General features: G+C 37.5%; 6 protein-coding genes across 7 annotated transcripts; 2 read left to right on the forward strand and 4 right to left on the reverse strand.

The window, feature by feature from the left end:
* Positions 1 to 1,691: 1,691 nt before the first annotated feature.
* Positions 1,692 to 28,172, reverse strand: LOC127935007 (N-terminal EF-hand calcium-binding protein 1-like). Its single transcript, XM_052532589.1, has 13 exons — positions 27,902 to 28,172; positions 26,940 to 26,964; positions 21,293 to 21,401; positions 17,421 to 17,446; positions 16,894 to 16,991; positions 11,369 to 11,505; positions 6,393 to 6,514; positions 5,916 to 5,992; positions 5,371 to 5,424; positions 3,646 to 3,758; positions 2,419 to 2,496; positions 2,248 to 2,339; positions 1,692 to 2,146 (listed from the first exon to the last, which is right to left on the reverse strand). Exons 1-13 carry the CDS (start codon positions 27,986 to 27,988, stop codon positions 2,118 to 2,120), a joined length of 1,047 nt encoding a protein of 348 aa, XP_052388549.1. The 5' UTR covers positions 27,989 to 28,172; the 3' UTR covers positions 1,692 to 2,117.
* Positions 28,173 to 31,545: 3,373 nt separating this feature from the next.
* Positions 31,546 to 41,226, forward strand: LOC127935847 (transmembrane protein 64-like). The gene is made up of 3 exons (XM_052534036.1): positions 31,546 to 32,846; positions 36,604 to 36,759; positions 38,238 to 41,226. The coding sequence occupies exons 1-3, from the start codon at positions 32,145 to 32,147 to the stop codon at positions 38,421 to 38,423; spliced, it is 1,044 nt and encodes a 347-aa protein (XP_052389996.1). The 5' UTR covers positions 31,546 to 32,144; the 3' UTR covers positions 38,424 to 41,226.
* A 2,479-nt stretch (positions 41,227 to 43,705) lies between these two features.
* LOC127935185 (tyrosyl-DNA phosphodiesterase 2) lies at positions 43,706 to 46,402 on the reverse strand. The gene is made up of 7 exons (XM_052532835.1): positions 46,052 to 46,402; positions 45,773 to 45,942; positions 45,488 to 45,676; positions 45,290 to 45,381; positions 45,105 to 45,223; positions 44,806 to 44,976; positions 43,706 to 44,508 (listed from the first exon to the last, which is right to left on the reverse strand). Exons 1-7 carry the CDS (start codon positions 46,205 to 46,207, stop codon positions 44,233 to 44,235), a joined length of 1,173 nt encoding a protein of 390 aa, XP_052388795.1. The 5' UTR covers positions 46,208 to 46,402; the 3' UTR covers positions 43,706 to 44,232.
* Positions 46,403 to 50,060: 3,658 nt separating this feature from the next.
* LOC127935187 (uncharacterized protein C6orf62 homolog) lies at positions 50,061 to 55,358 on the reverse strand. Its single transcript, XM_052532837.1, has 5 exons — positions 53,808 to 55,358; positions 53,536 to 53,712; positions 53,238 to 53,363; positions 52,934 to 53,068; positions 50,061 to 51,357 (listed from the first exon to the last, which is right to left on the reverse strand). The coding sequence occupies exons 1-5, from the start codon at positions 53,934 to 53,936 to the stop codon at positions 51,232 to 51,234; spliced, it is 693 nt and encodes a 230-aa protein (XP_052388797.1). The 5' UTR covers positions 53,937 to 55,358; the 3' UTR covers positions 50,061 to 51,231.
* A 246-nt stretch (positions 55,359 to 55,604) lies between these two features.
* On the forward strand, positions 55,605 to 61,841 carry LOC127935186 (geminin). The gene is made up of 7 exons (XM_052532836.1): positions 55,605 to 55,709; positions 56,447 to 56,508; positions 60,010 to 60,111; positions 60,194 to 60,350; positions 60,525 to 60,607; positions 60,785 to 60,895; positions 61,392 to 61,841. The coding sequence occupies exons 2-7, from the start codon at positions 56,455 to 56,457 to the stop codon at positions 61,596 to 61,598; spliced, it is 714 nt and encodes a 237-aa protein (XP_052388796.1). The 5' UTR covers positions 55,605 to 55,709; positions 56,447 to 56,454; the 3' UTR covers positions 61,599 to 61,841.
* Positions 61,842 to 63,544: 1,703 nt separating this feature from the next.
* On the reverse strand, positions 63,545 to 110,069 carry LOC127935266 (rho family-interacting cell polarization regulator 2-like). 2 transcript variants are annotated; one of them, XM_052532967.1, is made up of 22 exons: positions 109,829 to 110,069; positions 84,556 to 84,676; positions 83,043 to 83,201; positions 82,826 to 82,904; positions 81,436 to 81,459; positions 81,101 to 81,154; positions 76,077 to 76,226; positions 75,353 to 75,416; positions 75,213 to 75,256; positions 74,771 to 74,896; positions 74,333 to 74,481; positions 72,932 to 73,061; positions 70,878 to 71,516; positions 69,020 to 69,192; positions 68,732 to 68,897; positions 68,449 to 68,581; positions 67,410 to 67,565; positions 67,164 to 67,334; positions 66,868 to 67,070; positions 65,920 to 65,997; positions 65,739 to 65,829; positions 63,545 to 65,552 (listed from the first exon to the last, which is right to left on the reverse strand). In XM_052532967.1, the coding sequence occupies exons 1-22, from the start codon at positions 109,905 to 109,907 to the stop codon at positions 65,452 to 65,454; spliced, it is 3,090 nt and encodes a 1,029-aa protein (XP_052388927.1). In that variant the 5' UTR covers positions 109,908 to 110,069; the 3' UTR covers positions 63,545 to 65,451. The 2 variants fall into 2 exon arrangements, with proteins under 2 accessions (XP_052388927.1, XP_052388928.1); XM_052532968.1 differs by lacking the exon at positions 109,829 to 110,069 and adding an exon at positions 102,272 to 102,486.
* Positions 110,070 to 115,017: the final 4,948 nt, after the last annotated feature.

Here is a 115,017-nt window from a genome sequence, read left to right on the forward strand (position 1 = left end):
GAATGCTCTGTGTGTCTGTTTAATGAAGGCACATGACAAAACTTAGTGAGAAGCCAACAGCACACCGTCTCTCAAAGGTCAGACTGTCATTAGAGTGAACGTCACCTGTGGCCACAGACAACAGCGGCCCGCAAGTGGCTTGATATTCACACAACAGGAAGAACAGGAAGCTTGTAAGATGATTTTGGCTTTGTGTCATTATTTTCAGGACAGTGTCCTTCATATTCTGGTTAATATACTGTCTCATTACTTACCTTTCATTCTTATTAATGCAAAACAGTAATGAAAGTCATTCTGTACTTTAGAATTTAAATGTTTTGTTTCCTATAGTGACAAGAATTAGAGAGGGGGCAGGAATTTAATTAACTGGCATAATGTGTCAATGCAATTAATCATAATGGACCTCATTTTAATTATATATAGGTGCATCTCAATAATTTAGAATGTCATGGAAAAGTTCATTTATTTCAGTATTTCAACTCAAATTGTTAAACCTGAGTATTAAATAAATTCAGTGCACACAGACTAAAGTAGTTTAAGTCTTTGGTTCTTTTAATTGTGATGAATTTGGAACACATTTAACAAAAACCCACCAATTCATCTCATCAAATATGATCTCATAGAATATGGTTAATATGAGTGGAATTACTGAAACAAATGAACTTTTCCACGATATTCTAATTTACTGAGATGCACCTGTAATTATAACATTTAATGAAATTATAATATAATAGTTAATAGTAATATAATAGTTAAATTATCAATAACTATTATTTTTATTTTAGGTTTGGGAAGTGGTATTTTAGTATCATTGATATATGTTTTTTTAATATTTTGAATTAGATAAAAGTTTAATTTTAAATATAGGGCTGTTTTCATTTTAAAGGTGTAGTGATTTTGTTGTGTGCTTGAGGTTTAATTTATTTTGTTTTCTTAATATGTTTTTTTATTTTTTTATTTTTTTACATTTTTAGTTTTACTCTGAGGTGCTTAACCAAAACTAAATGAGTTGTGTGACCTTGGTAAATAAAAAAAATTATTAGTAAAATAAAAAATAATGTTATTTCAAGTAATGAAATTGTTTCATTATGATTTGGGTTTAAAGATGTAAGAGAGAGGCCTTCAAAATAAAAGTTCAAAAGGTCCAAAGTTTTCAGTTAAGCATTTCAGCTTACATAATTGCACTGATTAAATATTTGAAACATTTTGAATAGAATTCTTCTGATTACTGGACCACACTGTATATTTACAGAAAACTAGCTAAGCTTTGATTAATTGATGCTTTGTCAATATGAGCAGTTTCTGGAGCTTGAGATCATGAAATCCACTGGATGGCAGTGTTGATTCTTGAGCGATGGCCGCAGCACTCAGTGAGTCACCTGGCTCTGGGAAATAGTCTGGCACAATCAGTGCACCAAGAAGATACATACACTCCTAGAAAAAAAGGTACAAAAGCTGTCACTGGAGCGGTACCTTTTAGGGACAAATATGGACTCTTTAGGTACAAAGGTGTGCCTTTTGAAAAGGTACTGCCCAGTGACAGCTTTTGTACCTTTTTTTCTGAGAGTGTATGCTGTTGCCATCTCCAGAAAATCCCAGGAGTGATTAAATGAAATAGAAGCCAGTACATCTGCTTAGAAACTTTATTAACCACTTGATACCACCTCCAAAACATAAGATGATAATTGTAGTTGGGTCACATTAAATCATGTTTAATCAGAGCTGACAAACTAATTCAAATACAACAACAGAAGTCTATCTTTTCAAATAAACGGTCATGTCAGGAACTCTTGATATGTTCAGGAATGATCACAAGAGGAGTCACAGACCTGTGCCACAGACGGATCGACAGCACTCAACACTGTACTGTCACACCACAGATCAACACTTATCTTATGCAGCTCTGATGGGATTGGAGTGCTATCATCAGAACAAAGATCTCATTGCTTTATTTGACATCCTCTACAGTTTACACTACTCATATATAGCCAAGAATGTAACAACATGGAAAGCAAGTGTTAGACACTATGACTGATGACAGGGATGTTCAGGATGATCAGTTCAGGCTTGTGTGGTCCTCATAACGTCTGCTGTCATCTAACAGGAGTCCACGGATTCTAGTTATTGTTGAGGATCCACCATGATGCTGTAGAAATAAATTGATATTTTTAATATAATAAATTAAACAATATAAAATCAATATATATCATATTTTATTTTTTAGAGAGGCTCTGTACTGTGGTTCACCTGGAACCAGCATAGTTGTCATAATCTCTGGCGTCTCTAAGAAATCCACATTGCCTCTCTGGAAGGTTTTGCTGGAATTAGTCTGCAGATGACTATAAATAGAAAACAAACAGGCTTTTATCCAGCTATTGCAATTCCTTGATTGCAATAAGGAATGTGGGAGTGACTTACTTCTTCCACACGCTGCTTTGCTCCCAGAACTCATACAGTATAAAGCGGGATTCATTGGCAAGCCGCTGAACTGCAACACTGCCGAGAGAACAGAGTCAGCGTAGGATTACTATCAAACGCGTTTGCTTGAACAGTTTCTTTAGAGTTTCAAATACCTTTTATGGAAGAATTTAGACACTGGGTGAAAATTTTAAGGAATGTTTAAAGTTATTTATATTTTACTTTCATCGAGCCCCATATTGTTAGAAACCATTTTTTTCTGTGGAACTGGATAATTGAATGTGTATATGAATGTGAATGATATTTGAAAGCTCATAGATTTGCAGCATAATGATTGAAAATTTATATTAAATGCTGAACTACACTCGAGGCATGGTGAGTAGGACTTTAAATTACATCTTTGTATGTAATTGTATAATTCAATGGTGTCTTTGAAATATGGTAAAAGTTGTGGGGAACAACATGAGGGTGTAAACTATCCCTTTAAAGCACATGATTTAAAATGTACTTTTAAACTTAATTTGACATTATTGATTCTGATTATTGATCATTTTTGGGAAAACCATTCCTTTCATTCACAAATAATGAGAATACTGGTAAGCCATCAAGTCCTTCAGACAATGTTCTTGACATGAAAGGTTGTCAGTGAGTCATTTGAGCTGAAGAGCTTGAAGCAAATCAACGTTTAATAATACAAAACCGAACTCTTCATCTCGCGCCATCCCCACTGTGAATTAGCCGATTAGTAAAAGCCAAATTAAACCAAACAAACTGTCCACCTTTATTAGACAACGTTGCATTGAAAACAACTGCTACATAATGTGATCACTGACATTTTTTGATGTCGGCGTTAAAAGTCAAACCTGGATTGAGGGCTTGTGAACACATGGACACATGCTCAATGAACAATGCAATTCATTCACGGACCACTGTAAGCTTGCTGACGTTACACAAGCTCTGCCACGTGAGCAACTGGATGTCTCATCTTAAATATTTCTAGGTTTAATTGGATCCTAACAGTTATAATTTCAGGTATTTCTTCGACACCACGCATGCAGGAAACAACAGCCTCCAACTGTGAAATAAAACCATCAAATCCAATTCATGGAATCCAAAGACATGGATTTGAATACTGATCGCTTGAAGAACTGGCCTAGACTGACCCCTCACAAACTGTATGCACATGCATCAGACGTTCACCCAGATGCCGTGGCGGTGTGAACTCACTGGAGGCAGCCGGTCTGGGTGCTGGCGCTGCCGATGTACTGCCTGAGAGCCAGACGAAACTCCTCCACTTCCTCCTCCAGCACTGAGAGCTGCCTCTGAACGATCAGGATGTGCTGGGAGGGAGGTCACAGCAGTCAGAAAACATGATTCATAGTATTTGAACCATGAGTTATTTAAAGTGTGCAAAACTGTTCTTGGATCGGTTTTCTCTTGCAGTACGTGAGAGGATTGCACTATAAAAAACTTTTATAAAATATTAGTAAGATCTGTAAAAAAAAAAAAAAAATTGTCTTTTATGCCCACCAAGGCTGCATTTATGTGATCAAAAACAGTAAAATTGTAAAATATTATTATAATTTAAAATGACTGTTTTCTATTTGAATATATTGTAAAATGTAATTTCTTTCTGTGATGGTAAAGCTGAATTTCCAGCATCATTACAGTTTTCAGTGTCACATGATGCTTCAGAAATGATTCTAATATGCTGATTTGATTCTCAAGAAACATTACTTATAATCGATGTTGAATATAAATAGAAATGAATATACATTTTATATTTGATCTAGATTTTTTTAGGCTTTAATGTTAATGTTATCTTTGTGCTCCGGGTGCTAGGTTGAATTAATTGCTTTAAGAAAAAACTAAAGACACTTACAGACCCCAAACAGGTGTCTGTGTGTAATAATAATAATAATAGTTATTTATTTACATAATAATTATTTTATCTCTTATACAGAACTTATTTGAGTCACAGTTAAGAGATGTCAGATCAACACTCTTCCACATTGAATCCAAGAGGATCAGATAGGGCTTGATGGGGATGGATTAAAACTTGACTAAAATATAAAATTCCCCCCTATGATGCTGTGACTCAGATTGGTGTGAGAATAAAGAGACCCCCCAAGTCTCGAGCGTTAGGTAAAGCCATGAAGACATGCATCATAATACCGGTAGTTGCTTTTTATAAAACAAGTTGGTGACAGGTATATAGGAGCTGAAGAGAACAGGAAGTGAGAGTTCGTACCCTGCAGGGCATGGTGACCTCTCCACGGGCCCTGTACTACTGCCATTCCCCAACTAACTCTCTCTACAAATACACCCAGAGGAATATGCATTTTTGGAATGCAGTTTTTGTGTAATGCATCCCAATCTATAATATTCCCATTTTTATCCGCTACAAATGAATGTAAAGTAAAATGAGTTTCCTTTATAGGATCCTCACATCATACAAATCCCAGAAAGATTTGCTTGTGTAAAAGATGTTTGCATGGTGCTTATAAAAGCCTTGTGAAATAGGATGGGATTTATTTGAAAAAGGAACTACTTATTTGTGTATAACTTTATGCTTCAGCATGTCCATTATAATGTTGTGTTGTGTCTCTGTCGGCAGTCACGCTTAACTGTGTTTACAGCCAGTCTCCGCAGGGGTCCGGGTACCACTCTTCTCCTGTCGTTCACACGCACAGAATCACAGACACACCTATTTACAGTGTGTCAACAGCGTCATGTGAGCCTCAGAGAAAAGCTCTCTCAAAGTACTGCGCAAAAGATGTCAGAGCCAAATGAGAGAGGAAGAGTGATAGACGGAGAAAAGATGGAAATCAAAAAAGGGCAGCTTGGAGCTAGTTTCTCAATCCCCACTGTTTCCTAAACGTCTGTGGTCTCTGTGAATGATTTTCTGAAGATACCGTGACAGAGAATACAGGGTGACCATAAATGACGTACTGTTTTGGTGGAGCTTTCCAACACCTCTTCTTCCACCGGCTCCAAACGCAGTTCCTGTGAAAGAAACACAAGCCATTTTGTGTTCATTTTGTATTATGCATTCAAAAAATTCAACCTGCTTTTAGGAGAATCATTTTAAGTATATTTTACCTCAAAATTTGTATTACCGTAATGCAAGAAATATAATTCATATCACAGTAATGCGACAATCTCATGCTCATTACTGTAATGGATCTGAGCATTTTGTGTTGTTTTTGTGTTTTTATTTTTTTGCAATTATTTCGTAATAGTGATTTTCCTTAGATTCTCATTAGTGTAATGCAATATTTTTTATTTAAATCAGTAAACATTAAGGAAAGTAGAATACTTATAACCAGGTGTTTTAAAATAGGCTTCCTTTTTAAGCAAAATATTATTTGATATTTTATGACTATATCACTTGGGACATATTCTTGACAGGTTTCATGACATTTGCCCTCAAATGTACTTGAATGAGAAAAAGCATTATAATGAGAAAGACAGAAATCATATGTGAAGCCTGTTGCCTTTTTCTCCAGACGATCGATCAGCTTTTGCAGTCTGTTGATCTGAGTTATCCATTGACTGTCCTCTTCATACAGACCTGCAGAAACACACAGATACAGCTCTCTCTCTTGCTCTCTTATAATGCTCTAGGAGGCACTTGCTCTGACTGAATGTAACGAAGCAGGAATCAATTAACTGTATTAGGAGAGTTTATTTTAGCAGTGTATTATCACATTTTCTATCAGGAATATTCACTTTAAAATTATTATTCTAACTATATATAAATAATAAAATGGAAAAATAATCGACTGAATAGCCATATTACTACAATGATGTAATAATTTAGTTCCCTCTAAAGGTCCTAGTCTGTCCTCTGCTTTCTCTGGAGTCTCTCCCATAGTCATTCCTCTTTCCAGATGTGCTGTCAGCTGTATGCCCACAGGGTTTGTGTATGTGCCCTTTTCTTCCTCCAGAGCACTAGGGCTCATAATAATCACCTGAATTGACAAGGTTCAGAAGTGGGTTCTTCGGAGACAAGCTGTTATTCCTTTGAAGTCTTCGATTAGATCTCCTTCCTGACCACTGAAGAGGCAGAACCTCTGGCTTCACCTGCCCCTGTCTGTGACCAAGACCGCACACACACACACACACACACGCATATGCTCAGGAATGAGAGAGACTTGTCTTCATTAGCTTCTGACTTTTCTGCCTAGGGAATATAAGGTCAAAAATAACAATATACATATGGCTGACTGATAAATATCCTTCACTAATTTAACACCCATCAGTCAAAATGATTCATGGACCAATGGTATTTCAAATGTTTTAACTGCTAATATCATTCATACATTGCATCTAATTGAATTGCATGAGCAGAAACACAGTCTATTCACATGCAAATGATTCTTCGACATTTTCATCTAGCATCAAGACGCAGTTCTTCAACATCACGACTACACTGATGCCTCTTTGCTTGTGCAAGACCTTTCTGCCCTGCTCCTCATGCTACCAATTAAAATGTACAAAATCTGTCAGCAGATTTCTAACATGTTGTCAGACTCTTCCAGAACAAGGAAGGGTTTATTTGTAGACTGTTTTAGCTGTTAGTAATTTTAATGTTGTATATAAGAGATTATTTTGTGTGATGGTGGTGTATGTTTGTTCTGTATTCCAAAGGTCTCTGGACAATTTGATTCTGATTGGTCAGTCAGGACATGGAGCATTATTCAAATGGTTCTGTATAACAATAAAGTGTACAATTCTTGATTATTCATAGCAGCTTGTTCAATGCCTCTTTCACATCTCTTGTATCACTCTACAGTCTCACTCCAAGAAAAATGCTCTGTAAGCTCTTTAATTGCAGCATTTTGTGACTTCTTGCAACCATAAATGGTTTCTGGTGAGCATAAACCTTTTAAATGACGAAGGATTGCACAGTTAAAGTAAGAAATCACTGCTTGGAAAAAGATAAAAGCAGTACGAGACAAAAAACGAATTACACTGTAACACTATGATAAATATTTAGCTAATGTTATTTGTTTATAATGTTTATAATATTTGTAACTAATGTATTATTTTTTTTTTTACATTTGTATTATTTATTTTTTAATAATGTATTTTTAAGAAAATATTAATCTACAAGTCAAATATTAATATTTTGAATAATATATAACATATTTCATAATAATATTGTATCTGTATATTTACTAAATTAATGAACGAACGAAAAGCCTCTAAATCTGTCTGGGATTTTTCTTTAAAATTAGCATTTTGAGGCTCCTATGAAAATAACATGTAACAATAAGGCATTCAATAACTGACTACTAACATTCTCTTTGCAATTAAAGTGAAATTACTGTACCGAAACATAGGAGCCTGATAAAACTGCTAATTTAAGAGAAAAAAATCACAAAACTTAACAAACAATTAACAAAAATAAATATCATTTGATACAATTATTATTTATCTATTTATGCAAGTATGTAGCAATAAATAGAATAATGTACAGTTAATCCCGTTTACCCTGAGACCAGGCTTGATCCTGGTCATCCAGTTAGGGTTTAGTTTGCCATGATGACCACCTGATTGTTCAATAGAACCAGTTTTATGATAAATTAATCATGTACCATCAACCACTCAAAAAAAAAAGATATGTTATGAACCGAATACCATTTTACTATTCAGTTGTGGGAGTGAAAAATGATTATATGAAATCTAATTAAATATCTATTGTTCAGCTGTTCTCGAGCAGCAGAGGAACGCTGCATCTGTTTTTATCTCAGAGGCAATGAAATAAATGTAGGCAGGCAGGTGTCAAAATTAAAGCTCGGTCAGTTGCTCATTATCCCTGAACATAACACACGTCCTGAGGGAAGCTTACCCTTAAAAATGGCTCACAACTGCATCAGCACACTGAAATCAGAAGCAAATGAATCAGCTAGAGCTACACAGGCGATTAAAACTCAGGCACCTGCAGGAACCCTTGGATCTGAACTGACAAACTGTTCTCCAGAGACCATTCTCTTGTTAAACAGGAAAGTACAGTATCTGAAAATGATGCAGTGTGAAAAACTAAAATGGAGGTATATCTGTTTCCTAATCGCTGGTAATGGTCTGCTTCTCACACACAGATGAAAGCTCTGGATTCAGATTTGAGCTCTTCTCCCCTGTTTCATCCCTGTGTGCAGTGCTGCTCCTCTGAGAGTCTGACTCGACGCTTCAGACGGAATAGAGAATGCACCACTCTATTTCAATTTGTTCTGGCCACCAGCCCCTTTCAGCACATCTAACGCAGAGGGAATCAATCCCCCATGACCAGCACAAAATGAGCTGGCCGTATAACGCCAGGCCTCGCCATCGCAAAGCCTTTAGGTTCAAAATGTGTATATGCTTTCTAAAAAAAAAACAAACACAAAAGCATAGTGACATAAGAGGTTACATGTGTATAGCCATGAAAACAAATATGAAAAAACTGAAATACTGTCATCTTTTATTCACCTTAATGTTGTTCCAAATCAAATATTGCATGGAATATAAAAGGAGAAAGTTGACGCTTCTCACTTCCATGTTTCTGATGAACATGGACTACTCTTCACTTGTGAAAAGTGTTCTTAATTGTATTCAGTTAATACAAAAGTTAAAATTTTTATTTAATATTTTATTATGTTTTGTAATAGGTGTGTATTATTTATTTATTTATTTTCGTATGCAGGTCCTGGTCATTTTTAGCTGTATTTAACAGAACAGTGTGAACATTCTGCCTAGCATCTTCTTTTGAGTTCTATGGAGGAAAGAAAAAATGGTTTATGACAACATGGGTAAATGATGACAAGTTTTCATATTTTGGTGAACTATCCCTTTAACTGTGTAAATATGTGCTCTGTCAAAAATCATCCAACCGAGATAAAGGTCAGAAGGGCCTTGGCATGGCAGGAGTGGAGATATTGTGAGTGTGCTCATGGCATTGTGAGTGAGGCTGCAGACTTAGTGCAGCTGTATTAGCAGCATCAAGATCTGTGATAGGCTGAAAACGACTTGTGAGGACTGAGAGGTGGAGAGGTCAGTCCAAAGCCAATGCCACTGAGCTATAGACATGCTTCCAACATCAAATCATTTAAAATGCCTTTACACTAAATTTGTACTAAAAACTATGGCTGCCTAAATCATTGATTAATGCATTAGTTAACATAAACAATGAGCAATTATTTAATAAAAATGTTTCAGCATTTATCAAGGTTTGTAAATTTTAGTTAATAAAATAAAGTAAAATTAAAAAGCGAGTAAAATAAAATTGTATTTTGTTCATGTTAATTTACAGCGCATTAACTAATGCTCACAGATATATCTTTTGATTTGAAAAAAAAAATAGTAAAAGGAACAATAAATGCAATAGAAATATTGTTCTTTATTCATTCAAGTTATCTAATATATTTAACTAATGTTAACACATGAGAATTTTTTGTAAATGTATATATCAGAATCTATATTTAACTATATTTTATGACAGTCCTATTAAAAATAAATAAATAAATAAATACCATGTCAGGGTTCCCCTCTGAAAAGAAGAAAGATAATACTTAATGTAACAAACTTAAAGTGATAGTTCACCTAAAACTGAAAACTTTGTCATCATTTACTCACCCTTAATTAGTTCCAAACATGTATGAGTTTGATTCTTCTAATTGAATATTTAAAAAAAATAAAATAAAATAAAATAAAAATAATATTAATAATAATTTGAAGAATGTTGGTAACCAAACAGTTGCTGATAGCCATTGACTTCCATATTACATTTTTATTTTTCTACTATGGAAGTCGATGGCAACCAGTTACTGTTTGGTTACCAACATTATATTCTTTTATGTTCAACAAAATTTTGGGGGGAACTGTCCCTTTAAGTTTTATAAAGAGTAGGACAGATTTCAGAGTCACATATCCTCAGATTGTATAAAGTACCACAAATAATTTTTTATTTATTATTTTTTATAAAATAACAGATTATAGAAGCTGAAATTAAACATAGGAGAGGCTGAAGCCCCCTAAATAGTGTCTATAATTGCCTCTGTTTTTCATAATAACTGCAATAAAAGCTGTATATTTCAGTGGCCCATAGTTATTAAGTTAGACACACTACAGACGCCAGCAGAGGCGATAATGAGGTAATTTGAATTTACCAATTAATTAGGATGCAACTGGCAATATCAGAGCCAGAGTGTTTTTAAGAACAGACAACAAGAAGGAAACTTCCTTTTAAAACCCAGCCTCAGCATCCTTCATTTTCTTTAGGCCGGCTGCTCCAGCTAATTTTCTTGAGATCATCAGGTGAGCGGAGCAGCACAGAGGAAGGAGAGGTATTAGGCACGTTGTGACACACACACACACACGTGTTTATACTGTCTCAGGCATGCAGCGCTCTCTAGCATGCAATCATCCAGGTGCTAGAACAAAACAGCTCATTCTGCATTCTAAATTCCTCCCTCTATAAAGAGCTGCCAACCCCCATGGTGGGCCATGCAGCAGACCCTCCTCATCACACAAACGCAGTGAGTCAGAGACGCTCAAAATACACACACACACAAATTCACACGCACACACAGGTTTGTGACGGTTTAAACTCACATCTGTCCCCTTTCTGCACAAAAATAAAGGCCTGGGTCAATGGTCTGCTGGATACCTGGTCTATTAACAATTAATACCACTTATGCTAGATATTCAATACCAAGGATGGCTGTGTCACAATGAAAGCACGTACACAGCGTTTAAAATCTGAACAGTCTAATATGTGATTTGCATAGAGTCGAACATATCTCCATGTTATGATAATATCACCACTTGTTCTGTTCTGCTGTCGCACACAATCCCCTGAAAGAGCCAGACATTCAGTCAAAGATAATGAATTGAAAATATCCACTCATCTTCTGCTCACATGTACATGTACAGATACTGTATTTTTAGCTAAATCTGAGTGGCTTGCCTGTCCTGCCGGGTCTGTTCGGCTGTGGTCTCCATGGCACACTCCAGAGAGCTCTGGAGGGACTGCAGCTGACTGGTGGTCTCCTTCAACAGGAAACGTGTCACAAACTGCTCCAGATGCGTAGCCCCTTGATAGTCCTGCAGATTAAAGACAGAGGTATCATTATCACGGCTGCTCTAGAATGAGCTTTGAACATACACTGGCATTTTAGATTTACTAAAATATGAATGAATGCTAATTTATTAACAATTTATACTAAGTACACACTAATAAAGTACTTATAAATCATTTGCAAACTATTAGTTTATAGTTAATTCATAGCTTATAGTTAATACTTTAATAGACTCTATACAAATAGTGAGTTCTTCATTCATTGTCACTGTAATTAACCAATTATTTTTGTTTAATTCGTTCATATGTAAAGAGTTAGATAATGCTTTGTTAACTTATTAACCATAAATTCTTCTCACCTTATATTTTGTCATGGAAAATGTGTGTGTGTGTGTGTTTGTGTGTGTGTGCGTGTGTGTGTGTGTGTGTGCGTGCGTGTGTGTGTGTGTGTGTGTGTGTGTAAATATATATACATAGCTGCACCAGTTGCACTCCCTAAGGACAATTTGTATTTGTGATCCAGGTACATGAATGAATATAAGAATATAAATATATCTCAAACTGGATTGTATCCAAGCTCTTTATGTTTTTGGGTGAGATTTTATTTCACATGCGCGGGCTCAAAGGCAAGGCTGCATGGGTATGTTATTTGCACAAGATACGTTAGTTATTCAACGTTACGAATCAACAACCACCTCTATAATTATGTTGTGCACCAAAGCAAGCGTGTTCTGTCACAAAGTATAAGCCATTATTAAAGCCAAGAGCATCCCTCAGCTAACAGGACACATAATTCTTCTAAGCATCCAGTTATGAAACAGGTGCTGCACACCACATCTATTATGAACTTGCTCAAGATGTTGACAGTCACAGATCCAACCGATCCACTAACACCTGTATTTACGATGACGGTTAAACACGCAGACTTTTACAATAACCTCAGCATGCGCTGCAACCAAGACCTGCATAAACTGAATCTGTTTAATGTGTGATGCCCTAAAATGACTAAATGAGATACTATAAGGTAAGTGATTCATGTTACAAAGATCTCATTCTTATATATATTCTTATATATATATATATATATATATATATATATATATATATATATATATATATATATATATATACAGTACACAATAAACACAATCACTATCTGTTGTTGCTCATGATTAATGGTGCTGATGCAATATAGACGTGCTCATTATCAAGTGGTGTGAAGAGAGAGAGATCAAAGAAAATTCTTTTGTTCACACCTTGTTTTTTTCTCTATCACCATGAGGTAGAATGAGTATGATTTGGCCTCTCATAATCAGTCTTTGCATTCATAATCATCCAAGAGTGAATTAAATGTTAAATCTTTCTTAAATATGGACATGTCCAATTCATTGTGAACACATTTTCTATTGAAACAAAAAGTCAGGTACAATAGAGCTTTAAATTAATAAATAAGCAAATTAATTATAATTATTTAATGTGTGGGTTAGCTTGGTCCATTTTTTCCAGAATAGAGAACAGTATTGTAGCACTATCCACTAGCCATAATATATATATATATATATATATATATATATATATATATATATATATATATATATATATATATATATATATATTATGGCTAGTGGATAGTGCTACAATTAATAACCAGTGGTGATTCAAAAACTACACAATTGTTTAAATATTTTAAGGACAGCATACAGACATTAAAATGATGTCTGTTCTACTCCATCTTCTCGCACTATTTCTCTCTTTGAGGTTCAATACTGGGAATTGGGCTCTTGTCTTGTAAATCAAAAGTGTTATTCCTCATGCTCTTTGAACAGCATCAAATCACAACTAAATTCTGGCTGAACAAAGACAGCACCAGTTCAATGCACCTAAAACTTTATACCATGCAGTGATAAAACAATAAATCACAATTTGCTCCTCTCTCTCATCATCTTCAACAGAAGGCCACTTTTTTTCACATTTTTTTTTTTACTGCTCTTTTGCTCACAGTAATGCTGAAGATTTAGAAGCAAATGGCAGTAGTCTTTCACAAAAAAGTGCCATTGAACTCATTGATCGTGTTACACATCCTCTGTCTGCCTCACTAATGAAGCAGCATAATGAAATGGCACAGCACTGCCCTTCATGCCGATGACTCTGTTTCTGAGAAGCTCACATGCATTAAGTGACATGTCTGCTGAGCCTGGAGTCAGCGCTTGGCTAATTCATTATCTGTGCGAGACAGCAGACAGTCTCAGTTAAATGGCTCGGTGGGAACTGAAGCACGCAGCTCATACCTGGACATTCCTCTGATGGTCAGTGTGAACTGTGACGATTAAATTACTGACATCAGATACTCTGCAAGATGTCAGTGCTGATAACCACAGACACCACTGCACATCTATAAGAGTACGACAGCAGCCAATAACCCAATCAATACATCAAATTCTTCAAAACTGGTCACCAATCTTACCATTACATTTCATATTTGAAATCTGACAACAACCGTCAAATAAATGTGTTTCTTTTGCTCCAATAGCGTTAAAAGAGCGTATTTTTCCATGCACAGTCCTAAGCGCACGCCTCCAGAATGCTAACTGTTTCTATAGCAACTGGAATTCTGACTGCAGCTTCAGTGACGAGATGAATTTACTGATTGTCGATTGGCTCTTTTATTCAGAAGGCGTGGCTTGCATCGATAGAGTGGCCATATTGAGTGTTGCATTTGTCCTTATTCAAAACTACATGATTGACACATCTTGGGTCTTTGGCAATAGCCAAGCACATTATAGAAATTAATTGAAGTTAATTACTGTGACAATCACTTATTAAGAAAGTATTATGCAATTATTGTTCACAAATCATAGATTAAAGACAAGATCTCTATTAAATCTTTGTATATGAACATTTGATTGGGAGTAGCAGCCCTAGGGCCCTATCTTGCACCCAGCGCAATTGACTTTGTACACCGACGCATGTGTCATTCCTATTTTGCACCCGCGCAAAGCGCGCTTTTCCCTCCACAGAAGCACGTCGCTAAACTAGTGAATGAACTTGCGCTCCCTGGGCGGTTCAGCGCAAAAAAGGAGGCGTGTTCCGGCGCAAACAATCCCTGGTGCTATTTTGCTGTTCCATTAAACAATTGCGCCACTGACCAGAAAAAAACCTAGTCTAAAGTCAGTGGCGCGTTGCGCGTTGTTCATTATGCTATTTTAGGGGCGCATGCTTGACCATAATGTATAGCGTGCACAACGCGCATACACTGTAATCTACACAGATGCAACAGTTATTTTTGCAAATCATAAATTGTTACACTAAAAAAATATTAACACATGAGATGACGGAAATCATGACGCTATTTTGGGTGGGTTTCTCCCATCCCCATACAGCACAACTTCTCTGTCTTTCACTGCTCTTACAAGAACATCAGTCTCCTCGGCTGTGAACCGCTCCTGGCGTGCGCCTGGTAAATACGCCATAATAATAGCAATCCATGATGGAACTTGCGCACCTGCTTTTAAAGGGAATGTTGGATGACGCTCTGATTGGTTTATTTCACGTTACGCCCAAACCACACCTATGAATAATGAAGCTACTTCAGACCAACCCATTTCAGATTTGCGCCGGGCGCAAGAGCCATTTATCCCGCCGGGAAAATAGCAACAGCGCCGAGACTCGCCCACAAAGTTACTTGCGCTTTGCGCTTTGACACTTGCGTTTCAGATCGTTTAAATAGGGCCCATAAAGTGTCAACACTACTAACTGTATATGCATTTTTCAGTATGTGACAATAAAAAAAAATATATATATATATATATATATATATATATAAGTAATATATATATATAATATATATATAAGTTGTACCGTAGTGTAATGTGATAAAAAAAAAACTGCCACTGTGTATCAATATCCAGCCTATTTTATATTTATCAATGTGTGAGATTTTAATTTCATTAACTCCTGAAAGTAATAACTAGACGAAAGTGTAGTAAATTAAAGCATGTGCTACAAACCATGCAAGTAATTTGATACTTTTCTCTCTCTCTCTCTCTCTCTCTCTCTCTTGTGAAATACATATATTTCATATATGTTTACTTAAATGTATATGTTGCTGTGTACTACCAAATATTTTTTAATAAATTATGAATACAACTATTTATTATTTATTGTATTTTTTATATAAAAATATCTGTTTAAATGCTATGTAATGCATTCACCACTGTGTTATTTTAGTATCAATGATATTTTAAATTAGATAATTTGTTTTCATTTTAGTTTTAGTTAAAGTTTTATTAATTTTGTAACTGTTATTGGTAATTTTGTTTTAATTCATTTTAACATATGTCTATATAGTTTTAGTTTATTTAGTTGAGGGTTTTTTTAGCACTTAAATGCAAACTAAACAAAGATGAGAAATAACTGCAGTATATATATTATTTTCCATTTAAGCTTTTATATATAATTCTATTTCAGTCAATGCTTATTTCAAGTATTGAAAAAGTTTTTAGTCTTAATTTATGATAATAACCCCTGATTTAACCTAATTAAAAGGCTTGTTGTTGTTCTTTTTCAAATACATTTAAAGCACTGAATCATCTAAGAGTTCTTCCCCTCTTAAAAGTTCAAGCTACTTTCATTATTAGACTCTGGTGTAGCTTAAGTGTAGTTTATATAACAGCAGAAACTAAACGATTCTTGAGGTAACTCAAAAGTGGTCCTCAATGCTGTGGGTGACGTCCGAATGTTCACAAACACCAGTCCTCAGCTATATCAAACCTCACTGAGTGCAGAACCATGAGTATACCACAATGAGTGCTAATAATGTTCCCTCAAGTGTCTTCTCAGTTTTACAGTGCGGTTTGTGGCCACATAATTGCTTGATTTTTGAGCGTAGTCTGATTATTCTAAACAAATAGCATTCATTTTTATAATAATGCAAAACGAATAAAGCACTTTATCATATTGAGATCAAACAGTTTTATCTCTCCAGCAGCAGGTTGTCAGACAGATGTGAGTCTGAGCGTGTGCAGATCTATCTTCATCCGCTCCCACCATGCACGACGTGAACAGCTTTATAACCACTCAGAGAAAATTACACACCGGCCGCATTAGAAGCCAGGGAACATGCTGCGTGTGATTAAGATAAGACACTGAATACTAATTTTAGTGCTTACAGGTTTCACGTCTATCTGCTGCCTACTCACAAACACTCAAGAGTTAAAAACAGGTGGCAGCGGCCACATAAACACACAAAGGTTATATACATTCAAGTACACACCTAATACTGTTTCAGTCAGAGGATGGCCAGACATACATTAGATAAGGAAACTATTTCCCATCTCTTCTCATAGATGTTATTTCAGATGTAATGGAGCTCATTAGTTGAACCTTCTGTGCGGTAAAAAATGAAGGCAACTCACTTTCTTGGTTTTGTCCATGGCTTTCAGTATGGATACGTTCAGGTCTTCCAAGGCAGCGAGGACATTTTCATATTCTCCAAGATGCTGAGAGAAGTATTCTAAAAGAAAGAGAGATACATCTGGCAGTGTTTTCATAAAAACACATTTTGAACATCACTTGATAAAATAATGTACACTGGCATTACAATGGAATAAGAGTTTACATAGAATATCTTTTCATCATTCGAAGCAAATTAGTAATTGAGAACTACGTATGTATATACATTGTATTTATCTAATGCAAAAAGTACATATTTATACTTGATGTATGCACTTTTCGTTTTAATACTTTACTTCATAAGTTACTTTCTTCCTTTTCATTCATTGAAGTTGGTAGGTTTTTTTTTAATGTTTTTTTAAATAATGCTCTTATGATCATATCGTTTCTTCAGAGGGTCCAGAGGAACCCCAGATGCTGCCTCAAGTATCTTTTCATCATTACAGTGCACCTTCCAGTAATACTGTCAATAAAAAGTATGAACTCTTACCACACAGCTCATCCGTGTCCACATTGCTGTAAACAGACCATAAGTACACATGTTAATTTATTTTCCACAACATGAATGTTACATGGTAAAATCTAAACGTGATCTAATGTTTTGTGCTGATTTCAAGCTATGCAGACAGTACCTCACTCAAACGCAGGTCCTTTGGGACAGTGATGTTTTTCTAATGAGAGAGGGTCATACTCAGAGAGCTAATCTCTAACCCTAAATAACACCCACCGGGACAACACTGAGTGCACTGACATCTCCATGTCTCAAACCTGGTCTGAAGGCAATAAGAAACATCTGCTGTACACTATCAGTAATCTTCATATCTCCTCTAATATCTGCCTGTTCCTCCAGACGTTACACCATAGATAGACAGACCTCTGTGTATTGGACAATTATTCATCTATAATTGTTTGCTCTCATATGATGAAGTGGTTAAAAATGTCATTCGGTTAAAAGCATTATTGTCTACAAGGATTGAAATTGACATAAAAATGTTTCAGCGTGGACATAAAAAACCCTGAGCTCTTCTCACACCTAAAGGTGATATTTTAATGGTTGGGTTACTTTCAAGGAAAGATTTATGCATTCTGCTGAGAAAATGTTCTCAAGGAATCCTCCTTCCAGGATTCTCTGTATGTGACCAATGAATTGTGATAATTTATAAACTGACAAACTGATCTGTGATGGTGGAACGGATATATTTAGCTAAAGACCTCTGTCATTCATCAGGATGCTTAAGTCTTGCTTTAAGTTATTTTCTCAGCCATATCAAACAGATATGATATTGCCTGAGATACATATGATAGTGCCCCTCATCATAAGATTGCATGTGACTGCCAATTTCCACAAACAGAGTACAAAATAAGACATGAAACTCTTAAAACTGTTTTATACAGTAAAAAAAAAATAACTAGTGGGTTCTTGTTATTAAATAATAATAATAATAATAATAATAATAAACAAATATCAAAATCAATGACAAAGATATTTTAATAAAATATTATTTTAAAATAAAATAAAATTAATCAATAAAGTTGATGAATGAACAATGCAGTCAACACTTAAATTTGTGTAAAATTCAAAGATATTTTTTTTTTTTTTTTACTTGTCTCCCTGTCTTGCTGTGTTTGGATTTCACAATTTTAATGACATTTTTCATTCATTCTTTTTTTTTTGTGTAGAAAATCACGTTTGCACAAAATAGTTTAATAATTAAAAATAATTATTACAATCAATTGACTGCCAGTTCTACAAACTATGTCAAATTATGATCTCAGTTACTGACATTTGATGTGTTTTGATATCAGGTTAATTTTGCATAATACTTAATTTTAGATAACTAATAGCTCTATCAAAAAAAAAAAAAAAAAAAGACACACATGGGATTTGGGATCATACTTTGTTGACATTTTCCTGAGAAAGTTATCTGGTTCACACTTAAATCATTACTGTCTATTACAATGAATAATAGAGTTGTTCCGATTCCGATACTAGTATCGGAAATATCTCCGATACCACAACAAATTCTGGCATCGGCATCGGCGAGTACATGAACCCATATACCGATCCGATACCATTTTCTTAAAAAAGACCTAGTTATGACCGCAAGCTTTGCCTAACCGCTGCACGGTTCTTCTTCGCTGCTCAAAATGCATTGAAAACACAGGAAGTTGTGCTGTGTTGCCACAAGCAACCCCTGTTTAGAGCAGCGAAGAAGAAATGAAAACGCGTTAGCAGCCCTGATCTATATATGACTGGATCACTCATCACATTCTAAACTGCCAAAAGACAGTGAAGCCGCTTCTATATTATAGATCAGTGGTTAGCAGTATGTCTCTGTAGTACCGGTAGTTACAGACTCTCAAGTATATTCAGTACCGGCAGCTGCGTTCAGTCGCTTCCGTGTAAGTCAAAGCGCAGGGCTCCAGACAGTAGCCGAATATATACTAGTGTCTGTGAATATTAAACTGCAAAATACTATTTAAATATTACTCCCGCAAAATCTACATCTCTGTGGGTGACTGGCACAGATGCGCGAGAGCTCGCTGTTTTGTAGTCTCTGCTGTGTGTCATGAGGACACGAACGCATAAACCGTCACTTCATGAGAATTTACCGTTTCATTTGAGAATACTGTCATATCATAAACACAGACACTCAAAGATCTTCATGGCAGCCCATTAAAATAAATGTTTGGTTTACATGAGTAAATTGACAATATATAAAGCTACTGTTGTAGCCTACAGTAATAATAATACGTCTCTATAATAATAATAATTATGCCTAGATGGTTGCTTGTTTTTTACTTGTTTGTTGTAAAGAGATTATCTGATTAATAGATCTTTTTTTATATTCCTAGACTTATTTGTTGCAGTTTTTTTATACAGTTATATTGTAAAACTTAAATACCTTTTTTAGTTTGCGGTGTTAGATTTTTGGCTGCATTTGAAGTTCTTTTTTGCATATGAAAATAAATAATACTGTCAAATTCATGTTAGATAATAAAAATACTGTAATAAATACAGTAGTTCACCATGTATTTGTTCATGTTTTATTGAGGGATCTGTCTGAAGCACACCATAAAAAGAATTCTAGCAATTTACACAGGGCTAGTAGTATATACAGCTGTATATACAGATACACACCCAGGTATCGGATCAGTACTCGGTATCGGCCGATACCCTGAGCCCAGGTATCGGAATCGGTATCGGGAAGAGAAAAAGGGTATCGGAACATCTCTAATGAATAATTGCTGCTTGACCCAAAACAGCATTATACATGTGCTGAGGGTGAGAGCCAACCATTATGTTGGCACAGGAAAGTCATTTTTTTGTTCTTTGAAATACTACATAAAACCAAATCTGGTCCAGCCTCACAATGAATGGGAAATAAATCAGAAGCACTTTCTCATCAAACACCTACTAAAGGGAGCATGTACCAGCCAGGAGAGCTGCTGCTATGGAAACCAATATGACTTAAGTGACATGGAATCATTCTGCGAGGAGGTGAAGGCAAGATGAAGATCTGCTCCCTAGAACGTATACTACACAGACTGCTTTAAACACTACACAGACATACTAGGAAATATTGGCCATTATTTTGGGTGAGCCCATATACAAATACAAATGACTATTTTTCCCGTGGTGTTTCATGCATTATTTCAGCACAAATTAAAACATTAAAATTTCATTTAAAAAAATCTCAGAATAAAGCAGAAGAAGCTAAACTTCTTTATCTCTCTCGCACAAACTCACGCATCAGCATGAACCATTGACGTGGCTTTGTCTAACAAGCCAGAAGCATGATAAGCATCAGTTTATGTATGAGAGACAGCGCACCCTCATCCTCACGGGATGTTACTCACAGCAGGACGGAGTGGCTACTGGATAAATCAATGCTCTCAGTTAAAACCATTTCTCTTGCATGGTTGCTACTGTATATACATGCTTTTTTGTTACAAAATCATACAGCAAGAAAAATTTATATTGTAATCTAATCTTCTTAGTATTTGTGGTTATCCGTATTTAGGGCTGGGAGTCGATTCCAAAGAGAATTGATTCTTTGATTCAGAGGCTGATGATTTGTGAACTCTCTAAATTGTCCATTACTCTATCAAATAACTAAAGACGTATATATTCTGAGAGTCAATACAGTGAGATTCTGGTTGTGTCTAGTGTACTTGTGTCCGAGTGTTGAATTTTGGACACATGTGGCAGTACGGTTCCATTTTGTTATGGGCTCTGTGTTCAAAAACGGCCATTTTTGAAAGATTGCCTTGAGGACCTCCAAAGGGTTTAATTAGCCTAACCCAAACTGGTGCTTTGTCATTAGTATGTGCATGTGAATGAAAAGCAGTAACACTTACTTTGTGTTATGAGTGTCAATTGCATGGAAAAGCTCCTTTAATTCATCTCCGGACAGAACACCATCTGAGAAGTAAGCCTGGAACTCGTCAAAGGACAGCTTCCCATCATCTTTTGAGAGGAAAATATAGTTAAAAGGTTGCCTTGAAAAAATATCTGACTCATAAAAGTATTTCAGATTTAATAAAGACAGCGCTGAATCTATAAATGAGAAAGCAAGCAGAGTTCGTCATCTATCAGACGGTGCCAATTTATGCAAGTCAGATCTCAGATGCTTGGGAAAACATGAACACACAAGACAATGTTTGCAGCAGGGCTGAGGGCTTGTGTTAGTTGGTGAAGACCCCAGATGTTTTCAAACCAACAGTGACAGGTGAGTCATGCCAGCATGAACTCAAAATAGAATACATTTGTGTACTGCTGCACATGCCATGTGCTACACACCTACTAATATATAATATGAAATAAAATGCAATGGAAGAGCCTCAGAATGAACATAATATGAGGAAAAGGGAAAAATAGTGTTTATATTTTCATGTTTATTATTGTGAAGCTGCTTTGAAACAAATCTTTATCATATAAAGTACGTATACAGATGACTTGTCCTGACTGTGCTTTGAAATTGCATTGATTGACAAGAACGTATTCAGTATTACAGAGCTAGAACTTAATATAAATGCTTCAAAATATTGTTTACATACTGTATATATGTGTTTTAAGTGTAACAGAAAGTTCATATTGTTACAAACACGCCAGGTTCCACCTCCACACAATCATAGCGCACACCCTCACCTGAATACTAGATTACCACCACCTGTTCCTCATCACCCACTCATCAGCGCTGCACCATAAAAGCCACACAAACGCAATCAGTCTTTGTCTGGTCAGGTTCGCAACAAGATCATTCCTGTATGCTTACTATTAGGACTACTGTGGGCAGATTTACTCTGGACTCAAAATAACCCAGTTATCCAGTCTTATTCTAGCTTCATCGACCATTTCCGAGACCTTTTCGACAGACCTGCCTGGGATTCTTCGATAGGTGAGAAGCTGTACAATTTAAAACAAGGGAAAATGTCTGTCAATGAATATGCCTTGCAGTTCAGAACTCTGGCGGCCTCCAGTGGATGGAACGAACAGGCTTTGCTAACGACAGTTGCATCTTGCTGCATTCGAGGATACCATCGGCTTCGAGTGATTCATCCAGCTGTCCATCTGCTTCGCCACTCGTATGCAGTCTTGTTTAGAAGAGCGCCAGGGCCAGGCGCATTCCTCCACTCCACTCTGCCGACCAGAGAACGTCAACTCCCCAGAACCAGCCAGCAAACCCATGATGGTCGACTCCTACCGCCTCACTATGGCGGAGCGTCAAAGACTACTGGCCCAGAATCTTTGCCTTTACTGTGCAGCTCCGGGGCATACCATAGCAGTGTGCCCCGTCCGTCCTCTTCGTCACATGGTGAGTGCCATTCTCCCTTCAAGATCCCAAATGAAACCATTCACCACTGTTGTGACACTTACCTCCTCGATTCTGGGTCAGCCGGCAATTTCATCTCTGGTGCCCTCTGCCGTCAGCTCAAGCTCCCTACTACGGCCACGCCAGCCGCTTACCAGGTCCACACAATCACCGGCAAGATGTTGAGCAAGAAGTACATACGTCACTGTGTGGGTCCCATCTCCCTCCAAACTGGACTTCTGCACCATGAGGAAATCCATCTGCTGGTTCTGGAGGATTCCACCGCTGATGTCATCCTAGGGCGCCCATGGTTGGAGCAGCACAATCCCGTTATCTCCTGGAAGACGGAAGAGATCCTGAAGTGGGGCGAGGCTTGTTTTCAATCATGCATCTCCAGTTGCCCTATTCCAGTTGAACATCCCCCCCGAACCACTACCAGTCTACTCCACCTCTATTGAGAGCCCAGTCGAGAACCAATCCATCACCATTCCTCAGTGCTACGCCCCCTTCAGCGACGTCTTCTGCCCTAAGCGGGCCTCCAAGCTGCCTCCACACCGGCCGTGGGACTGTGCTATTGATCTGCTGCCACAGGGACGGATATACCCCCATCCGTTCCCGAGGAGAAGGCCATGGAGGACTACATTAAGGAGGCGCTGGCACAAGGGTATGTTCGTCCATCTACCTCCCCTGCTGCCTCCAGCTTCTTCGTGGCTAAAAAGGATGGAGGTTTGCAGCCATGCATCGATTACAGAGCACTAAACAAGATAACTCTAAAATTTCGGTACCCACTTCCCCTCGTCCCTGCAGCCCTGGAACATCTCCGTGGTGCCACTGTATTCACCAAGTTGGATTCATTCATAATTTCAGTACAATTACCAGCCCTCTTACCAATCTACTCCGCCAGAAACTCAAATCTCTCTCCTGGACTCCTACCGCCACTGAAGCCTTCCAAGCCCTCAAGCAAGCCTTCACGACCACCCCACTCCTAGTGCATCCGGACCCCGATCGACCGTTTGTGGTGGAAGTGGATGCCTCAACCACCGGAGTGGGAGCGGTCCTTTCCCAGCAGCAGGGGACTCCCAGCCACTTCCATCCATGTGCCTTCTTCTCCAGGAAACTCAACCCGGTGGAGGTAAACTATGACATCGGGAATCGGGAATTGCTAGCTATCAAACTTGCCCTGGAGGAATGGAGACATTGGCTAGAGGGCGCCAAACACCCGTTTCAAGTTCTCACTGACCACAAGAACCTGGAATACCTTAAAGCAGCCAAGAGACTCAACCCCAGAAAGGCCCGCTGGGCGTTATTCTTCACCCGCTTCCAATTTACCATCTCTTACCGCGCAGGGGCAAAGAACGTGAAGGCCGATGCTCTGTCCAGATGTTACGCTCCCGAGGAAAAGACAGAAAATCCAGAACCCATCCTCCAGGATGATATCATAGTTGCTCCTATCACCTGGTCAGCTGAGACTCTTCCTCCTGCCAAACCTCCTAACGACACCCCGGCGGGTTTCCCACCAGGACACTTGTACATCCCAAGGACACGGCGCTCTCCACTTCTCCACTCCATGCATACATCACTCGGCACTAGTCACCCGGGGGTCAATGAAACCCTCTCGTTGCTACGGGAACGTTTCGGGTGGCTCAACATGGCCTCGGATGTCAGAAGGTACATGAGTGGATGTACCAGCTGCGCCATGTCCAAGAGTCCTCACCACCTACCATCTGGCAAACTCCTTCCTCTGCCCATTCCTAATTGCCCGTGGTCACACCTAGGGGTGGACTTCATTACGGACCTTCCACCCTCTGACAATAACACATGTATATTGGTAATGGTGGATAGATTTTCTAAAGCTTCTCGTCGTCTTCCTCTGAAGGGCCTACCTACTGCCATGGAAATGGCCGAACTGATGTTCAACCATGTCTTCAGGTACTTCGGCATCCCAGGAGATTGTATTTGATCGAGGCCCCCAGTTCATCTCCCGGGTATGGAGAGCATTCCATTCCCTCCTAGGTGTGGCCATCTGCCTGTCCTTCGGCTATCACCCCCAGTCGAATGGGCAGACGGAGAGGAAGGTCCATGAGATCGGTACCTTCTGCCATGGCCACCAGAACTCCTGGAACCAATTCCTGGGCTCCCTCCGTCAATCCACCACCGGACTCACCCCCTTCCAGTGCGTACTCGGCTACCAGCCACCTCTGTTCCCCTGGTCAGGAGAGTCCTCGGATGTTCCTGCAGTCGACTACTGGTTCCGGGAGAGCGAGAGGGTCTGGGACGCGGCTCATCACCCGCTACAGCGGGCACTTCACAGACGCAGGACGACAGCCGACCTTTGCCGGTCCGAGGCCACCCAATGCCAACCCGGTCAGAAGGTCTGGCTGTCCACCCGGGACATCTGCCTGCGTCTACCCTGCCGCAAGCTCAGTCCCAGATTCATTGGCCCGTTCACCATCACCCAGCAGATAATCCGGTCACTTATAAACTCCAGCTTCCTCCTGAGTTCCTCCTTCCACCCCACATTCCATGTGTCACTCCTAAAACCTCACCATCCATCTGTTTCTCCCTCCACAGAACCTGACGAGACGGAAGTCCCCCCTCCTCTCCTTCTAGATGACGGTGCAGCTTATACAGTCAAGGACATCCTGGACTCCCGGTGGCGTGGTGGGCAGCTGGAATATCTAGTGGACTGGGAAGGATACGGTCCAAAGGAACGTTCCTGGGTCCCACGCAACGACATCTTGGATTCTGCCTTACTGGATACCTTCCAATCCATTCATCCCAATCGACCAGCTCCCAGGGGAAGAGGACGCCCACCATGTCGTCGGGGTCCCCGGCCCTCAGGAGCAGGCCCTGGGGAGGGGAGTACTGTTACAAACATGCCAGGTTCCACCTTCACACAATCACAGCGCACACCCTCACCTGAATACTAGATTACCACCACCTGTTCCTCATCACCCACTCATCAGCGCTGCACCATAAAAGCCACACACTGTCGGGTCTCGGGTCTAATCACCTGCCTTTTTGGTGTGTGTGTGTGTGTTTGTATCACTTGTCAGCTTACCACGTCTACCTGTTTGAGTTTTCCCCGCCCTCCTTGTTTCTGTGTTGTGAACCTTAATTGCTTCTTACAAAGCGCAGAGCTCTTGGAAGCTTCCTGTCCTCATCACTCCGGTCTCAGCGGTCATACGAATTACCGTGGAGCGTTACTCATCGGCTGTATTCATATGCTTCGACTATTCATCCAGTCACTACGAGTAATCCAGTGAACGTGACTCATCTGCTCTGACTCCTCTGCTTTAAATAAAGCCTTGTGTAAACCCGCATTTGAATCCTGCCCATTTCTCCTGACACACGCACTCAGTCTTTGTCCGGTCACGTTCGCGACAAGATCATTCCTGCATGCTTACTATTAGAACTAACTCCACCAGTTCCCCGAAGTGCGTGTGTGTGGTTCACCGATCCCTCCAAGAAGTCACAGCCTTACCAGCACGGATCCAAACTCCCATTCACTCCTCACTACCTGCTCCTCTGCTTGCGTCTATAAATAAACATCTTCATCTGTAACTCCTCAGCTTTCCGAGTGATCCGTAACACACATTAAATTAAGACTAATTAAACTGTCATAAAATGCATTAAATTGAAATTTTATAATAATAGTAAAAATTATTTTACAATTTGAATTCTGTTTCAATATGTATAATTTATAAGACATAACTTAAAATTCACACCATTCAGATATATAAACTTACAATGAACATCATTTTAACCTTATTCAATTACATGTGTACATAAATTTCCGTTTGAGTTACTTTAAGTCAAAGCAACACATCATCTTATAGTGCACAACGAATGCTAAAGCAAAATAACTGAGTTTTAATTCACAATACCTGAACTAGACTTCACATAATCAATGATATTTTTAAAATCTATGGTTGCTAAAGCTGAACTATAAGAGGGGGTGTGGGGGAGGAGCACAGTAACATTTGTTTGCATCGCTCTACTAAAATATTGACTAAAATTAAAGTATGGACCGTGTTGTGTTTCCATGACAACAAAGCAACAGCATAGACTGGGAATAGTCAGCATTCAGACATATGGATGCAAAGAGTAATGTGCACTAGTCTAAAAAACAACAACTTATTATGAAGGTGGACAACAACTGCACGTTAAAGTCACACAGGCAAATGTCTTACCATTTTTATCAGCTCTTCTCAATATCTGAAAGCAAACAGGGCAATATCAGTTATTAACTAGGGGCCATGGAAAATTCATGGCACGTTGATCGTGTAAAGGGACTCTAGCACTGTAAATTATTTAGGTAGAGGCCTAAAAAGAATAGAGATTAAAGAATAAATGATTATGGCTATGTTGACTTAATTACATCACGCTTGTAGTGGTCTGTTAAATAAAGTCCCAATTCACAGCAAGAATATTCACACTCTAAATATGGTCCTCTGCAAGACATGCTAAGACTATGCTGAATATAGCTTCCTCCTTAGAGGAGTGAAAAACTATGCCACCGATCTGTCAGGGACCTGCTCCCTTATTCCTGTATGATAATTAACAATACACACCTCATGTCTCAGGGGAAGTTCTTTAAACAGCATACTACAATTTAATCAGCAACTAAAACTGCAGAGTGTGTCTTTGTTGGAAAAGAATATCCACAGCCACTATAGAGCAGAAAAGACTTTTAATAACTAAATGTTAATGTGCATAAGCTATGCACAATTATTAATTAATAATATGCTAATTAGCATTATGCATAATTACTGCAAATGTGTGTGTGTGTGTGTGTGTGTGTGTGTGTGTGCATACATTCATACGTGTGTATGTGGTAAAAGACATCAAAATAAAATTATCTGCAAGTGATTTAGCCTAGTGCAAGCGAATAAGTAACTTTAAAAATAGATAAATAAACGTTAAAAATAAATGTTAAGCAAATTAACAAAAGACGTGCACCTTTACATTAAAGATATGGGGATATTATCTCAATCTTCAAGTGGACACTCAACACAAAACCCTATAGGCCTACAGTATTGTGGATTCATCAACAGGTTATTTTAAGGCTCCATTTTATCTTTATCGTTCGGCACAAATAATTTGTTTTTACAATCAGACACGATTAAAAAAAAAAAAAGCTTAATATACTCACATCCAAAAATATTGACATTCCTTTCTTCAGCTCGATGGGAGTGCTGGCTTCATCTGAGATTGAATGCACCTCTTCAGAGCAATCCATAGTGATTCCTTTTTATAAACAATCTAACTGCAACACTTCCCTTTTAGGTAGGCCTATAGTATAGTAACCCTTGATTCATCCACACAAGCGCGCGTGCAGGGAGCTCGAGCTGTAATGCGCGTGAGAGGAATCTCCCGCTGTACTCCACTGAAGAGCCACAGGTCTCCTGATACTGCTCTGCGCACCAATGACATTCGCCTTGTGCTGCTGTGTCAATGCCTATCTGTCTCAGCGGGGATACACAATTTTGTGGTTTTGTGACACGTGTTTCTTGATGATTGTTTTGAAGCAAATGAAAGAATAATGGAAAACGTGCAAAAATTGCACGGTAGCTTAATTACGTTTTGATCGCGTGCACGCCATTAAGTTCATTCGTGTTATTTAATAGTGTTCCAGGAGAATAATATTTAAAGTCATTGTTCATCACAAAAATGAAAATGTTGTCATCATGTCACCACATATAACCATCATCTCGTTCCAAATATGACTTGCTTTCTTTACTTTGCAAAAGGACAAATTCTGAAAAATGTTTTTTTTTTTTTCATTAGGCTAAATTAAAATGAATAGTGTAGAAAGATGTCAGCAAAAAAAAAAAGTGTAGAAGTATGATAAACGTTATTATTCACTATTTTGACCTCTATTTTTCCAACATTAGGATAAGCACATAATGAATTATTTGTTTTGATCGTAAAATATTCCTTTAAGTGATCGCAGCAAATACATTCTTTAGGATTATGTTCACACAGTGCATTCTTTTCTCAGAATTTTTTTTATTAACTGCTAAACATTTGATTCGTTCTTGGTACTTTCCTATATATATATATATATATATATATATATATATATATATATATATATATATATATATATATATATATATATATATATATATTATCATTTCACAGTAATCGTATTTACTTATTTACTATATATATATATATATATATATATATATATATATATATATATATATATATATATATATATATATAGGCTATATATATAAAGTAAATACGATTACTGTGAAATGATAAAAGTAACTAAGAAAAATTCAACCTTAGTGAAGCATACACGCACTCACACACACACACACACACACACACACAAAATCATTCAGTGATTTAAGGGTGAAACAGCAGCGCCATCTTGTGGTAAATCATGTCAAGAATAGAGGCATCACATTTACATTTCAAGCATTTATATAACAACCACATGTGCCAAACTTACCCTGGCTCCATTTCAATTTTCAAATGAATCAGATTAATCACTGTTTATTTAGAAATTATAGTAAAACTGAAATATTAAGTTGCGTTAGTTTGTCAGCAATTACTAGTCTCGAGTTGATGCTCATTAATAGGGCGGCTGCTAAATCACACAAAACACACCCACAAAAACTAAGCAACTCAGTGACCCTGCCACATTAAAAGACTGTCTGTGATTTATGACTAAGCTGCCGTTCAGAAACCCCTTGACCAAGACCAGTGCACAAAGACTAGTAATCCATTGTAAAGAAAACAAAACCATTACCCTTGAGCAGAATGTGTATGAATGTACTATGGCCAGATGAGTCACACATGTTTACTTATCGACAAAGCCAGCCGTTGCCTTCAACCCTCAATGTCTAAAATCACAGACGAGCCACAATGACATGGCAGACAGGTCTAATTATTGGTAATATGCATCTATATTATGTAATTGTAAAATATTTCAAGTCAATCCCATATTGCAATCTAATAATATCACATCTGATAAAAGTCCAATGTCTCCATAACATCAATAGTTTTATTGATATGTTCATTTTAGTGTGAAGAGTGCAAAATAGACACCACCTGAGAGAACCAGCGCTTATCTTCTCATGATTATATGTTATTCATCTGTAGTTCTGGCATATTTCCATATTTCCAAACTACTACACAGTTAAGGGCTTGTGTGGCAGCAAGGTGAATGGTGTCAAATATCAAAATTATGACCACTGATAACACTGGAGATCTCTGACTATAACTACACTTTACCATAGTTCAGATAAAATCGCTGTTTGGTTTTTTACTCTTGCTACTGAAAGTGAAAGTGAAGTGACATTCAGCCAAGTATGGTGACCCATACTCGGAATTTGTGCTCTGCATTTAACCCATCCGAAGTGCACACACACAGAGCAGTGAACACACACACACACACACACTGTGAGCACACACCCGGAGCAGTGGGCAGCCATTTATGCTGCGGCGCCCGGGGAGCAGTTGGGGGTTCGATGCCTTGCTCAAGGGCACCTCAGTCGTGGTATTGAAGGTGGAGAGAGAGCTGTTCATGCACTCCCCCCACCCACAATTCCGTCCGGCCCGAGACTAGAACTCACAACCCTTCGATTGGGAGTCCAACCCTCTAACCATTAGGCCACGACTTCCCCAAACAATGTTTTTTTTGTTTTTTTTACTCTTGCTATTGAACAATGTTTTTTTTTTACTCTTGCTATTGAACAAACTGTATTTGTACAGGCTAAATGCCTCTTTGAAAAACAATGCAAGGACTTAGAAATAGAGAATGGTAAGGGAAGAAGAGAGATTCGATGTGCTTCAGTGCTTCAGTTGCTAAAGAAAAAGCTGCCATTTCTAGGCAGTATTAAAGTTTTTAGATTGGCTTTAATTCTATTTAAAAAAAAATCAGTGCAACTGTACATCAGAGCAACTTTGTGTTGTCAAGTCATGATTCTCAAATATGCATTTTTGTTGGCTGTGCATTAGAATCAACACATGGCTTTTAAAGGCTGAATATTCTATCAGTGTAACTCAAGGAGATTTGTTCTTGAAATCTTATAGGCATTTATAGAATTTAAATGTGAATATATCTAAGATCTAATGCTAAATTCATCTCCAAAAGGAGGAATTAGGAAGAATTATTAAATCACAAAAAAAAAAAAAAAGGTACATAATACTTTATTTGAGAGTGTCTAATATTATTTGATCTTTTGTCACTCGATATCACAAAAAAAGTATTTTTTAACAAAAAATATAAAATGAAATTGATAAGTGTATATATATAGCTATATATATATATATATATATATATATATATATATATATATATATATATATATATATATATATTTGATCAGTGAAATAGTCCCATTAGTAAATGTGTTTGCAGCCTATGCATTTCTGTCTATCTTACATGTTCAATTTGGACTAAAATAATTAAGACCAAACCTTCAGCATAGTGTAGTGTATTCATGGAAGCCAAATTCTAAAGTGAACCAAAGCATTTATTTATTTGTCTAGCCTCTAAGATCAATAATACTGTATAGAACAAAGGACCTTTTCACATTTCTCAGCAGCAGAAGTCGTCATAGTTGGGTAAACTTCAGTGAATGGCAGACTACCATAAATATTTATTTAGCCTATTTATTTATTTATTTTAATAGAAAGAGACTCATCAGGGGAAAAGGGTCGATAGAAAAAAAATGATATGAAATTAAATTCCACCCTCCAATTAATTTGTGTGTGTGTATATGTATAATATACTTCACTAAGATGTCACAGTGAACAGCAGTATGGTGTTATCGCGATACTGACAGTGTGACGTGCGCTCCGTAACGACGTCGCACGGACTGCTGGGAAACAAACAGTGGTATGAATAACGCTTGGCGTAAACAAACAAGTGTGTGCAAGAGCCCGTCGCACACGAGTAAACAACCAGTCGGACAAACGCAGCGACCGTCATTCAGCAGCTTTCACAACCGTGGTCTTCTGGCGGATCAACGTGACATGTGGCGCTCCCCGAGCGGCAGGACTTTGGACCGGAGCCTGGACGGGAGTGTCGCGGTGAGCAGAGCCTGGAGTCGGTTGTGTGATTTATCCGTCAGACGCGATGACAGGAGCTGTCTTAGGGGGGTTTATTCCTCTGATGTTGGAAGGAGAGCATGGCTTTCATAAGCGAGCGGCAGCTGACACAGTGGCATCTCAAGTCCTTGAAGTGGTGCGACTCCACAGCAGTGTTTCCGAGATAAACCTCTAGATTAGATACTATTATAAATCACTGGACTCTGAGTCTTCGCCATCCAGGGAAACTGTTGCTGATCGCTTGGCCAGAGGAGCCCAACGTGTAAATTCAAGGGTCAAGATTTTGGACCGGACGTCCAGTCGATCAGTCCAGTGCAGACGGGATGAATCTGTGGAGCTCGGAGTCAGTGCAGGGGGCGCTCAAAGCCCTGAAGCACGCCGCGGGGAGAGGACACCTCCAGCTGAGCCGCTGGCTACAGCGGACCCCGGACTCACTGGACTGCGACAAGATCGACATCTTGATCTGTAACGTGTTTGACGAGCGAGGGAACGGAGGGAGACCGGAGGCGGACCCCGCGGGTCACACCGAGCCCGGTGCGTCCTTCACTCCCGAGTTCAGACACCCGTGCTGCATCACCACCTGTTGCTTCAAGAGCGCCCTGCTGGCGTGCGTCCTGACAGCCGTGTGCTTCTCCTCGGTGGCTCTGGTCCGTCAGTACCTGAAGGACGTGCTGCTGTGGGTGGAGAGTTTGGACAGTTTCGTGGGAGCCCTGCTGTTCATAGTGGGCCTGATCACGGTGTCGTTCCCCTGCGGCTGGGGCTACATCGTGCTGAACGTGGCCGCGGGGTACCTGTACGGGTTTGTGTTGGGCATGGGTCTGGTGATGGTGGGGGTTTTGATCGGGACTTTCATCGCTCATGTGGTGTGTAAGCGACTGCTGACGAACTGGGTTCTGGGTAAGATCAGCAGCAGTGAACAGCTGAGTGCTGTTATTCGGGTCGTGGAGGGGGGAAGTGGACTCAAGATCGTGGCCTTGGCGAGACTCACGCCGATCCCTTTCGGTCTCCAGAACGCGGTCTTCTCGGTAAGTCTGTTCTGGCCATTTCTGCTGTTAATATAATTCTTATATTGCTCATTTTTAACAAAGAATTTACACAAGTTAGATTCTGCACCAGTGTTATTTTAGTGTGACTGATATAGCCTATATATATATATATATATAAAAATATATAAATCTTTTTTTTTTTTTACTTTGAGATATTTTGTAATTTAGTTGTGTATTCTTTGTAGTGTTTCATTATTGGTTTATTTTAGTTATTTTAGTACCTTACTAAATTTGAGAAATTAAGTTAAGATGAAATGAATGAAGTTTAATGTTTCTTTATATAAAGTTAACGTTTAGCCTATTTTGTTTTGGGTAACATTTCTAATGATTTTAGTTAACCTTGGGAAAAACTAGCAATTACAAAGGAGATAATGATTTTATGCAGCAGTTAACTAAACAGATAATTAAAATTATGTAATTACCTTTCAGACAAATTTCACCAGTTAGGCCTAGTATATTTCTTTTCCGCCTATGAAGATCATTCCAAACAAAGAAAATGGTATAGCTTTGTTGTTGTCAAGAAAAGTCCCGCTCAAGTGTTCTGTAATCATTCTGCTCAAAATCCACTCTCCCTAGTGAGAGAAACCCTGCTTTGAGCGACCCTGAAGCAAAAAAAAACGAATCACAAAACTCTGACATTAAGACTTGCACAGGACCTCTTTTACCTTTTTTTTCAGGGATGTAACAATTTAGTCAACTCACTCAATGCAATATGATTTACAATGTGATTTTACAATAGGATTATACAAATTATGAATGAAAAGGTGTCCTTTTATTATTTCTTGGACAAAATGCTGCAACTTTCTTTGTGAAATTGAAATATATGTCTCTTGGCCTGTGGTCTTTCCATTCAAAATGAGAAGCAACAACTGCATTTGAATCACAGTCCAAAAAAAGAAGCTGCATACATGCAACGTGAGCAGCTTTTAATCTAAATTAGATTGTAGATTTGACATTTTAAACAAAAACAGAATGCTCTTACTTTGTGAAGCTAAACTACATAAATACTACACAAATACCACTTTAATATGTATTATACAGAGATGAAATGAAAAGAAAATACCATCTTAACTTTTCTAAAGACAGTCAGCCATATAAACTCCCATCCCAAAATGTATCGCGATTCGTTTAACATCTCAACGGATTTCAATCGTCACATATTTGTGTCGATGTTCAACTGGCTCGCTGTGCATCGTTGCATCCCTAATTTTTTAAAGTTGATTAATTATTTAAGAAAAGTATAATGCACCCAGCACACAAAGTTATCTGATTAATAGCATTGCAGTGGCTGTTAATCTTTAAGTGACATCCAGGTGGCTTTATCCAGCTTTGCTGGAATTAAACAATTAAGACCTCCAGCTCAGAGCCAGATTTAAATCAAACATAACTGCTCTTCACGCCAGATTAAGGGTATAAAGATAGGACTCTTTGTACATTGTAACAATGTTACCTTCGGAAACTTTGCACAACCAACATAATACATTTTTAATTAGCTGACACACGATGAGAGAGAAACTGCAACCTTTAACCGGGACAGAGGACAGTAAAGAACAATGATAGATATATCTTGATATCAGCTTGTGGACCTGTAGCCTGCCATTTTCGTACATATTTGACTATTGCTTGCTCCGTTTGCATAATTTATTCACTGGATGATACATATGTTTTTAATGCAAGTTTAATGTTTTGTTTCATTTCTTCTTGACGGATAGTGTATGGATGACAGTGACTGATCATATCTGGGTTTCAAGAGTGCTGGAAATGAACACTGAACACTTGCTTACAGCAGGGAATTGTCATTTTCTAGGTTGACAAACAGCTTCAATGTTAAACAGAGCTGCTTTTTTTATTTACATGTAAGACTACAGTTAATTGAAATTAATCGAAATTACTGCTGGTGTGATTAATTGTAAATCTTGTCAATTGCAATATTCAGCCTTTGTCTTTTAAATTTTTCTACATTTTAAAATATTTTTTGCAGTGGTGAATCGGAGCATTTAATGTTTGTATTTTAGACTTATTAATAGAGGCAACTGTTTAAATATTGCGTGCTGAATGCACATCTTCTGGCACACAAAAAGCTTTAAAGCCAAAGTGGGAGTTTTTTAATAAATTAGCATTCGCAATCTAAGAAAGTGATGTGACCACTAGAATAGTCCCACTAAAATCAACAAGCCACAAACAATCTGTAATAAAATATTGATTCGGTTGTAGCTACAGAGTCCAAAGCTCTGTTGGTGAGTAGTTTGCTCTGTTGTGTGAAAAACTAAAAACGGACAAGATAGGAGTGTTCTAGTACAGGCATGTTGCTCGCTTTATAATTATTACATGTTTGAATAACAGTTTTGTTTTCATGCAGTTAAGAGGACCAGTAAAAATTTTGTGCATTTATGTGCAGTCTTGATTTACAGATGTATAAAATCACAGCATCTCAATGATGCTCAAATACTGTTTATATGCCTCCATTAAGAATATGACTTGCAGTTGCCCTCCACAAAATGAAAAACAGGACTTCTGGTTTGTCATAATCGTGCAGCCCTATTTAACCATCACTTCTGAGTCAAAAGTAACCTACATTACACTAGTACAGTGTCATTGCCCTTGAAGCAACCGTAAGTCTTTGTTCTGTCTGAAGGCTGCTCTAGTGATCGAACACTAGGGTCATCTCAGTAACTCTTCAGCTTTGGGATTGCTTCACGTGCGATTGAACCGGTTACTGTGAGTCAATATTCTTGCTCCAGTAGCCTGCTGCCCACAGTCCTAAAAAACAATGAGCTTGTTATTCAGTTTGTATCAGTCTGGAGAGAGCGTGATCATCAGACTCTCTATAAGTGCCACTGACTCTAATTGTGTTGAGCCTAATAGGTTTTATTTAACGTTTCTTGACGTAACCGAGAGATCACAGCCCAAGGGTATGATGTATGTCGGTCACACTGGAATTATGTTTCGCATACCCTCAGTAAGCACGTCCTATAGAAGGTGCTGTATTTCAATGAGCCCTGTGTTTTCTGCTGAAGCAGAATGTCGTGTGTTATGTAGGTAACCCAACACAATGCATGCGTCTGCTCTGCATAGTGCATACTTAAAATATTGCTTCACAGTCATTTACACAGAAGTCGCTTCTTAAAGCAAGAATGCATATTTTTTTTATTTTTCATGAATATTAATAGGTTGACGCAAGCCTAATACAACAATGCCTGCATCTTTGCCAACCTATTAATGATCAAAAGAAGAAGGATTTTACATCGTTTCATAATTTAACAATTGAAGATAGATGTTCGTACCATGTTTTATAAATCACAGGTTGTAGAATTGAATTATAAAAAGCTTTAATACATTTATGTAGGGTGTGTTTGCTCAGACTTGGAACAGGGCAGAAGCAATGCTTAAAGGTACATTTCTACTAAGCATTTGCAATGTAGCACAGCCAGTAAAACATCCCACAGTGCTGTAGCAAAACAAACTGTGCATTGCATTGTATTAACAATATAGGAAGGGATGTAAAATGTGTGAAATTAAGTGTTTGAAAAATGATGTCAACTAGCATGTCAACAGAATGAGGGAGAAAAGAAAAAGGATTCAAAATGTCAAATTTTGCAATAATTTTTTTTTTGCATTAGAGGCCGCTAGTGAAGTACAGTGATGGGGATAAATGAGGCTGATGACACATTCTTCAGGCAGTGAACACTCTCTGTGATTATTCTTGACCAACTATAGTTCTCGCTCTCTTTGACAGATCACAGACGTCTCCTTGCCAAATTATTTAGTGGCTTCCTCAGTGGGACTCCTCCCAACACAACTCCTTAACTCATATCTGGGCACCACCCTGCGCACAATGGAGGACGTGATCGCCGAACAGAGCGTCAGCGGATACTTTGTGTTCAGTCTACAGGTAAGCCTCCAAAAACATAAAGAAAGGGAATCCGCAAGAACCCTGTATCTACAGTTTAGCCCACAAATTTACATACTCCCTGCAGAATCTTCAAGAAGTCATATTATTAATAGAAGAATTCTCAAAAGAAACTTTACATTGACATTTGGATCCATGACTTTGCATTTTAGCAGGCTCTTTTATCCAAAGCATCTTCCAAATGAAAAGAATCACCAGGATTTATTTGATTTGTGATTGGTTTTTTATGGTGTGGCATTGCACATTATAGTGCTTTGCCTTTTGGACAATTGAGAGACTCATAGATGATAATCACAAGGCTAAAATGGTGATTAATGCTAAAGACTGTAACCCGGTGTTAAAATCCAAGGATGTGGGTAAATGGTTAAACCAGATAATTTGTGTAATTTAATTGACGAGTGTCTGTTTACACTAAGTGCAAATAGACTGCCTTGATAAGAGGCTATGTACACTAACTCCGCCCCCCAACGTGTGATTGGGAAATTCAGTACTGAAAAAGGTACGTTGAACATCAGTTTCAGTGGCATAGGCGTGTGCTTTATGACACGATCGACCCGAGTCTGAACCCATCTTTTGCCAAACCTTTTTTTCTCCCCTTTTAAATTTAATATCGGAAAGGCATTTGTTTACAATAAAAATGAAGGAAATTATCAAAAAGTTGAAAATAAAGTATCTAAGTAGGGAGGGCTTTATTGTCCCAATAAGGCAGCATTCCTTCAATAATTTGAATGTATAATTTATACTCAATACTTTATTATTGAGTACTGTTTTAGTAATGAACTAAAATACTAAGGTGCAGATAATTGTAACTATTTGCAATACGTAGTGTAAATAGCAGAAAATCCTGCCATTTTAACAGTGTAAATAGAATCTATAGCTATTTGCACTGTGTAACTAGCATATAGCTAAAAAATACTGCCATTTTCACTTTAATTCATTTGATCTTTGATAATATATTTGTGTAAGTTGTGTTATCTATGTCTTTTGGACGAAAATAAAATTTATAAAAAAAATGAATGCTACTATAAAAAAACAAAAAAAACAATACATATTATTATTATTATTAGTAGTAGTAGTAGTAGTAGTAGTATTTTTTTAAATGGTAAACATCTTGTGGATTCTGCAATGGATATGTAAATGTATGAGCAAATGAAATATTTATGTCTAGTCTAGATTCTTGCGGAACCTGTAAAAAAACATAATTATGGATGGTCATATTGGCAGAGCTTTGACCAAAAATGTGTCCTTGTTTTGCATTTGCTCTTGTGTGTAGTAAAGTTAGATGCCAGTAATGAAATCTTGACTGGAACAGGGTATTTCGATATATTAGCCAAGGAATTATCGCTTAAATTTACAACCGCATGAAATAAGTGTGTAAATGGTGTGTGTCTTTGTATCAGTCGTCGTCCAGCTCAGTCTGCAGATCCACCCAGTCACTCTCTCTCTGTTCCTCTCTTCAGATCTTCATCAGCATAGGCCTGATGTTTTATGTTGTACATCGAGCACAAGTGGAACTGAACGCCGCCATCGCAGCCTGCCAGTTGGAGCTGAAGACGTCGTACATGAACGGTGGAGCGGCCAGCCACGGCGGCTCGACCTACTGCAGCAAACGTGCTGCCACAGGAGGGGGGATCAACGTGGTCTGAGCAGCGTCTTTGCTGCTGATGAACGTATTTCAACCCTACATCCAGTTGGGCTGTCCTGACTGGACGGATGGAGATCTGTCTCGCCTGCTTCAGGAAGTCTCGGGAGCTGCTACGGTCCCTGCCAGCTGTTCTAGTTATGACGGAGGTCTGATGTGGAGCGGCACCGGACTGTCAAAGAGCCCAGCATCAGACCCGAAGATTGGGACCCTGGGCCAGGATTATATGAGAAGCTTATGAGATTGACTTGAGATTTTTGTTATCTTGGTACTTTTTCTTGAAAAAAAAAAAAATTATGATACTCATATAAAATTAAATAACTTTATAAGAGGTCTAAAGCATGAAATTGGTAAATTAATTAAAGTAAATGTTATAGAATTGTAGTTATTAAAGAGGGCCCAACTAATATATCAGGTTAATATGCTTAAGATGTTTGCTTTATATATATATATATATATATATATATATATATATAGGATTATTCCATTATTACTATTAATTTATTATTATTATTATTCATCTAAAATTATTTCTTCTTATTGAAAGTTATTATTTTATTTTTATTTAATTTTTTTATGTATGTCTAGAGTAAGAAAAACATATTATCAGTCAGTACCACCTGGATAAAATTGTGGCTTTTGCCAAACTGGGAACACATTTGCTACACTGGAACAGATGGGAGGGAAGGAACTTTTCTTAGCTGGATATTTAAGGACGTCCTGCCAAGAAGCTTTAGCACAGCATGATAAGCTCAGCGGTGTGATCGTACTCGTTTGATTTCTCATTCTCATATTGAGAGGACTGAAACTCTGCCTTCGTTGTGTTATTTAACCAAATTCTTTATTACAGGGCTGTTACATCACTTCTGTTCATTTATTCATCGTTAGAATAATTTAGAACGTTTGCACACATGGAATTTCACAAACTGAATAAGTAAGATGCAATGCTGAAAAGTGATTATTGTGAATATATTCTATATATTGAATATATGAAGTTTGTAGAATTATATAAATGTATTTAGATAAATATTTTCCCAAATTAGAGGAAATGTATATAAAAAAGGGAAGCATTGTCATATGTTAGTACATTACTATTATTCTTATGTAATGAATGCTGAAGGTCCATGTTATTCACATCAGTTTAATGGTTGTTGGCACTGTGCTAAAATGGCTCACAATTGCCTACAATGCATCTTTTGCAAAAATGCACACTAGTGAAAACTCGGCTCAAAGCCTCCACAGCTCAGTAACTCGTGGTGAGTGCAGAGAGAACCGCTAAAATAACTGAGAAAACTACAACCGAAATGTTATTCGACGACTCTGGTCATGGTAATGTCTGTCATTCCCTCCTTAGAGATTCCCCTAATTAGAAACAAAAGACTCCCGAGCATTGACTGACGTATTTGGGTCCCAGTTATATAATTTAGCACAGGCTTCTGCTAACGAGCTCGGAGCCGCGGTGACCTCACAGCTTCCACACCGGGAACATGAAATCCCTCCATGCAGGGAACTTCACACAATCCTGCTGCTTTGTTTGATTTGTCTCCTCATTACCTTCTCCCATGCTCAATGACACTGTTGTGCTGTTTGACATGAAATTATACGGTAAATCCAGATGTACATGCTGTAAGTCAGTGTGGAGATGGAAAAGACTTTGATTTAAGGGTTTGATTTTGTCATTTTTAGCTCTTTATTTTTTTTTTACTTTTTTTTTATAAATTGGAAATGCATGCTATCAATGATGGATGTCTCATTAGCTGAAATGTACACTTGGTGGGTGGTGACTTCATTCTCAGTGTCATTTGAGACTCACAGTTTGGTTTACAGCATCAACATTAGAGCGTCATCGTAAATCTGACAATCAGTTGAACAGCGATGCGCTGCTTATTCTGAAAAACCATCTCATCTTACTCTCCAGTTATAGTTTTGCTGCTACTCTTAGACTGTTGGGTCTGCTGACAAGGGCTCCAATTAATATTGCAATTTTACTACAAAGTGATGTACACCATCTCGTGTTTTGTTTCTTACATGGAGAATGTGCCAATAGATTTTCTAACAAGTTGTTGCATTTATTTTGAAAAGTGCAGGTGTAACTGTGCACAAATTGACACATTCCTTAACTTAAAAATGGGATGAATGGTTTTATGAATTTTTATTTCTTTTTTTTTTCTTTTTTTGATCAAGGAAATGGAAAAGCCCCTCTGTTTTCTGAATTTAGCAATAAATAAAAACGGAACATGCTGACTCACCGTCTGAGTTACATTGTAGAGATCCAACAGTCCTGGTCTTGTGTTACGATGTCAACCTGCCTTGTACCTCTTGCTGCCTAAGACGTTGAAACGGGACACTTGCCTGCAGTGTGTTCAGACTCTTCATTCCAGCAGGCATTGGGTTGTGATAACTGAAAAACTGAAGATTCTTGGGATTTCAAATGCAAACAGAATCGAAATCTAACAAACTACAAAAAATAAATGATCATTTGAGGATATGTATCAGTGCTTTGTCTTATATTTCCAGTTTGATATGCATCAGTGCGTATAATAGCAAAGGAGTCTTGCGAGGTTCTTGCAAACCTTAATCTGAGATTACAGCACATTAAAAAACAAAACAAAAAAATTGTTCAAATGTAATTTCAGATTAGGGCACATCAGGTACTATACTAAAACCTCTTGACCCCTTTGACAAGTGCATTTTACATACACTGTATTTTGTAATACAGAGAATTTTGCAATGTAAATGAATATTTATTGCTGTATCATGCTTGTTCAGTGTTATTTATGAAATAAAACTATTGAAAAGAGACTCAATCATCTTGTACTGTGCTCTCTAGACGGTGTTTCTGCATTTAATTCAGTGTTGGAGACTCATCTTATAACAGGAGACCGTTTGTTCGCTGATAATTCAGTTTAGTTACAGATTGACAGTGATTTATTGTCTGATTGTGTAATTACTTAACATTTCATTCCTCACATGGTTCCCTCATCTATCAGTATCCGTTATCTTGGAGTTGCGGTGACATGGTACAAACTACACCATTATCTAACCTAAAGTGTGCAATCTGAACTGGGAAGTGAAGGGGATCCAACACAGTCTCACAGCAAAATGTAACATAAAAAAAAGCTAGTAATTTCATAAGAAACTGAACAATTTGAATTGTAGGGATTTTTTTGTCTTTTTTTAACTATGTGAATCAACAAAAAAAAGAAGCATAAAATTTAAAAGACATAATAGAACAGAAACGTGTGATTTTTAAAGGTCCACCCCCAAACAAAACCAACCCAATATCATTAGAAAACTATTTGTTAACTATTTTAAGAAGTGAAAATTTCTTTGAATTTCTACAATGTAAATTGTATGGAAATGTACACATTTTCAACAAATAGCATGCTGGTTCTTCCCTAACTCAAAACATAACCAAACTGATCTCATGAGAAAACATAACTATTTTACAAGGTGACAATTTGGAATTAATTTTGTACAATGTAAATCAAATTAAATCGTAAGAGTTTTAGGAAAAAGAAGCACCCCCAAACAAAACCAACCCAGTCTCACCGAAAAATGCAACTATTTTACCATGTGGCAATATGTCCACCCTAAACATTAACGACTCCGATCTCATGGGGAAGTGTAAATATTTTACCACATGGCAATTTCATGACCTTTTATGATTTCGATAGTAGAAAACGTACAAAAACTAACCATGAAGATTTTATCCTAAACATAAAACAAGAAATTAATTTCACATCACGCTTTCGTCTTTACACCACCAGTGATTTCATATTCAGTCTGGTATATTGACATTTCTTTCTTTAAAAGTTGGAGTAGGACTGATCTGAAAGTCCCACAATTCCCCTTTCACTGAAATAACATGTGCCCCTGGCCATGTGTCAAAACAATTCAATGTGCCACAGTGATGCCTATCGAGGGGAAAAGCACTGTGATTTCCTGCCATGGTTTGTTGAGGACAACGAGAGCCTCAAAAAACCCCAAACAGCCTGTAAGTGTAAGGATATCCACAGGACTGGCCCTTTAAGTGGCTGTTCTCCTGGAGAGAGGGACAAGGAGAGTGTGTTTGTGCTCCGAGCAGACTTCTGTGAGCCAGTCATACAGACTCCAACGGCAGATCTGTGGCAGTCTGACCTGGTTTAGATGTAATATTTACTCATCTGACCAAGCGAAAGGTTTATTAGCCTTGGCAGTGGGGTGTCTTTCAAGGTCGTCTGGAGTCACATGTCCACTCTGTTTAAGACAGCTGCTGCCTTCACACTCATGTGCTTTCAGCTGATTTAGGACAGTTAAGAGGAGACCCCACTACTCATTTCTCTCAAACTGCAACATTAATAAGTAGCACATTTATCTAGCACATTGAACATTAATTGAGAGATAGATCCAGGGAGCTCAGGCGCTGGTTGCAGTATTGTTATAGGTCTACTGTAACACAGCTGAAGCAACCCCAATAACGTGAGATTAAGCCTCTGGAATTTGAATTTTACCAGGGGATCATGCCAAAAACATGCATCCCTGGAATGCTGTTGGGCTAGTTTTGGCCGGGTGTTGTTGTGACCCTGGTAACACTGCCTGGTATGTAAGCATCAGAAGATAAACACACTCACCCTGGTTTATTTAATTTATCTACTAACAATGTCCAAAGTCCACTTTTGTGAACCACAGTGTTGTTTCATTGGACACCATCCCAGATCATGTATTGTGTTTAATAGAGTTCTGTGACAGAAATGAAAGTTTAAGAAATACAATTTTTGGAATAAAATGGCAGACATCCTTTGTCTAATTTCATAGCTATAATGTTATGCGTTCAAATTGCACAATGAAATAATATTTTCACACTTTTTTCACCAAATTACAGCTTGATTGGTGATGAAACGCAGTAACAATATTATCTTCACAGGTTATATTTTTTTGTTGTACATCGTGTTATATTTAATCTCAACCTCTTGACACTGTGGTAAGTAAACTTACTTTTGAGGAACTTTATTCGGGGCAAAAATTATCAGTGTGATGTAAAGTGCCAGTCATAATTTTGGGGAAAAAATCTATATATATATATAGATATAATATATTATATAATATATGAATTTCTTTTACAGAGAAAAACTGTAAATGAATAATACATTTTAACTGTAACAGTGTTCTGAAGTAGAAAAAAAACAAAGATTCTTGTAACATATTCTACCAAATTGTTTTTAAAATTATATTTGTTCAGTATTTCACAGTACCGTTTTTAGACTTTTTTTTTAGAATATTACTGTAAATGTAATGCTTTCATTGTTTTTCTATTTGCACAATTTTGACCGTCATTTTAAATAATTCCACAGATTTTTAAACAGTATGCACACACATACACAAACACTATTTCAAGAAGTAATAGTTCACTGTGCTCATCTTCTGTAACCAATGCCATTTCATAGCGTGTGTAATGCTTGAGAAACACTGACCACTTGTGGTATAATATAAGACACACAACCCATACCACAGTTACCACTGTAAATCAAGGCCACACTTATTTAGGAAAAATCACTTTAATTCAATCAACCTTTTCATGTTTTTTAAAAATTATATGGGAGAGCAGAGATTGGCTGAACTCATGGTTTGATAACAGAAGATATTGTATGAAAAAAATAACAATTACTGAGGTTTAAACCCTTTTTGAAGTATTTTATATCCAGCTTTGCCTTCTATTATTATCAGTATGTCTTTGTTTCTTACACTGCTCTTTAGTCTGAATTTGTAGGCACTCTTCACATTCTTAACACTTTTTAAAACTATCTTCTAAAGTTCTACTATGGATTTAATAATCATCTGTTGAAAGTGCAGTAAATTCCCCAGTGATCGCTGGTGTAACGGCCACAGTCCAGTTTCTCCATTCCCACCAAAGCCATGTGGTCAGGAGTGACTCTCGGGCCGGTTTTAGCAGACCTAAGGAAGATGCGGTCGAAGCGACATCTGCTGATGTAAGGCACCGTCTTATTGCTGTTTGCTTTGGTGTCCCAGGTGTATCGGCAGTGTTCCTGCTTGCCCAGCTGTTCCCAAACATCACACACACCTGGAGGCAAACCTCCCACCTTTACCACCTACACGGACAGAAACAATCTTCAGAAATGCTGCATTGCACTAGTGACTTTCACCTCCATCATATTTGGAGCTACTGTGACTATTAGTCCAGTGTTTCCAAATCTTCTTCTCCTTTTCACAGGCCCATCAGTCACACGCAACTACCCTTCATCAACACCAAACTGAAACCTGGGTTCATTTGAATGTGTATTATTAATACAATACACAATTTCACAGACATGAATTGGAAATTTTCTTTTCTTTTCTATGTTCCCACCAGGTTGGTATCGCTCTTCTAGTCCTTGTGGTGAATTTACCTCGGCGTCTCTTAGATTGGTGTCCCCGGCAAAAATTACAGTAGCGTCTTCTGGTGCTTCCTGCATCGTTTGAAATACAAGCCGCAGTTGTTTCATTCTCTCCTCTGATTGGTTCTTACAGCTTTCTAAATGTGACGTCATCAAGTATAGCTTGTGTCCTGAGAAAGTCACCTTAAGTCAAAAAAGAAATGAACGCATGTATAAATGATGCTGAAATGAATGATTCCCTTCTGAAATACACCTGTGCCATTCATTATACACCAATACGATCTTTAGATAATGCTTATTGCAAAACTCACCTGAGCAACTAATAGATTTCTCAACATTTGTGTTGTAGGGTAAAAGATGATCTCACTTTCCAAAAGTTTTACTCTTGATTTCTTCAACATTATTCCCGTGAAGTATCCATCATCACTTCCTTTAATGACAGGGAACATCAAGAATCAGTAAATAACTCATACATAAGCTCACGGAGGTCTCTCACCTTCAACAAACAGATAGCTGACAGCACGTTTCTTAAGATACTGAATATAAGATGGAATAAGTTCTTGGAGGAAAACCACATCTGGTGTATATCTACAACAGAAAAAAAATGAACCAAAGAGTTACGAGTATAACAACAGAGACTTAGAGTCAAATAAAACATGAAATAGAGAATATCACAGGTCTTTAAACAACTCACAGAGCTAGATATGAACACAAGCCCCTGGCTCGCTCTGCAAGACTCAATGTGTCCAAACCATCCACATTCCAGCTGATGATGGAGAGCTTGCTGTCCTCCGCATTAGATTCAGGGACACCACTTCCTGCTTGACTTTCTTTGGGGTTCACACTGCTGGAGCAGGTGGGCTCCTCCACTGTCAGGTCAATGCTGCACCACAAACAATTTGAAAAATATTATTAGTATAGATAAATCGAGTATCTTAAGTAGTTTTCAGTTCCTAGTATAACGAGGGGAAAACATTACCAGTCCACCTGGTCTGTCTTAAATTTCTTCTTTGTCCCTGAAGTATCAGCAGGGTCAGAAGTATTCACCCCCTTTCTCTTATTATTCCCAGAAACATCTTTATTTTCCTCCTCATCTTCAACATCAAAGACTGAGTCCATATGAGCCTCGAAGAACGAGTTCAGTGCTCTCTGGCAGGGACCCAGGGAAAAAAATGGGGTTGTAGACGAGAAGAACTAAACATGATTTACGCAATATATATTTTTATGTAGAAACTTGGTGCAGTGTACAGTGCCATACCTCCATATCCCATTCATTTTCTGCTAGATAACACTGCGCCACAGCACTGTCCGACCCAGAGACAGAGGCAAACTGATCGCAAAGACTCGTCCTCGTTTCCTCTAGAGCAGACATTTGTTGATCGGTGTGATTACCGGGCATAACAGTGTGGGACATGTTCACAGTTTAATATAACTGCGGGACATGGAAGCGTACAGATACAAAAACATTCCGGGTGGAACCCTCGAAATACGGAGACCGATATTACCATTATGTATGTATGCTTGTGGTCGCTGGACCTAATTTATTTAAACCACACTATAAATTACGACATAAATCCTAATTTTCACATCACATTAAACGTCGCACCCAGAGAGTTCCGAACCGAATAATTATAAATAGAAGCTTTCCGGAAGAATTAGACTGCTGTACTGAAAGACTCGGTTCTTTCAAACAGTTCGTTTCAAAACCGAAACGATTCCGCAATTCTTTTATGTGAATAAAAAGAAGTGCTCTAAACCTTCTATGCACGAATAATATATATATATATATATATATATATATATATATATATATATATATATATATATATATATATATATATATATATATATATATATATATATATATATATATATATATATATATATCAAATAATGTGTAGGCACTTGTGTGCCAGTTCAGTTTGTTTGTTTGCAGGAATGAGATATAATTAGCAATAACATTCGTAATGTTCCAAATTTAATTCTAATTAAGAATTTCAGAATTTCCGATTCTTGAACTAATCATTTATATCTGTTTGGTAAAACGCATGAGTAAAACCATAGACATATGATGTATGATGTCTAGGAGTAAAACGGTTCAACGGATTCATTGAAAAGACACGACTCAAATGAATCATGAATGATCCATTATTTCATAATAAAAGCCCTGATAGCCGAATGGTGAGTTTTAGCTTCTTGAAGTATTCATAAATTGAATCGGTAGATTTAGTTTACCTATTTATAAGAATGTAGTGCATTTTTTATTTAATTTTGTGTCATAGTTATCTGCCATTATTCTTATTAGTGGCGAGAGGTCTTTTAGCTTAGGCACTCCAAAAGGGCTTTACTTCGCAAAGTAATACAGTAACGTTAATGCTCTTTCAAACATTCTGCAAGAGCGAAGTAGTCCTTCACTGTGTTTTGGTATTTGCAGTTTCAGCGATGGTGTCAATGTCGCTAAATACAATAAAAGAGAGCAATGGTTGATAGTCCTGGATTTGAGCGGGTTTTATGTAAGGTAGGTGTCGAGCGAAATCTTTGGTTTAAGTGATTCTCTTTGGAGAGCCACTCGTTGAAATATACAGGTGCTTCTCAATAAATTTGAATGTCGAAGAAAAGTTCGTTTTTTTCAGTAATTCAACTCAGATTGCGAAACTCATGTATTAAATAAATGTAAAGCACACGGACTTTAGTAGTTTAAGTCTTTGGTTCTTTTAATTGTGATGATTTTGGCTCACATTTAACAAAAAACCCACCAAATTCACTAGCTCAACAAATTAGAATACTAAATAAAACCAATTTAAAAAAAAACTTGTAAGTGGATTGTTGGCCTTCTGGAAAGTATCAAAAAGAAACTTCAAAAAGCTGGTCAGCAGAAGGAAGCATTAAGTGCACCAGCAGATGACATTGCACCCCAAATCATCCCAGACTGTGGAAACTTAACACTGGACTTCAGCAACTTGGGTTTAGAGCTTCTCCACTCTTCCTCCAGACTCTAGGACCATGGTTTCTAAATGAAATACAAAACTTGCTCTCATCTGAAAAAAGGACTTTGGACCTATGGCATCAGTCCAGTTCTTCTTATCCTTAGCCCGGGTAAGATGCCTCTGACATTGTCTGTGATTCAGGAGTGACTTAACAAGAGGAATATGACAACTGTAGCCAAATTCCTTGACACGTCTGTATACTTTGATCCCAGCCTCAGCCCATTCCTTGTGACGTTCTCTAAAATTCTTGAATCGATTTTTCTTGACAATCCTCATAAGGCTTCGGTTCTCTCGGTTGGTTGTGCATGTTTTTATTACACTTTTTCGTTCCACTCAACTTCCTGTTAACGTGCTTGGATACAGCACTCTGTGAACAGCCAGCTTATTGGCAATGAATTTTTGTGACTTAGGCTACGTTTACACGTGGCCGGCTATTTTCATAAACGAACATTTCAACCTCTCCCGTTTCAAAAATAACATCGCGCACACATGTCAGTTTTCAGAAAAGTCTTCATTTACACATAGCTGCGTCTATATGCCATCAAGAGCATGCCAAACCTGTAGGTGGCAGTGTAACGAGAAGCTCAAGCTCACGTAAGCCAATTAGAATCCCGAAAATCACATGTAAAAATAGGTCGCATATTTGATAGGTGCGAGCTCGGGTGCATTCATAGACATTAATGGACACAGCGACCCCATTGGAACTAAATTGTGACAAGTGAAGCCCATTTTTAGCGTTTTTTAGCACTTCCGTTTCTGACGCGCAGACTCAAACGAAGCTTGACGACGTCAGCAACCTGTCTGACAGATGTAATTCTTCTAAGTGGCTGTGCGTGTAAACTGCCATCGTTAATCTTGCAGAGACGGAGAGCTTGAGCGGAGAGTTCTTTGGCGTGAGTGAGCAGGAGTAAGTATTCTGATTAATTATTTTGTATAGTATTTTAAAATGTAACGCCAGAACGCCATATTAAGTTAATTGCCTGCGAGCTTCTCCTCCTGTCTGTACGGTAATGCGACAGAGAGACGAGTGGTTATGACGCAATCGTTAGCCTATTTTTTACAAAAACTGTTTATACAGGGCCATAATGTAACATAGAAGGTAATGGAGCCCTTTATACATTGTCGTGTATCTTTAGAAATAAATAATGGACAAACGGAGTCTTTAAACGCCTCAGATGTTAAGTTATTCGCTGTCAAAGGGACGCCAAAATGAATGGGAGTCAATGGGAATGCTAACGCAAGTGAAGTTCTGCTAAAAGATGGCAGCCCCTGCCCGACTTCAACTTCTGGTCGAGTTCCTTGCCCCCTGGGCGCATTCTGTGACGTTAGCTGCCTAAACACTCTTCTCCATTTACATACAAACGTTGCAGGTGTTTTGAGTTGATAAGCTGATTGGCATGTCATCATATTCTAATTTGATGAGTTTGTGATTTGGTGGGTTTTTGTTAAATGTGAGCCAAATAATCACAATTAAAAGAACCAAAGACTACTTCAGTCTGTGTGCATTGAATTTATTTAATACACGAGTTTCACAATATGAGTTGAATAACTGAAATAAACAAACTTTTCCTCAACATTCTAAATTATTGAAAAGCACCTGTAAACCAGGCAGAGCACCAGTTCACTCTGCAGTAAACGTGGTGATCAGGTGGAGGTATTGTCTGCATCCCCTGGGAAAGTGGTGTGTGAGCTGAAGGTGGAGGAGGAGCACACTAACAGAGGAGGCACTCTCACGGAGGACTGACAGCCACACTGGTGGATGTGATCTCCACCACTCATGTACAGCGAGAGAGGAGCTCCCAAGGTCAGCGTGGACATGAACATAACGTGAGCTTCTGCCTATAGCTATGTTTGATGGACACTGTATACATATAGTGTATAGTGTAACGAATGGGGAAGACTGGATGGAGTAGTAAAAATACTTTAAATTCAACTGTATTTTATCCCTTGGATAATAATGACGGAATTGTTCAATTGCTTTTTTTATATAATAAAAGTGGAAAATGTATAAATAAGTACATTCAACATCTAAAATGGACTCTTGAAACTTAAAAATTGGTTTACTTTTCATTTAACAGATAAAATGGGAGAAGATGTTCTGATAACAGCTCAGGTTTTAAAACATGGAAGGACTTTGGCATTTGCAACAGTAGATCTCACCAACAAAGCAAATCGAAAACTCATTGCTCAGGGAAGACAATCAGCCAGGTGTTTAGTGTATGTACAAAATGTAATTCTTTGTCATATATTAAACTTCTGCATAAAAAGCTTTGCGGCGTGTTAGGATATGTTCAGCAATGTTTATTTCAACAGAATTATTCAAACAATGGGTACATCAAAATAAAGACAAAGACGCACATTCCCCTTCAACGGTAACATAGAATTTCCAAAGGGGGAGAAAAGTAATGATTTTATGCCATAAGAATGGACAAATATGGCTTACGGATACCAAGACCCAAGCACTGCAATATTTAGTACTCTTAGAACAGGGTGGTCTATAAGTGAAAAACAAATCCATAATGATCTATTTCAAGTTTCTCTACGAAATTTCTCATTAGGTACATTAGCTTGAACAGCAGTCTCCCATAACATACCCACCACCAATGATCACATCTGGTATCAGTAGCTCGTATGTATATAATAGTGCATGAGTTGCTTAACTGGTGACAACCATCCCAAGCAAAAAACAGCATCAGAATTCCTCCAACAGACAGTTTGTGTCAACTATCTTAGATATACATTACACACTGCACCTCTGTCCCCATCAGGCACCACTCCTCCAGAAATGACAAAAAAAGCAAAACAAGGTTTTTCATATTATAGGCAAGGAATGACACTCAAATTAAAATGTCCAGCAAAAACTAAGGCAGTAACTGAATGAGAAGCAATGCCTACACCAAATGAGTTAACAAGTATTGTTCACCTTATAATAGAAGCCTTTTGAGGAAGACTACCCAGGCTCTTTTGTCCTGTCACTGATTGCCATTACTCATTAAAAATCCCTACTCAATATAACAGACATGTTAACTATCCCTCATGACAGTGATGTTAAAGCCAGTCCAACACACGAGGACCACATGTGAGAGACCTCTGTTATTGGTTTCCTTTTCTTTTTTTTCTTTTTTTTGTTCCCTTAACGTAAAGAGTTCCTTCGGTGACTGGTTTTGTTGACGGTGCAGCTCCAAGAGAACAACCACTCAAAATCAATGTTCATGCAGGTTCAAATAAAAACTGATCAGAGAGGGGAGATGGGGTGAGCCAAACCAAGACTGGTTTAGGGAGGGATTTAAAACAAACAAAAAAAAAGGAGCTAAATTAAATCTCACGATGAAAATGAGTGGTTAACAAAAAGGAGAGTTCCAAGCACAAGTTCATATCTATTCAACTGAGGGATGTGTAGAGAAGGACAACTTGCGTCGAGGCCTTGAGGGGTGTCTTCCGTGCGTTTCTTCTAGTCAGGCATGTATGGACGGAGGTGGTCCTCAATGTCTCCAACTCCCCAACAGGTGAGCTGATCCTGTGGCAGGTAGAGACAGAGGCTGCACAACTTGAAAACTGTGAGCTTGGTTTTTGGAGTCTGGAAGAAAGAGGAGACAAAAAAAAAGGCTATTCTTAGACACTACATTATGCAGTAAATATTAGGGTATTGCAAAGTGTATAGTTAAATAGGAATTCACCAATATTACAATTTTGTCAAATTATTTCTTTAGGCTACTGCAAATTAGCCTGACTACGTCAGACTTCGTACTTCCGCTCAATTTCAGTTCGCTTCTGTACTCAGTCTGAGATAGCAAAGTATCTCCCAGTTTTAGCTCCAAACCAGCCGGCCAATCAACGAACAGAAGGCGGGTGGAGAGCCGTGATGTAGATGCTAAGCGCAGAATTTAGGATTGTAGTTTAGGTTAGGGAAATCGAAAACGACAGCGGACATGGAGACACGGAATGCTATTGGCTCTGTTGTGGAGAATATTCCCGACACTTGCCAACTGAAGCTTGAACAAGAAGAGTGTTTGTTTCACATTTTGAATGGATGTGATGTTGTGGTCCTACTCCCGAATCCTGACAAGTTTTGGGAAAAGTGAAATTTAACAACTGTTAATGATCATCAGCAAGAAACTGGGGAGGCTAAAGTCCAGTAAGGCAATAATTGTGATTGTGAACTGCCATGTTCACTCCAGTATTTCACTCAATTGTTTTGTTTTTTTGCAGAGTTCCTGTGTTTACACTGTTGGTTCGAGGCAGCTGAGCCGGCGAATAACACGCATCATAACCAAACGTTATGTGATTGGCTTACGGGTAACCAATGATTTTAAACTTCAAATTTTTAAAAAAATAGGTTATTAAATAGTTTACAATACATGTTAGGCTATTGTAAGGTGTTTTATGGATTCATTGTTATTACATTTTTAAGAAAATTTGTCATTGCCAATAGCCAACAAAATTACAAATATTCAAATTTTATATATATTTATAATTCAACTATTTTTACATTAAATTAAATTAAAGTAAATATTAGGTTAAGGTGTATAATTATTTGGAATTCACAAAATAAATCGATAACCAATAAATGACAGTGTTATGGTTAATAACCAAAAAAAAAAAGGGCTGCTATAAAAATTCTATAGTTTTGTCTATTAAATTTATTGTTATTGCCATCCCAGCATCTATGATTATTTTCATGGCATAACCAATGCAATATATAAGAAACAAACAGTAGTGAGACAATAGTAATAAATCGACAACCGTCAATCAGCCGTGTCAATATAATAAACATCACAGGATTTTTAATTTCAATATCAGATACATTTAAGATTATTCTTGGTTAAACGTGTAAAGCATTATTTTGTCTATTAACAAACACCAAAAACTACAATAAATAATTTTACTGCTAAAAGTAAATTTAAGCATCAAAATACTATGATATGATGCATGAAAAATAAATCTTAATACGGAGATTCGCTAAAGAGATTCCCGTTAACGGCATTATTAAAGCTAATAAAAAAATAAAAAAAAAAAAACTAATTTGAGTGAGTGTTAGATAAATGTACAATGTTGATGAAAAAAAAAAAAACCTGTAATATCATCTGATAATCCTCACGATATTCTTAAATATTATCCATGGACCTTCATACGTCATACTTTCTTGAACCAACCTGTAAGTGCTGTCTGTCCAAGAACAGAAAGACAGACTGATTGGGGTTGTTCATAACCATCCCAGCCTTGTCCCTCCGACCAACAGCATGCAAAAACTGCTTTTCATAGTCTCCATGATGAAACTCGAATTTGGCCTGTAAACGTTCAAAAGCAAATGTAACTACATTCAATTTGTAAATTGATTTTAATGCACCATTCATGCCCACTGTGCAAATGGTGGATGTTGAATACTTGGTGTAAAAGTCAAAAAAATAATACGCAAGCCCCAAATTTAGTTTTGTGGCAGAATTTACATATACAAACCTGAACAGGCCTGAATGGTTCATGTTCAGCCCCTTTCCATCTGGAGAACAGAAGACAGACAATCTTCTCAATATCATTGCGGGGCCAAAGGATAAAGTCCATCTCCTGGGTACAACCGATCACATCCTGGAGAGATTTAACAACATCAGTGAGACAGAAATAGCAAGTGTCCTCGACCGACATGATGACACATGGGTTTTTAGACAAGACAGACCATTACGGTTGCAACACAGCTGACAGCAGCTTAATCTTCAACAGACAATGTGGAAAGTGAGCCGTGCTGTGTGCCAACACTTACTCTACGCATCGACTGGTAACGAGGCGCGTGTAACTGCACCACATCTTTCTGGAGAAGCTCTAGAGAACTCTCTAAGGAGTAGCTCGTATCCTTCACGCCTTTAAGGATATTTTCCTCATAGTTGTTGGTCATCACAGGTACCACCTCAGCTACTTCGAAGAGCGCGGACTTCTTTTTCTGTAAACGTGGGATAAAGGCATATGTGAACAATCACAGTAAAACAGTCAACTCCCAAACCGTTTCTCACTTTCATACAGAATCAGTCACCATACCTTTTCCTTAAATACAAAGGCAATGTAGATCTTGAAGTCGAACTGATCAGCCAGAGATTCTCGTTTCTTCCGTAGCTGGGCACGGAGTCGGTTTCGTGCTTGATTCCGGCGAGAATTTGGGTCTCCCATTGTTACAAACAATACTATTTTCCTTAAGCAGACTTTTTTTTTCTTCCCTTCGCTTTTTATTACCTTGACTGTAGACTATGTGGTTTGCAACCCTTTTTTTTTTTTATAACCAAGCACTACCTGCAATACATACTAATTTGAATGAAAGAAAGGGATCGAAATCAAATCAAGTCATTTTTAATCAATGTGGGTAGTGCACTTGGGCCAAGTAAATTTGCACTTGTCTAAGTTAATGCATTACACCATTTAAAAAAAAGAAGCCAAGGCTACGTGTAAACTAAAAGAAATCACTAATATAACACGACCTGATCAATTAGTATTCTTCTTATATGAGAAACAGCGCTGTATCACTGAATAAAGGACAGAAAACACAAATGTCTGCTACACTGAAAGCCCATACTGACAGTTTTAAGTTTGTCTCCGTGTGTGTGAGGGGACAGATCCCGGTCTTTAGATGAATAAATCTGGTTTAAAGTTACCTAAAAAGTTGACCAAGAGATTTGACTTTGGAAAGTCTCTTCCTGGATTGACTCTTGCTTGTATCCATGTCTTTGAATAAACGGTCTCATAAAAGCACATCTGAATGACAGGTGAGAAAGACAACCATGGCAGAGAAATGCAGATGCCACGAGACCTTGGTACTGAGTAAGTACACGGAGTTTGCTGGACATCTTGGGAATTAAGGGCATAAAATGGGCCCACGAGCTTTCCTGCCACGGTTGAGTTTCATTGTGAGGCTTTTATTTTGTGGCTGGCTAGCAAACTAATGCTAGCTACGCTGAATACACACACACGCCACCTACTGATAAACAGGTTGAAGGGAGCTACATGTCGTTTTTTTTATCCACTATGATATCTACGAGAGCATTCAAAGTTAGTATTCATCAAAAAACCGACTGTTACATCTTGTTTTTGCCTATTTTCTGTTATCGCGATGCTAGCAGAGACTGGCGTGGCTGGCTAACTGGCTAACTATTGTTGCTCGTCATTTTCTCGAGTGGTCTCTCAAGCCCGTTGCGATCCGAGCAAGTACTGCGAAACAATCATAACACGTTTTAATACACCGAGCTCAGTGCAAAAAAAACCCCGCCCCGGATGGATCGATCCTCGGCAGAGGTTTAGCTTGATGGTCTGCCGTTTGTTTTCGAGCTTCTCCACAGTCGTCACACACGCGTATAAGCCATGTCAAGATAAAGTGACAAACCGACCGAAGTCCTCCGTTCTCTCAAGTAACAGACGGCGGGATCTGCAGCGCGGTGGACCCATAATGATGGAAGGAAAGGGTGAAATGTCTTTCGAGCGATTCTTTCGACTGTTTCGGCCCTTTGATCTGCGTTCGTCTGGAAAATAATAAGCGCTCCTCGCTGAACAAACAACTCAAAATGGCCGTTGCGCGTCACGCAGCTGTGCACACGTGACAGAGGAGGAGCGCGCGCGCTCCTGTCAGCAGGGTTTATGTAGTGACACGGTTTGATTAAACATCTGTATCTTAGCTTTACGTCTCAACCCTTTATATAAAACTCCCTAATGTGCGTAGTACTTATTCCGAACACACACACACACACACACACAATATTTTGTGAAGTAGATATAAATTATAATCTGGCGAACTATCCCTTTTATGTTGCTGTCTGTGTTCGTCTTTCTATTCGCGCGAATTCCGGAGTCACGTGACGGTTCAAAGGCAGTACTTAACCGAGTGGCGCGCTCTTCACACGCGAGTGCTTTTGCTGCAGTTCAGTCGTGAGTGTCTATCGTGCATATTTAATAAGTGTAAGTGTTTTCTTTTACTTGTGTGTTTTGTTTTGTCTTTTGTTTAGTCGAGACTCGAGTTTTTCGTTTTTTTAATGGCCTTGTGTTTTTAAATGTAGTCTGTAAGTGGCTGTTTGTGGACACAGAGGCCTACACCGCTTTTGATCTCGGCTTGTTATTTTTAGTAATACAAGTATGAAGATTGTCTTGAAGTAATATAGATGGTGAATGGATGATGTTAATTAATAGTTCTGATAAAAAGTTTTGATTGTCAATTAGTTATCACTTTAACTACTTAATTTGTAAGACTTCAGTCATGTAACGTGATTGTATGAAGTTTCAGATGCTATGTAACTTAGTCTGTGGTAAAAATGTCTTGGTAATCCATTAGAGGCAGTTCCATTTTTATGTTGAAGCTTATGGGAATGCAAAGTGTCTCTTAATTTTTGTGTTACTTTTGTGTTTCCACGTAGAGAGCTGTGAAACCTGTGCTGGATCTAATATTTGCTAATGTAGCATCATGAGAATTTTAAAAGCGTTTATTTGTAGGCTGGAAGTCTACAGGTGCATGGGGAAAATCCTTGTATAGTACAAACTAAAACAAGTGATAAGAGTATGGTTTAGTCCAGGAGACCATTAAGTTTAAGAGGATAACATTTAACTAGGATTTAAGAAAACTAAGTTATCATCAAGTCAAAATGACTAACTCCGCATGACTGTTAAACTGAAGTTGACTGAGTTCCTGAACTCTTTTCTAGGTATAAACATGAGCTCCATCAGAAGACCCAAGAATGCCGAGAATCCCTCTGAAAACATCAAGGTATGTGAGATTGCTTTACCCTATGGAGCTTATAATATGACAAAAGATTTAATTTATATTGTGTAAATTTGAATTAAGTTTTATTTAACAAAACTGAATATTGTTGCATTTAAGTTCTGAATTTAAAAAAAATACTTGAATATTAAACATCTTGAAATTTAATGCAACTGAATATTTTTAGGGCAGCGTTTTATAGAAGTATTTAAAAACGGCAAATTATTCTGAAGTCTTGGAACTGCAAATATCCATGTTATGTTTTTAAAAATACAGCTTAAATGGGGGGTGAAATGCTCGTTTTCACTCAATATCCTGTTAATCTTGAGTACCTATAGAGTAGTACTGCATCCTTCATGTCTCCAAAAAGTCTTTAGTTTTATTATATTTATAAGAGAAAGCTAGCCTGTACTGATTTTTCCCGGAAAAACACGAGCGGCTGGAGGCGTGTCGTGTGGGCGGAGCTAAAGAATCACAAGCGCGAGTAGGCTTTTGCGTTGAGAGCATGTGGAAGCTGTGGCACCGTGAAGACAAAACCAACCAAAACAAACCACGGCTAACAGTCAGATTCAGCTGTTTATTTATGATCCAGAATCAGACCCAGAGCCTGAATTTGAACAAGAGCAGCATCATCGACGACGTCTCTATGTGGTATGTACTGAAACTGTATATATTTGCTTAGCGGTTTTGGAAAATGACTAAGTTCCACTTTGTCGTCTTTTTTTTTTTTAAGCTTTACATGTGGAAAGTGCAGTTTGATGACAACGTCGCATGTTGTTTACTTGATGTGCTTACGCGCCGATACCTAAGTTAATAACACAGAGATATTTGAAGCAGTTTTACTCACTGCATGCCGTTCCAACACACGATCATGACCCTTTTTCTTTTCGGACTGCATAATCCTTAAGAAATAAACGATGTGCAAATCCGGCGTCAAACTGGACCTTGTTTGTAAAACAAGCATCTTCGAAATGCAGGGAACAAACAAAAACACTTGCACAACTCCGTTGATGCTCTGTAAAAATAAACTCCATCCACTGGTCCCTTAATGCTGTTTCTCTTTTTGTAATCTGTGCAGGGTTGTCTTGCCCTGGCAACCAAAAACACACTCCTTGTGTGACATTTCGCGACACTCTCTCTCTGATCAGTGAAGTCTGTTGTGCTCCCAGTGCTCTGCTCTACGGGAGCGCGCGCTCTTCCGGCAGAAGAGCGCGCACTTAGGACCAATATAAGGAAATTCCGCTCCATCTAACGTCACACAGAGCCATACTCGAAAAAAACTTTCCGAAACTTGTGACAAACTGGAAGAGGTATTTTTGGAACAGAAATACTCCTTCAAACGTACAACTTAATTTTTGAAACTTTGTCCATGTTTAGCATGGGAATCCAACTCTTTAACAGTGTAAAAAAACTAAGTATGCATGAAATAGCATTTCACCCCCCCTTTAAAGTTTAAGAAAATTCAGAACCTCAAATTCCATATCCTAATATTCAATAAGCAGCAACTGTATCGATTGTGGCATGTGTGCAGCAGTTGGCCGCACTTGATTTGAATACAAGAACAGTTTAAAATGGTGAAAATTCTTAATAAAGCATAACCTATAGGCTTCAACAAGGTTTAATCTGGCCGTAGAAGAACACAGCCAGGGTTGCCTGATATAGAGATGTAATCCCCGAAACGGATCTTCTTACTAGTGCAATACAGAAATGTCTGCTAAGTGTTACTCATCTCAGTCAGCCTGGCAACCAGATCAAGCAACCACTTGCTTTTTGAAAACACCAGTTAGCTTGCACTTTGGTGATCTCCACTTCAATATTCTATTCTCAGAAAAGTGTAATTCTTCAAGTGTTCATTTGAGAGAGACAAGGGCGGTGTATGTTTGAATTACCACAGTTTTGCAGTGTTTCTCTATTAACTGTGAAGCTGTGGCTTTAATTCCGCTACAACATTTATTATGAACCACATCTAAACACAATGTAAACTGATCCAAAGTCCAAAAGTCTTGCTGCAGCATTTTTAACAACATGCAATCGTGACCCTGAAGATTGAGGAAGATCAGAATAAAGAGTTACAATCCAATCGCGATTTATAACAAGTGTATGAATAACAACTTTCCATATCCTTCCTTGAAGATGCTTCAACTTTGCTATAGATCTCAAATCGGGGGAAAAAACGGAGTCAAATCATTCAAAGGTTATGGATTTGTTTGCTTAAATTAGTTGAAAGTAGACTTAACGGAGCTTCTAAAGCAGAAGACAAAAGTGCAGGACAACGTTTTATTAAAACCATTTATTTTTATCCTTTCTTAACTGCAGGAAATTATTAGACGATCACATCTTAATATAATGTACACATTTCAATAATACATCAAATGAAACCACAGAATCAAGCCTTTCTGGTGAATAAAAATGTTTAAGAAACACCTGGGCTACTAATTGGCCAAAATGCTTTGTTTACTTAATTTCTGCATGTTTTTTTTTTTATCATCTTAAACTTGAAGCTATATATATATTTTTTTTTTAACTAAATCTGCGTTCTAATATTTCAGAACAAAAAAAAAGTACTGTTAGAAAATGCATGTCTATAAAACTCTGCCATAAAACATGCAGTTGTTAAATTTAAAATGTTTCATACTGAAGTAAAATCCATTTCAGAACAGTTAAATGCTACATTCAGTTTTGTTAAATCACACTTGTCAACGTTTTAAATTTTACACCATACAAATTCACTTAGTTTTAAATGCGTATATGCTCATTATTACCCTAGGCTCTATGGCTATAATTAAAGCACTAGTTCACTTCCAGAATAAAAGAATTCCTGAATTTAATCACCCCCATGTCATCCAAGATGTCCCATTAACAGCTAGTGATTTTTGTGGTGACCACAAAAATGGTGACCCCTAGTTATTTGTATACTTGGACTACTTAAAAATTGTCAGGTCAAATATTGTCAAAAAGGGAAGGATGATGTCAGCATATTGCAAGATGTTTGTAACTTGATCAAATTTCTCATTTAGGATAAACTGAACCCAGACCTTGCTCTGGTTTTCAATTAATCATTGACATTGTTAAAATCCAGTGACTATGCATCGTCTTCCACCGTATTGTTTAAGTGAAAACATTAACCAGCTCTAAACTAGCAGTTGGTCATAAGGAGACTTCTGTGGTAAGTTCCCACGGTAATTAGAGGTTAAAGAATGTTTCAGTAAGATAATGATGCAAACGGTCCAATAGCTGCTCGTGGGAATTGGAGGTGTTTTCAGCATGCAGCTGATGTGTGGCCTGCCCCTTTCCCACGCTTGTTAGAACTGTTGATATGCAGAGTTACTCCGATACCTTGCTTGTTGTCATCAAACGGGTGTAAGAGGAGAAGAATGACTGAGGCAGGTGAATGGAGCCTGTTACTGTGTGCTTGTATGGAGATGCTTAATTTTCATTCGAATCTAATTATTATAATTACTGCTACTTGAGGACCCTGAGATTTAATAATTTTTTTTCTTTTCTCAGAAATTCCTTTTAGCACCAACATCTGGAGCAGGATCAGGGAGGAGGACGCTGCAGGTCCTTCAGCCGTCAGCTGTCAATAAGAACCTTGGTCGTATCTTTGAGGTACGTGGCGGTGGTTGCAATTTTGGATGTTTTTAGACTTCAGTTAGAGGAATGGTGGTAAAGATGCTCTCACCATGTTTAGAATGGCAAAGCAGTTCCTAAAAGGAAGATGTGGAGCGTGGAGCATGCTAAGGGCTCAAAGAGGGTCAAAGCAGAGGTGGCTGTAAAGTCCTCAAGTACAGAATATGAAAACCAACCTGAGGGGGTCACGCAAGAGGCCTTTGAGCTCATGATCAAAGGTAAATGATCCCCTGTCCAGTTCAGAGAAATTGATTGGATTATTTGTAAATCTGTACTTAATATTTCCATGCTGTAAATTGTCAATTTTTGCAAACTAATGGTGATGGATGGTTCCTCTAAATTTATATATATATATATATATAATTATTATTTTTTTTTTTCTCTCTCTTCAGAAACTCCTGGGTCGTCCTACTGGAAGGAGGTGGCAGAAGAGAGGCGGAAAGCCCTGTTTGGTGTTCTCCAAGAGAATGAAAAGGTGAGTTAATCAATAGGTGATTTCGTTAATTATCGGCCATCCTACTCCACTTCTCTCTATAAGGCTGATGAATTTGATTAATATATAATAAAGACTTTGAAACCATACTTCTAATCAAACAATTAAGGAAGAGCACAGTAAGTCTGTGTTCACTTTAACTTTTTGTTCCAAAACTAGTTGCACAAAGACATAGAAGCCAAAGATGAACAGATTGCTCAGCTGAAGAGTGAAAATGAGGAGTTACAGGAGCTGGCACAGCATGTGCAACACATGGCTGACATGATTGAAGTAAGTGCTCTATTCTAATGTATTTGGTGTATTTCTGAGTCCAAATGCTTTAAGATGCCAAAAGAAAAGACACCGCTTATAATATGCAGTAGTACCACTGAAAAATCATGATTCCATTTCAGATCTCGTTATGTTTATATGAAAACCATGCATAATTTTTTTTTTTTTTTTTTTTGAAAATTGTGCACTGACAATGTTGTGAAATCTGTATCCATTCACATTGGTCTCCAGACATTACAAAAAAGGCCAATAATTGGTGTAAACATAAAAGAACACTAACATGCATAGATAGATTAAACACTCAATGCACTTGTCATTTTCAGAAATTAGTGTTTTTGTAGTTTACACTGAGACTACAACAGTATTGTTGGCTGTCGAGATGGTTAACAAGTGTATAGTGAGTGTAACCACCACCATTAGGGTTTGACTAGAGATTAAAATAACCTGCCTCAATTTCCCTAGTTCTTTCTCTAACAATCTCTTTCACTTCTCTCAGAGATTAACCGGTAAAAGTCCAGACAGTCTAGAGGAGCTGCGTGAGATAGCTTTTGATGCTGAAGATGAAGTACATGAAGAGGAAGATGGGGATCATGAAGATGAGAGTGAAGCTGATGAGAGCCAGGACAGTGTTGAACTGAGCACAGAGCAGTCACATGACCATGATGTGCCACACAAGGATGACTCCACAGCAATTGATAGCTGAGATGATGCATCCTGAAAAATGCTAAACTGGGGGGAAAAAAGCCATGACTGTCCCAATTGTTTGGGTTTTTATTTGAACGTTTATATTCGCCTTTGAGAACCGATATGCACCTTTTTGTTTTAACTTTTACTCTTGCTGTAAATTAGCTTTTATTTTCAGTACCTGTAGTCAATGTGCATGTTCACTGCTAGTGTACATATGTAAAATTGAATGCATACAATTGAAATAAACTTGTATTTTGTACACCTGCTTTTTTTTTTTTTTTTTTTTTTATTGTTTATGTAATATGTGACCACTCTTGGTATAAGAGTAGCCCTTCAGCTCATCTTCCTCATTCAAAGCCTATTTCTTCAAGCTCTGAAGTCCTAAAACCCTGAGAAGCTCCTGAGTGTTGTTTAAAGGTCATCCATCCCAGTCCAGACTTGCAAGTTTCTCCAGACTGGATTGCATGGATTTAGAGTCATTGAGGGTGGCTGATGAGTAGATGGCAGCTCCAGCACTTGTGATTTAAAGGAGACTCTGCTGATGGGAGATACGAACTCCAGCAGGGTGTCGGGAAGCCAAAGTGCTTGTGCCTGGTCTTGGTTGGCGACGTGGATGTAGCAGATAGCACTGAGGCCTTCTAGGACTCTAATGATTTGCTGAGCCTTAAGGTCCGGTGTTTTCAGGAGCTCCACCATGCTTGCCATGGTCTCATCTGCTGCATGTTCATAACCACCTGAAAGAGTTTCAATAATTTGTAGGGTTTGTAACTTAAAGTCTTTGTGACATTTCATTTGACACATTGACTGTTTTAGCTCCATTCCTTTTAATGATAATGGTTCCAGACAAGGTCACAGTTTAACTGTTGCGCTTCAACAGTGCATTATAAGAGTAATGCACTTGTGAAGTGGATTTACATATCCTCCCGGGACCCTCTGTAGAGGACATATTTTTGTGGCCCTACGTGCCACACTTTTGTCTTGTAAAGAGCAGGTTGGCCTCCTTGGTCTTTAAAAATGACTGATACTGACAGAATTATCAAATTTAGCACTCTAAGGGAAATTATAATATTTTGTAGTTATTTAAATCTAGCGAATGTTATGGGGTTTAAAACTGGAAAATGACTTACAAAACGTCATAATTTTCATGTATTTTCTTGAGGGCACCAGGACAAACATTTTAATAAGGCATTTTTGGGGGTAATTGGTAAATAAATGATATTCAACCTGGATGCACTGTATAGATACATTGTATATAATGGGGACACCAACTTATGGACATTTTAAAGCACATATTGCATAAAGTAAAATAGTAGATCAAATAATTCATAACAATTGGGAATCATCTTTGTACAAAGTTTGGATAAAAAATAGCCTGAAATCTAAACTGAATGGTGAATGAAAAAAATAAAACATTGTTTTTTGCATATACATGCATTTTTATGTCTATTTATTTTATTGAAAACCTTAGTCCAGGTGTTCTCTACAAAGGACCTACAAAAAAATATATACATGAATAATGTGTTTTTTTTCTCCATTTGTTTCTTACGCTAAACCAATGTAATAAAAATAATAATAATAATAAAAATTGAGTTCAAAGTTTATGGTTCTCCGGAGGATATTAACTAAAGTTATCATGAACATTGTAGGATATGGAAAATTTTTAAAATGAGTGGTTCCTTCATAAATGTGTAGGACATTGGTTCACGTTGTGGAAATACAAATGCAAGAAAGACAGAAAATCTTTTTGTAGCCATTATTACCTGAAACTGGACTGCGCATTTCTAGTTCCCAGCATGCTTTGCCATGGACTGGATCTTGAAACTGTTGAAATGATTTTGTTATACAGTAATGAGCAACAGCTGTGCTAATGTCAATGCAGTTACCAGTCTTCCACTTCTACTGTGTAAACAATTAACAATTTACCATGCACTACAGCCATTAAAAACCCCACAATGCCATATCTGATAATTATGTAAAAATAAATTTTATTGCCACTTTCAGCAGAGGAAATACAGTAAACTCAGAAAAATAAAACGAAACAATGGAACATTAGCTTTGTGACACCAAGTGAGATCTGCTTTCATTCAAACAGTTGCAGCTAAAGCTATTGCAGCGGCAAGCAGCCACAGCCACATTCTCACAAAACCAGATCAACAACAGCTTTCCTATCAAGGACATTAATTTACATGTTAATGAGGTTTGACCAATAAATGCAGTTGATTTTTACTGAGTTTCTGTCTAAAAGGCAATAAATGTTAATTCAACCTTAGTACTTGATATCTCTGTGCCCAGGGTCAAATACTGTAACGGTGGTCATTAGACAAGAAAACAGCCATTCATAGCCGTGACTAAATACAGAAAACAGCAAAACAAAAAGTATTATTGATGAATATCTGTTATAGATTATTCTGATAAATAGTAACCACAAAACGGCCTTAAATATATTGACTTCTGAATCATTATGGCTTTAGGAGTTTGTGCAGTAAATGCCAGATAATATGTTAAACATGTTAAACAACAATCTTACCAAAACGTTTCAGTTGTGCTTGTGAGGCATATACTAACTGTACCCCGTACATTCCTTCAAATGTGCTCTTTTGATGGATTTAAGCCCCTGCTTTCGTACAATTCTCACTGTCATAGAAAATATTGCAAAAATAGGTTGGGTAATCTACAAAACTGTGGGTTTTTTTTTTTAATTCCCGCCATAAAGATAAATTCACATTTGAGAGCTTTAAAGATCAACACAGGGAGTGTAAACGTCACAAAGCGAGGCAAGCGTTCAGTCAGCAAAGAGTGTTTTCTCTGGTCATGGGCATTAGCATACTGAAAGGTTCCCTTGAGCACAAATACTGTACAACTCTGTGAATACACTGTTAAAAGATGATACTGATTAATATAACATCTTTCTATTATATAGTTTCATAGTGAATGCAGCCCCTCAATAATACCAAATCCTGACTGTACCGAATCATTTTGTGAACAGATATTTAGTGCATCATTAAAACAATCTGTTCTGAGCATGTAAAAAGAAAAAAAGAGGGTAAAATCAGCATCGTACCATTTATAGTGAAGAAAATATAGTGAAAAAATAAATAAAACAAATGATATTACAGTCACATGACTCAGTAGTACAGTAACAATAGGCACAGAAGCGAGATCAGATCACAGAGCAAATATACTCTAGTCTTCATTTACGTAGAAATCAAAAGTTCACAGTAATACATCACGCTTCTCTGAGTGGAAAAGTGCATTTTCAGATACTCCGACGGGATCCAGACAGCGCTTGTTGTAAGATCCCATGTGCTCAGGCATTAGTACCGTGTTAATGCAATTGTTCACTACAGGCTCCGTCCACAGAAATGTTTTCTCCTGACCAGGGAAGGCAAGCGAACAATATAGTAATCAGCAGTCCACCGTCCACTTCAGGTTTTCAGTAGTCCATATGACCAGCTGGCATCAAACAGCACACTTCAAATCTATCCTTTCACAGAGGTTACAGAAATCTCACTCTGTCCAGGTCAAAAACTCAAGCAGGGAGCATTAAAACAGTCCCTTATGATCCCTGAAACGGAACGGTGCATACAAAAGAAAAACTAAAATTAAAATAGGATTTTCTGTGCTATTTACATGCCTCCAACAGTGCAACTGCAATCTGCAAATAACTAACTTTCAATATTAACGCTCTTATTGTTCAATCGGCGACAATGACTCATGACGACTGTGACCCCAGTAGTATAAATGCAAACATCCTGCAGAAAAGAAGACTCTGTGCTGAAGGTCTCAAGGTACTTTTCTCCTTGTTAGCGGGTGGTGTGTATTTCACGTCTGAAGTGTGCAGGGTCACGGGGGAATAACGAGTCGTTTTTCTAAAATGAAGTGGTAACAGTGTTACCGCGGCGAGTCCCCAGCCGCACTATCTCCCTCGGTACTGTGTCCAACTGCTCGTATGCCAGCCGCCCGTCTTCACCTGAGAACAGAAGCACATGTGCATGCTCTGTAAGACACCGGAAGGCTGGAGGTCTAGTATTTAGGTGATGTTTGCAAGCATTGAGAGTGAGTCCATGTGTAATTTACACAGCATTCAAGATTTTAAGACCAGATAGAGCATAATCACTCATGCATAGGATGTCGTTCGTGTGACTGGATCTTTTACCGAAAGTGAGGAGGGTTTCAATGGCGATCTGACGGAGCTCTTCATCGGCTGAGTCACACAGTAACACCACAGCATCAATGCTCTCCACAGCCTGAGAAGAACGACAGACAGAGAGGCTGAATGAAAAGTCTTGGAACATTCACAGATATGATTTAATCTTCAGTTGAAGTGTCCAACTGACCTGCAGGCAGCTCAGAGCGGCACATGCAGCTCTTGATCTGTCTGCTTCTGATAAGGCTTGTGTGTAACAATCAACAGCCTGTTGAAGACAAACACACACACACACACACACACACAGACAAGATGAACTCAAACAGCAGTACATCTATTTATGCATGTTTCTATGATTCAAATGTGCACATTTAATTGACCAATATTCATATTTTTATGGTTTCATTTATATTATTTTATTATTTGTATCTTATTATGTAATTATAAGATATGCATCTAAGTGTATCACTGTTTCCATCATAGTTTTTATGCATGTTGGACTTATTTTTATTTGCATCTTAGAATTTCTATTCACCATTTTCATGCAATAATTGCACGGAATTGCATAAAATACCATACAAAGTCCGGGGCCATTACGTTTTTTTATTTAACAAGGATGCATTATATTGATAACTGACATTTATAATGCTACCAAAGGTTTCCATTTAAAAATAATTTTCTTCTGAATTTTCTATTCATCAATCCTGAATCCTGATAAAAACAAAAAATTTAATTCATGGTTTCCACAAAAACATTGACTAAATAATCATATTAGAATGATTTCTGAAGGATCATGTGACACTGAAGACTGGTGTAATCGCTGCATTAAAATTCAGCTTTGACATCACAGGAATAAATAACATTTTAAAATCTATTAAAATAGAAAAATGTTATTTAGAATTGTTAGACTATTTCACAATATTATTGTTTATATTGTATTGATCAAATAAATGCAGCCTCTAAGAACACACAAGACCTTTTTCAAAAGCACAAAAAAATAAAAAAATAAAAAATCTTACCAACCTCAAACTTTTGAATGTTGGGTTTCTATGTAGATTCAATCCCGGCTATAGACCAATCAATTAATTAACTCCACCATAGCCAACCATGGGCTGTACAAGCCAGGTACAAGACTGACCTTTGACCTGAAGGGTTTGTGTGAGGCAGCGGTGGAGAGGAAGGCTGTAGCGGCCTTCATCGCGTCAGGATCATCAGAGGTCAACAGTGCTGCCACGGCCCACAGGGTTTGAGGACGGGGCTGGAGACACATGACGGACACTTCCTGCAGTTCCTCCACACAGCGTTCTGTATCTCCACAGCTCAGGGCTTCTGCAAGCATGACTGGTTTGGACACAAAAAATAAATATTACACTATGCTACTAATCTACAAAGCTTTAAACTCATTATTCGTTATTATTCATAAAAGCGTCTTGCCCTCTTTGGCTAAATCCAGCAGGTGTTGCTCCATGTCCGTGATATCGTGTTGAACGGTGTAATGGTGGAACTGAAACACGGTGACGACGTCCTGTGCGAGAGATGACGGTGATGGACACAGGGATGAGGCCAGCTCGCTATCCATCATCTCATTCACCACCAGCCTGATCACTGGACACAAACGCTGAGGTTACATTCTCTGCTGATGTTTCCCCTGCAGATTAATAATGTTGTTCCTGTCAGTACCTGAGTCAGGAGAGTGGGGCTGAATCTGCTGCAGTGGTAAGGCAAAGCTGAAATGCATGTGCTTCAGCACTCGCTCCAGTGTAGTGTGAAACAGCCCAGCGCTGCAGTCGCACCACAGAGACATCAGCGCAGGACGCTCCACCAGCCCAGGCAGCACTGTTTACAGAAACAACTTCAAACCAACTTTCACCGCACCTTACGAATTAATTAAGAAATGTGTTTTTAAAAATAATTCTTAGATGGTATGAAATTGTATTTCACATTATAACTGCAGGTCAGTTTGGATTATAATTCCTTGGTTTCACAAGAAACTCAGAACAGATTGTGATTTTGTTCCCTTTATTTTCTTTTGGTGGTTTAGTTTATGCAATACCACACATACATGTCATCACATGAAAAAAATTGAAAATTATTATTAAATACTTTTTTCATTACAGCATTATGACTTCAGTAAACTATCTATATTGATTTTATAATTTAATAAAATATTATTTAACAAATAATAATAACAATTAATATTGTTATTAATCATTATTATTATTATTATTATTATTATTATTATATAGTTTGTTTGTTTTTAACACCAAATGCTGTAAGGTCTTTTCCCAGATATCCTCATGCTCAAATTGTGTTTGCAATCCTGAAAATAAATTTTTCATAGTTAGGTTTTTATTGTGAAAAAGTTTTATGCCATCAAGTGTCAGATTATAATCTTTGCTATTTAATTTAAAGTATGTAATATTGTTGTGGCTAAAATAACTTTTTTTTTTTTTTAATAACCAAACTGATATTTACTGGCACTTGGCGAGTGTTCATTTTAGACCCTGACTACTGCTATAATAATTAAGTGCTACAATAATATCTTTTGCACTAGTGTACCCATTCTGTCAGGGCAAAAATATAAACTTTAATAAAATAAATAATATGCTTAAACAGCCAAAAATCTTTTAAAAAGCTTTGAAGTACATGTGATAAGTCACCGTAACATCATAATTTTCCCACAAGGACTAGTTAACATGAACACTTAAGATAAACTCACCATCAGACACTAAAATGCAGCTGCCCGGTCTGTCAAAGTTTTTCTCACTGAGCTCCTCCAAAAGAAGTGTTTGTGTTGTTAGTTTGCGCAGGTAAGTCATGTGCTGTGACTGGCTTCCTCCTGAGGTCAACAACTGCATCCCATACACAGACAAACTTCAGCATTATATATATATTTATATGGTCGCGTGACCATGTTCGGTTTAACAAACAGATAAAACTCACACTAATGTGGAATCTAAGTAGAGGAAAATTAAGTTGTAAAGGTGGAAAAACAGAATCACCTGAACGAGATGACTGCAGTATTGTAGATGAACACTGATGGCGACGTCTAGGTTCTCGTTTCCTGTGGTGAGAGGCAACGGGCTGCCGGCCACACTGTTCCCCACACCAGTGTCCTCCGTGAGGGCTTCACTCAGGTGGCCTCTTGCTTCTGGATGTTGGGCTGACCTGATGAACATGTAAGACACACTGTCACCACCAGAGGACGCTACATTATTACAACTACTGAGGCCATGTAGTCAAGTTCCTCAGAGAAACCTGATCACTGAAGGGTTAAATGTCCAACACACCCGATTCTCTCTGACTCCATGTCAAAGAAGATGGCGCGTGAGAGGGCGGCAGCATCATCTCCCGTGTCATCATCATCAAAGTCAGAGGTGTTGAGGAAGTCGAAACTTTCCAGAGCGCTCTCCACTGTCAAACTGAAGCTTGATGAACGGCTCCTATGGGCAGGGACCCGACACTGAGGAGAGACAACAACCTTCATTCAAGACTGAGATCAGAAGAGTCAAGGCGAAGATAAGTGTAAGGTGTTAGGTCACCACAAGTTTTTGCATTCTACTTTGCTATTTTTTTTTTCAATTGTTTTCAAAGTCTCCTGCAGAGTCTTGCACATGACAGGATGGTCTAAAAACAATGTTCAAAGTAAAAAAAAAAAAAAACTTCTCTTCTCTTTTTTTTTTTTTTTTTTTTTTTTTTTTTATACGCTGCCCCATGCCTCTTCTTTTTAAACCCAAAAAAACATGTTTTGTGTGAATTGCCACTAAATATGGCTTATTTTGTGGTGAATGAAGCCTGGTTGTGTATCATGCAAATCTCTGCCAATGCAAAAACATGATCTCCAGTGAGAAGTTATGAACATTGAAGTGCAGAGGAGAGAGCAAAACAAAACACTGGTTACAAATAAGAAGGACAAAATGAGGATTTATATAGAAAAATGTAAGCGAATTTCTATATAAGCCAAGAGGAGACCAATTTTCCTTTGCTGTAAACAAAACTTGGTTCTCGCGAGACTAGCATATTCCCACCAGAGTTTACCCTAAGCCTACGTCATCCACTGGAACGCCACTCTCTCATGAGCACATGTACGAGAGTGAGCAGAAGATAGAGATGACAGTTTATTAAGTTTTAAATACAGATATTGCAAGATATCAAACCAAAGATATTCCTTTGGTTACCAAAGATACCAAAGATATTGCTTTGGTTCGGGTATCATTTATTATCCCCCCGGAGCCGTGTGGGAGACTTTTTATAATGGATGGATGGACTTTTTTGGGGCTTAAAAATCCTGACCCTCATTCACTGCCATTATAAAGCTTGGAAGAACCAATACATTTTTAATATATTACTCTGATTGGATTTGTCTGAAAGAAGAAACTCATATATACCTAGGGTGGCTTGAGGTTGAGTAAATCATGGGGTAACTTTCATGTGTGGGTGAACTATCCTTTCAAAAATGATGTTTTATAAAGTATGAATGTGTGTAGAATTAATTCAATCCAAACATATCCAAACAATCTTGTTTCTCATTTGTCATATCGTCACTATCATGTGACCTAACAGCGTCAGTTGCGTTGCTTCAATGCCATTCACAACTCCTGTGTCAATCAGATGCACACTTCAGAACAAGAAATAGAAGGTCATCTGACTTTTGAACTTTTGAGTTTTTGTTAAATGTGAGCCAAAATCATCACAATTAAAAGAACCAAAGACTTAAACTACTTCAGTCTATGTGCATTGAAATTTATTTAATACACAAGTTTCACAATTTGAGTTGAATTACTGAAATAAATGAACTTTTCCACGACTTTCGAATTTATTGAGATGCACCTGTACAGTTTAATGAATACTGTGAATTTGGACATATTACTCTGTTTTGCCTACAATATATTAGGGAAGTATTCGATTTCGGATGCATCCTTGGTCTAAAGACAAATGTTCCTGAATGCATACCACGAAAAAATGGTTTTGGATTTGGATTCAAGGTGGACTCAGTAAATTACCTGAACCCTAGACCACCTTTTTCTAAATGTCATGCTAAGTTCATGCCAATCAAATGAACCAAGATTCATGATCAAACAAATTCAAGTCTGCATCAAAATTTCAACAGTAACTCTTCTAATTGATGACCACAGAGAACTCATTCACCTTAAGCAAGTCTTCGAGTCTCATGACCTCCTGCTCCAAGTCCTGCAGCTCCCCGCAGCGCTGGCCCAAGCTCTCCAGCCGCAGGAGCAGGGACTGAATGGCCTCCTCCAGGCTGCTCTCCTGGAAGGTCCTGCTGCTCTCTCCAGACCAGCTCACAGCGCCGGCCTCGGGCAGCATGTCGGAGGAGGTGAGCCTCCTCACCAGCTGCCTGGTCAGACTGCCTTCCTCCCCGTCCAGCTCCACCGGCTTCAGCTCCAGGGCTTCGTCAGACACGTTGGGCTCCAAGAACACCACATCATCAGGTCCCACCGAAGACAGCTGACTCTCGGAGCACAACGAGAGGGCCGCCGAGCCTGTGCCGTGCCCCTGGGCCTCAGCCTGGTCCCACTCCAGGTCTGTATCGCTGGCACTGACACTTCCGCAGTCTTCCTCCACACACTCCTCCTCAACCAGCAGCTCCTCAGAGGCTGGAGCTGGTTCAGAGGGAGGGTCCGTCTCAGGGGGCGTGACGGTGATCTCGGGGTTTGACTGGATGGGGGCGGGGCTTGAGGTGGGCGTGTCAGAGAAGGTGAAGGACAGACGCTTGCATTCGGCCACACCGCAGCCTCCGTTCTCGAAGACATCATCTGGTAAAGTGGACTGTGTGTTGGAAACAGAAATTAAATATGGTAAATATGGCTCCCTGATATCATTTATTCTTATCAGCACTACTATCTATACAGTTTTCGTGATCTTAAGATACAAACAATATATTTTCTCCACATGTCCAGTAGGGCTGGAGCATATATCTAAAAATATGATCATGCACATCTAGTCAGTAAACGGGTTCCATGATTCCGTGATTAAAGTTTAAATAAGTGTATGTATGAATATGAGTGAGAAGAAATGCGTGTGTTTATTGTATGAAAAATCAGAGTAAAAGCAGAAAACACAAGCGAAGAAAAGAGCCACACAGATGTTCACTCAGAAGGGCAGGGCACACAGTGACCTGACTCACGTAGACTTCCAGACTGGACCGTGAACGAGGTCTCAGTGCAGCCAGATCGCCAAAAGAGCGACTGCGCCTGAGTTTCTCTAGGAACGTCTCTCTGAGCCTGTGCAAGAACGAGAGACGCTGGCCCTCCCACCGCTGAGGACGCCACTTCATTGCCATCGACACACACACACACACACGTACACACAACAACCACGATGCACATGGTGCCACAGGATGAATAATACAATTCATTAGACACAACAGCACAGACCAAACATGAACACTCACACACACACACACACGATGCAAGTACTTTCATATTCAAACACAAATATATTCAGTATATTCATATAAACACAAAATAATAAACACTGAACCCAGAACAGCTAGCTGGAATCGGTAGTGTTATATTTAGTTAAGTATTCAGCTGTTGAAATGTGACGGTGTGATCTAACACCTTATTTCAAAACCTCAATATCCTTTATGATACTGTATGTACACTCCTAATGAAAAACACTTGCGCTTTACTTTATTGAATGTGCACTTCGAATATGATATTTATACTATTAAAACTTCCATGACTATGTTTAACTATACTTTAAAAAAGTAAAACGTTTCACTATAAAAGTTGTTTTGATACTACATCTAAAAGTTAGTAGTATTTTAGTATTTTAAACGTTTTAAAGAGCAAATTTATCATTACAAAAATATTTAAATACATCAAAGTTTCTATTAAAATGACAAAGTATCTGAGTTTATCGTAAATGCTTGTCAGTACATCAACAGCACACTTTAAAGATGACATGTTATAGGCATATTATGAAATTTCATATAAAGTTGCATTTATGTAATATAAACTGAATCATACATTTTAATTTAATTGAAAACAACATGCAATTAATTGTCTGAAAACATTTAGTTCATACTTAAATATTTTACTTCTGTTATATGTACTCATTTAAAAGTATGCAAAAGTGCACTTAAATTAAAGTCTGTAATGATGAGGTTATGGGTTTATCATGGTGACAGAAGCAGGACTTTAAACAGAGCTGAGAGGATTTTTCAGAAGTGCACTCACAAAGAAAGAGGTGTCCTGGAAAGTGGGCGTCTCAGGTGTGCCTTGGCTGTACACTGAAACACGTCTCTGAAGGGCGGTGGCTTTACTCACGTTTCCTGACGACAGTGTCAGATCCTCCACGTCAAACGGACTGCAAGACAGACACGCATTCATGTACAGCAATCTAACATCATACAAAAGTAGAAATTCAAAAACATGATTTACTGTATAAGCTACGGAAGAGGATTAGGGCCAAGCAATAATAAAACATAAAACCATCTCGAGATTAAAGAAATTATTATGCGAGATTAAACTGGTTAAATTTCAAGAAAAAGATGAAATTAAATGTTGAGAATAAACTCATTAAATTACGAGAAAAATACTGAGAATATACACTCATGTCATGTTCAATTGATCTCGTTGGACCGTTTTAATCAAGTTAGGTTGTAGAAAGCAATGCTCTCAGATGAAGCGTATGCTGTATCACTTCAGATGCTATTTACACTTAGTGAAAATAGTAATATATTCTATTTACTCTAAGTGATAACAACAGCATTCTTTGCAATATTTACACTAAGTGTAAATAGTGATTCTATTTACGCCATGTAAAAGTAAAGGATCTTTGCAAAAGGTTTCAATAGTAATTAGATGCTATTCATATTTATAAATAATGACAGATACTATTTCCACCTCAATATTGTTGTACATTAACAGGATGCAATAATAACAGAGTGTAATTTTTTTTCTTTATTAAAATTATTAAATAGACGCTGCCTTATTGGTACGCAACAAAGGCCTCCCTATAGCCTACTCGTTAGGAAATTGATTTTTTTCACTTTTCTGATGTGATATGTGATGAAAATGTTTAGCAAAAGGCAGATTTGAACCCTGATCGACCGAATATGCTCCATCCAAGAGCATTGCTCTCTATGAACTATGACCTGCGCCACTGCAGACGCAGATTGAACGAGACGACAAGAGTGTGTTCATTCTAAACATTTTATTTCGGCTTTTTTCTTTCGAAATGTAAAAAAAATAATAATAAATTCTCAAAACACTCATAATTAACATTCTCATAATGAAATTCTCACCATTTCATTTCGACTTTTTTTTTGCAATTTTTTTTATTTATTTTTTGAAACACGACTTTATTCTCAAAATTATATTTCGAAATTTTTCTTGAAATTTAATGAGGTTAATCTTGTATTATAATTACTTTAATTTTGAGATGGTTTCATTGTTTTATTATTGCTTGGCCCTAATCCTCTTCCATAATAAACCCCATTAACGGCAGAAGTAATTCAGTGTGACTTCCATGACTGTCCTGAAGAGGGCGGTGTACATCTTCACTTTCAATTGCTGTGACTAAATTCACAGAAACACCAGACTTCTTATCTTGTTTTATTAGATAACGTCACTTACAACCAGGCGACCTCCAGGTTAAGTTTAATGGTTCCCAGGTCGTTGACGTCTACAGCTACCACCTGAGGCATAGCGGTGAACAGGTCCTTGGTTTCACAGATCACACTACCCACTAAGATGTGAGTGGCCAACCCCTTTAACTCGGTCACCTAGTAGAATAAAGATAAGAATGGAGAAACGTACATTCAGAAATGTTTAATTCAAAAAAATGCATCGCTTTCTTCATAAGAATATGTTTTTCTTGCATTCCTCAAGGTTTTAACCAAATATTCAAGATTGAGGGGATGAAATTTTTAATTTTAGGAATCAATGTTGATCAATGTCGTGGCTTTTCAAGTGTCTTTGGTGGTTACAGCCCAGTCTGCCATTGTCAGAATTAGTCACATACTTAGTTACATTGGGTCTCTTTCATGGACAACTGTGTGGACTGGAGCCCACCTTGATGTTGATGAGGTCTGTAATGAGGGGCATGAAGATCATCTCCTCTCCGTCCCAACTCTGCTTGGAGTTAGTTTCGATCTTCCCCTTCAGTTTCCACCGCTGTCGGCCATATCTCATGAAAATCTGCCAGAAAAACAAAGAGAGAGGCAAAAAGGATCAAGAAAAAGCTCCCAACACAAGTTCATATAACTGTTAATAGAGCAGTAAAGCAATGGGAGTTTTCAGTGTTTAGTTTTATATAGCCTTACAAAATCTAATTGGGTTTTGTGGGTCTATGTACTTGTGGATCAGAAGAGTAAATGCTGCTAGGACAGCGGTGATTGTGAATCAACTGGATGTACTTGGCAGAACACTTTATTACTTTATTACAGAAAAAAAATGCATGTAACTCAGTGTGTTCTGAAAGCGCTGAATTGATTTGGTTTTTCAAACAACTCACCTCGTACTGATCCCCGGGACAAAGCCTGGCAAAACCAGCCAATCCTGAGACAAGAAGCAAAGGAGTTGAAAAGTTTGTTATTGAAATGCAACAAATGTTTTATAGGTTTTTTTAAAGATTTTGGTGCAAAAATCCTGTACCTTTCATTTTGATATGAAACTCCCCCAACAGGTTCTCCAGTTCAGTCTCAAAAGAGTTCATGTTCTGAGGAGACGGGAACACATGGTAATATGAATGACAGGTGAAATGTGATATTAAATTGGCCATTAACATTTCTTACTGGAATTATTTTTACTAAACTTATCTGCATTATTGTTATTTAATTAATAAAAAAGGTAATTTATTTTCATTTTTAATAACAATATATATATATATATATATATATATATATATATATATATATATATATATATATATATATATATATGTATTATTATACTATAAGAGGCCCGGCATTTATTTGACTGATTTGGTTTTTATTTGAGAAATTACGGTACATTACCATTTACCGCTTTTACCAGATGTTATTGAAAGGAGTCTTTAATGCTCACCAAGGCTGCATTTATTTGATCAAAAAACAGTAAAAACAATACAATTCTGAAATATTATTCACAATTGTATTTTATTTGTATTAATAATGTTGAAAAGAGGTGTGCTGTTTTATGTTTTTGTGGAAAGTGCTACTTTTATTCAGGATATGTCTTACGTAAATGCCCTCTCAGAAACAGGTGAACCTAAAACGAGCCTGATTACACAGACCAATTAGTCAATTAGTCATTTGGATAATTCATACTCTAGTTGAAATATATACATAGTGTGAAAAAAATGGCCAGCTGGTCAGACAAACAAACATTAATAATGTACCTCTGTATACTCTTTGTATCTGCGGTTGACCTCCGCCAGGCTCTCACGTGTGCCTTTAGTGGAGGGTGAAGCAGTGAAGGCCTGTTTCATCTTACTGGCGCCGTCACGCAACCTTCTCTGAATACAAAAGCCCTCGTACAGCTCATCGACCTGTAAAAACACACACACAGCATTGGCGCACAGGCTTATTTTACACAAAAGCTGCACTGCACACGCTCACGCATGTTAACGCTCACTAAAGATTGCATAAACGCTAGCTTTGATGTCTAAAGTGGTAGCATACATCATTACCGAGCCCTGGGGGTCCCCATTCAGCACGGAAACATGGCTTTTACAATCTACTGTAACGTTCAGTCAGCACAATAGAGCGGCGTACTGTACCGAGTGCTGAAAAATTAATTTGGACACTTCAAAAGCAAACACAAAATGATGCAGCTGAAACAGCCCTCGGGACAATAGTAAACCATACTTCTGTGACAGACGAACAACTCGGAGCCACGGCCTTTATCATGGAAATGCACATTTAGCACATTCACAACTCGGTGAACACTAGCCGGCTCAAATTAGCTATGCTAATCCTACCAGCGCTGAAGAGAGTGTGATTGAGGGGGATGGAGAGATAGTAAGAGGGGCAAACGAGGATGCAGAGATGGACCGCGAGTGACAGAAACAAGTGAGCCGAAAGGGCCAGCAAGAACAGAGAATCATGGGGGAGAGGAAATAGAGCTGGCAGGAAGTGGGATGGACACTGCAGCTAAACGAGATCCCGCAGTGACTTCCTGTGATACAGTGTTTCCTGTATCGCTGCTGAATCTGTAGTGTCAAAGTTATACATGCATGCACGTGTTAATGTGTTCATTTATGCTATTAATTCTTTTTTTTAAGCTTTTATTCAACTTGACATTAAAACGGTTTCCTTTAGACCTGACTTGAACTGATCATTCCTAATGTAATGCATCTTGCTGAATAAAAGTATTACTTTATTCAATAAAACATTTACCTCTCAAGAATCAGCTCAGATGACTCGCTCGCTCACTAAATGACTTTAATATTAATGTCTGACTCAACACAAGCAGAGAACAGTTATTGTTACTGAGAGCAATGTTTAAAATAGTTACATTTAAGTAAGATTATTGAAACTTAAATCAGTTTATACCAAGTACAAGTTAATAGTTTTGTTATAATGGTATTTTAATCCAAAACTATTTTATGTTGGAAAAAAAAAGTTAATTGTTAATGTTTATAAAAATGTTTTCAAGTTTTCATTTCAAGTATGGAAATACAAAATCTTGAAGGAAACCCCGCTGTGATGTCAAAGATGTGCCTAACTGAGTCTGTACAAAGATTTCCTCCACAACGTACAGATTCCCCTCTTACAGAAGAAAACAAAACATGTCAGGATCCTAAATCAAAAGGAAATATTCAAACACATGCAGCAAAGGCACGTGAAATATTGATGCAGGGCTTTTTGAAGTCTCTCATTGAGGGGAAAGGGTGAGAAACAGGACAATCCAACCCAATTAGTGTTTGTGGTGGGGTATATTAACTGCGTGTATGATGTTTGTGCGATGATGTGAGGGGGTTGTTCATGATAAACGACATACATTAGACAAATTGTTAGCTGTGTGCATGTGGGGGTAGAGTGTCTGGACAGTGGTCCTGTGGGTTTAATTACACTGGAAGGAAAGACCCCACCCAAGTCTGGAGAACTGCACCGTGTACCACACACATACACGTGTACTGTGCAGCTGCCTGTTCATTTGGCTTCATAAAACCCTGTCTGACTCCTCTCATCTGCCACAGCAGCTAAGCAGCATGGGAAATGAATCACCATAACGCCCCCAGTCCGGTCCATTCTTACTGTCGGGTGGGGTCTGATGGGTGAATTTTTATGAGCTGCTTTTTGACAATAAATAAGCCTTTGGAAAAACACTGTTTTTCTTAACCGTAACTACCAGCTCAGTGTCTAATTAAATGAATTTTCGATACAAAGAAGGCATTTTGTAAACGAGGCGTCGTTCACTTGCAGAACGCAAGCTTCATAAGTCTGAACGACCAAGTTTAGGTATATTGGTGCAGAGTACATCAGAGAACATCAGTACTTTGAATTTGATGCATGTGGTTATTGGCAGCCAGTGCAAACTGATCAAGAGAGGTGTGATGTGGGCTTTCTTCTTTCTTCCCCTTTTGTGTCTCAAAGATAAATGATCGTCTTATGGGTTTGGAACAACATGAGGGTGAGTAACTGACAACAGAACTTTGAACTAACCCTTTATTATTCACTAAAAATATTTCCTTTCTCAAAACTCACAGGCACCTCTGAATATTCAATCATGTGGCAACATATGAGCCAGATCCAATCATTATTGTGGCAGTTTGTGGCAATTGTGAATGAGATTTGAGGGCTCATGTGTTATGTTATCTGCAGGATGTTCACACAAATGTCATCCGACCTATTCTCAACAGCTTCTCAAATTTACCAAAGGTATCCACGGAATGAGGAGTGACTGGTGACTAACAGGATGGTGTACCGCTCAGGTCAGCTGTGGCTGTTAGCAGAGGGTTTGGCAGAGCTTTGTATTTGTTTCATATGGACACAGCAGAAAAGAAGCATTGAGCCATTACAGTCGGCTGATACTCAACCAGACTGATATTGTCTCAGTTAAATATTCATGTCCACTCAAAGCACGCTTTCTATCTCATTTGCTGTGCTCACAGCATTTGTTCACAGAGGCAGTGCCCGTGGCGACAGACAGACAGACAGACAGACCCGCGGTGACTGCCGGAGTATGACCACTTCCTCTGAGCACACGTCTGAACAGTCCTCAAGATACAGTATCCTCAAACACTATTTGGACACTTACACCACATGTAAAATAAAGAGGTCAATGACAAAGAGTGTCCACAACAAAGAGAAGGCAGCTTTTAACAGTTTTTAAAAGATTCCAAGTTCTTAGAAATGAACTCTTCGAAATGAATACTTGCAGATGATATTATCTAAGTTATAATCATTAGAAATGTCTATTAGTATATAGTATATTTTGGTTTATTTAGTATTTTTAATTTTCAGTTCATTCAGCTGTAAAATCTAATTATGAATTCACATATTTAAGATGTAATTAAGTCCTAAAGTGGGTCTAAAAGCACTAAAGTTCAGCTTATTGCATTTAATATAAATTAACATTCAACTATGTGTCTAAAACAATAAAAACATTCACAGTTCAGATTATTATTTTAAAGTACATTATTTCCATAATAAGTACTCTTTTTAGGTTACATAATATAATATAATATAATATAATATAATATAATATAATATAATATAATATAATATAATATAATATAATATAATATTATGTGTGAGTGTATTAGTGGTGTGGTGTGTAGAAGTGTGTTGGTGTGGAAGATGATGCATCTGGGGAAAACTGAGTGACACAGCTGATATGCATTTCTGCAAACAGTCATTGATCTATTTGAGCATGACTTCTTTTTGGATGACAGAAGAGGTCTAAGGCGTGACTCAACTCAGCCATGCATGCGTGTGAGCAGCTGTTTGTCAGCCCTCTGTCTGTCCATCGTAAATACAGGGTTTGGGATTAGACCTACTGAGTCAAATAACAAGCCAAGAATACACAGCTGGTCAACACGCAGCACAAAAACAACAGACGGAACGAGACCAACAGTGCACACACACATGGCATATTAATATGTATCACTGTACAATGAGGACTTTTAACATGGACGAAGTGGGGAAGATCCTCTTAATTTACGGGCATGTATCAGCAGTGATCAGAGGATTTAGACCCCTACTCGGGGGGGATGCCAGACTTACTAAACAGAGATTAAACCTACAATAATTCACCCACATCAAACATCTTTGAGGTTCAAAGACCGATTATAAACTGCAAGCTTAGGCCTTTTGAAACTTCCTGTTCCTGTTGCCTAACTTCCTATGGGCAAGCAGAACAACTAGCGTAGTTATAAAGTTGATTTTTAAAAACACAAACATCTGCTGAGAGCCTGTGGCGGAGTTATCTATACTTTCTGTGAAAGATACATAAAATAATGATATAATTATAGACATTTGCTTTTCCACAGCAATGGCTGGACTCTTTACTCACAGCTCTCGCAGATCAATGTGCTGGGTATTACAAATCTGAGCAAATGTTGAGATCTCTTCTGAAGCTTTAGCGAAGATACATATGAGATTATTAAGGTCTTAACCTCACGAGAAAATTCTGTGAAGGAGGAGTCCAGTTGCTATATATTTATTCGGCCTGAGAGAAATAGTTGAGGTATTAAAGAGAACTCATCTGAGATCCATGCGATCTAAATAGCTTTCCCTTTTCGTTTCACCACAATCATAAAGAAAATGCATTTCCCTCCTATTTAGACATGCACGCGCTCATTAACACCCTGGACTGAACCATCAGAGGTTTGTCCATCACTCGGGGGAATTGCTTTGACCTAGATCCACTGGCAACCATAAACAGCTTACAACACAGGAGGAAACAAAACACTTCTGCAAGTCACACTCAAAATCTTCTTTACAAGGGCGAAAACAAAAAAATATATATTTTTGAGATCCGTACACTACCACGCAGTTCAGAGTGTTCCAGTGAGCTAGCTGAACGTGGGGCTAATTTGAAGTGCGTAGGGCTAATTTGAGCTATGAATTGCTCTTCAACAGCCTCAAAGCTCCTATCGGCAGGTTGCCATGGCTACTTCGGGACTAGATGTGCTGCTGGGTTGCCAATCAGCACTGTAGTTTACCGCAGACGCCCACCTGTAATGTCACGAAAACACACTGCAAGAAGAAGGGGACACAGCAGGACTCCAGACACTGGAGAATGTCAAACTGGGAGACTCGAAATGAGTCGGGACATTCATTGGAAACACGAAAACTATTAAACTATTTTCACTTGTTGTACTGCCTTCCATTTTTCCAATCTATAAAACAGACAACGAAAAGCACACACACTATATATATATATATATATTCATTAAAATGACATGAACTTCACCTTGCTGATGTGGAACTCCAGTCGTCGCATGTAACGCTCTATGGTCTTCATTTGCTAGGAAGCAAGAAGAGAACATGTCAAAAAGTAAAGTTATGCACTGAAAATGAAAAGGCTAAACAGAGAAAAGGATGAGTCTCGGCTCAGAGTCCCTAATTTTGAACACGGCTGACATCAGCTGCAATTACTTTGGTGCAATAACGGATCACTGCTGCACCAATGCAGCACATAGTTTATGCAAAGCTGCAGCATATATTTCAGACTTCAAACTTCCTAGAAAGGTTAATACAGGTCACCTCAGACAGGTTAAGAAGCAATAGTGTGTTTAGGGACCCTACCTTGTCCAGATCATACAGCACACCCTGAAGAAGAAAAAAAAAAGATATGTGAAATCAGTGGAAATGCTATAAAAAAATCAACATTTTAGTATTTAAAAAATTATATTTGGAAAAAAACCCTGCTGAAAAGACCATCTTAGACCAGCATGCAATCCATGTTTGGTGGCCCTGTTTAATGCTGGTCATGCCGGCCCAAAAACAATCAAACTAATGAGGTACTGAAAATACTTAACTAGGCATTTCTTGCTTTTTTTAGTAAAAAAAAAAAAAAAAAAAGTTTGACACCAGCATCCCACTAAAGCATATGCTGCACTGCAATTAATGACTTCTTAATGAGTTTTTAATTTCTTTTTTTTTTACTAGTTAATAATACAATTAAAAAATCTGCCACTGGAGTATGCCGAAATGTCTCATATTAAAAATGCATTCTCTGAAAACGAGTTTTAATGTCTCATACAATGTTGCTTTTCAAGTAAAACACCTCATTTAAAGCAGTTCTAGATCTTCAAATACATTATTTCATTATGTTTTTTCTAAATCTCCTATGCTCACAAATTCTATTTTCATTCATTTGTTAAAAAATAAAATAAAATAAAAAGAAAGAATACTGCTAAATATTATTACAATTTAAAATAACTATTTTCCATTTTATGTTTAAAATTTAATGAATTCCTGTGATGCAAAGCTGTATTATCAGCATCATAACTCCAGTCTTCAGTGTCACATGATCCTTCAGAAATCATTCTGATCTGATGATTTGCTGCTCAAGAAAGCTTTCTCATTATTATCAGTCCTGAAACCAGCTGTACTGCTCCTTGTATCTTTGTGGAACCAATGTTAGTTGTTTCAGAGTTATATGATAAATCAAATATAATGTGTCCTTGTTGAATTCCTTTTCAGTTTTTCAGCAGGGTATACATTCCACAGACATTAATAATCATTCTTTGTAAAGGAGCTTGCACACTACAGAAAGTCCAAAGATTGAATTAAACTGACCCGACTGGATTTTGATGAGGTTTAAAGAGACGGGTTCAGAATGCACTGAATTGGACAGATCGAAACCACAGAAACTAAATCCTACACAGATATCTATATCACTGTTTAGCTGTTTAGCATGCTCTCATTGGCTACTGCTGGTAGATGCTGGAACTGCACCTGGAATTAGTTGCAAAAGTCGATCTTTTATTCTGACTAAACCAACAACCAACATTAATTTTGAACATTTCATTACACTACATTGTTTCACAGTTGCTGGTTTGTTTTTGGAGAGTTTATATCCCTCTCTGCTGCCTTTGACTTCACAACTCATTGAAATCAATAGATTTGCAGTTCTCTGACGCAGCGTAACTGTAGTGTGTAGGCACCCTGGTGATGTCATATCCAGTCTCACCAGTCTGGAGTTCCTCTTCATGTCTTTCATGAGGGAAGTGAGTTTATCCAGCTCTGTTTGGTGCACCTCTAGATATTCACTGACAGTAGGAGAAAATGACAGACTTGAGAATGATGCAGGAACAATTTGATCACAGCTATTCTGAGCATGCAGTTTGATTGTAGCAAGAGTTGAGAGAGAAGATCTGTGTGAAAGGAGGAATGTGAGCAGCACTCACTCCAGGCCTTGTTTGAGGGCTCCGTAAACTTCTTCCACTCTTTTGGGCTGTGGCTCTCGTGAGCTGCTGCTGCTCGACTTGTGCCCAGACAGATGGGGCTTCCTGGGCTTCGACGTGGGCTTCTTCTGCACTGCGGAGTTCCCCATGAAGGAGTTACACCTGAAAACACAAACAGTTGTGAAGGAATCTTCAAAAGAACATGTGGAGGTCCTTCGTCCGCCACATATTTTTCACACTGACGTTTCTTCAGTCAAAGTTGCTGTGTTTCACTGCTGCTCATTTGATTTTAATTTGAGCTTTATTGCATCAAAGTTTGCTGTCACTCAACCAGTTGACAATTTAAAATTATTATTATTTAATATTTTTATTTTATTTATTTATTTTGCAGGCAGTTGCCATTGTAAAAACATCTGTTTGCACAGTGATAATTTTTGTAAACATAATAATAATAACAATAATGAATACTTAAATTGAAAAATACATTTTATTTGTTATACTGCCTTTAATGTATGCTGATAGAGTTATTAAAAATGATCATTTTATTTTTGTTATTTGCATAGAAAATTAATTCTATGAAATATAGAAAATAAAATCACAACATCATTACAGTAATGAGAATCTTGAAATTAGAAATTAGAATATAAATATATAAAATATAAAACAGATATTGCAAAAATTAAAAATGACCAAATGTATTACAATACGATTAAAAATTATAATAATTAATAATACACAATTACACTGAAATAATAAAAAATAAATAATTTCTTATTTTTATTCTTTTAATTTTTGGAGTGATACATGGTCTGGAAATGCTTCAGGTGTAAAAGCCAGTGAATTTAGTGCAGTCTAGTTTTGGTATTTTAGTGCACTTTACGCTGTAATATCTATGCAAATAACCACCCTCTTCTCTTTTGGGAGTCTTCAAGGATTCATGTCATATGTGGATAAAGCTTGTAGTGTTGTACATCTAATGTCACTCTTCCTCGATGCTTACTGACAGTTTGTCTTTTGTCAAAAGACCGGGTGCTTTTTAGACTACTTCTCTTGTAACAGTCTACAGCATCTTATAATATTCCTGTTTCATAATAACACAGGGGCAGTTGGTGGCTAATCATGTCTGAATGTGTCACACGCACACGCAGTCCAAAAAAAAACAAAACACTAGAAGTAGTGCTACAGTAAATCTAGGCCACTGTGTAGAATGAGCACATGCTGTTGCCTAAGGTTCATCTACTAACGATGCACTCCGTCATGTTATATAAACCATCCCTTTAATGCTGTTACTGCATCCACTGCGTCACATGAATTTAATGTTTACTGGAATACTGGGAAGTCATCCCAGAAAAGTGAACGTGCTTATTGCAGCAGAGTTTTAAAAAGTTCAACAATCATTACGGGTGTGGTGTTTACAATTTCGTCTTCCACAGTGGCAAAACTGACGCTTTATATTCATCTAAAGTAACTCATCTGGGGGGTGGGGTTTAGCCTCTGACAGGGCCGATGACCTCACCGTGAGCGTCTCTCCTGCAGGGTGCTGAAGCCAGCGAACGACTGGCTCCTGATGATGCCATTGGGCCCTCCAGGAGAGTGAGTGCCAGCAGCCATGATGTCCGGGAAGCGGGAGGACACTCCTGCAAGGAAGCAGAGAGGATTCTGGGTAAGACAGAATTCAGTGGGGGAAGGGTTGCAAATTGCTAATTTATGACTAGTAGTCCATTTAGTGATAGACACTCAAAAATAAAAATGTGGTTTTGATTAAATCACCCTCATGTTAAGAGCATCCGAATGAAGGGATGAAATTAAAGTTTTTATGGTTTCTCGTTGTTTTTGTAAAAAGATGAGTTGACAGAGTAATTTATTCACTTTATATCCTTTAGGCATGTAAAATGTCCACATTTTCACATCATTAGTCAGTGCTTTACTATAACTGTATATATACATTATGTCATTGTGTGATTTGGTAAATTAAGTAGTGAATCTCTTATTTGAACCAGTTCATTGAAACAAGTGTTGTCACGGTACCAAAATTTCAGTATTCGGTACCGATACAAGTGAAAATCCACGGTCTCTGTACCAATTTCGGTACCAAAGCAAAACACAAAAATATGCTAATTACACACTTTTTATCACTAAAAATAAAACCAAAGCCATTCTTTATACTTATTTACAATTGTGTTTAAGGTCTTCTTATGGTCTTCTATTATATTACTTGTCTTCTACAAGTAATATAATTATAAAAAAACAGAGCACACAGAGAGGAGTAGAGCATGCAGGATTCATATTAAAACCAACTTTTGCAGCTTAACATTTAGATATTGGTCCATGTGGAGATTTGATTGGATTCATTTATGCTAACTTTGACAAATTTCGTGACTGTCCATATTAAAATGTAAGTTTCATTTTCATGACTGGATTTTGAGATCAGTCCACGTTTTCTGCTTCGCGGAAATCATAGCGCTGTATGCGTCAAGAACCGGGTTGAGCAGGTACTTGGTACCACCGGTACTTAAAGAAACCTGTTACCGTCACATTTACACTTTTTTTGTACCGACTTTTGACAACACTAATTGAAACAAACCGTTTAAAAGAACCAGTTCGCAGCAAAGAAACACATTTCTCCGGTTGGATTACAGGTAATAATGTTGTAAATAATGTTCAGTTTCTTGCACAGACTGATCATTTCACTTCATTAGACCACAGTATATCATTAGGAGCCATGAGTATTCATTTTGGTTTGCCTTGTATGCTTTGTTTTTTACTCTCAAGAGTGATGGTAACCGTTGACTTGTATTTTATGAATCACCACGATTCAGCTAAAAATCTTCTTTACTGTTCAACTGATGAAAAGTGTCACTAACATCTTGGATGGCCTGAGGGTGAGGAAATTATCAGCAATTTTTCATTTTTGTGGTGACTATCCCTTTAAAAACAGAAAATTATTTCAGGCACACAAATAATAAATAATAAATGTGGTTACATTAATGTAATATTATGCATTTATGCAATATTATGCATTTCAGGGGTTTAAATGCAGAGATGTACAGTAACTCCTTTTGTTAAAACAATATGAAATGAACCTGATTCACGTCACAGATTTTCATTTGGGTTTTTTTTTTTAGTTTTTTTTTTAACAAGGTACAAATCAAAATTATGTTATGTGGTAACTGATATTAACTTGTCAATTAACTTGTAAGTGAACCTGACACATTCACCAGGTTTTATTCTTTGAAGAAGCCTGGCTCCGCATATTTATGCGGAGGTCGCATTTTTTTAAATACGCTGCACTTTCGCCGCATAAAATCCCGATTTCAGGAAGCAAAATATGCGGAGGTCGCATTATTTCATAATCATAATAATTTTCGTTGCAAGAAAGTCACATATATCTTAGCAGAAAGTTGAACAATGTTGCGTTTACTTCACACAAGTAAATTGCCATTATTTCCCAATGGGAACCTTATGAAGTGACGTAATTGCGCGACGTGAACATCATCTGTGAAGCCCGCGGTGAAACCAGGGTGAAGGACGCAAATCATTCTCATCTGCCAACAAAAATAAGCGCAAAAGACCGCGCGAAGCAGTTATCCGATTTGTTACATGACAGTGGGGGCAAATTATTTTGAGAGAGGGATGAGGATGGCAAATGATAGGCCAGTGTTAAAGGCTACACAGTTAGTTTTCATTTTCACAGTGGACTGTTGTAGTTTCATTCAGAAGTTGATGCACCTCTACAGTTGTAAGATTGTACTTTTTTGTTACAGAATAGTACAAAAACCTTACAGTTGTAAGTATATTAGTAGTATGTAAAATAATTTATGTTGCAATAAGAGATTGCACTTTGCAATTCCTGTAAAACAGCATTTGTATATTTGTGTGTATATTTTATTTGTATTCATTTTTACAGAAGTAGTTGAATATTCCTTTTGTAAAGCTAGATAACTTGTTTGACTCAATGTTTTGTAAGTTTGAGCCATGTGTTAATTAAGGTCTGAAATAAAACAGAATGAGAACTTAAATATTCTGTTATTTAGTATGCTTACTTATCATAGGAAGTCATAAGAAATGACTCATTACAGTAAGGTAGTAGCCTAGTGAGAACAGGGTGTGTGTGTGTGTGGGGGGGGGGGTTACCTTTTTTTCTCTTTTTCATCAAACCGCAGTTTTTGCAAGTTCCCGCAATTTCATTGCATAAGATTGCAAAAAATATCCCGCATAATCCATCGCATTTTTTAAGAAAACCTTAAAAAATCCTTAATCAAGGATTTTTGCCCGCAACAATCACAAAAAAAATCTGCGTTCTTCTGGAGGGACTGTCTAATGAAATGATATCCTGAATTGTCATTTTGTGGTTTATTGCCAATGCTTTTATCACGTTATACAGTATTATCACGATATTGAAATGTAGTTTTAAAAAAGTGGTCATAATACAGCATAACAGGTTTAATAACTTTTTTCTTATAACAAAAATAAATATGCAATAAAGCAATACAGAAAAATAAAAAGTTAAAAAAAAAGTTAAAACTTTTAATTACAGATTAAAGTACAAAAGAACTATAAAGACCAATAGGTACCGCTTTAAGATCTCATTAGTTAACCTTAATTAATGCATTAACATTCACAATGAGCAATAGCTACATTGCAACAATTCAAGTTATTGATCTTTGTTAAAAAAAGAAAAAAAAAGTATTATTTCATGTTAGCTCATTAAATGTCACAGTTGCAACTTTCGATTTTAACAACATGTTATATATTGGAATACCAAAGATTAATGTTTAGAAGAATTTTTCATTGGCAGTTTATGTTAACTAATGAATGAACTAATGTTAACTAATGAAGCCCTAATGTAAAGTGCGACCAAACAATAAAGAATCAAAACACTTTCAAACAATATCTAGGGCATGTTGTGGTCCAGATTAAAATGTAAAAAAAAACCATTGAAAACAAATAGCCTATTAAGTCTAAATATTTAAGTATTTGGCGCTGTGCTGAACATCATAGCAAGCAAATACACAAATCTTAATGGCTATTTAAATACTTTTTAGAAAGTAGAGCAGCTGCTTTATTTATGGGGTTTCCAGGGTAACGGCTGCATTTTCTGCAGTTTAGCGCCATCTGCTGTCAGAGTGTGAATGTGCTTTCATTCAGAGTGTCTCTCACATGTTCCCTCATGTGCTTCTCATGCGTGCTTGTTTACATCAGAGCACACACACGTCTTTCAAGCAGCATACAGCGGTGTTGATCGGAAAAGTTTTCTTAAAATGCATTCCAAATTATGAATAATTTGTAATTTATAATTATGCACTGTATTTAGAAGTGCACACGATAACAATATTGTGCATATTCATTAACGTGATATAATCGCCTTACCGAATACCGGCACATATCTAATCCTTACAACTGTGACTGTAAATGAAAGTACATAAAACCAGCCCGAAAAACAGACAGGAAGCAATGAGTCATTTAAACTCCTGTGTATACTGTTACTGAAAATAGTACCGCTGGGTGAGGAGACCCCATATGTTGCACATTCAGAGGTTTCTATGAACCCGCTCAAAGCCACCTGAGCCCACCACAGATCAAAATACAGAAAAAGCACTTAGAAACATGAGACAACCAAAAGAGCAATGTCATAACTCATTTCTATCAAGTTTAATGATCCTGGGAGGGCACAGAAATCTCCTGCCTACAAAAAAAGCCTTCACGATCATCTCGGTCTCCTTATAGCTCATCTCAAACCTCCTATAATTCATCAGAGGAAAGCGGGATGATGACTGATGACAGCGGCAACAAACCCCCAATTTGAGGGTAATAATGAGGCTATGAGATCTTTGACCATCGATGTGAGAGACTCATTCTGACCCTAGACCAGCATGTAACCTACGTAACCCTGCCTTGCACTGATAGATGCACCAAAAAAAAAAAAAAAAAACAGCTCTGGGATAGATGTTGTTTTGCAGAAGAAAAACAAAAGAGCCTTGTATAACATGTGCCAGGCTATTAATAGGCACTGCAATATTGGGTTTGCCTCTAGAACATAAACTGCACTATGCATTTTGATCATACGACAAACTCTCAGATCATCCGCATAAACAGGAAACTTAAAAAGCAGAAATATTAAAAGAATATGCAGAAGTCTAAAATAACCCATCTAATCAGAAAAATGCTCTTCAGAATGATGATATTAAATTTCCATACTTTTTAAATACGCATATATATACTGCATTAGGGATGCACCGAAATCGAAAATTCTGGATGCACTTGTGCATGTAAGCAGAGCGTAGCACTAATTTACTACATTTTTAACTCTATATAAATGGTGCAATCATATTCATTTTATATAAATGTAATTCATGCATCAAGGGGTTAATGCTGAAATCGATCAAAACACAAAACAAACACAAGGAAATCAATATAACCAACTGCTTTTTTCAGCAAACAAAGGTTCCACTTCAGTTTCAAAAACACAAGCGACACTGTGCCACCCAGTGCATGCTGGGATTGTTCCACCCATTCTATTCATGGTTCACAGACACTGGTGAAGCACCGCTGATGTGGGCTACGTCATCCCTGTCCCTCCGGACACGACGGCTCATAAGTATTCTGACTACAGCCGCCTGGCACCCAACTCTGAACCGTTCACTGTGAGAGACGGATGACGAGGACAAAAGAACCGGGGGGTGGGGGGGGGGGGTCTTCATTCATTGAAGCTGGGTTGGTGAAGAACTGAATAAAAAGTGTTTGAGGTAGAGAGTCCCTTGTTTCCTCCAAAGTTCCAACAGCCCACATTATTAATTATTTTTGTTATAAGCGTAAATCTAGTATCTAGCCAGAGAAGAATTCAAAGTTATATTCTATAAAATAAGTACTAATTTATATCTTGCTAATATAACAAAACAAACAAACAAACACCTTGTCTTTAATAAGAATGCCTAATATTCTGGAACCTTTGGCCAATTTAACAGTATAGACCCCTTTTGCACGGACGTCACAGGTACGTCACGGCGCTAGCTGGAGGCAAAACAAACGGAAAACTGGAGGCGTCTAATACAAACCAACACAGGGTCGGCTACTCAAGGAGCTTAAAATGTCGTCTTGTTGTGTTGTTGGTTGCCAGAATCGACGGAGAACATTTTATATACATTGTTGTGATTAATTGTGACCGGAATTTAAGAACATGGTAAGAAAGAATAAATACATAAAGTTTATAATTAATTTGCAGTCTTCAGAATTTTTATTTCTAGAAAATATTTACATCTTTATAATAATTTTACTGTAATGTCACTCTTTATTTAATCTAAGGATTTATACGCCCTCAGTTTCTCTTTACTATACACGCTCGGTTTCTCTGTCAGGTAAGTGTAGATGTCAGGCCACTCAATCGGAGGTAATCCTGTCAGATCGTCCATCCAATGAGTGATTGTGTACGGGTCGACCAATCTGGTTCCGTCTGTTAAATTTAGCTTTTTCAAATAATTATCACGGTCCCGGACAGTGAGTGACCTTAAATATTCAGATAAAGCAGATATATTCCGATTTTCTCCAGCCATTGTTAAAAAAAACAAGCTAAGAAAACTCGCTAGCTTCCGTTCGTTCAAGTGTTGAGGGGAATCTTTCTGCCTCCAGCTAAGCCCCGCCCACACAAATACGTCACCTTGTTTACCAACTGTAAAAGGGTCTATATCACTTGGTTCTGGATATTTAATTGTTCATGCTTATTTCCCCTATTTTTATATTTATATTACACTTCTGCTGTCAACACTGTAAAATGCAAATCTTAAAAATCTGTTTCATATTAAATATTATAATTTTGTGATGCCTAAATTCACTTGTATCATTCAAAATGATTGATTTTAGCTTTACACAATTGTAATCTGCAATTTATTGGTTAATAGTCAGAACATGAAAATTAATGGCTTATCGTATCACACAATTTTAACACTAGTGCAAACCTAGGGACAGTTCACCCTTCTGTCATCATTTACTCACCCTCAAGTTGTCCCACATTTTTAACAATGTCTTCTTTTGTGTTCAAGAGAGGTTTGGAACATCTTGAGGGAGAGTAAATGATGACAGACAGGTGAACTGTTCCTTTAAAACCAGGGTTGCACAAGTGTTAAAATTGTCTTCATTTTCCGGTGACCTTTCCCTTTAAGGATGTTGTTATACAGACTATTTTTACTAAAAAAAAAGGATTTTATGTTATTATCAAACAAATAACATCAAGATTTTATAGAATCCATTTCCTTTCTGCATGTCAGCCCTCAGAAAAGTCATTATATTTCCCAAGCAAGCACGTGTGCACAGCCGCATGCACACGTGCACAAGCGGACACTATCTGAACGCGTGAATATCATCAGATTCAACCCACACGGCAACTTAACAGCAGGACGATTCCTAATGCCTGTCTAAATGACAGTTTCTATAGTAACAGCAGACAATTCACAATGTGTCCAGTAAAAGAACACGGTTATCCTCCTCCTGTCCTTCTTGTCTGAGGACCTGTTGTCTTTCTGCTCTTTTGCACTGAGGTAGGAGGAGTTCAGAAGCTGTGTGATGCTCAGCTGGTCTTGTTCCACACGGACACTTGCTCTCCACTCCACCTCAGAGAGCGATGAACTCATTTCAGACAGACACGCCAGGTCAGATAACTGTCAGGCACGTGGCAGTGACCGACTGACCCTGTTCTACTCGTGCTGTACTAATGTGTGCTTTTGGACAGTGTCGCCAGACAGACGAAACAGGTGAAACATGATTCTAAAGCAGGCACATGATGACTGAATGGATAACTGAAAGATCACCTTAATAGTAGGCATTATTTTAAAATATAAAATCTTTAAAAAAACTTTAATCAAAATATGTATTCATTTAATTTGGGCTTCAACAGCCTGCAAAAAATCATGTAAGGGTTAGCTATAGCTACAACCACACACGCTGATTGCATCTGCAAAATGCAAACATGAGGAAATAAGCACAACTTTCTTTTCTTTTTTTTTGACAGAGTAAGAATAACACAAGTGAAACATTCCCCATGTCAGAAAAAACTAAATGAGCCACAGTGCATGCCCAAAAATAACAAAAAGTGCAAGGAATGTACAGGGGGCATGATACAAGAAGTAAAAAAAAAAATCCATTCAACTCCATTCAAGTCAGGAACATACAAACTTTTATTGTACAAAATATTTTAGCTAGATAATATTTGATGGTTACTTTAAAGTCAACATAAAAAAATGGTAAAAATAAAAAGTGGACCAAAAAAAAGAGATTCAAGTTTTGACATTTTATGCTTGCAAAATGAGTGTAATTTTAACCATAAAATATTGTAAAGATGCTACGAAAAAAAAAAAAAAAAACTGTTAATAGGTTAACAGTAAGTTCCCATACTATATACACAGGGAAAAACTGTAAAATATCGAACAAGACATTTCATGCATGGGCGGAGGGTGAACCAACTCCAGGGTAAGGCTAAAAGCAGCCAAATGTATTAAAAATCATAAACACGTCTTTTTAGGAAAGAACCAGACATGGGTAGGGTAAAATATATATATATATATATATATATATATATATATATATATATATATATATATATATATATATTTTTTAATGGGACTGAATTTGTATTTAACAACATCACAATTTAATGATAACGTCAGAATTGTATAACTATATAGCTTACTGTTTTCTTTCCATGATTATTCAAACAGTGAACATATACATAGAATAGAGTGACTATCACTAACATTGATCTATCGCGAGTTTAAGATACTCCAAAAAACTAAACTATCGTTATAAATCACTGAAGCTGTATACACTGTGAAATGAATCTCTTACTTTTGTAAACTTAATCTCTTAGTTTGTACATACATCTGCCCTTTGTTGTTAACGATGAGGGAATTCGCAAGAGGCAACAAAACTGAGATTTAGCAAGGACTCATCTGAACGCTTATGTTTTGCCATTGCATTCCTAAACTCAACAGAATTGTGGGTGATTGGTTAAAATGCACAACGTTGTTAAAATGCCTAAAATAAAATATGGCGTAACATGAGCAGATCTTTATTTAATGCTGCAATTGACATGGTCTATTCATGCATTATTATGGTGGTTGTCCGTTTATGTTACAGATACAAAACAGATTTTAGTAGCAGTGTGCATTGTGGAATTTACTAGTATACTCAACATTTCTTGTTTGTAAATTACAGTTTAATATAACCACAACTGGCAAAAAAAAAAAAAAATCTTTTTTTTACAGTGAAGGAAGTCCTTGCACTATTTCCATGTTAGACAAAACTGCTTTATTGCTGGTCAACCAGAATGATTTTGCTGTTGAAGTTTGGGAAGAAAAATAAACAACTGTGTGCGAATGCTTGCCACAATTGAATAAAGTTCCATTGAACTGATCTTTATTTTCTTTTCTCTCATGTTAAAGGTAAAAAGTACACATCGAATGTAAAGGCTGAAGGGTTCAGAACACATTGACGGGTGAAGCTGACATTTTAACACATCCAGCTGATGTGTTAGGCTGTAAATGTAACATCCCCTAAAGCTAGAATATGGTAGAACAGAAACAGTGACAAACATCTTGCAGTCAAATACTTTTGAAGGTCAATATTTAAGCAATGGACATGAATCCCATATGATTAGAAACACTTCAGTTAATTTATTACTAAAAGGGTCCATTTTTGAACAAGAATGTGTTTCAGCAGAATCTGCTTTGGTATTAAAGGGTGATATATTTCATATATAATCCACAGACTTAAGACTGCAGATTACTTGAATGTTACATAATAGCAAACACTAAAATGTCACACTATTTTCAACTTCACTGCGACTGAAGAAGAAAGAAACTATATCAAGAGGCCTGAATTACACTGATAACCTCTTAAAAGCCTGAAGGATTTGTAATCTCAACCTTATATCCATTTAAGCATGCTGGAAATATCACTGTGTTAAATGTCTGTTCAATATTCAACTGCTATCTAGGGGTGTGACGGTTAGTATATAACCGTGAGACCGGCGGTTATAGTTGAACACCGTCATTAGAACTCTATAACCGCCAAAACCGTGTCATTAAAATATTTTTTACAAACATTTTTTTATCAAAAATAATTTTCATTTTTTAGATAAGATCATAAGATGCGCAATATATCGGGAGACATGGTTTTTACCACTTAATGAAGTTTTGTAAATCGTCAGACATGGTATTTACCACTTCATAAAATTTTGCTTTGTAGAAAACCTTTCTTAAAAACGAATTTCGTTTTGTACAAATTTTATCTTAATTTTAATAAATGTTTCATCAACCAATTGCATGTATTTTAATAAATTAAAAGCAAGTAAAGCAGACAATGATAACCGTGACATGGAAGGACCAGCGCGCCGCGTTCACTTGCACTGCACTGTGAACTAGAGCACATCTCATCGTAAATGAAACTCAGCGTAGGCCTATGCCTCATACTTTAGCATTAAATATCTTTGCTGCATCCTTTCTAGAACAGACAATGGCTTTTTTTTGCGGCTCGTATCAGCAAAGCATTGCATCGCCATACACCGCAAAACAAGCAGCGGATGGTGGGCGGGTGCGGCTTTGAAATTTGCTCTATGATTTCCATGAAGCAAAAAACAAGGACGGAATCTCGAAATCCAGTCATGAAAATGAAACTTGCATTTTAATATGGACAGTCATGGAATTTGCCAAAGTTAGCATAAAATAATCAAATCAAATCTCCATATGGACCAGTATCTGTAAATGTTAAGCCGCAAAAGTTGTTTAAAATATAAATCCGTGTTCTGCGCGTCTCTGTGTGAATTAATGAATGGCAGAGACGTGCAGGTTTGTTTACTACATAGACTGAAGCGCATGACGCTTGCATTAATTTCAGCATCTGAGCTTCAGAGTTCTCTCTCCTTCAAGCGATCTGAACTTTTCAGCTCATCTCAATGGACACACAGCACACCTGTATTTGACACTCTGTAAACTCTTTGTGAATGCGCACGACTCACCGTCACTTTACTGATAGCGCTGTTTCTCACACATGCAAAGAGAGAGAGAGCGAGAGTCTTACCACCACGCTTAAACAACACGCTATATGTAAACTATTCTTTGTTGTCTTCTCCTGTCAAAATAATGGATTAAATTTAGAAATATTCATATTCATTTTCGAACAAGCAGAAGACATACCAGTTTCTCCGGTAGTGGGCGGAGCTAATGGGCAAATGGCAATGGCTTTTTTTGCGGCTCGCATCAGCAAAGCATTGCATCGCCATAGACCCCAAAACAATCAGCGGATGGCGGGCGGGTGCGGCTTTGAAATTTGCTCAAAAAACGTTGGCGGGAATGATGAGTTTTGTGACAGATCTCCTTAATAAACGGAGGTCTGAAATCTCTGCCCCTTTACCGATCAGAGCGCGCGCTGACACGGAGTTAACCCGCTATCTCCCCCCCGACGGTTATGTTATGAACCGTCACATTTGACTCACGTCATAACCGTCATCACCAATTCTGAAACCGGCACAACCCTACTGCTATCAAATAAAAATGACGATAACCATTCTTTCAAAAAACACAGCAGAGAAAGATAATAGAGAGAAAAGTTTTTTTTTTTTTTTTTTTTTTTACATGAACGTGGTTTTTCAACTAAAGTCCATATTCTGGTTAAGCCTTTATTCAGAAAAAGATTACAGAAATATTCCTGTATAGATGCTAATCCGTATACATTAAGACATCCATTTCCCATGATTCAAGTCCTTTACAACAGCACATAACAACTGCAAAATGTAGATCTGAGACTCTTACTGTGCTTTTACACATGTGTATATTGATTTATGCTCATTTCTGTTAATGTCTGTATGAAATCTCCCTCCTCGCTCTGAAAATGTTTTCTTCTGAATTACAAATAAGGCATTTACATGACAATCAGGCTTATTGCCTATTATCTATTTGAGTTTTTTTAGGGTAACATATTTACATGACACATACTTAAATGTAATATGTGACCTTGGACCACAAAACCAGTTTAAAGTGTACATTTTTCTAAATAGACATTTATATATTATCTGAAAGCTGAATAAATAAGCTTTCTATTGATGTATGTTTTTTTTTGTTTTTTTTTGGATCAGACAATATTTGGCCAATATACAACTATTTGAAAATCTATAATTTTGACCCATGAAATGTTTTTTTGTTTTTATTTTGGCTAATGCTAAAAATATACCCCATCGACTTAAGAGTGTCTTTTTGATCCAGGGTCCCAAATGATCAAATTTTGATATTAATTGAATTTGAGAAGTGTATGTAAACAGAGCAGTGACAGCTATGAGAAAAACTTAAAAAGTTGACTTGATGGACAATTCTGAGTGATATGTGGAAGTTTTGCTGTAATACTAGACACATATTTACAATGCACCAAAGAGATAATGATGACCCAATGCTTTTAGTTTTGGAGAACAGGAAATTAACTAAATTAATAAAGCCATTAGTGACCCAAGCTGACACGGCATGGGACACAAACACTTGCAAGTGAATCTATAGAATGATTCAGTAGTTCAGCCACAGATCATTATGAATGTGAGTGTATGTGTGTGTGTATATGCAAGATGCATAAGAAAGACAAGAACAGAGATGGAGAAAGACAGTTGCCTCTGCATTTCTGTCTCTCCTCTCCTGAACTCTGCCAACTGGACATAACTAGAACTAGAAAAAAAAAAAGATGCCAACACTTTGACTTGTGTCAGGCATATGCAGATGAAACATTGAAGCAGTTTTTGTTCTGAGGACTGAAAAGACATTTTAAATTAAAGATGACATGTCACTTTGAGCTTCAAATAGTCTAAGAAAGAAAAGCACACACTGATACACAACCCTAAAAGACTGGAGATGATTTGTGTCCTAAAAATACAACAAACAAATGAAGATGATGAAAAAATATGACGAACAGAGGTTTGATGTGGTGCATGTAGATCAGTCAAAAAGCCGAATCCTGAATTAGTGGTGCTCGCTAAGGCAAATATCCTAAATACATAACTCGGGGTGTAAAACTGATGTAACTTACTAGTTTGTGCTATGCAAACAAATCTCATCATTAACATTGAGGTCTGGTCAGTTTATACTCAGGCATTTTCACTTACAAAATGTCAAAATACAGTTGTCTTTGAAAACCAGCTGTAGTTTATGAGGATACTCTCCTGTTATCTGCATTGCTTCTGGGTTTGACAGGAGGGTATTGACTTCATCCCTGCTAAAGCACAGCTGTATGTCAGGACAGACCCCGGGGAGGACACAGCACCCTTAAAAGCCATGAGGATTTGGCTTTTCAAAGCAGATTACAAATCACATGAAGGACCTCAATTCAATCGGCCAATAACATTTCAGAAACAATCCACCACAACCAATCAGATTTCTAACTGCTATTCAAACAGACAAGGAAAAACAAAAACACTGAGTTCATCAGCTTATGTTAAAAGATAAACCACCGTAATACTAATCACATGGCTGAGAGACTGTGATTTTGTCGCTGTGCAATAACTGTAAGCAAATGGGATGTTCGGGGGCTGTCATCAGTGCTGTCAAATTCAAAGAGACTGTTAATCAGGCGGGATTATGGGATAGCATCCCAACTGATGAGAGCTAAAAGCACACGTCATCGGTTCAGGAAGAGAGAGAGTGAACAAGAGAAGATGCCAAGTCATTCACTTCAGCTCGCCTCTCTCCAAAAACTGACCAAAACACAAGCTCTGTTCCAAAACCCAGCCAGCTGCCCACAGCATTTTAATGCACCATAGACACACTCCTGATGCAAAAACTGTTCCAAAATCTAAGCAGCAGTTTAAAATAACAAAATTGGACAATTTTGAAGGCAGCAGCAGCACATGTATCATTTGCAGATGATGAGGCAATCCTAGAATGCACAGCTTTTAAGATAGAGGACGAGTCAAATTAAATACACAATTTTGTTATCAATTTTAAATGTGCTGCATATTAGGACTATGCAATATACAGAAATGATAAAAATTTGCATATGCATATTATAACTGAGCTATTTTAATACTAGTCAAAGTCAAATACGTGGCTTATGCATGAACGTAAGAAATTGATTTTACCAACGTAAGTTATTATCGTATCACATACATCACATTATTTAACATTGCATTCTTCTTCAATATCATGCAGCAAATAAATCATCTAAGAAGGTAGCTTAATGGGCTGTTCACATATCGCGCCTAAAAACATGTGGAAAATGGTAAGTGTGCCGCTTTCTCCTTCTTTCCAAAGCGCTCGGGCAGTTGCGCTCCCGAGGCGTTTGTCTGTTGCTAAGCAACAATGACCTGCTCTCTCCATGAAGACGCAGAAATTTCAGCAAAGGAAAAATGGATTTGCAGCACTAAAAATCTCATGCAGTAGCTCTGCTTCTAAATTAATTTCAAATCCATATATATTTATGCAATCCATATATAGCTATGGTCAGCAGTTCCTTCATCTTGGCTGAGCTTGCAGCGTTGTTTCGGGAAAGGATGAAGCTGATTGGTTAGTTCTTGTCACATGACCAGCGGGTGAGATTGCGGCATTCTGAAAAGTTGATTTGTTTTTAACTCAATGCGGTGCGGACGCGCCTGGAAAAAACGAGTCGCTTCTATTATGAGCTTGCATACTGCGCACCTACATTGGAAATAATGAACTTGTGCGCGCAAAAGACGCGATATGTGAACGGCCACTAACAGTACTAAACTACTCAAAATGTCTGAAACATATATCAATATCAAAGATAAAAAGCATAACAGTATTGGACACCGATATAAACCAATTATGCACAACCTTAGTACATCGAAAAATGAAAATGTCATTAATGACTGACCCTCATGTCGTTCCAAACCAGTAAGACATCCGTTTATCTTCAGAACACAGTTTAAGATATTTTAGATTTAGTCCGAGAGCTCTCAGTCCCTCCATTGAAGCTGTGTGTACGGTATACTGTCCATGTCCAGAAAGGTAAGAAAAACATCATCAAAGTAGTCCATGTGACATCAGAGGGTCAGTTAGAATTTTTTGAAGCATCGAAAATACATTTTGCTCCAAAAATAGGAAAAACTACGACTTTATTCAGCATTGTCTTCTCTTCCGTGTCTGTTGTAAGACAGTTCAAAACAAAGCAGTTCGTGATATCCGGTTCGCGAACGAATCATTCGATGTAACCAGATCTTTTTGAACCAGTTCACCAAATCGAACTGAATCATTTAAAATGGTTCACGTCTCCAATACGAATTAATCCACAAATGACTTAAGCTGTTAACTTTTTTAATGTGGCTGACACTCCTTCTGAGTTCAAACAAACCAATATCCCGGAGTAATTCATTTACTCAAACAGTACACTGACTGAACTGCATATTTTCGATGCTTCAAAAATTTCTATCTTATATCATAAACTCTGTTCCGAAGATAAAAGGAGGTCTCACGGGTTTGGCACAACATGAGGGTGAGTTATTAATGACATTATTTTTGCATTTTTTGATGAACTAACCCTTTAAGTAAATTCAAAAGCTGTATCAGCCACACAAACATCCTTTCCACTTGATGTATGAGATTCTATCATCATCGCATGTACTTGTTTACATTAGAAGAAGCATCCAAACTTAATATATTCATTGAAGGTGCTGTTTGAATATTACCAGATGAGTGTTAGCTGACAACAAAGAGCATGTCTCACTGGAGACTGATTCTATAGTAACACTGATGCACTGGGGGCCTCCTGCTGACCGAGATGATTTGATTTAGCTCCCTTTACGGCCATGACGTGAGCCGAAACCTCTCACTGCCCCGTCATAACCACAGAGTGACAGAAGATGAAACCCAGACCTCTTCCATCCCGCTTTCTCCACCTACTAAAAAGATCTCCCTTTCATCAACAACTTCTTTTCTACCTCCCGTTTTTCTTAAAATACCCTTCCACAGGCCCTATGGGGTCAGACTATGTGACTGGGATTTGTCTGTACAAGATCACTGGAGAAAGAGAGCCTTTCAAACAAGCTCAACCTCAAAAGCTTGATTATATCTCTGTTAGAGATACTGATACCAATGATGTGCAGCCAATACTCTTCAAGATACATCTTAATGAAGACAAGCGAAAGGCGACAGCTTAACTCTACAGCCAAGTGGCTTAGCAATGGTTGAAGGCCTCCAAAGGAGGATTATACACTGATGACCACCAAGAGAGGAAAATTCAGTGATAATCGGCTGTGAAAAGGTAAACCACTAAAGCCTAAAGGAAAACACTGACTAAACATCAACTCACAAAGCTGATGTGTTCCAGAGAACTATGATCGGATGTTTCTGCAGTAAAGTGGCTTCATCTTACTGAATGCCTGCCACTGAGCTTCACCTTATCCAGCGAAATTCACAAAGAAGAAATAAAATGCACTGCTCAAGATGCTAACTTTGTCCTCAACTACACTCAAAATAAAATGTTTATGTTTATGTTTATGATGAATAAATAAATGCATGTATGAGCATCAGCAAACATTATTTGCACTGAGTTTAGACAGGAATCAAGGACTGTCTGGATTGTCATAATGGCCCACTGTATCAAATAATAAGCCATAAATGAACTGTATTCAAACAGTGTTGCCCAACTCAATTAATTGCAACCCACCGGCTCAGCCAGCAGACCTACATAAAACTGATTAACCACTGAATGTTTGCTTAGAAATGTCAAACAGAGAACAGTTAGCAGAATGTGATCTAATATGCACTACATGACATTTTTGAGAAACCGAGATTGAAGAGATACAGGGCTGGGAGATGCAGTGATAGGGAAGGAAAACATGGGTTTATTCAGTGAAAAAAAAAAACACTTCAGAGATGAAATTCTGAGAAATGCTCACTTGTCACTGCTTTGGCAGCCTTCTCCTCTAGCAGCCCCTCCAATAGAGCGCAACCGTGACCACCCACTTTTTCAGTGGTCTTGATTGCAGAAGCATTTTTCTCTTCTTTTTTTCTGTACTCTCTGGAATATCTAAAACCCTTCATTAAAGAGTTCTGTTCTCAACCAGAACATCCAGCTCTGAGATAGATCTCAACAGTACAAAATTTGATTCAAAGCAAAAAAAAAAAAAAAAATGGAAACACAATGAAGATACAAGACTCATTAAAACATGGAAGCATAGCAAATTATAGTAATAAATATTTTAAGTTTGTTGCAAAATATTCAGATGTACAGAACTACCTCCAATCACTATCATGTTAGCTTCCAATAAAGAAAGTTACCTCAAAGAGAAGCATTTCACCTTCTGGAAGTAAACATATGGGACTGTTTCAACCATATGAGCTTATGAAATATTGACCTGACAGCTGCCAAATTATACAGCAGGTTCAAACAGACATCAGTCTGGTGGCGGTTTGTCTTATTTCCTGAAACACTCTGTTTTATTCACACCATCACAACCCAACAAATTGCAGCTATTTAGCAGAGGCAAGTAAGATTCATTTCCGCGAATCAGTTCTTTCGACTCAAAGAACCGTTTATAAAAGAACATAATACAATGTTCATATAAAGCCACATGAATGCATATATATAGTGCTGTCAATTATGTTGTTTTAATTACACTTGTTTAATATAATTAATTGTATGTGTACGGTTTCAATTTGATTCAGCAATGATGCTCATAAAATCAACTAAATTGGAACCTATGATTAGAATTTACATTAAACAATACATCTACATTTCATCTACATCTAGCGAAATATAAAAAGTATATCTGCATACTGCATGTTAATAAAACTTTCATACAAACAATTAAATGCAAAATCGCTCAGACAGATTCTCCTGAAGCTTGAATCGGACTGAACTGTTGTTTTTCTAACCGATTCATAAAAAATAAAAAAAGATCCGGCTCAATTGAACGATTCTATGGAGAAGTGCGATTCAGTTTAGTGCAGGAAAGATTGCAAAGAGTTAACGATATGAAAACGCTTTCAGACAAAAAAAAATTGTAAATTAATTTCATGAAAGCAGATAAATTTTAGACTCGGATGCAGGACAAAAACGCCAGTTTATCAGTTCATCACATGCACAATGCATCAAAACCATGACAATTAGTGGTCAATCACAACTATGCCTTAAAATTTTGTCATTTGTAGAAGCACTCCAGCAAACCCACGCTGCAAAAACAGCATGTCGCCACATTAAGTTGTAATATCAATATTCAAATACATTATAGTGTCAAATATACAGACACTTACCGCTCGAGACAGAAACTTATTCCCAGTGAATGTTATTTACTCGAGCTGTGCACTTCCATCCATACGAACAAAATATCACTTCTCCTTCTGCGACTCGAGTGCTGATGCGTGCTAAATAAAACTATTTTAATAAAACGTGCTGAATGACAGCAGCACAGACTTTGCCGAGTGAAACCATCCAGCACGACAGCAGCGGATCAAAAATCATATGTAGTACACTCGTCTCGTGGGGATTTGTAGTGCTTCCTCACAGCCGCCGCGGACCAATCAGAAGGCAGCGCTGTGGTAGTGGGCGGGGCCTGCCCGTTTTGACAAATTCAGCCTTGACTGATTTGAGGCTTGTCTAAAAGCACATTGTACTGTAGTGTGTCACATCAGGGGGCTGGCATTAATGGGGTATGTGCTCAGCTGTCAAAGTGAATCTTAAGCTGCATAAACTATGTGTCTGTAGGAGTTTTGCATATTTAAAATAGCTCAGTGTGCCTGTAGGCAGCATAAAACCTGCACACTGTAGAAGACAGTACAATCTGCCTGACCACTGACCAGTGTAAATGCTGGAATACTGTCTTTAAAAAAGAGCTGGACATCAGTGTTAAGTTAAGCTTCAGAGTATTAGATATTGGGTTCATTAAATTGGCTGTGATTACAAATTATTATGCCTCTAATCAAGTTATTTTTACTGTTAAAATTGTGAAAGGCATTGGTGCACAACTACTAATTAAAAAAATGAGCAACATATCTTACAGTAATTTCAAGAACAGTTGCAGGAAAGTACAAAAAAAGTGATTTGTAGAATAAGAATTATGTTATAAAATAAACTTAAATTTTAGTAACACAAAAGACTAAAATAACATGTTAGAATTCACACATAACACAAATATGAACAGTGCTGTACATAGAATATCCTTTTGTTGTTCTTTATAAAGCAAAGGGATTTTAGAAGTGAGTCTAATTCTAATTTAAAAAGGGGAAATGGTGGGGTGCCATGTGAAAACCTGAAAAATGTTGAAATATATATATACTCCAGGGTTGGTATATTACTAACATTGAAATTATCTGTAACAACATTCATTTTTGGCCCTTAAATTTCAGCTCTTTAGAAATATATTAAATTTTAGTTTAAGTTTAGTTTTTCTTTTTTTCTTTTTTTTATCAAATAAATCCAGCATTGATGAGCATAAGATATGTCTTTAAAATCATTAAAATCAGTAACATTAAATCTTAATCTTAGCATCAGATCTTAATTATTCCAAACTTTTATATCTTACAAATGCAGTTCTGCCAGAAGTTTAGGTAATCACTGTCACTCTTACATACCCCTCATCAGTCATTTACAAGTCTTAACATTCATCTCAATTTACTAAATTAAATTGCAGTGACTGACATTGCGTAGACAGATGAGCAAGGTTTATTTCAAAACAAATGGGACTACACTGAGTTTCACTGTATTAGTATGTTATTTTAAGACAACGTGGGCAGATAAGAGATCCATTAGGAGGATTAATTATGCATGAAATCTCTCTATCTCTTATCTTTTTATCCACAAAACACACAAATCTATTCCCCAAGCTGAAGTCTGGTGGAAGAAATGTGCCTTGCAGACACTGCACGTTATAGCAGATTCAGCATGATCACATTAAAGTTTGAGCACCAGATTTAGGTACTGTTACTGTGAAAGCCACTTCACATCATGTCTCGTTCTTAAAGTCCCAGTCTTCCCACTGAGCTCATTGTGGTTAAACCTGACCTTGGTGGTACATTACTCTCACACGGTGGGGTGCAGTGTGATGTGTTGTATAATAGTCGGAGAGGCTGGGTGCATCCAGACAGGCTTGGACAGTGTAGAGCAGACACCTCCACATGCATCCTCTCTCTCAGCTGCTGCTCGCCTCATCCTGTAATTATGGCTGTCATCAGCAGCCCCCGATGAGAAGCTATATTTACTGAAGCCTTGAACAAACAGTTCTCAGGCTTACAGGAGCCTGGAACAAAAGAAGAAGCTCTCTCAGTTCAATTGTAACTGGTCTTAAAACGGTTGGCTGGTGAAATACAATTGAAAACAGAAGGTTTGTTGAGCTGAATCAATATGCAATGAAGGAATGTGACTAAAAATCATCTCCTCATATAATCACTGGCATTTATAGAGCCTGGACATGCACTTAAACATAACAATTCATTCTCTATCTTGGTATTTAATGCTGTCATGTTCCGTATCTTAAATTAACAGACTTAGCAGAAATCATTCACACACGTTTGTACAGCTCTCTGCAGAAAACATGCGGCTTTTGCAATCACTTCCATTGGGAGAGACAAACAGAAATAGGTTACAACATGCCACTGGGATCAAGAGGTTAAGAAAAGCAGCCAGATAAGCGCAGCTGAAGATCAGTGTGTGTGAAGCGGACAATGGAATGATCCCTTTACAAATAAATAAATATTTTGTAACTAGATTTGTAAATGACAATTTAAGCAGTAACCTCCATAGCAACCATATAACAATGCACTAAATGGTCTTTTGTGCCTGTGTTTTTTTTTTTTTTTTCATTGGTCACACTACTTGATTTGATTTGGTAGCTGTGAGTTTTTTTTCTTTCTTTTAACAATAATAATATTTTATCAAAACTTCTTCACTGTCCTACACCTTCCACCTCCCTATTTTAACTAGGCTTTTTTTCAGGATTTAATTTGTATCACACAAAATTTTTTTTTTTTTTTTTTTTTTTTTTTAATTAATGTATTTAGTTGTATGTATGTATTTATCAGCATCACACCAAGGACAAGTCTTAAACTAAATGATGGTTCAGAGCAAACCAGGAAGTGTTTGTGCTCATCTGTCAACCTCTCCACATTGTGTGTTTTCACACACCATGCAGAACAAGAATACAGTGTAGACTCATGTTTGTGGAAATCTCTGCTCGTTTGGTCTAAAGTAGGTCAATGGAGGCCTCCGTCACGTGCTGGTGAGGAGAAAACAATCCGTAATCCACAACCTCCCGATCAGTCATTGTACACATGACACCTGAATCTCTCATTGAGCTGTCTTTAAAGAACGGGCTGCTCAAAGAAAGAGAACAGCAATCAGCAAATCCATGTTCTTTTGCTCTCACCCCAAGGCTGCACAGTTTCTTCCGTGCGCTCAAGGGCATGTGTCCTGAGTCACTATGACCAGGTCATGGCTGCTTCCTTCTGACACATTCGCCCTGAGCATCACACTCTACATGGATGGAGAAACCTTATTCACGCAAGCTGCACCAATCTGCATGAGCCTGAACAATCTCCATGAGCTTGCGTCAGGGTGTTCACACATGCCTTACCTCTCGCCAGTGCTGGGGGTTACTCATTATTAAGTAATGTGAGATACGGAAATCAGATTACTTTTTCAAGTAACTAGTAAAGTAATGCATTACATTTTAATTTACTAGAAAATATCTGAGTTACTTTTTCAGAGGAGTTACACCAGTTACTTTTGTTTTCCCATTTATTGACTGACAGCACTTCTGTCCCCATGTTGAGAGAAATCAGGAGTAAGTGCAGAGGCATTGTGTGAACATGATGCTTACTGTAGTTTTAGACTAAATGTGAACATGCATTTACTCATCTCATGTGCACAAAACAGATTCCTCAAAATGAATAAAAACTGTGTAACACAGAATATGATGCAATCCTGCAAAAATTGCATGTTAACACACACAAAAAAAACGCTGACTTTCGGTGATCCAATTCAACTAATAAACAAAAACAACTTAACATTTGCTTTCATTTTAAGCAAGCTTTTTGAATGAACATCACACACACACACACACACACACACACATTGTAAATCAGCCTCTGATGAAGATAAGCCATCAGTTGATGCCCGTCATACAGCCATTTAAAGCTACAATTGCTCCTACAAATCCTGCTTTGCTGACATAGACACTGACATCATAGTTATTCATTGGCAGCCTTGGACATGTAGTGCAGAGTGATGATGACTGAGCACATTGTGTAGAGATCACAGTGCCAGTTCTGCAGATAACATCAGTTAAAGCCAAACTACACCCGTAAATCTCTCCTGGCGGCACCAGTGTCCTGCATGAATCAATACATGGAGCAGCTCTGGGCTGAAATCAAATGCCACCTCAGCACACTTTGGCGAAGCCCTTGAGGGGATACGGTTTCCCCAGCCTGAGTGCCATAGATCAGGGGGTGTACAGATGACTTGTAATCTGACTTGATTTGATTGACAGAAAACATGATTCAAATCCAGCTTCAGTGCTGTTCTTACATAAACAGCCGCTTTTGCCACCTCACGATTTCATTGCCGCAATATCACACGAGCACTAAGCCAGTCATAAAGTTCTTTAAATGAAAATACATAAACATTCTCAAAGTCTCAACTAAATACGTTTATGCTTTGGAAACAATTAAGGAGTACATTAAATGTAATACTGCAAAATCAATATAGTCATAATACCAGAAGTAATTATATATTGATGAAAAAAAGGAGAGAAGGAACAATCTGAAAAGCGAGGGGGACACATAATAAAAAAGTCTCATGAATATTAATTAGGTGGCATGATATTAATTATTTTCCTAGTAGTTGTAACTGCTTTGGGTGGCACTTATTTTGGTTAGTCGTTGGGTTATGCTGACATGGTATTGGAGATTAAATTTTTCACCAACATTACATTTTTCATTTACCAAGACTCCACTAGTCAACATGACCCAGGTATTCTGAGGTTATTCTCAGCTGCAGTGCGCAGACTTTATTGCTTCAGGACCAGAGAACAGACTTTACTCTCTACTTAAGGAGCTGAAGGCAGCCACATGAAAAACCCTCTTGAATAACTCATGAAGCACATGCAAAAGAACACAAGTGTGTATTTTGTTTCCATAAAGCTGCCCTTACTCTGTGATCGAATTTGGTTAAAGGAAAAAAATAACAGGTGAATTCTAATCGTTTTTGGAGAAAGTTTATGTTAGGCTTTAATAGATGGATCTTAAATAATGGAAGAGTTTTTGAAGGCTTGGAAGTTAACAAAAAATAAAATAAAATAAGTGTTTGTGTCAGAAATATTCACATCTAAATTTGGTCATTCCAGTCGAGTCACACCTTCCACAGATCATTTACCATTAAACTCAGGTCCAAGATGTAGATGAGTTTCTCTTTTGGAAAAGATTGGGATAAATTTAGCATTACATCACTTGCTCCTCTGCAGTGAATGGGTGCCGTCAGAGTGAGAGTCCGAACAGCTGATGAAAAATGTCCAAAATTAAAATAAAAGGATGGGTGTGAAGTGAAAAGCTGGGTGTTTGTTCATCATTTCACTTCCACATAAAATATGAGTTCTCTATCCAAAATATTGCTTTCTCCGTTGAAAATGTTTTTCTTTTCTCAGCTGTTTAGTGTGGTAGGAAAGAAAATGTGTATGGCCGTGTTTTCGTCGTGTTTGTTTGATTTACTTTTCGGTTGTGAGTAACTACGAGCGTCCCAGGTGAGTATTTGCCCTATTTATTCAGTAGTCGTCGGGTAGGTTTGAACCTGCCACTTTGTTATTTTGCCTTTTTTATTTTTAGTGGTTATTCGGAGTGGAGGCACGCTTCAGTTCACCGGCAGCTGATCTTGTTAATGGGATTGGTGTGCAGGTGTTCATGATTTTAGCGTTTAAAGTGGCCTCGAGCCAGTCAGTCTTTTCTGAATCAGGAGAGAAATATGCACAAATCAAGCACCGTTTGCAAGCGAAAACAGTCCAAAACAGTTCTAAACCAATATGTTGGTGGATTTTGATGTGAAAGGACAACAGGGTGTTGACTTTTCACCGGAGAAAGCAATATTATGAACTGTGGACTCATATTTTGGCAAGAAGCAAGTGATTTAATGCTATACATTTCTCCCAGTCTGTTACAACAAAGATACTAATTGTTCATCTTGGCTGCTCTGAGAGTGATTACATTTTTAAGCAAATTACATTTTTTGTATGAACTATTTCTCTAATGCCATCATTATTATAGAACATAAGATATTATATTTTAAAAAATGTCAAATGCTAAGCTGCCTTTTTAATGCAATGGAAAATAACAGAGATAATTTACTATCAAATTCAGTACCAACTTAGATTTGTATTTTCACTAATTTAAGATTATGTCCAGTTTATTAAAGCAGGTTAGCTGGACACCAAGTCAGGAAGATGTCCAAAAACATGGTGCCCATGTGAAGGACATAAACCTGTTTGGTTCATTTCATGGTTCATTTCATCTCAAATATTAGTAATGTATGTCTGCTGACAGCTACTTCCTAAAACACAATACAGCATTTCCTACCATAGTAGCTTAAATCTATATATATTTTCTTTAAAAATCTACATACAGTATATCTCTAACTATTCCATCTATATGTTTTTCTGCATTTAACACATGCTTCTGCATTTGATAAACACTGTTCTTTAAGAGCATGTGAGCGTGATGGGAAATGTCCAACACATTCACACAATCACAGTCTATAAATAGACACACAGCAGCATATTTCCCCCAAATCCAAATTCAGTCAGTTCGAACCCTTCAGAAAAAAAAGACCTTATCTAAAGATCTTAGTCATAATATACAGTCAGGTATTGAAATAAACCACTTTCATCTCTCTTTCTCTCTCTATTCTCATACACAGACACACATTCATTCCCATAGAGACAGCAGGGTTTCTACAGAAGCAGCAGTGACATCTGAACATTCAGTTCTTCAGTGCTGGATGGATGGAGATGATAACATGTTTAAGACAGCATATCACAGACAAAGCAGTGGACATCTTCCAGAATATTAACAGGCTTTAATAGGACAAGTTTACCAATGTGAGATTTTTATATGGGATGTTCAATGAGTTAACAAGCTTTTTCACAGCCTTGATGCTTATATAAACCCCTTTAAACACTGAATAAGCAGCAAAATGGGAAACCAAAATGATTTTACATTTTCCCACTACTCTATACCTTTCAAAAGTTTGAGATCATTATTATTATTATTATTATTAAGAAATTAATACTTTTATTAAGCAAGGATGCATTAAACTGATCAAAAGTGTCAGTAAAAATGTTTATATTGTTACAAAAGATTTCTTTTTCAAATAAATGGTTTTCCATAGAAATATGAAATATTTATACTAAGTAATGTTTCTCAAGAAGCAAATCAGTATATTCAGTATGTTATAACAGTATGTTAATTTATGCACGTCTCATAAATGGGGAAACTTCTACCCACAAGAAGATCAACAAGCATCCTGGTTCTTCGCTTTGGCATATGAAACACCCGATATCACTTAAAGGAACATGTCTGATCATGTCCAATCTTCTAAAACGCCAAACGGCTGCATGGTTTCCGTTTTGCGTGTGCAACTGTACAGCTACAGGCTCCTCCAAGTTATCAAACAGATCTACTAATGTACTTCAACACAACCAGGAGTTATACAAGAACGCCCACTCGACACAGTCGCTATTATCCCAAGGTAAGACACATAAAAACTACATCTCCACAGGATTCACTCACAACCATGGCCTAAACTTCCCACCCGTCCCAGCGTGACCCTACCGTCATCATCAAAGACGTCTTCTGCCTCCTCACACACCAGTTCATTAAGGTCATCCTTTGCCATGTCAGGAAAGGCCATTCCTCTCTTTCGCTTAAGCGTTGGAGCAGTGACTACACTGTAAAATTAAACCAGCATTCGGACTGGCCCTCCCCAGGTGGACGTGAAGCCCCGAGCAGAGAGGCGAGAGGCAGTGGACCGCTCTGAGCTTCTACTCACTGCACCAAGGCGAGTGTGAGTGTGTGTGGGAGCCCACACCATCCAGGCCAAGTTTCATCAACAGGATGATTTCATAATCTCCTGTGTGAGTGTCAGAATGAGGGAGATAATGTGTGTGCGTGTGGTAAATATGCCTTGCCTGATGTGTTGAGTCGAGGTCGGGCCGAAGCGTCTTGAGACCCAAACCCTGTGTAGTATTCATCTTGAATAGAAGTTATTCATATGCTTACTTTATAAAAATCATTATAGGTTTCCCAGCAAAAGGATGGCTTTGAATGTAGACATTTTTATAATTATACTAAAAGGCTTTTAACTAAGCAAAGTTGTGTTCATGTTGATCATTTAGAGGTCTTAGAAACTGAGATATCAAATATGATGTAGGCTTTAAGGTGCATAAGGTGAATCATTTACAATTTGGTGTGTGTTTGAAAGTTTCTCTCTTGACATCTAAAGTCTTTCTGAAATAGTAACTAGGCTGCAGTGGATTTAAGTCTTTCTCTTTAATTTTGGTGTGCCTCCGATGAAAGCTCTGTGGAACTGACCTAATGACAATCTCATTAACGGAGGGGTCAGCTCTCACACTCACAGTCCTATAACAGCAATTATTCACTATAGGAGTCTTTTTTTTAATGTCCTAAATAGAGGAACCAAAATAGATCCACCCACACTCATCATGTTTCCAGGAAACATTTTGATCTGATTGCTCCATCTTTTCACAATTAGTGGTGTTTGCTAAGGCAAGAATTATTATTATTATTATTCAAAGGCAGAGTTTGGAAATGTAACAGTATTAAACTGTGAAATGTAAGTCACCCTGGGGTGTGTTTCCCAAAAGCATAGTTGCTAACCTGTTAGCAACGTAGTTGGTTGGTAATGGGAAATTGTATTGCAACCAACAAAGTTGTTAACTTAGTTAGCAACTATGGTTTTGGGAAACGCTCCCCTGAGCAGTTGGTGCTACGGACATGAAGGATGCATCAAATTATGGAGACTTGTGCTTCTCATCCGGTGGACAATAAAGTCTCACCTGACATCAAATGAATTCTATTAGCAAAAACTTATTTTAAATGACAAAGCAATAACTAGTGAACACCTAGCAAATTAACCCCTAGAACTACCTACCTATTCCATATTTTACGTAATTAAATAACGCATTTACATTAGGCCACCTATTTACTAACCACTTACTGTGCCACCTACTACACCAACTAACCTGATTTAAACTAACTACAGAAAGAAAAGTGAACAAGAATTTGATAACATCATGTCTGTTGAAAAAATACAAAATAAAAATAAAAAACCCAACAACAACAACAAACCTTGTTTACTAATAATTTATTATTTATGTGCACTGAAAATATTTTCTTACACAACTTTCCGCTTGATTACGGACAGGTGTGTATGCCAGTATCCTAACAGGCCTAAGCGGCGTACTTTGAAATGTTGATGAATCCGTATTATTCCAAATGCTAAACTAATTTGCATGAAATGCGCTAAATCATATCCATATAAGGCCTTACTGTAGCACCTCACGTCCCTCTAATCCAGCTCACTAGTGTTGTATTGTGTGAGTGAACTTGGATGACGATAAGTGAATTAAACCTATTTTTCAGAAAAAAAGCTTTGAAGCACTATCTGACTCCTGTAAAATGAATCTGAATGAGATGGCTCAGGTCTAGTTTTCTTCATATGGTTAAAGTTTATTCTTGTAAACAGATTAAAACCTGAGGCTAGTTGCTATCCTCAGTCTCCCTGATTCTACAGCTATGAGACTAAAATTCACTAATATTAAATACTGATGAGTGCATTGAGTTTTTTTGTTTTTTGTTTTCAGTAAATAGACTGTTCAGTAAATAGACTGACTCACCTATCATTGCAGTTTATCAGTGGAATATATATATATTGGACAGGTACCATCAAACTCTTTTTGTTATACACACACGATTAGAACCACCGGTCGTATTTTAGTCCCTTTTAGTACATGTTTGTACCTTTTGAAAGGGAACAGGTTTTCTCAGGTTTTATAACAACATGTATAAGAATAATAAACATGTTTTAAATCAGCTGAGCAGTTATTTGATGTATAAAGGGTGTTCTTTTAAAACTTAAAGCATATCTCATCTATACTGTACTGTACATAAAATGAAATGTAAAAAAAAAATCCTAATTTAAACAGTCATTGCCTTGTATTTATTTCATATAAAATGATGTCTTTTGACATCAACAGTCTGTCCTGTCGTAATTATGTTAGCTGTTAGTCATACCACTGAGAATGAGCAGCTATCATACACACACACACACACACACACACACACACACACACGCACACACACACACACCTGGTGTTATCAGCACATCCCACACACCACAGGCTGCCCTGAGTAAAAACAAGAAACACACTGTATGAAAAATATCAAACAAAAGCCTTTGGGAAGTAGGAAAGTAATCTGCACAATATCTCCACAAAGTTAGTTTGTTAAACAGTTTAATAGAGAACCTAAAATACATTTCAACAGTGATTCTGCTGTTTATATATATATACACACTCTCAATATGCATACAAACCGTAAGAAAGTCAACTTTATTTTTAAAAGGCATTATACAATATAGATTGTTTCACAGCAGCTTCACAATAATATCAAATTCTAATTCTCCTGTAAAGCAGCTCTAACAAGTCAATAGTGTCATTATACAGCTTGAGTCAGTTCAGAAGTGATTCAGTTCAGTTCAGAGTTGAACTAGTTTTGAAAGAAATGCTTGCTTTTGCATGATATGTGTGACGTTTTGCATGCTGTGTGTGTGTGTGTGTGTGTGTGTGTATGTTTTGTGATTTTGCATGTAGAGTTTTTAAAAACTGTGTGCAAGCAATTTTTAAAAAACTGTAAAGTACTCACATCAACTTTCCTAATAGAAATAATGTCTCTTCTCAAGAGTTTATCCATATGTTATTTAAAAGTGAGTCAGTTCTTGATTTGGTAACAGAAACAAGAACTGCACGAGCGCTGATATGAATAATCTTAATTCTTGTCAGTTACAGCTCAACAATGTGCTTTACTTAGGCTGGAATGTGTAACCTCTTTTAGATCACACAGGCTGGAAGACTCAAAGATGGTAACAAGGAAGGATGTTGAAACCAGCTGTGGAAATTCACTTATTGTACCACTTTGTTCATTTCTTTTCATCAAGAATGCCAACATATTTTATAATATCAACATCTACTAAGAACTACTGCTTTGCCAGAGAGACAGTGCGAAACATACTGCAATGAAGTTGATGGTACTGTACATAAACGTCATGCCATTCTTAAAGAGACAGGTCGAGGTCTCACTAAAGCTGATTCAATGCAGATAAAAGTGGTTTAAGAATATGGCCGCTCTAAATAAGTCAGTTTTGAGTAAACTTGTGATCAAGATCAGCTAGCACAGTTTGTCCAAAATAACAGTAGATAACAGATAGTTTTCCTTCCTAAAAGCTCTTCAGGACTGTATTTCATGTCAGGCTCACCAGTGCAACCATAAGGGGAGGAGTGTTATTTTCTTTCAGATTTTAACCTCTCAGTGACCCAGAGCCACTTTGCAAAGCATCACTGCTTCTTCAGAGGACATGGGAAAGAGGGCCCAAGCAAAGTGACAAACATTTTTACTGAACCACACCCTGTGTCGGTTTCAGTAGAACTTCTCTTTTTACCACTAAACTATTTTTCATATCCCCAAGGGCTTTTAAAGGACAAATGCAAAAAGTGAGTCAAAAACATACATTAGACTGAGAGACTAAATGCATAATTTTCACAAAAATGTTTTTACTGAAGCTGAACCATACTGCTAATTTCCTGTTGCTATAAGCTATGGTACTAAATGACTACTGTAGTACATGTAAAAAAGTTAAATGCCTCTGGACATACAGATAATCTCCTATTTAGTTTGATAGTTCATAAATAATCACGTGTTTTACATAAGCTGCCAACATCCTCATAACGCTCCATTACAATTTAGTATTCACTGAAGATGCCATTTATAAAATCTTCTTATTCAAAGTACTTTGTGGCCATGAAATCAGCAATTTGTTGCACTTTAATTAATTACTGCTAAACATTATAGAAGGTGGGTATTTAAAGGGACATTTAAGCAACAATATAACATAATCGTAATGAGAAGGACAGGCTGTGGGTGGAGAAGCTTCTCTGGTTTGCATCACATCTGTTTCCACACAAACAGCTGACTAGAGAGAAGGGCTGTGTTTGCAACAGGGGGAGGAGAGAGGAAGAAAGAGGGAAGGAAAAGAGACACGCCTCCAAGATATCGCTAGCTGCAGATTTTGGTTAAGAGAAATACTGGTCAGTCATGTCGTAGTTGTGCCAGAAGTTCAAACATTTACCACTTCTTGAAAAAAAAAGCTAAAAAAGTGAAATGGAAGACATAAGATATAAGATCTGCATATTAGAAACACATGATCTGTTAATGCCTGCCCATATGCCTTGACAAATGGGATCAGTGTTAGTGGTATTGTGTGGCTGATGATATGGTTAGTATAGTATTTTGAGAGAGAGAGAGAGAGAGAGAGACCTTTTCAAAAAATATATTTTATTACAATAATAAATTTACAACCATTTAACATTTTTCATAATCAATTCATTAACGATTATTTACAAGCTTAATGCAAAAAACAGCTCTCCATCTATGAACATAAAGCTTCTCTGTAACACCAGATTCAAACTTCATTAAATTCATTATTTTAGAAAATCAAAATTATTTAATGTAATTTAAGTTCTCAGTTTGCTATCGGCGACAATACTTGCTAACTACTAACTAACAAAACAAATAAATATTATAAATATTTAATAAAAGAAATTCATGTTTTTGTAAATTGAAAAGTAGTGACTGGTTTGTTATTTGGTGAGATTACCAAAATGAACAAACTAACGAATTAATGTAATTTAATATTTAAACATTAATATTGGTTATGCATTTGCTAA

Source organism: Carassius gibelio, chromosome A19 (genome assembly GCF_023724105.1).
Source record: "Carassius gibelio isolate Cgi1373 ecotype wild population from Czech Republic chromosome A19, carGib1.2-hapl.c, whole genome shotgun sequence".
In the NCBI taxonomy this organism is placed as follows: domain Eukaryota; kingdom Metazoa; phylum Chordata; class Actinopteri; order Cypriniformes; family Cyprinidae; genus Carassius; species Carassius gibelio.

Coding starts and splice junctions, on each gene's coding strand:
- LOC127935007 (XM_052532589.1), bottom strand. CDS start 27,988: ATGGATTGCTCTGAAGAGGTGCATTCAATCTCAGATGAAGCCAGCACT. Junction 11,506..16,893: donor CCATGGACAAAACCAAGAAA/GTGAGTTGCCTT, acceptor TTTAATCTGCAG/GACTATCAAGGGGCTACGCA. Junction 3,759..5,370: donor TGGAAAGCTCCACCAAAACA/GTACGTCATTTA, acceptor CCTCCCTCCCAG/CACATCCTGATCGTTCAGAG.
- LOC127935847 (XM_052534036.1), top strand. CDS start 32,145: ATGAATCTGTGGAGCTCGGAGTCAGTGCAGGGGGCGCTCAAAGCCCTG. Junction 32,847..36,603: donor TCCAGAACGCGGTCTTCTCG/GTAAGTCTGTTC, acceptor TCTCTTTGACAG/ATCACAGACGTCTCCTTGCC. Junction 36,760..38,237: donor ACTTTGTGTTCAGTCTACAG/GTAAGCCTCCAA, acceptor TCCTCTCTTCAG/ATCTTCATCAGCATAGGCCT.
- LOC127935185 (XM_052532835.1), bottom strand. CDS start 46,207: ATGTCCCACACTGTTATGCCCGGTAATCACACCGATCAACAAATGTCT. Junction 45,677..45,772: donor AAGACAGACCAGGTGGACTG/GTAATGTTTTCC, acceptor TTTGTGGTGCAG/CATTGACCTGACAGTGGAGG. Junction 44,977..45,104: donor GAAATCTATTAGTTGCTCAG/GTGAGTTTTGCA, acceptor TTTTGACTTAAG/GTGACTTTCTCAGGACACAA.
- LOC127935187 (XM_052532837.1), bottom strand. CDS start 53,936: ATGGGAGACCCAAATTCTCGCCGGAATCAAGCACGAAACCGACTCCGT. Junction 53,364..53,535: donor GTTACCAGTCGATGCGTAGA/GTAAGTGTTGGC, acceptor AAATCTCTCCAG/GATGTGATCGGTTGTACCCA. Junction 51,358..52,933: donor TGGACAGACAGCACTTACAG/GTTGGTTCAAGA, acceptor TCTTTCTTCCAG/ACTCCAAAAACCAAGCTCAC.
- LOC127935186 (XM_052532836.1), top strand. CDS start 56,455: ATGAGCTCCATCAGAAGACCCAAGAATGCCGAGAATCCCTCTGAAAAC. Junction 56,509..60,009: donor ATCCCTCTGAAAACATCAAG/GTATGTGAGATT, acceptor TTCTTTTCTCAG/AAATTCCTTTTAGCACCAAC. Junction 60,112..60,193: donor ACCTTGGTCGTATCTTTGAG/GTACGTGGCGGT, acceptor CACCATGTTTAG/AATGGCAAAGCAGTTCCTAA.
- LOC127935266 (XM_052532967.1), bottom strand. CDS start 109,907: ATGGCCTTTCCTGACATGGCAAAGGATGACCTTAATGAACTGGTGTGT. Junction 81,155..81,435: donor TGCTGTATGATCTGGACAAG/GTAGGGTCCCTA, acceptor CTTGCTTCCTAG/CAAATGAAGACCATAGAGCG. Junction 67,335..67,409: donor GCCCCACTCTCCTGACTCAG/GTACTGACAGGA, acceptor GTTTGTGTCCAG/TGATCAGGCTGGTGGTGAAT.